The sequence below is a fragment of the Cinclus cinclus genome, chromosome 8 (assembly GCF_963662255.1).
Source record: "Cinclus cinclus chromosome 8, bCinCin1.1, whole genome shotgun sequence".
Classification (NCBI taxonomy): Eukaryota; Metazoa; Chordata; class Aves; order Passeriformes; family Cinclidae; genus Cinclus; species Cinclus cinclus.
Genome location: NC_085053.1, coordinates 11986287 through 12129440, shown reverse-complemented (window position 1 = coordinate 12129440; position 143154 = coordinate 11986287). Strand labels below are relative to the sequence as shown.

The window sequence follows — 143154 nt, the reverse complement described above, 5'->3', positions numbered from 1 at the left end:
TCCAGGAAATTCTCCTAAGACTGGAGAACTGTCTGAGACAGATGCAAAATTACTCTGTGATTATCATTCAGTAAACACAGCATGGCCACCTATTTCTCTAGAATAAGAAAGATAAAAATAAGTCTAGTTAAGCAGTGGAGTATGTACATGCTCTTGTAGTTTTCTTACCCCAAAAATAGACAATAGAAAATAGGGATCTGCTTCACAAATACAGTAACTATGAATCAATCATTAATTTCATTACAGGGGTACCAGCCTCAAGGTGGCAGCTCCTATGGACAGGTAAGCACCAGTCAGTCACCCATCGGAATAGAATAGAGCATTTCAGAAATGGCACTGTATAGGCACCTGGCAGCCCCTCAGAATTTGAACTTTAAAGGATTCTCTGGAAGTGAACTTTAAAGGACACTTTCTCTGAAAGTGTCTATTGACATTCAACATTTATGCATGTGCTACTTATTGATCTGGAACCCCAGTGTGTGAAATCATCACGCTCAGCATCCTCAGGAGAGCCAGGAGATGCCTGGCTCTGTATACTGCTCTGCATGGCTTTAGGGTGTAGTTGTTTGCTTTGCTAATGCAGGCTGCATCCCTTACTGAAATGGAAGTAACCAAATGGTGTCCTTGTCACAGGGTGGACCAAGTTACTCAGGCAGCAGCAGCTCCTACGGCCAGGTAAGCAAACTGGCTGTTCTGTAGAAAGTTTTTCACTGATGTCTCTGCGACTGGCATGACTGGCAGACTTTTGAGAGTGATGTTTCCCTTGGCAGTTGGTGCCTCAGTTTGGGCTGTGGCATCTGCTGAGAGTAGTAAGACAATGTGCTGCACGGGTGCACAGCTGTTAGCATACTGCTCTGTGTCCTCTGGCACAGGAAGAGCCTTTTAGGGAATGCCACATGCAGCTGTTATTTCCATAAATATCATGCTCTATAAAGAAGCCTCTTTGTCAAGGTGGTAATTATCTTCTCCTTATTTAAAGGGTTCCCAAGGCAGCCAGTCCTATGGCCAGGTGAGACTTTGTTGCTGAAATGTGTTGAGTTTTTCTGTAGGAGCCTGTCTGGTAAATGGGCTTTGGGGCATGGGTGGGTTTTTTCCATCTTGTTGTTTCTGAGTGGTCCTTATTTGGTTTGTACCACTGAACTACCATGAGGGGAAAATAAACATAGTAGAGAGGAACCTTTAGTTGGTCTTCTACCTTTGAAACAGCCTGTCAGCTAAAGCTCCTGAAAATTTATATCTGTGTTTGAAATGGAGAAGAGCAGTGTTTGGATTATAAGCTGGTCTTTTTCTTTTCCCCAGCAGGGTGGATCTGCTGCTTATTTTGGTAGCAGTGGTTGTGGACAGGTAAGACGTTTTCTCCAAACTGTATGAAAACCAAACCCAGCTTTCTTTGCTGTATGAACATGCTTTTAATAATTTTATAACTTTTTAAGTTTGAAATGTCTGGTTTTCATAGGTACATGAACTTATTTATCACAGAGGTTAAGAAATGCTGATATTGTTGGCTATTGTAACCAATATGAAGTGGCTGCTCCCATTCAGAGTTACACATCGAAGACGTGATTAATCTGTCTACTCATTAAGTATATAAAGTGTTTGCTTGGGAATTTTTGGATGTTGTTCCATTTATTTTCTATAGAAAACAACAGGAATAATGAGTGGCTCAAATGGAGCATGAATTAAATTAGTAGTTTTCATCCTGGTTCCATTTCAACTTGTGTATGTCTACAATGGTGTAAAAACCATGTCTTTGATGATGAGATCCCAGGGGAAGGGATCATGGATGAGGCCAATAGTAAACCTATGTTTAAGTAAATATATTGAGCAAAGCAACCGGAATGAAAAATAATCAGATACAGACATTTTTAGCAGTATTTAGCAGAAATATGAGGATTAATGTAAATTAGACATGAATGGAAATGCTTCTGACAGCATCATAAGGAGCAGTACAACAAGGACACAATACCAGCAATGAAAGTGATAAACACTCAAGAATGTGTTATTTCCACTAAGCTGTGTCACAGGTTGACTTACCAAGAGAAGACCTGTGCTGTAATAATGGGAGAGTGACAGCCAGGGTAGAACTCTTCCTGTGTGCTGTTCCTCATCCTGTTATCACAAAATATACCCAAAACAGGCAAATGAGCAGAAGCCTTGCCTAAAACCCATGGTGTTAAATCTAGCAAGAGATTGATGGTCGCCCAACAGTAACAGTTACTTCCAAAAAAACCCCACCATCAGTTCATCTTTACCAGCCAAGAGGAACAGGGATGATACAGAGAGACATTAATTGCCAACTTCCCTCTTTCCATGTGGCTCACAAGTGTTCCTTTGATCATCTGTGTGCAAGTGTCTTGATGCTTGTATGGGAGTATGAGAGTGACAGAGGGTAAAGCCACACACCTAAAGGGTTAAACAAAATCCAACTCACACTCTGTAAAGTTATACGTTGAATTTTGTTACACTAATTCGCACATCAGAAATGTTAAGGAAACTAATTACTTTGCAAGAAAAATGGCATTTACCTTTTTGTTTGGTTGGTTTTTGACAGGGTGTCTCCTATGATAGCAATCCCTGCCACCAGGTAAATGGGCTTTCTACTCTTATTTTAAGATGTTATTAACTTAATTTGTCCCAAATTCAGATGCATATTGCACAAATCTGTGTAATCATACAAATTTTGAGATTAGAACTCACTATCTTCCTATACACAGGAGTATCACAGGGACTTTGGAGCCTTTTTTGCCACTTTTCCCTAGAATTATGTTTTGAAATGTCTAATTCTATGGGACAGTAAGGCCAGATTCTGGAAAGATTCTGCTGCAGAGTTGCTTAACTATCATGACTTAAATCAGGACTGGAGCTCACCAGCCTCTCTTTTCCTATCAAAAGCCAGAAAATATTTTAGGACTTCCAACTGAAGTTCCTGAAAAAAAGTTTGTGCAGTGAATTACAGACAGCTACATGTGTATTTGTTACAAGGTCAAGTGTTGGAGCCCTACAAACCACTATCCTAAAATAAGTCAGATATGTTTAAAGAATTCGTCTCTGTGATACTAAAAATTAGGCAGAAAATAGCAACAGCTGATTTCCTTTTTATTCATTATACTTCTTTTGATTCTGAGTTTTCACAAGAGACAGAAATATTGGATAGATTGCTTCAACAAATACTGTGTTTTAGAAATATAAATATAAACTATATTTATAAATATGCAAACAACATAGATATTGCTACAATGTATTATTATAATGTGGTACAGTATATACAACTCATTGTATGCAATATATTTTTGTAACTTGATATAATTAAATATTTAATACATATTCATTTTCTAACAGCTTTTCTTTTTTTAAAGAGGCTCTATTTCTTTTTAAGAATAAAGAAAATGCTTAAATTTTGTTCTATAGTCTTCTAGAACATTGAAATATAATACTTTTTATTTCATTTTTCTTTTGACTGTTCTGAAGGAAGCCTCAGTTCCATTTTAGTGAATGGCAAATATCCCACTCACTTCAATAGTTCAGTATTTCACTATTCTTATTGTGCACTTTTGACACTAATACTTCTACAAATGTCTTTTCTGATTTCACTGAAGGAGTTAACATTCCTCTTCCCATGAGGGCACATTGAAACATACTGAGTGTTTTATTTGAAACCTTTTCTTTGAGGCCACTGTATCTCATGGTCACATCTCCGTGTATAATAATGCTGCCAGGAGAATTTGTATAAATTCATTCAATTTGTATAAATTAGGTTTTCTACAGGAGAAAAAAAAGATGTATTCTCTAGAAAGAGTTCAGATAGGAACTCATCTGTGTACTAGACATTACTTAAATGTTTGAGGTTCCTTGGTTTATGTTTCATCTAGTGTTTAACATTGCATTACTGGCAATCTGTGCTCATTACATTAGAAATTATATTCATATTGCATATCTGCCTCTGCTTCTTTCTCTTCCTGAGCAAGTATCATAGCTTTCATCAAAAATACTCCATGGCCAAACAGTGTCTAAAGCATTTTGTCTGATTTACAGGGTGGATCGCAGGGTGGTCAGGTAGGTAGATCTTTATTATCCATTGGTAAAAACTTTTAAAGCATTTCTAATCCACAGTATAATTTTCTTGCCCATGGGGATATAGGCTCCTCCAGAGTCTCTCCATGTCCATACTGTAACTCATTCTCTGAAAACATACTTTTTATCAACCCTGAAATTACCCTCATATAAAAGTGGAAGTTACATAAAATTTCCTTAGAACTCAGCAACCTAGGATAGCTGTATGCACTCAGATAAAATTCAGCTCTCCAGCATTATGATTGTTGCTGTTTTGTTTTCACAGGGTGGTTCATACTCCTCACAAAACTATGGTGGCAGCCAAGTAAGTATTGCCTCTCACTGAGGTTTTATGATGATTTTAACTTTCATGATGACTGAAAAATATCTGATCTGCAATATGATAATGTAAATTCTAATTATTTTGATGTTGTTTCTTAGCAGAGTGGATCATCATCCTCCCAAAATTATGGTGACAACCAGGTAGGTAGACCTTGATTTTCTTCTGGTAAGAATTTTTATAATGTTTGATAATTTATCCAGGTATCTTGAAAATTGCATTTGTTCAAAGGAATCCTAGGCAATTGTTCATTCCAGCCTTAGAGCCTCTGAACCAAATCACATTTTTTTCTGAAGTAGATTTTATATTTGTTTTATAGGATGGATCCTACTCACAAAACTATGGTGGTAGCCAAGTAAGTAATACTCTATTTCACTGCTTATACATCACTTCATATAAACTTTAGCCTCTGCTCAAAATCAGGTTTTCTATATTCTAACTTTCTCTGATTTTGATTGGGTTTTTTATTTGTTTTAAAGGGTGGATCTTCCTCAGACACCTATTATGATAACCAGGTAAGTAGTTCTTTCCTTCTCCTAGTTACATATTATTTGTACTCCCTGCATCAACTTTCTCAAAGATTGGAACATTCCCTGTCAGCCACTATAGCACCTATGGATTTGGTTCCTTTTTGTCTTATAAAGATCATAATTTAATTTTACTCAGCTTCTTCTTCGCATGAGCATCTTTTCTGTCTCATAGAGTAAACATGAAAGTGTATTTTTAGCAATTCATTTTTGTGAGAAAATAACTTGTATCTGATGTCCTTCCAGGAGTCACAAGATTCCTCCTATGATAATAATCCCAATGCTTGTGATGATGTGAGTATGCTTTCTCTAATGTATTTTCATCACAACATTTTTCACATAGATGAGAAAATACTGCTTTGCTAGATGCAGTCTTTGGAGCAGAATGATACAGAAAGAATGCTGAGTTTCCACACTAAGAGCTGTTTCAGCAAGAGCATCTTCTCTTGCTGAAAATTGTCATATATATGTTTAAAGAAACAGTGCTTTTAAATGCGTTTAACTTGATGAAGTGAAATATGAGTAAAAATGAGAACTTCAATGGCTTTGCAGTAACAGATCTTTTCCTCAAAATCTAAGGGTACATTTTACACTAATTAAAAAAAAAAAAACCTGCAAGAAAATCTTTAGGTACATACAATGAATGCAAGAAGTGACAGATATTCCACTGCTTTTCATGGTACATTTGTATCAGTCTAAGGCTGTTATTGAAATTTTTTTCAGATTGGAATGGTAGAAATGCAAACTAATTTAGACAAAGCTGTGGAGAATGGGAGCAATAAGTTATTTTTTTTATGTCTGTACGCAGTATCAGAAATAACTAATTTTCTTTAAGCTTACTTTATTCAAATAATTCTTTTAAAAATGAAATAATGTATTCTATTCCAGAATGATGCTACCTACAGTGCCAATAATCAGGTAATTACTTTGTTCTGTAGTGTTCAAATGTTAATGATTAATGATAGTGTTAGTAACTGAACATTTCTATGTTAGACCTGTGGACCTTTAGTATACGATTGCTTTATAATACCCTTCAAAAAGTTAATTATTTCTCTGTACTCAAGGCTGCTGCACAATTACTTCAAATGGCACAATATTTCTAAAAATATATACTAATACATTTTCTTCATAATATACCCACTTTGACTGAATAATTTGGGAACTAATCACCTGTGTACATGAGGCATGTAGCCATCTCAAGCTCTTCTCACTCATTCAAATTTAATGCCATTTACGTGCTGTTGTAAAGTAACATTTGTGCCTGGTATTACCCAGTGTAACTCTCTCTGTCAAGACTTTCCATCTGTCCTACAAGCAGAAATGGTGATTAACATGAATAGATTGTGAACAAGCAAATAAACTGTCATGTAAATAAAAGATATTTTCTCTACTTGTTTCTGTTCATAGAAAAGATTTTTCCATCTGCCACAGCCTCCTTTTGTTTTACTGCCATCTAGAGTAACCCTCTGTCATCAGCTACTTGTCTTTTCAGTTCTTAGCCAATCACTGTCCTGCTTCATTGTTTTCCTTAGATTTCTTCTGCAGTACTTAAGTACTGTACCAAATGTATTCCAGAAAGTACAGAGGCCTTCTGAAAAGACCTTTTGTTTTTGCTTGTATTTACCTTAAATGCATTGCTCTAGTTTCAATTCAAAATGTTCTGGGAAAAAAAAATCCTTCATCAGGAAGCTCTCTTTAGGATCTTCCTCACTTTCTCCTTTGTTCATGAAATATCTTAGTATTCTCTTGTTTATCTCTCTCCAGTCTGTATGGCTGGACTGCACTGTAAAAGCGTTTGCTTCTAAACTTTCACACAAAGAAGGATGGGGAATGCTAAAAAATTTAAAAATTTAAAAATAATAATTAAAAAAAAAAAAAACCTGAGGGAGAAGAGACAGTATCCTTGTGCAGGTTGTATATTAAACTACAGTGGTTCAGCTGAGGGAGACTCCCCTAAGCAGGAACTTCTGTTGAAAGAGATAAATTGAAAACAGACAAAGAATATGCTTTTTGAGACTCTTCCTGCAAATAAAATGAAATTTCTGGACATTTTCTTTTTCCAAACATCACCCTAACAAGTATTAGATGTTTGCTGAGGTATTTTGTGTAGACAACTGCAGCTAAAAAGTGCTAACAGGCTTGTGGCTCCTTTGCAGCGTTCTGGTTGTGCAAAGAAGAAAGTTGTTGCCCGAGTAAGTAACTCTTTTTTTTTTCTTTTAATTTTTGCCTTCTTGTAGGATTTTAGTCCTAACTATACTGAATCTGTCTTAATTATACCTAAATTTTCTCTAATCATGTTTATAGTAGTTAATATCCTCCTGCATAAGGGAAAAGTAAAATAAAATTACTTGGATATTTGCTCTTTGGACAAATCTCTTTAAAGAAAGTATATATGAAGGAAAAAAAAAAGACATTAAAATCGTGGTTTGAAGTATAGGGCAGCTCAAATTGCTGCTCTTCATTAAACACATACAGAGTTGGTCCAAGCTGAAGTTAAAATTAAATGAGTGTCATACAAAGGACAGCTAACACTTTAGCTGAAGAAAGATAGAATAATAATATTACCTAATTTATTATGCTCAGTGGTTGTGTAGGAGATCGAGATATCTGTATTGTATAGTTGCAAGCCAGACTCAGTAGTAGCCTATTAAAATTATGTGCAAATAGCCTTTTATTTTATAATTATGTATTCCTACTCAATGTACACAAAAGCTTGTCTGGAGATCTTCTAAACAAATAATATGGAAAAAAAGATCGATCACTGATCATAGAATTTTCATCTCATAATTGTAAATGTTACTGTTTTCTTGCAGGATACATCCCATGTTTTAAGCAGAAGAGCCCATGATATACAGGTAAACCACTCCTGTCCCTTTTTCTGAACTACTGCTGATAGTAGTAAGCTTACAGCTCCTTGTGTATTACCTACAAAAGAGAATGATCTAGTAAAAAAAAAAAAAAAAAAAACACAAAAAAGAACTAATTCTCTTTAGGATTAAGTAGTTCTTTCCTTATAGAAGAATGTATTTTATTTTCTTACCTTTACAGATATATGTAATTTTTTGTTTCTTCACAGAATGCATCATCTCCTTCAAACAGCAGTCACTCTGACATGCAGGTAATAATGCAGTGTCTGCTGCATAATATCAAGGAGCTTTCTGCGAAATTATATTTCATTTTGAAAGTTAGGTTCCAGTAACTTTTCTGTGCTGAAGGATGCTATTTTGATTTGACAGCATTTTCCCTATAATGCTATAATTTTGCACACTTGTAAATAGTTATATTAGGCTCAGAATATACAGATTCTTCTGTTCCTTCATCCCACTAAGCAGGTAGGAATTGCAGGTGTTTCTTTACACAACATTTTGAAAAACACAAGCTATATAGTTTCAGATTCTTATTTTAGAAACATTCTTGCACTCTTGATTGTGATGGCCACATACATAATTATTTCATTTTGCGTTTGGTAAGAAGGTACATTTTAGAGATTACGTACTTCTGCTACAAAACTGGTGCAACTTTCATATTCTGTTGGAGTATGTACTGCTGAAGCAGTGTTTATATTAGAGAAATATTTGAAATTTAACTGATCCAGAGTGGCACCTTGTTCTGTTTTTCTTAATATCTTGGATTGGTACCCATCAGCTTCCCAGGGGTCTGAAATCCAGCTACACCCAGCATTATGAAGATTTAACAGTAGCAGAGTCCTTCGTCTCAGAGAGTTTGAAGTTTAATTCAATATTGCAGACAGATCTCTGAGCTCTGGAAGATAAGTGTTCTTAATTAGTTTCCCTAATGCCCATTCCCTGTGAATTGTATCAAGTCACTTAATTAGGTTTCATCCTAATTTATGTTTTCACAATAATTCAACAGGTTATGTTCATTGGTGAAGGGAAGTAACAGAGTTTGTAATAACATTTCTCACTACATAATTTTATACTTTAGATTCTAATAAAATGGTTTAATAAAATATAATTGTTTTCTTCACAGGGTGGATCATTTATTGCAACCAGTGGATCAAGTAATCAGGTCAGGATTTTCTTTATTTTTAACTAGTCTTGTTCAGATAGCTTCCTAGTAATTAAATGAATTAAATTCAGAAATCAGAGTTTAAGTAGTTTTACATGGAAGAATGGTGATGTTATCCATTAATTTTAAATGAAGTATGCATATTCATATTGAATTTATCAGAAATGGCTCTCTGAAATCACTTTTTAGCACTGTTTCAATACAACATGTGTTTTACTGGTGATAGCACAATGGGATACTCCTGATTACCTTGACACTTCTCTCTTACTGAGCCATATCATTGAGACATCACACTGAGATGCACTATCAGTCTGAATTCCAAAGCAAAGTTAACTGTACATATCTTTGTTGTCTCCTCATTTGTTCTAGGTACAGCAAAGGTCACTTCTTCTCTGTAGTCCCACAGACTTTCTTCCCCTGAACAGTTTTGCATCTGAAACAAGATTCTATTTTAAATTTCCACAAAGCAATAATTTTTTTCCTTTTTTAAAAAAATCTGTAGGGTGGTTGCATTTGTCCTGATGGGAGCAGTGGTCATAGACAGGTAATAATTTTTCTGAGTTTATACTTCCTTCTACATAATGGAGTATTTTGAATTAATCACCTTTTAAATATGGACATTTGGTTAACACTAAACATTAATGGTGATTTCCTTAGTATGGGTAGAACTATATACAATTAAATGAAAGAATGAGTTCCACTTATCTGCATACTTACCATTTGACCACTAATTTTCTATAACTGTGCTTGGTAATCCACATGCTCTGTCACTTGACTATTATGTGCCAATTCAAGAGAGTAATTGAAATTTCAATGTCAGTTGCACTGGATAAACTTTTCTCTTAGGCAAAGCATCTGGGCCAGGAAAAAGGCCAAGGAGTGTGCATATGTGGGTATTACAGACTAGCTCTACCAGCCTTCTGGATCTTAAAGTCACCTTGGATTTTAAAGTAACCTGTCTTCCACCAGGATACATATTTCTGAATCTTTTCTTAAAGCTGTATTTACATAAACCCATTTGAATGGTGTAGTATTTTTTAGTTTTTTATTTCAGCAAGAAGCATTTTATTAATTATTCTTTCCATAAAAACCCCCATGCTATTTAAACAAGCTAACTGTATAAAGAAATTACTGCTTTCTGAAGTTAGAATATAGCAACAGCAGTTTTGGTCAGGTATAATACCACCTGATAATTCATCTAATTGAATCTAAGTAGTAACCATGGCCTACATGCTTTAAAATATAAACTAGTCTATTAAACTAAATAATACTGAAACTTCATTGAGTAAAAATCTTTTTATTTGTTGCATGATTGTATAAAAATCCACTTATAAAGAAAAAGGTGGAGATGTTTACGCAAGTTTTTTTCATTCTTTTAAACATTTTTCTTTGCATGCTTTAATTGTTGCAAAAAAAAGTTTTTAATAGATATCTAGCACAGCTTGGTTGAGGAGAGTGTATTCAGTTGCTATCAACAAAAATTTTCAACATGATGAAAATAAGTCATCAAAATTGGAAAAACAGTTCTCAATGCAGATATGTCAACTTTGATGCTTGTGAGTTTTTCCAATTTGCATTTTTATCAGCTGATCAAATTAATTAATGATAAATTATGCAGCAATAGACTTGATCTTTACTTTCATGGTCTTATCTCATTTTCTGTCCAGGGCCCTCTACACATGTCAGCTACAGTGCTTACAGTAGCATGTAAACAGATTTGCCATGATAGGTTGCATTCTAATAATAGTAATAAAAAGCAAGGTACAGATAGATGTATATGTACAAATAAACTACTATTCATAAATCTTACCTAAAAGAGCGAGTCATCTAATTCCTAGGGAAATGGTCACTGCACCAAGCTTGGCAGAATTCAGGAAGCATTTGGACAGTGCTCTCAGGGACATGGTGTGACTCCTGGAGCTGGTCCTGTGCAGGATGAGAAGTTTGTCCTTTTGTGTCCCTTCCAATTTAGTTTATTCTGTGATTCCTTGAAGTTCCTTCAGCAGAGGAGAAAAATTCTTGCACCAAGCTTTCTTAGAGATTTAAAAGGTGTGAATTACACAAAAGTCTCATCAAACCTGGAGAAATTTATAAATTAAGGGTCAGAGCTATATATATTTAAACCATCGTGTTTCAAAGGAAAAAATGGGTTTACTTATGTGAATCCCCAAATTCCTCACACTGCAATTATTCTGCTTTTTCTCCAAGCTTCATTTAAAGACAAGATCTTATTCTACAAATAGTCTCTGAGGAAGTAGTCTAACCATAGAATAATATTTCTCCTGTTTTGTATATTATGGGGAAGTGATAGTTATAGTGAATATCAGTAACTGGTAAACAGTCTTCTCCTTTAAGTGGTGAGCTGGAAAATATGCTCTCCTAAATACTCTCTACACTTGAGAAGTCCAGTATTCTGGCAGTTTTTAAAAAGACCATCAAGGTCATGATTGTCTATAAAAACATAGGGTCTGCAAGCTATCACATAAGTGATTAGAAAGAGTAAAACTAAATGTTACTACTACTTTTAGGTAATTTAACGTGAAAAGGAAATAACAGAACCTGCTACCAGCTTCTTTATCTCTTAAAAAAAGTACAAACCAGCATTCTCTTTTAATGGCTGATGTAAAGTTAAATTTAAAAGAATAGAAATTCAAGGTAGACTCATTTATGTAAATGTCTGTTTGCAAGAAAATAGCTAGTCTGTGTTTTCATTTCAGGAAGCCCCAGGTTCTTCATACAGCACATATTCTGGTAACCAGGTAAACATTCAGATAAAATGCCCTATTCAGAAACTCCAGCTAAAAACTTCCCTGAAGGAGTAGCCAGATGTAACCCAGTAACCCATTCTGTCTTCTGCACAGGGAGGGCCTTTCTTCTATCCTGGAGGATCCTATGGACAGGTAGTAGTTCTTCCTTCTTCACCAGGATAATACAGGCTCCCATCCTCCTGGTTGCTTTTCTCCCAGTATTACGAGTGCTATGACATATCAAAATTACAGACCTGACTGTTATTGCTTAGAGCAGAAAAAGTAAATTAAATTAACCTGATGTAACATGGTGGTGTGAAGCTCGACAGAGAACAGTACAGAATGGTCTCTGCAGTTCCTCTGAAGAATTCAAGTTTGAGCAGTCTAAGAAAACTTGCTAGAAGATTTCTTCCACTTTAGCAACAATGGTCTTGAGTTTTACTTAGGCTCACAAAAATTAGCTCAGAACTGGGAGGAAGGTTAAAGTGAGAACCAGATATGCAGGTATTTAAACTCTCATCTGCAAGAAAATAGCTGGTTTGTGTTTTTCTTGCAGGGTGGCCCTGGTTCTTCCCACAGCTCTTACTCTGGTAACCAGGTAAATATTCTGGTCACTGTGACTGCACAGAAGCAGCCTGAAAGTGTTCTTTGAGAGAACATTCAAGTACAAAACAGTAAAATTCTGTGTTTTCTCTGCAGGGAGGGCCTTCCTTCTATCCTGGTGGACCTTATGGACAGGTAGGTGTTCTTTCTTTTTTGTGGAGATAACAGACTCTTTAAATCTTCATTCCTATATTCCCCTTGTAGTGGCTGCTGTGAAATGTAACACCCAAGGGTTTAGGCTATCAAAACACCTAATAATTGTATCACCTTTCTTTACTTTACAACATTAAATCTGTCTGAGAAAAAGACTAAATTTTGCTTACAACTTCCATGGAATGATCTTTCAGCTCACTAAAAAAAATTGTGATAAGACCCTTCTTTTTAACAGTACTGGCCTAGAGTGAGATTCAGATATATAGGTATTTACACCATCCTGTTTGCAAGAAAATAGCTAGTCTGTGTTTTCATTTCAGGGAGCCCCAGGTTCTTCACACAGCACATATTCTGGTAACCAGGTAAACATTCAGATAAAATGCCCTATTCAGAAACTCCAGCTAAAAACTTCCCTGAAGGAGTAGCCAGATGTAACCCAGTAACCCATTCTGTCTTCTGCACAGGGAGGGCCTTTCTTCTATCCTGGAGGATCCTATGGACAGGTAGTAGTTCTTCCTTCTTCACCAGGATAATACAGGCTCCCATCCTCCTGGTTGCTTTTCTCCCAGTATTACGAGTGCTATGACATATCAAAATTACAGACCTGACTGTTATTGCTTAGAGCAGAAAAAGTAAATTAAATTAACCTGATGTAACATGGTGGTGTGAAGCTCGACAGAGAACAGTACAGAATGGTCTCTGCAGTTCCTCTGAAGAATTCAAGTTTGAGCAGTCTAAGAAAACTTGCTAGAAGATTTCTTCCACTTTAGCAACAATGGTCTTGAGTTTTACTTAGGCTCACAAAAATTAGCTCAGAACTGGGAGGAAGGTTAAAGTGAGAACCAGATATGCAGGTATTTAAACTCTCATCTGCAAGAAAATAGCTGGTTTGTGTTTTTCTTGCAGGGTGGCCCTGGTTCTTCCCACAGCTCTTACTCTGGTAACCAGGTAAATATTCTGGTCACTGTGACTGCACAGAAGCAGCCTGAAAGTGTTCTTTGAGAGAACATTCAAGTACAAAACAGTAAAATTCTGTGTTTTCTCTGCAGGGAGGGCCTTCCTTCTATCCTGGTGGATCTTATGGACAGGTAGGTGTTCTTTCTTTTTTGTGGAGATAACAGACTTCTTTTATTTTTACTCCTATGCTGTCCTTGAAAGATGGAAAAAAACTTTCTTGGGACAAACAAATTATACAGCTTTTTTTTTATTTTCCGTTCAGGGAGGGTCTTCTGCTTATGATGGCAGCAGTGAATCCTATGGTCAGGTAAATGCTTCTTTTTTCCTCTTAGTGTAAATGTTGCTGAGGGCCAATACCCTGGGAGAAGTATATATTCATACAATTATATATATTAAATATATTCCTATTCAGTATATATATATTTTTTTGGCTCTCACAGTATTCTAATTAAAGTGATCTTTTATTTCAGTAAATTTGTATATACTTTTAACTAAGTAACCTGAAAATTTATAGGGTAGTAAAAGGTGGGATGCCTCTAACTTTTAAGGCTTAATCTTCTCAGCACTGTTAGCTTTGAATTACCTGCAAGATTAATGTCTCTTCAAAAGTGGAATTAGAAGTTGAGTTAAAAATATGCAACATTAGTATTTTACAGGGACATGTAACAGTTCTGATAACTATGTTAATTATCATATTTTTTAAATGTGCCAGAAGAAGATCCCTAGAGTAAGCATTCAAAAAAAAAAAAGTCAGTTTGGAATATGAAAATTAATTATGTTTTCTGAACAGGGTGGATCTTCTGCATATAGTGGTTCTGAGACTTATGGCCAGGTAAATGTTATTTGTCTCCTACATCAAAAGCTTAAACTTGCAGTGTTGGTTCTTATGTGTATTGGGTTCTATGTTTCAGTTATTTTTAAGTGACCATGACCACGAAAATGCCATTTTAACTTTTGTTTCTCTTTACTTTTGTAACAACTCCAAATGTTTCCATAATGTAGAGAACATGAGGCACTATGTATGCTGTTTTTAACTGTGCCCTGTGACTGCTCAATGCTTTAACTACTTTATTGTTCATGCATTAGCTCATTCAAAAGGAAAAGATTTTGTGCATTTACTTTACACACCTTACTTATGCAGAAGCTGTTGAAAGTTTAAATAAAGGTATTTTTGAATATAAAGAATCATAACTTTGTAAATTAACTTCAAAGAAAAAGTTTTCCTTATAAAAATGCGTTTTTTGCAATGAGGGGCTTTTTTCCAGCCTCTTCTGCTTAAGCAACAGGTAAAGTTACATATTTTTTCTTTTCTTGCACATTTCCTAGTTTACATAAAAATTGGAGATTCTAAGCACTTAGTGTTATTCTTCTGTTTTGTATTCCCCACAATCAAGAATATGTAAGAGTCCTTTTTACATGAAAATAAATGTTCTTCCATTATTTTACAGGATTCACCTTCCATGGGAGTCAGTGAAACTGAAGATAGTGTAAGCATTTCTTCTCAAAAGTATCAATATCATAATTCACTACCTTTTAAAGTATCTAGGTGCTTACATGGACCTTTACCTTATCTGACGTCACGTAATGGTGCTATACATTATAAGAACTTCACAAATTAAAAGTGCAGTTAAAACAGTTCCAACTTCTAACAGTCAAACTTTTTTTTTTAATTTGTTGTTAGAAGTAGCAGTTACAAAGAAAGCTCTTTTAATTTCACAGTTTCCATCAAAACTCAGTATTTGTATATGACTAATTCCCTCTTTACATCCCTAATTCACACTACACTTCATTTGTTTTACCAATGCCAGACATAAAAGTTTCAAATTCCTTCATCCATATATTGCATAGGAACAGTCTGTTTTCATGTAATATGGTGCAAACTGCCTAATTTCTTAAGAAGATGTCTTTTCTCCTGACTAAAGCATACATTCTATTAACTCTGCTAAAGCCATTTATAAAACTTAATAATTTCTAGGTGTTTTCCAGAGTCCCTGTTAGTAGGAAATTGCTCTTTGAAAATAATTATAATTTTAGCTGTGCACTTTAGTCACAAGTATACTGTGTTGATAGCTTCAATGCAGTTTCTGTATCAAATCTTCTTATGGTTATTCAAGAAAACTAAAATATAATACTACAGAGGGCCCAAAAACCCTTCTGAAAGAAACTAAGGTGTAACAACCAATGTGTACCACACCTTGGTCTTTAAAAAATGAAGACAGCTTTGCAAATGCTGATGTTTTCCCCTGAAACGTTCTGGAGGAAATAAAATAGATTAAGATGTGACCTCATTCCTTTATTTTACTGCATCAGGATTCAGCTTTCAAAATAAAGAAATGCCATTCTCCAGAAATGAGCAGAGAAATAATTTGTAGACAGCTTATCCTACAGGCTACATCTTCAACCTTCCTTTCCTTCCCACACTTGCTTAGAAAGAAATAGTAATTTTTGCCATGGCAATAACTAGATTCTGATATTTTTTAGGACTCCTCCTCACAGTCTGGTAGCCGCCAGAGTGAACGGGTAAGCAATCCTTCTCTTCTGTATTGCCAAGTGCCAGCCCCAGTGCTTGGCAACTGCAGCACCTAAATTACATCTCCTGTGGAAACCCTGAGGCAGTTCCAGTGTGTGGGACAGAAAGCCCTCAAGCACAGTGGGAATGAGGATATAGTTAAAGAGCTTAAGTACTGCTAGAAATCCGAGCTGCTGCTGAGGTGTGCTCCTGAATCTCAAACTCACATCACAAATCTGGTAGCACAATTTACTTGTCCAGGTCCTTGTACTTTTTAAATCATTGATTGACTGCAAAGAGCATCAATACCTTGATTTGTCCAGCACTTATTCTAAGTGCAACCCTTTGCTTGGTTGTGTATGACTTACTTGTGAAGGCTTCCATTTTCCTGTCATTTTTTACGTGGCACATATTGTATTTATTCTAATGACACAGACTTAGAAATAATTTTTTTGATAGGAGAACTGTTGTATCCTAGACAATATCTACCACTAAAAGAGCAATTATCAACAAACATTAAGGGGTATGTGCTGTTTTATACAGAAAGACAGCAGATTTTTTTTTCTTGAACAATCCATGACAGAAAATTGAGGAATGTGGAGAAGCAAAGAGGAGTGTTTATCTTCCACTCTGATCTTTCCAGTTTCTGGGGTTTGGTTTTTTTCATGTAATTTCAATACATTTTTCCAGGATTTTTATTCCCCAGGAGGCAGCCAGTCAGGTGGACATGTAAGCATCTATTTTATTTATTATTTGCACTTCCCCTTCCAAAATGGCTGTACTATTAAAATATCTCAATGAGTAAATTACACCAAACCATGTATTTCCTAGAATTTCTCATGACATCTGGCATAATGTCTTGTGAAATCAAATTGCAAACTATCTGAATAAAAAATTTAAAATTCTGTGCGTACAACAGTTCTTGTTCTCCAGAAGCCATTTCACACAAAAATAAATTGTGTCTTCTTTTTGCAGGGGTCATCTTCTCAAAGTGGTAGTTATTCCAGTGGACAGGTAAATACCAAATCTTTGTAGTTTTAACCTGAAGTATCAGTCATTCAAAATTTTGAGGCCTGGTGTTACGGCAATTTTTAATCTGTGAATGAAAAAGATTGATTCATTCTTCCTTACATATCTCTATGTAAAATATCAAATGCAAACAGTGTAGTCAAAATGCAATTCATGTATTAACTGATGTTTTAACACCAAGAGAAATGAAAGCAATAAATATTTAAAATTAATTTATATATTTTAAATATAAAGTAAGTTATTTTTAATTTTTTCAGGACTCATACTCATCTGGAGGCAGGCAGTATGGTGGACAGGTGGGAAATTTTTCTTCTTCATTGTTATTGTGAGGAGTTTTTCCTCCAGTGTACATTTTTCCAGAAAATATTCCCAGATCGATAATACCCAAGTTTCCAGACTACTCTGTGTTTTATTTTATCCTCGTTACCTTTCTATAGATAAAATTCTCAACCAAATAGATCTTTTCAAACCCAGTTAAAAGAGTAAAAGACAATACTTTGTATTTAAATGCATGTTTCACAGAGAAGTTTTTAAACAAAAATGTAATGTTTACAGGGTTCACCTTCCTCAGGAGGCAGCCAGTCTGGTGGACAGGTATGAATTTCTTTCTCCACAGTCTTCGGTTGGGCTAGTGTCAGGCAATCTAATTTATTTCTCTTATCTTTCCTTCACAAGAGCTGTTTTCCTTCACCATTGTCCTTTTTGCCCAAAGCCTCAGCAACACATTGTTTTCTTTTGCCATGTGATTTTTGGACATCCTGCAAGCCAGAGTAGCCAGTAGTAACTGTTTGGCACGTGTATTTCAACTTCTGTACCTGCTTTGGTGCTAAACAAATTTCATGCACATTGAAAGTGGAAAGTGAGACACTGAATGGTGACCTCCTGGCCACTTCTCAGTTAGTTTTAACAGAGTAGGAATCACCTGTTTTCTGTATCATCTGTAACATGAAACAGTACTGCATGTACTCCAGGTGCTCTGGCCTGTTTAGAAAAAAAAAAGTTTTCTGTGGTACTGCTTAGAATTTTGCATTCATCCTTCTCATGAGTATTATTTTTAAGATAAAAATGTAGGTAAGAAAGCTTGAAGATAAAAAAATAGTATTTTATTGCCCCACCGGAGCAATAATTGCAGAAATAGTTGCATAGGATGAAATAGACTCAGTTCTAGAAGTTGGGCAGCTAAAAATGTATCTTTATGGTTTGTGTGCCTGGGATAGTAGAAGTAATTTGGTTGTAACTGGAACCCATTTCGATCCTGTGGTCTTGACATCTTAAATACTTTCTGCATTCTTTATAGGGTGGATGTGATTGTTCTGGGGCAAGTTCTGTAAGTGCTACTTTTTCATTATATATTTTCTTTTACTAAGCTATTTAACTGGAAAATTATACAAGATCCTACTTGTTTCCAACTTAGTTATTTGAATGTTATTTGAACTCTTAACTTTACATTCATTGTTCCTTTGGTGACTTAGATGGTTCTGGTATGGTAGGAGTTACTATGCCAAGATTCAGTGTTACAGAATCATTGAGTCATTTAGGTTGGAGAATGCCTGGGGTCCAACCCTTAACTCAGCACTGCCAAGGTCACCACTAAACTATGTCTCTAAGTGCCACATGTACATGTCTTTTAAATACCTCTGAGGGTGGTGACTCAGCTCCTTCCCCAGCAACCTCTCCAGTGCTTGATGATCCTTTCAGTGAAGAAGTTGTTTCCTAACATCCAATCTAAGCCTCCCCTGGAGCAGCTGAGGCCATTTCCTCTTGTTCTATTGCTTGTTACTTGAAAGAAGGGACCAACCCCTACCTGGCTACAACCTTGTTTCAGGGAGTTGAGCAGAGCCTCCTTTTGTCCAGGCTAAACAACCCCAGCCCCTTCAGCTGCTCCTCACACAGCTTGTGCTCCAGACCCTTCACCAGCCCTTTTGGCATTTTTGGACACAATCCCACACCTCAATGTCCTTCTTATAGTGAGGGGCCCAAAAGTGAACAAGGATTCAAGGTGGCAGCCTCATCAGTGCCCTGGCAGTGTAGGGAAACAATCACTTCCCAGTGCCAGCTGCTTGCTGGCAACATAATTTCGGATAAAAGCCAGGAAGTTCCAAAGTTGGCAGTGAGTTGCATTTCTGAGCTGTGATGTCAGTTGCCATATAGTATTTACAGATATGTGTATTTCTTCTCAAAAAGCCCAAAAAAACTGCATTAAATAGCAGAATTAATTGACAAAAGACCTATCATGAAAGAAAGCTAAAATAATTTCCAGTCTACAAAATGGCCAATCATAAAAATTTGTATCAAAAATCAATGTTTACAAAAATTAAAACAGAAACAAAACCAAGAACTGAGCAACTTCTCGTTTGTGCTTTTAAGTCCATATGAAATTATTTATGGATTATTAAATCAGGTAATCCCTGTTTTTCAAAGCAAATCATGTGGTCAATCGACATGTAGCATGTAAAGGACGTTCCTGCACCTTGGAAATACTCTTATTTCCTAGGCAATGAATTATAGGTAGATACAATATGATATTTCATCATTTATGGTCTTCTGGGCCAAATAAGGGCTATTTTCTCTCTTGGCAAATTGATAAAAGCAAGTGAAGTGTAAGTGTAACTAATTTCAGGCTGTGATATTCCTCCTTTGAAATGCCATGGAATAGATGTTATAAGGTTTTGTTTCATTTATAGTTTATGACCAAGGGCAAAGGCTAATTTTTATTTTCTTTTTTTTTTCTTTATAGGGCGGATCCTCTACTTTAGTCAGAAGTGATTCCTCTGCAAATGTAAGCAATGTTCATCAGCTTTTAAGTGTGTCCTTCATTTGCTTTATCAATATTAATAGCTAGAGAGGATAAAGAGTCAGTGCCTAATAATGTACATACACTTATGAAAATAATCTATTTTGGCTGCAGTTAAAAATACACATAGGGCATTCTTTTTAATTGTAACTAAAAAATGCACACAGGACATTCATGCAGCACTCCCAGCTTCTCTTTCCATTAGAAATAGTTTTCATTCAAAGAGAAGTCTTACAATAAAAATGTCACAAACACAGGTAGATAACAGAATAAATATTTATATTGGGAGTCAATTCCATTGGCTTCCTTGGAATTATGTAAAAATATCCCCCAAGGACAGGGATTTATGTGATTTTATTCCTCTTAGATCAATTCCTGCAATAAACTTTAGTATTAGTATTTGTGCACTACTATCTTTCAAGACGTTTTGCCTCAAAAGTCTTCTTTTAGCGCAAAATAATTGGTGGTTTGGTGTTTGCATTTTTCTCCAGGACTCATCTTCTGGAGGCAGCCTGTACAACAACCAGGTAAGCATTCATTCCAAAAGGAGAGGTAGTTTGCCACTTCTGAAAATGATTTTTAATTCATTCACTCAATTAAATTCAGGTTTTGTGTGGGAACTGGGTAAAAAAAGCAAAAGCCCAGCAAATGAAATTCATCATTGAGTTAGATATGTCCTAAAAAAAAATCTAACAATGGATTTGTTAGCAAATAATGCCCTGGCTTTGTGAAACTTGCTAAATGAAGTTCACAACAAAAATGCATCATTTTTTATTCCTGTTTGACCTAATTCCATTATGAAGAAGAAGAAAAAAATCCAATCTCCCCTCTTTTAAAGAGACCTCTTGTTGTATGAGGTTTCAGTAAATTTTCTTAGTTTTGTTTTCAGAGTCCTGTTAGGTAGACAATATTTTACTGCTAGCTCTGGCCCAGCATTCAGCTTTCCAAATTAAAAAAAAGGTAATTCTCCAGAACTGAGTAGAGGAAGAACAGGAAAGAATGTCACTTTAACCTTCCCAATATGTCACACAAACAAACCACCATATCTTTGCCTCCCACCCTTGCTAAGGATCCCAGGTATTTTCCCAAATTACCTTGCTCAACTTAAATTCTAGTTATTAAAGCATTCTGAAAGTCCTGCTCACCTGTCTTCACTCCTACCTTGCTCTTTTGCTCCTGGCAGAGTCATGTTTTGATTTAAAGAAATCCTACTGTAGGTAATTCCCTCATCTGGTATTCTTTACAGGATTCATATTCCTCTGGAGCTAGCCAGTATGGAGGACATGTAAGCTCTTACTTTTCATATTTTATATTATATTATTAGTAAATATTTGACTAATATTTAGGATCTCAATTTAATATATCAAGAAAATTGGAAGTGGTCTATACTCTGTAGTAATATTGTGAATTCAAGGAAGACAAGAAACCAGAGTTTATCCTGGGATAATTACACACAAACACTCAACAAAATATAGGTGTCTATGCCACTTCTTTCCATGAATAAGATATTCAGAAATAACTAATTATCATTTTTTTTCCCAGGAGTCATCTTCTTATGGAGGCAGCCAGTATGGTGGTCAAGTAAGCATTAATATTCCCCATTTTTGTAGTTTATTTACTGTCCACCTGACTCACTCTATCTTAGCTTTAATTTAATTTAAAATCTTTTCAGTAAATCATTCTCTGTAGTGTTCTGATGCTAATGTAATTAAACAAAACTAGTTCAGATGAAGATCATTATCTAAGACTAATTAAAAATAGAATGTGAAATACATGGTTGACTCAATTGACTCACAAAATTTGCAGGACTAGATATCATGTCTCTCTGAAATAAATCAGCACTTTATGTAAACCAGAATATTTAAAGCCTCATGAAAGGATTCTATGAAACCATGAAAAAGGTGTAAAAAGGTTTCAGTTTCCATTTTTTGTTTATTTTCAGGGTTCACCTTCCTCAGGAGGCAGCCAATATGGTGGACAGGTGAATATGCTTCCCTTGTAGTGTTTACCAAAGAGTAGTAGTGGTAGTTCCCTGGATAAAAGAACATTTTAAGGAGATTGGGGCTTGGTTTGGGGGTTTCTGTCCATTTTTTATCTAATTTGTTGCTGAGTATATAATGGTTATAAACATATGTTTGGTTTATAATGGTTATAAACATATGATACCAAGCCGCAGAAGAGTTTTAAACTCTTATGTGAATTTCTGATGCATCATGTTAAATGCAGATGAGCCTCACCCATTTTGGTACAGTCTGGCTCAGTCCACTCACAGTTCTGGAGCGAAGGAAACTGGGTTCTCCTTCATATGGAGCATGGTTTAAGGAGTACTATGACATGGATATAGAGATCATTTAATTCTTTTTTGTTCAGGGCTCACATTCTTCAGGAGGCAGCCAGTATGGAGGACAGGTGAGAATCTCATCCTGTTCTACATCAAAACTTGTTCCTTTTACACTGACTGAAAGAGTATTTTGTGAAAGCTCCATTTATCTGATAACAGATAGGTATCTAAAGATATATTATCTGAAGCAATACAAAAACTATGGAGATCTGCTGCTTCTGTTGTATTAAATGCAGTTCTGCAGTTCTACCTTGTTCTACTCTCCAACCTGCCCTATTGCTGTCAAGGTTACTTAGCTCTAACAATAAGGAGTGCCTGGAAGCAGATTCATCCCTCCTCTACCTCATTTCCTTCAGCAAAATGCAGTATCACAGTTGATATCTGAAAAGCAACATGGTTTAAAATAGGAAGGTGAGGAGTTACTAAGACTCCTCATGCCCCTGTGAAATGAAAGATCACAGAATTCCTAGTGCTGCCTGGAGGTATAGCCTCTAATACGGAGTGACACATAAAGCAATAGGCTGAGTGTTTATCTTCCTGTGATTTTTCATTGCACAGCAGAGGAAAAAGATAGTGTTTCTTTAAAAAGCTCTTAAGCTATTTGATTTGAGAAATAATTGGCACCTTTGCTACAGGGTCCATATTTCCCAGGTGGCAGCCATTATGGAGGACAGGTGAGAATTGTTTTTCTGTTTATGGGTTGTTTCTTTCCATTGTTAATCCTTTTTTTCTTTTTTTTTTTCCCCCTGAAAATCAGAATATTTTTAAAGGGGTGTCTTACAGCAAAACAGTGTTTAGAATATCTGACTCTGCTGTGTCAGCCCACTCACATAAGCAATGCATAGAAAGCTGCTGTAAGCACACACTCCAGGGCTCCAGTGTAAGCACACGCTACTCACACCTGAAGCTGACTTTGATTCAAACATTGTGGTTCTGTTTAAGCAGCAGCTACTGTAAAGGCTGTCAGTGGATTTCAGTATGGTTATAAAGTAAATGTTCATGTCTGTGTGGCACTTATATCCAAGGAACACAAATAAAAGTGTGTTTTTCTGTGACAGGTCATAAGTTAAAGAATGTGCAACAAATATAAATGCTTTTTCATTTCCTTAGGGTATAGCTTCTTCAGGAAGCAGCCAGTATAGTGGACAGGTAAAGCTTCTACTTTTGTGGTATTTGCAATTTGGGCACACAGTTCATCAAGAAAACAGACTGGTATTTTTTGCAAAAAGGGAACATTCTAAGATAGAATAGTTTTAAGCTAGACTGAAGGAGGATTGTTAAATATGAGTCTGTCTGCTATATCAGATCATGTTAAGAGCAAATGATACAGGGGCCTGTGACACCACACAGAAATTTTCTTCAAAATATCACGGTTTAAGAAACCATTTTTTTGGCGCTATGTTTAAATGGAAGCAATTTGAAAGACTGAGAACCACAGAGAACAAGTGAGTGTGTTATTCATTAACACAGAAGTAATTAAGTTGCTCATTTCTTCCAGGGCTTTTCTTCAGGAGTCAGACAGTCTGGTGGACAGGTATGCTTTTCTTTCTCTGTACTGTTTAGTTCTGCTAGTGTCATATACTCACAAATTGTTTTGTGTAACTCTCCTTCACAAGAATGGTTTCCCTTCACACTTTTCATCCAGATTGAATGAGGAAAGTAAGACACTGAATAGTGAACCCCTGGCCACCTCTTACAAAGTTTTATCAGAGTAGAAGTTACCTAATAGGCCTCCACTGGAAGTCACCTAAAGAGCACTGCATGGACCTATAGGATCATAGAGTATGCTGAGTTGGAAGGATCCATCAGGATCATCAAGTCCAGCTCCTGGTCCTGTGCAGGACACCCCAAGAATGACACCATATCCCTGAGAATATTGTCCAAGTGCTTCTTGAATTCTGACAGGATTGATGCTCTGGTCTCCTCAAGGGAAAAAAATTAAGATCTGTATTACTATTCAATTTTTTTTTTACGTATCCTTTTGTGAGTAGATGTTTTACCATAAATTTTAAATGAGAAGTTAGAAGATTGTATGTAAAAATTTGATCAGTAGGTGCATAGCTAGCCTAAAAGGGCAGTGAGGAGAAAAAGAAACTACCTTTTTAAATGGAGCTTGATAAGTTGATGAGCAGTGTTCCATAGTCCATTTTCTTAGAGTAGCAGAATGTGAGTTTGATTTACTAATTCAGAGGCCTATTCCAATCACAGACCCAGGAAAGTAAGTTTGGTTGTGTTTTGTACAGGGTGGGTGTGTGTGCCCCGGTGGAGGTTCAGTAAGTATTTCTTGTCTTTGTATATTTTTCATAATATCTACACATACTGGAAAATTCCCAAGGAACTACATTTCTTGAAATAATTCTGTCTGTGAAGTTCTATGTATAATGAAAGCTTTTTCTACATTATGCTAAAATGAGCAATTTTGAACCTGCTAAAGGCAGAAATATTAAGTGACTTGCAACCATAATATTGCGTTCAAAGCTAGCTACTCAGTTTGTAAGAGGCCAGGGACTTTTCTAAGAATCTGTTTCACAAATATCTCATAGTGTACCTGTTGTGTTTTGGACTTTGCTCTTATGATAGTTATTAATAGTATGATTGTAGATTAAAATCTTAGCTCCAAACACTTGCAGAATGGAGCAGAGAAACACATTTGGAAAAGTTAAAGCTATTTCCATTTTTGTCTAATTAGTATATTTCCTATTTTTTTGTAAATTCCTGAAACAAAAAAAAAAAAAAAAAACACCCCACCAAACATAACAAATCCCTCCCCCCACTGTTTTGCTGAGATCAATTTAATTTACTTCTGGAGGAGGTTCAGTTACCTGATTTTTTTCAGTACAGTCAAAATTGCTTGGATCACTACTTCTCTTTATTAGTCTGTGTAATCAAGCAAAACAACATGCCCAAGTATATAACTCATGGCATATATGCCAATTCTGAGAATCAAGTGTTGAAAACAACACATCAATGAGAATTCACATAAATAGAAATTATAATTATAATAATAATAATACTCACTTATGTACACATTATATATATATACATGTGTATATTACTTCACATATAAATCAAGGTGAATAAGAGTCATAGTGAGCAGTGTAAATGACTTGATCATTGCAATAGGTCAGTATGTTCTCTTGGTTTTCCTCTCTGTGACACTGAAGCTAATACAGAGTAAACATTGCTGTTTCTGTTGAATGCAGGGCTCTTTTGCAGGAACCAACTACCATGGTGGACAGGTAGGCAGTTTGTCTGTAACATTTACACAGATTAGTTCCTTATGAATAAACATGGCTCAGTTGTCATATTTGCCAGAAGCCATTGAATATTGAGGTCACTTTAGTCACAGAGATAGGTACAATAATTCCAGAGAGTGCATGGGGCTTTTTTCAATCACTCTTGACATTTTAGTTATAGCCTTTTACATACAACAGCCAAGGTTTTACTTTGTAGTTATAGAAGCTTTCTTACCTTTAAAAGTTACTAAAGAATCAATCGCAGGGTTCATCTCACTGCATAAACCACCAATAGGATGTTTGGATAATTAGTCATTTGCCACTGCATTAGTAACTGTGTAAAGTTCTTCCAGTTAATCAGCGTCATGAGTATTGCTTATATTAGATCCAGGTTATTATTTTGCCATATAAAATTTTTTGATGCTACTAAAAAAATTATTTATAAAAATTGTGCGTTCTTTTTGCAGGGTTCATATCCTGGAAGCAATCAGTATGGTGGACAGGCAAGCAAATTTTCTTTGTTTTCAAGATCTCCTTTCTACTTGCAATTTATTAAATGAAAAATATCATGCAGTACATATACTGACAGTTTTTTGGGGTCATTTTACTCCTAGTTAATATTTGAAAACAGGGACTGTCAGTAGCTAGAGTCTACTCAAAATGGGGTAGCACAAACGAATTCCTATGTAAAGAAATTCCATAGGTCATAATTCTAGCTGTTTTACTCAGAATACCTCTTATCTCAAATTATTATTTTAATGAACCTTTTTTATATTTACATTAAATACTTGGAAAATGTAATATAGATTAAACTAATAGACAGTGCTTTAAAAGTATAAATTCTGGTATGTTGCACACAGTAACACTACTTTCCTCTTCAGCTTCAACTCAACACTCTTCCTGTTAAGCATGTACCTTATGTTGACTGTTTACCACTGATTCAGAAATTATACTAGTGCAAATAGCTGACAGATGAAATGGATGACTAATTCATAAGATGGAGCTTGTTTTTCATTAGTATTACTGTGTTTGCAATCTCACTCTACCATACTAAAAAAATTAATTTCTTTTTACTCCACTGACAAGCACTGGAGTTCAGTATCACTCTATTAAAAAGATAATCTCATGTAGAATGGAGAGGATTCTTAACGGCTGCAAATATTGTTTTTTTTCCCCCAAACTACCTATCTGGTAAATATTAGCAATGTTTTTATAATAGTTTATAATGCTCCCTGAACATATCTGACATAGTAGAAAATCACAAATAAATTTGATTTTTTTTCTCTTGAATAGAGCCATATATAAGACACTTTTGACCCATTTATTTAAGTAACAGATCAATCTCAGCAGGTGTTTTGTGACTGCCCAACTTACTACTTTCAGCTGTTGAAAAATTTAGAGGCATTAAGTCAGAAGACTTTAATTGCATCTTTTTAGATTAATATACTTTCCAGATTATGACTGAGATTTCCTGTCAAAAGTCCTGTGATGTTTGATTCTGCACAGAAAAACAAAAAGTAACTGATGTTAATTTTCTGTGATTTTTTTTTTTTTTAATAGGGATCTTATCCTTCAGGAAGCAGCCAATATGGTGGGCAGGTGAGTATGCTCTTTCCATCCCATCATTTCTAACTTTCCTGACATACTGATCACATCAGTTACTTGATGCTGACAGATTAATTTGGCCATTTTATTAAGTTCAAACAGTGGAGGTAATACAGGTCGAAGTCTTTTCAGTAAGGTGAATAAAAGGTTTGGTTACAGTGAGTTAGTGCTCTGTGTAAAATATTCCTTGAAGCATACTATAGTTGGCAGGCTCTATTTCATAACACTGCTCCTTTGATTCAAATTGCCATTGGTGTGGTGTGTAGAACAGAGTGTAAATTTTAGGTACCCCATTTACCGTTTTTTGTTCTAAGAACACCCAAATAAGTACTGCAGAAATTATCTCAAGACAGTGAAAAAAGATTTTTCATTCAATTAATACAAGTTTGATTGACTTCTTACAGGGTTCATATCCTTCTGGAGGCAGACAACAGGGTAAACCAGTAAGTACAAAACATTCAAATTTACCTTTCTCTTTTCTTATACACCTGTTTAAAAAAACTATATTTATTTAGTAATGGACTAGACGGTTTTCTGATAATTAATATGCAGAAAGTGTCACACAATTTACTTATCTGGGATGCTCTCAACAAATTCAAAGACAATATTTTCACACAGTTTAAAGACAGAACTTCACTATGTAGCCGAGCTTCTAGTAATCACAGAATGAGGCCATTGGATTTGTGTGTGTGTGTGTGTGTGTGTGTGTGTGTGTGTAAGGAACTTCTGAACAGCTATTTCTGTTTAAATTCATAATAATCATACATTTTGTGCTCAGAGCTTAATTATTAATTGATTTTGTATTCCTGTCTTGCTTCAAAGAAAACACTTTTTCTTTTCAAAGGAATAATAGCTGCCATTTAACAATGCATATTTCCAACTTCTACCATTTCAGACTACTCTCTTTACTATCTAATTTGGACCTCGCTCTTGCCATTCAACAGCAGTTGATACAAATGTTTTAGCTTATCTCTTACAGAAAAGATGTACTTGTTATTAAAAAGTGGCCATAAATGTTACATTTTCTAATACATTAATCCTAAAGGTGAGAGACATTTTCTGTACCTATTTGATGGCATTTCTTAAAGACTTAATTCTTGTAACATTTCCTGTTGGCAGTGCCGTTCAAATAAGCAGAGCCACTTCACCAGAAAACTGGATAAGATGCTTTCAGAACATTTTTTTTTTTCTGTACCTGCTTTTATTTTCAACTAGTTTTCTTATTAGAGTTTTCTTTAAGTAGGGGCTGTAAAGGCCTCTTATAATTTTCCTTTCTTTGTTGGTGGTGTCTTTTTTTTCCCCAGACGTAACCATAGACTGATACCAGAATTATTGTTTAATTGGACCTTATTATTTTTTCCATTCCATATATAAAACACAACTGTAAAACAGTTCTTTTTTCTTGAGAATTTTTTATTAAATTCTCCAATAGAACCTTTGAAAGAAGACTCATGAAAGATGTTAAATATTTGTATTTCAGATAAGATTTTGTATGAGAATTTTGGATGACTGGATACAAAACAGTATTCATTCCTCCATGGTCTTTAATTCCAGATAGCAAGAATATTTAAGCACAAATAGTCTTAGAGTCAAAAACAGGTATCTTTTTTCAGGGTTCCTCTTCCTCAGGAGGCAGTCATCAAGGAAAGCCAGTAAGGATATTCTTCTTTCAGTATTCTGCAACCAAATTAGAAATGGGGATATTGGGTTTTAAGATAGGTAACAATAATGAGGGTAAAATTTTAAATTATGTTACAATGGTAAATGTATGAGAAATATTACCAATAAAAAATTGGAATATTTTGTTAAAATCTGAACCTTAGGATGAGGCAGCATTTATTCCTCCCATATGAAGGTTTTGATATACTATCTTATTCATAGAAACATGCTTGGGTCATTCTAATAAGAATAATGTATTTAAATATTAGGGTAATTGTTTCAGTTTCCAACCCTGTAGTTCAGACAAGACATATTGCCTTGACCCATTCCTCTGAAACTCTTCATGCAACAAAAAGAGGACATAGCTGTGCTTATTTGAGACCATTCAATTAAAATAGGGGGAAAAGTGCAGTGAAAATGGTAAAATCAAAATCACTGTCACTATCAGACCTGCTAATATCCAGAACATTTTCAAGATTGCTGTGTGCAATCACAGCAGTTGTTGGATGCTGTTTACTACCTTGTATGACAAAATTAAACTGTTCATAATTATTTCACAGGGTGGCTCTGGCTCAGGAAGCACTTACTCTGGGAAACCGGTAAGAATAGTTTCATCACAACACTTTAATCTTCTTCTCTTAGTAAACAAAGAACCTGGGTGGTGGGTAGAGAAATTTTGGGATGATTTGGTCTGAAGAGAACATTCTGTATTAATATTAGTTCAACCTTCCTCTTGAACAACTTAAAACCACGCTGTGGGTTAAGCTATTAAGATCTTGATCACAGGAAAAAACTGTGTTCAAAACCATTGGCTGAGAACTCCTCTATAAATTCATTTGTTTGTTTGTTTTAAGCAATCACTTTACTCAGGTGGCAGTCAAGTGGTAAGAACTTTTCCTCTTTGTAGTTTCTACTGCTTTCTTCCTACAAATGTCACAGAAAACTGAAATTGTCAAATTTCCTACATCTGAGTAAATGTTTGAGAACACATGAAATAGTCTTAACAAAAATGAAGATTAGTGGGACCACACAGGTGCTTTACACATTTGACCCTGACTATGACTGAAAAACACATTTTGCTATAAATGTGGAACATGATCTTTTGACATTAGAAGTTTCTACATAATAGACTGGGCTAACAGAAAAATATTTCTCTGAAAATTGCTATGCTTTTATAATAGCAATAAAGAGAAGTATTTAGGGATGGGTTTATTAAACTTTTTTTTCTTTTTTCTTTTCTTTTTTTTTTTTTAATAGAGCTCTGCTGGGAAACACTCCACTCCCCAACTCCTGATGTTATTCAGTGTTTTGAGTGCCTTTGCTCTCTCTGCTGCTGTATCAAAATGGTCTATATGAACTTCTGAAATGTTACTTAACATCCTAAACACGGAGTACATTCCATATTATTAGATTACTTAATGTAAGAAAAAAAAAAATACCATTAAGTCAAATTGGCAGATGCTACTTGGCTGTCATGTTGCATGTCTAGCTGGTATGTCATGCCCCTCATTAGTTTACCTCTGGTTTTAGTCATTAGTAGATATCATTAGTTGTGTCAGTGTTTTAGGCATCATTTTAAGAGACCATATTGTACCCTACCTATATGATTTATTTTTATTTCCAATAGGGAACACAATGAGCACCTACCTGAAACAACTGGTGTGACAAATTAATACTTAGGAAATATTTGATTATTAACCAAAGTGGACAAGGTGAAATAAATTGTTGTATATGAAAACTGAACACTGTGCATGGTAATCATCACATAAGGTGAATATAAACTTCTGATAAACAGTTCTCCATGGGAAAGAAGAAAAGATGCTGAAATAGTATCAGAGTATTGGTTTCAGTCTTTTGTAATCAAATGCAAATTTAACATAGAGATTGAAAAATAAAAAAACTCCCAAAAACTCCAAAGGACTTAAAATTTTTGGGGTTAATTAAAGTTTTCTTCATTAGAAAAATGAAACAGCTCAAAGCAAAGACATTATGATCTCCCTTCAAACTAACTGCAAATACCTACAGTTCTGTAGAGAAACATCTGAGTCAAATGTACCCCAGATTAGGCTGATAAACTAAAATCTGCTGAAAAAGAAAGCCTTTTTCCTTGGAAGGAATAGAAAATTAATTAAATTCATAAAACTAATACCATCTTGACTCCTTTTTTCAAATATTTAGTTCTAACCTGTGATACCTCGTATATCTGAAAGGTTAACTTCATGAGTCACACATCAGTGTGCTCGCTGAAATACCACGGCCCATTTTTGAGTTCAGGAGCAGTGCCACACCTTGCACCAAACTCTGTTGGAGCTCTCAGAGCCACCTTCTGTTTGGTGTTCACAAAGCGCATTCACCAAGAGTACGCTTCCAATGAATGTGTTATTGAAAACGTGCCTGCTATTAAAATCACCATTATTAGTAGTGTGCTTTTCTATCACAGTTTACAATTGCAATTGGTGGGAGAGGTTTACATTCAAGCTCTCCTACCAAGTTCTGCGGGGCCAGGGTTTCACTCGGTTTTGATGTGCCAACCTTTGTGCTATGCTTTGCCAACCACCGGTACATCAACATGCAATTGAAGCACAAAGTTATGCCTATATACCATCTTCAAAATTTGGTGGACAGTTTGTTTCTTCGGACAACACAGTAACGTTCTGTTTGAGAGGTCCGTGCGAACCAGCCCTGCCATTCTCTAATAAATTTGTGCTGGGTTTCACACAAAACGCTCGTGCCAGCGGCTGCCCGAGCTCCCCGTTCACGGTTTGGGCGGAACAAGGCCCGAGCCGCTCCCCGGGCCGCAGGGACCGCGGGCTCCGGGAGCCCTCCGGGAGCCGCCCCGCATGCGATGGCCTCGCCAGGCCCTGCCCGGGCCCGGTCCCGAGCCCGCCCGGCCGCTCCCGGCTCTCGCTGCAGCCGCGGCCCTGGGAACGGAGCGGGCGGGGCTCGGCTGCAGCCGGAGCCTTTGCGGGACGGGACCGCGGCTCCCGGAAGCACCGGGAGCCGGAGCGAGCCGAGCTGAGCTGGGCCGGCGGTGAGCGGCGAGCGGGGCCGCCGGGCGGGCGCGCAGGTGGGAGCAGAGCCCGGCCGGGGCCGGCCCGCGGGGAGCGGTGCGGGGCTGTGCGTGAGGGGGGAGCCCGAGGGAGGCCCGTGGGGGGGGGGGGAACAGGCGCTCGGGGTTAGTGGATGAGGAGGGAAGCAGGGCTGTGGGAGAGGGCAGGGGTTGAAGAGACGCCGAGAGAAATGTCTGGAAATGGAGCGGTTTGGGCAGGAGGGGGGAGAGGGTGAAGTTGAAGTTGCTGCGGGGACGCGGCCGTGTGTGAAGTTGGGAAGGGGCACGGATCTGGCCAGAGCTGTGTCGGTGCTGCTGAGGTTGTGACTCCCTTGCTGGTGCTCTGCTGAGGAGATGCTCTCTATGCGTGAAGTGGTGCTGTATGTAAAGTTTACAGAAATGCACGTTTTTCAAGTATTTGCATGGTTATCATAATTTCATACCAAGTTTTTGAAATTACAAACACTCCAGCAGTACAGCACTTATGAGTTAAGCAGAAACTCGGGAGGATAGAGAGATAACAAATGCAATAATGCATATTATGGAATAAACTGAAAGGTAAAAGATAAACATCAGAAGGTACCCGAAGTTGTTTCATTTTATTAAATCCTATAACCTATGTTTTTAACCAGAGGGAGGAAGATTTGGATTCCAGATAAAATATTTTAAAGTAATGGTTGGGTGGAGAAGACCGATTCAGCTTTGAGCAAAAGTGGGATGTGTTATTTGGGACATCAAGAACGTATGGAACAAACCTTTCTAAAACTGAGTGGGCACCACAGTGGGATGTTTTATTTTTCATGGTGGTCTCTACACAGGAGGATTGGGATCTAAGATAACCTTTGCTTTTCAAAGACCATATGTGCAGAATGACAAAGTGGGATTTAGGATTAACATTAGGTGCTGGACTGCTTTTCTTGATATCTGTGGGGTTGCCTCTTTCCAAAGGCACTTCAAGTGAGTTACCAGTGTGCTCACTGACTTGAGATACAGGCTGCAGGATAAGTTTGAGGGAGGTGACAGTTCTGGAGAAAGTGATTTATAATAATCTCTCCCTTTGGAAACTGTAGTTCTTTATTCCCTTGTACATATTAAGCATTGTGAGAAGAACTTGTGATTGAAAATCACAGTTCTGGGAGTTAAGGATCCATTGGTTTGCGATACATAATGTTCTGGTTGGTAGAAGTAGTATGTGTAGCAAAAGTACTGGTTTGGGGAAAGATTGATTCTAGTAAGTATAAATTTGCTTTCTTTAGAGCAATGTATTGTTAGGAGTAACTTTGCCTCCAGCAATCCTACACAGCCTAATTCCTTATTCTGGTGATGATATTGTCTGCAACAAGAAGAAAAAGACGGGGATCATCTGAGCCAAGTACCTGTGGAATTCAAGTCACATGTCCTCTTAAAACAGTTCTGGATTTGGGTGTGTTAAGGAAGCACAACACATCTTTGGGACAGGCTTGCTGGACACCGTTATTCCTCCTGTACTGTTCTTGAATTGCTTGCTGCCTGGGCTTATTCCTCACCAGTTTCTTCAGATCCTACCATATTCAAGCTGCTTGTGCAGGCTGCATGCCTTTGCTGGAGCTCAGGAGAATGCACAGCTGGACCACATCAGTGGAGGACATTTAAAGGGGGGGAGAGATTTGAACATAGGTACTTCTCAGGATCTGGCATGATAATGTCAGATGGTTAAGAGTTCAGGATTTTGCCACTGGATTTCTGAACCTTGTCTTACATTTATACCCCTTCAGTGCCACTGGACTGTCTTGTTTTATTAGTAATTACTAGCATGCTGCAGTGCCTACAGATTGATTTTCCCAGTAGGATCTACTTTGTGTTACTCTACTCCAAGTAGGCCACCTTGACTGAGGTTTTTGACACACTGTGTTGCCTTGAGCACCCAGACTTGACTCGTATTTCATAAATAGCATAAGTGTAAGCTGCAGCTGAACCCCAGCTGGATTCAATGTTCAGTCTTTCAGCACCTTAAATCAAGCTCCTTCATTGGCTTGAGAGATCTGCAGGAACTGCATTCCAGCAGTCCTTTGGTTCATGGCATTGCAATCCTGTGTGCTTGAGGGAGGGTGGGCATTTGAACTGAAACTGAGAACCGAATGGCTCCTTGCTCCCAGAGTCTGAATGTGGCTGCTGGGATCTATCTATACTGTGATCTATACAATGAACACAGTGTATGTACTGTTTGAAAAGGAGATGCAGTTCGGGCGGCTTGTATCAAATTTCTGTGCTGGCAGGCAGAGTTTAGCTTAATGACTGTTATGTCAATGTAAAACTGTTGCACTACTGGGCAGAGTTGAAGTCTTCATCTTACAAGACATGCTGGTATTAACATTTAGTTCAATGAGGGCCTGAATTTCCAGAATGCTGAATATTTATACTCAGTATGTGGTTTGTATAATACTCATCAACCAAATTTTTGTCAGTCAAAAAATGATGATCTCTGGATTCTTAGGTTTGGTATAAAGAATAAAGGTGGTGGGCTTAAAGAGCACTTAGCAACAGATCCCACATTTTAAGATTCACAATGCTTTACTCTTCCTGCCTGATACACAGATTAGAATGCTATTCCACCCCCCCACAACAGAAAGAAACATACAGAAAACCTTTGGGAGCTCATAAAACAGCTCACCCAGGTCGCCTTTCTGCTCAGTTTTCTGTCAACATGTAAGAAAACCTTGCATGAGTGCCAAGCAATTTATAGCATTTTCTGAAATGAGACATTAGTTAATAATTAATATGTAATTGCATTCCCTTTGTTATACTTGGCAGCAATGGAATTTCCTGGCTGAGTGATATATATGGCCAGTGAATCACTGATACAGCCTCCACTGTCTTTGGCAGAAGCCAAAGTTTTGGAGCAAAGTTGAGAAAAAATCTTTGGTTGATTTTTAACAGTTACCACTTAATGTGTAACTGCTCTTTACCTGGATACACGTGCCAGTTTTGAAAACCATCTGCATGGTTTTAAAATGACCAAGAGTTGTGGTTTAACCCCAGCTGCCAACTAAGCACTACACAGACACTTGCTCATTCCTGTTGGGATGGGGCAGACAATCAGAAGGGTAAAAGTGAGAAAACCTGTGGATTGAGGCAAACAGTTAGTAAAGCAAAAGCTGCACATGCAAGTAAAGCAAACCAAAGAATTCTATTACCGTATTCCATGGGCAGGCAGGTGTTCAGCCATCTCCAGGAAAGCAGGGCTCCATCCTGTGGAACAGTGACATGAGAAGACAAACATCATCACTCTGAACGTCCCCTCCTTCCTTCTTCTCCCAGCTTTATGTATGAAGCATGACTCCATATCCCCGTGGTCTCTTGAGGTCAGCTCTCCTGGCTGTGTTCCTCCCAACTTCTTGTGCATTCCTAGCCTCCTCACTGGAGGGGTGGGAGGCAGAAAAGTGTAATCTCTGCTCAACAATAGTGAAAACATCCCTGTGTTATCAACATTTTTCAGCACAAATCCCAAATACATCTCCCTGCCAGCAACTGTGAAGAAAATGAACTCTACCCCAGCTAAAACCAGCACATGAGATAGAGTTGTGCCTATGGAGCAAGATGATGTTGCAGGAGCAAGGTCCACCAGCGATCTACTGTGTTCTACTTGATAACCTTGTCTTAAAAATATCATTTGAATGCAGTTACGTTTTTCATTATTTTCACCAGTTTAGGTTTTTTTTATATAAATAGAGAAATTGGAAATACTGCCTGAAGGGAACCTTCATGTGAAAAAAATCTTTGTTCTTCAGTTTCTGATCAAAGAGCAAGGAAAAATCTTTGCTAGAGGATTTGCTTTTAACCACACTTCTGAAGAAGTGTAAAAGCTCCAAGAGAAGCGCGGTTTTATTTTTTTTGTCCATAGTATACTTAGTGCACTTTATAATGTCTCCAAGAAGAAAAAGGAGTAACAGACTAGAAAACAAAAGAAAGAGCAAGGTAAGTTTTAAAGTTATTAAGTGATTTGCAGTGATTTTTGCAGGTAGTTGGGGAAGAACAGCTCACAATTATGGATAGCTTAGGGGAGGGAACAAATAAGAAGCCTGTTCACATTATGAGGGAAATAGAGAACATAGTAATGACACTTTAAAGTGAGAAATACAAGGTTTCAGATTATTAGAAATATTTAGGACGTGCATTACTGCAATTACAGTGACATGACAGATTTCATTTTGTGGTGGTGAGGGAAGAAAGAAATGTATTTTTAAATTACAGCAATCCAAATATAGCAGTTAAATTATTTGTGTGTGTAGATTTCAAAATCTACTCCAGAATGCAGTTCAGCAGCACTTAACTAGATTTGGAGGGGTCTATGCACCCTCTGTACCATGTGGGATATTTGTCATAGAATCATAGAATGGTCTGGGATGTAAAGGACCTTAATGATCTGTTTCCAACTCCCTGCCATGGGCAGGGGCACCTTCCATGGACCAGGTTGCTCAAAGCCCATCCAACCTGGCCTTGAACACTCACAGTGACGGAGTTTCTCCAGGCAGCCTGTTCCTGAATTAACCCAACCCGCATCCAGGCCCTTGCACTTGGCTTTGTTGAACTTCATGAGGTTCCTACCTTCCATTTATTTCTATACTTAGTGTATTTGTTGTATTTTATAGTACTTCTGTTAAATACAAAGCTATATTCACTAATATATTTTTTTTGTGTGTGGAATAGAACTTTCTTCTGAGGAATGTACTTGTGTTGCAGAAAATAATATGTTACTTGTGTGTTATTCAGCACAGAGAAGAGGTCAATGCATGTAGAAAGTAAGAAAAGCATAGAAGGAAGTCTTATAAAAATAGGTTCTTCAGGTTCTGTGAGTTAGCTCTTACTCCACCTTCCAATTGTCCTTTGTTGGCAGCTTATTGTATTTGTATAGGTGTAGCATCAGCCCTGGTTCATATTTCATTGGGGAAATATGAGGGCACCATCCTGTTTCTTTAATCTGTTACCTGATTTCAAAGCAAAGGCCCAGGAAGTGTCCATACATGTACCACTGGAATGACACAGAGGCAGACTCAATCCGTGTTTATTTTCCAGCAGATCCCATGTGGAGAATTTGGTGTAGTAGCACAGAAAATTTAAACTTTTCCTTTGGCAGTTTTGAAAGGCTGGTTGTCTACTTCTGTGTTGGGCTTTGCATTTTAGCTAATATACAAATGCCTTTTATTTGGTTGAACAGTGTTGAACTGATTAGTCATAAAATGGAATAAGGCCTAAGAAAAATAACTCCTGTAACTTGGCTTTTTTACTCTAAAAGACTGTCAGCAGTGAAAACATTTCACAGGTAGGCTGGAAGGAATTTAATTCATGTAATGACATCATTGTGAAGATTTGGAGCATGATACTAGTTAGTTTATTTTTCTTTTTTTAAATTAAACTTGTGACAGAGTATGGAGGAGTAAAGAAATAGTTGCCACTAGAAATTTATGTTTCTCAAGTCTTTTTACTGTCAGGTTTTTTTGTCTGTCACCTAATTCTTCAGATAATGTTGTGTGCTTGGATTTTTTCATATAAATTTCTCTGATACTCCCTGTAATTCTGATTTTGAATCCTTCTGAAAAGTTAAGAATATAATCAGTTGATAAATTAATCCTTAATTTTGCACAGGATTTTGCAACGATAGTTACTTAGCAGCTGACAACCTCAGAAGTTTATACTATCAGATCTTTAAAGGACGAAATCGTAAGGGTAAGAAAAGTCCCATGATCTTATTGCTCTGTAGTAAACTCTGATTAATATCAGGGAGTTTTGGTGTGCTGTTCATTAAGTCAAATTGATATGACCTAATTTCATCTGCAAATATTAGAATTTACCAGTATTTTAGGAGAGAAAGTGTAGGGATGAAATAAAATGTAAATTATTACATTTTAGCCTGGGTTGGAGGTATTACAAAGGGAGATGAAAATCTGCAAATCTGCAAGTCAGAAATATATTCATTTTTTACTTAATATTATGAGCTGGAAATATGTGATTTTCCACTTTAAAAAATCTGTTTCCTTTGAAGAGTTATTCTTCAGACTTCACACAGTATGATACTTTGAGCTGAAAATAGTGCTTCTTGTATAGATTGCTTTGGTTTGGTTTGTGTTCTGAAAACCTTTCCAGGGTCCTTCTTTTTACTTTCAAGGAGAACAGCTTTTCACGTAGAATCCATCTGTATTTTATCCACCTGTGTGTACTGAATCCAAATGTTATGTGGCTGTAAGTCCCACCTTGGCTTCCTGTGTATTGGCTCCTGTGTAGGGCTACCTTCATATGGCTGCAGGGTGTGTCCATGGCACACTGAAGAAATGACATGAAGTGGCTGATTGTTTTTTTAACATAGACTAACAGAAGAGAAGAGTAATGAGTCCAGTCCCTGAGGTGAGTTTTTTAGTATTCTAGTCAGGGAGCTGCAGGTCCTTAGCACACCCCGCTCTAAGGTATAGTCCAAATGACAGAGCTTGTGTCACAACTTGCAGTCTTTGAATTAGCAAACCTAAATCTGACTTTTCAAGCAGATGCATCCTTTAGACTACCAAGTGGTGTATCCAAAGCCTAGTTAGAAAACTAAGTTATAATTCTGCAAAGGAAATCCAGTGGGAATTTCAGTATCACTGTGGTTTAAGACAGTCCAGGTGTGGGCTGTTACTGGAGATAATAGTTCATTTGTTCTGTGACTGCACAGGCTATTGCTGTGAGAGCAGCAGGAACCCATGGCTGCAGGTGAGCACTTACACCTCAGATAGTCACCTGTAAATCTAAAGGTGCTGTGAGACTGTAGCTGAAGACAGCCCAAGTTTAAACTTCAATATTAAACTTCAATATTTTGCTCCTTTTGTGGATTGTTCTCTGTTTCCACAGAGGCCCATGAGCTGGTAAACAGGTCTTTTAAAAGAGAAGGGACCAGGAAAGCTGATAAGGTGTTCTTTGTGCTTAGGAGAGAGTGGTTACTGGCATTTGTGTGTTTCAGAGCTCTAGTTCCTGCTCTGTGAACCAGTTTGTAAGTACAGCATGAAACTTCACACACTTGCTGCCTACAAGCCTGTCATGCTGATCACTGACAGGACAACTTTTAACAAATACCTTTATTTCAGCTGTCATGCTGGACACTTAGGTTCCATTCTGTGTGAACTTTTGAAACTTTAATATGCATTAGTGACTTACAGTAAGGAAATATTTGCTGCTACCTGTGCCTTTTTGAGATACATTGTCTGGGGAAAGTTCCCTTTTTTATCATGGCTACTGAGGAAGACAAGACAGAAGTTAATGATAATGATATGGTGAGCATTCTTTATGGCTTTGCTGATGGGTTTATCGCAGTGTTGTGCTTACTGGTTTATTTTCATTCTGATTGCTTTGGTACTTGCTCATTAACAGCATAGTAGTGATTTACTTTAAAAATTACATTTTGAGCTGCTTCATAAATAGATGGTTGTATTTTAGCAAAAAAATTAACGTGAACGTTATTTTTAATAGTGTGACTTGTTTGGAAGGTTACAGAATTGATATCTGATGAATTTGAACATTTCTAAAACCCTTGTCATTTCACAGGCTGACAAAATGCAGAAATTTGGGATATGAGTCAGAAGGGATATGTGTATTCTCATTATCTGTATTTTGTTCAGAAGCATTTTGAAAACTAAAAACAAAAAACAAAAAAAACCTTAAAAATTTAAAATTTAGAGTTTTAAAGACTTACTTATCTGTTGGTGTGTTTTCATGAAATTCAGTGGGTTTTGTCTTAACAATATATTGCTCTTTGTGACCAGTTTTTCAGGTCTGAATACTAAAAAATGAGGTAGAGGTAGATGGAAACAGTGAAAGAAATTGTTCAAGTTGGCTCACATAAAAGTCTGTTTTCTCTAGTATCATAGGCAAGCCTTTTAGTGAAATTCAGTTCTGTATCTTCTCTGAGTAGGGTTTTTTTTTTTTTACTTTTCCTTTTTCTCCCTCTGTCTTCTTTGTGTTGCTGGTATTTCTCCAGAAAACATGGTCTCTGAACGTGCATGTCCCTTCTTCATCCCTTTGCAGGAGCTGTTCTTTTTTTCCTCCTTGTTCTTAGCTGCAGCAAATTTATTCTTCATAGCTGTTGTTCTTCAACTAACAGATCATCTCAGTTTTGTTCTTTGGGATGACTAATTCCACAGTTGAAATCCTTGTGTGATGTATTATTCCACCAGAACCAGTGGAAAACAGCAAATCTTGAGTATTATCTGCAGCTTTCTTCTCCTTCATAGTTTATATTTCTGTCTGATTCATACTGCTCCATGCAGTTGCATCTTCAGTATTTGTTTCTTCAGAAGTTAAATGAGATTATAGTTCATGCAAAAGTACCTCCTGTTAAGATTCCTTAATAGAGCCTTGTGTGTTTCTTCTTCAGTTTCTTCTTCCTGGCATCTTTTTCTTCCTTATTTGCCAGTATGCTTTTATAAATATTTTTACAGTGGCATGATTTTTGAGATAAACAGTTTTATTGTGTAGGATACAACTGTGTGCTTTATATCTTAATGTGGCTGTTGATAATTCAGTCCTGTTTGCAATGTCTTTTAAGTGTCATTGTTGTATAGGTAATAATTTGACTTTGAATACTTGACTGGAGAAAATCTGTAAATACTTAGAGACAAGGTAAGGGCAAGTCAGAAATACTTGAAGAGTGTAGCACTCCAGTTGTCTACAAAACCAGAAATGAAATTCATCTTGAGCTGGAGAAATGCAGTCAGCGAGAAACTGCTTCAGTTCTAGCCACGAATATTTAGAGGTGCCAGCACATCCTTGAGCAGTGGGGACAAAGCTGTGTAGTTAATGAGTCTGAAGTTGTGTGCCTGCAGGTGTGAAACACGGGGACAGCTCTGCCATGTGCACCCAGTAAGTGTGCTGTGTCTAGTTCTGAACTTCAGAGCGTGCATTGGCTTGGCTTGTTACTCTTCTTTTGCTTGTAAACATAGTTGTAAACTTCTAGTTACTGATTTGACTTTGGCATTATAAAAATGGCTCTGTTTTTGAGTAAGTGGGCAATGAAAGGAGCAGAAGTGAATTTTTTTATAGAAAGCATTAGCTTCTGGGCATGGAAGTACTTTATATGAAGCATTGCAAAAATTACATGATATTCTGAATAGCAGCCAGGTTTTTCTTTAAATTTCCTTGTCATATGTTGTGCTTGCAAAATGAAAATTACTGTCTCTGTTAATCTTCTTCAATAAATTAATCCTTTTAATTGGTGACAAATTGTAAAGAAAACTGCATCAGCTTGGTGGAAGTTCCTGGTAGAGATGATGATGGTACAGCTTTACTAACATGAAGTTTGTGGTAGTCAGTGCAGCCTGAGAAAGCAATTGCAGTCACCTCGTCATCTATATTCTATGTATTTTTTCTGAACAGGATAATCAGCAGGACAGGTTTAGTGCTGCCTCCCCTCGAGCTTCTCCATCCCACATCTCCCTCTCCAATTCTGCTTCCCCACAACTCTCCTTTCCCTTCATTGTCGGGCATACCTCTCATTCTCATTCAAAGCAGCCCAACCCTCACCCTTTTGTTGACACGGTGCCACCTGTCAAGGCAGAGACTGCAACGTGACAGACTTGGATAGGTGGAAGAGTGGGAAGATCTCTTCAATCTGGGAACAGCTCATTGCAGCAGGAGTACTGTACCAGAGCAGAAGACACCTTCACCTTGAAAATACCTTCTGAGCCGTCACCTGCATAAAGAAATCTGTGATTCCCAATATCTGCAATATTACCTTTGGCTTTGTTTCTTTTTTGCTGTTTCAGAAAGGAGGAAGTGAAGAAATGTCTGCCAATTTAAAGTACCTTTCCTTGGGCATCCTGGTTTTTCAGACCACAAGTTTAGTGTTGACCATGCGCTACTCTCGGACACTGAAAGAAGAAGGACCTCGTTACTTATCCTCTACTGCAGTAGTTATTGCTGAACTTCTGAAGATTTTGGCCTGTGTTCTGTTAGTCTACAAAGACAGCAGTATGTGTCAAATTTTGCACCAAGTAATTTTCCTAATCAATATGCTGTATTGTAGTGGCAACTGCAAAGCAGCCATGTGAGTACAGGCATACAACAAAGCGTTTCCCTTCTCCTTGTGTCAGAAATAGTCTTGGAAAGACAATAATAATATTGCATATTTGCTTAAGAGAATGTGTATACTGAGGAGTGCAGGAATGAATTTTATGCTAACATCTCAAAGTTTGTGTTTGCTCAGGCATTTTAAGAAATCTGTACATAGAAGTAGGAAAAAAATAAAAAGCTTTAAGTGTGTCCAAAGCATGAATGATAATTTAGAAACTTGTGATAAACATCAGATGCAGAAGGGAAGAAGCAATTTCATTGTTACAGGAAGAATCATAGTTTTAAGCTACAAAAAAGAAAACTATATTCACATTTGCTCCAGTTCTTATTTTGTGCGTTTAAAACTGAATTTATCTGGTTTCTGTTTGATTTTCAACAGCTTAAAAATGTCATTGTCTATGCATAAATATTGATGACTCTATAGGATTTCAAAAATGTGGTCTTGAGGTGCTACTCCTTGATATATTATCTTAAATTATTGATACAGTTTCAATAAGTTTAACTCAAAGTATTTTGAATAATTGTTTTCATTCTGATATTACAGGCTGCAGGAACTTGCAGCCATATTTCCTTAATATACAAGGCCTGTGGAAGTCAAACAAACATAGATGGTATTTTCAGGTCTTGGTGTAGTGATAGCTATAAAAAGGGGCAACAGTTTAAGAACAGAACATTGCTGTTCTCTTTTTTTCCACTCGTTTCCTTTTAGTGAATGTCTCTTTTTTTACTGTTTCTTTGGGTAGAATGCAATTTACGGACTCTGAACAGAGTGCTACATGATGAAATCCTTAACAAACCCATGGAAACTCTTAAACTTGCTATTCCTTCAGGAATTTACACTCTTCAGAACAACTTGCTATATGTAGCATTGTCAAACCTAGATGCAGCCACATACCAGGTACTGCATATTTGGAATTCTGTGTAAGTTTCAAAAAAAACCCCATAAATTGTGGCATAGTAGCAGTAATTGTTCCTGGTTCTTCTAGGTTACATATCAACTGAAAATTCTCACCACAGCACTGTTTTCTGTGTCCATGTTGAGCAAGAAACTGGGTGTATACCAGTGGCTGTCACTAGTAATATTGATGACAGGAGTGGCATTCGTGCAGGTAAATATCAGCAGGTGGCTTGTGGGGTTTTAATGTGTTTATTCAAGAAACATGGATTTCTATACTGATTATCCAGCTTTCTGATTCTACCAGCTGCACACGAGCACCAGAGTATAGTCAGGAGCTACGAATCACAGCTGGCCAGGTCTGGAGGACACCAGAAATGGTTCAAAGGCAGAAGATAACACCTCCTTTGCAACCCAGTGCTGTACTGTAGAATGTGACAGGGCCTCTGGAGCAACCTGCAAGTAATAATGATAGCAATTTTTATTAGCAACTTTTTTCAGGCATTAGGAATTCACAGATCTTCTCTGCCAGTACAGGCTGTGTTCATTTTGTCATATGGATTCAGCATGGCAAATTTACATTGGACTATTTCAAAAAGCAAATTTGGCCTCAGTTCTAAATAGTGCAGGTACCAGAATTCATAGTTTTCAGAGGGGAGGATCATGGGATAAAAAAATATTCTAAGAATTTTTAGCAATTTTAGTATATCCTAGACATTTTTATTTTTTTATCCTAGACTTCTTTTTTAAATTTAATGATTTAGAAAAAGATATGGTGATTAAATTAAATAATGAAAAATGAGAACAAAACACCATGACAGTATTTAAGACTCCTCAGAAAGTTTTTGTCCATGGCATTACCTTTTATTCAGTTAGGCTTAGGCACATTGCAAGATTTAACTGTTCTGCACAATCACCAGAGAGGGGCATATGAAAAAGACAGTTCATTCTACCCTAAAGACAGCTGGTGTAAGTAGTTTTTCTAACTGTGTTTATATTTGTAAGGTAAACAACTGTTGGTAGGCACAAGTTGGTGGCAGAAAAAGATCATGATAAGTCACACTGGGATTCAAAAACAATTCTTGCTTATAAAGTATAAATCCTGCAGCTGTTTTAATTGATGAGTATTCTCTCAGTTCAGGCACAATTTTACTCCTTAAAAATATGTAGAAAAAAATTGTAGCTTTGCAGTCCTTTAAAAGTATTTATGGTGCAAAATACAGAACTTTACAAGTATGTGATTGTCTGTATTTAATAACTTACTGGTGGTGGAAAACAAATTTGCATTTTGTAGATGCTCATGACTTGATTTCATCAGTGAATTTTGTGTAACTGTTTTTACATCCAGTGGCCTTCAGACTCTCAAGCAACACCTGCTAAGGAGCACTCAGCAGGATCACAGTTTGTAGGCCTGATTGCAGTTCTCATAGCGTGTTTTTCTAGTGGATTTGCTGGGGTTTATTTTGAGAAAATTTTAAAGGAAACTAAGCAGTCTGTGTGGATCAGGAACATTCAGCTTGGTAAGTTTTCATTTTAATCATCTGATAAAGATATTGCATTCTGAAGCATTAAGATAATTATGCAACATAAATGTATAAATAAAAAATACCACCAACATTTTAGTAATGCTGCATATATGTTATTTTAAAACCAAAAGTCAAACATTTGTGCAGAAACTGTCAATTGAATTTTTTTTTACTATTTTTATAGGATATAAGATGTAAGGATATAAGAATATTAAAATCTATTTCCAAGTCAGTGTTTTGTTTTAAAATTAATGTATTTTTTTCTCTTGTGCCTGGGTAGGCAGCTTTATTATTAAAAGTGCAAGCTATAAAATCTGCTTTGTGAATAAAGTTGAGGTAGTTAATTACTGTTATTTCAGCACAAAAGGTCAGTTTCTTTTAGTTTTGTGCATAATCGCTGGGGAGAGGCACTTGCAAAAGGCCAATTCATCTTAACTATTAAAAGAGCTGTACATACTGTGTACTTATCAATGAGAAACTACCTTTTATTCCCAAAGCAGTCTTGGATCTTCCAAACCCTAGATATTAAAGGCAGCAGAGTTGATCTGTGTTCCTGAGTGTGTTTTCCTTCCCTTTGAAGTAATCTTGGCCAGTTTAGAGGGTTGGAAACATATCAACAATATCTTTTTTTTTTTTTCCTGTTACAGAGACAAAGACTTTTGCCTTGGTTTCTCCAATAGAATCCTTCTAGTCTTCACTGTAGGCAATAACTATTTATGGCATATTTGAATGAAAGCATTGAGTCGAATTTGACCTTCCCACTACCTTAGAATGGACTAGGGATCAAATCCACAGTGTAAACTTAAGTCATGAGCTGATTTAGTGGCTCAGAACTGTGTACCGAATCTGGTAGAATGTAGTGCAGTACTGTAAGAACAGGAGGTGGTGTGATTTATTTTGTAGTTAGTTAGTTGGTCAATAAGCAGTCTTTTTTCCATTATTTTCCTATTATTGTGTTTTAATTATAAGTGGTTTCCTTTAAAAAGGCAGAAGTTAATTTTGAATACATTATAACATTTTTTACATGACCGTAATATTTTGAAACCTGAGTATAGTGGAAGGAATCAAAAGCTTTCCTTATTATCTGCTTGTATTTATGGAAACTGTGTGTATTCAAACTAAGTTTCCTGAACAGGGTGTAGAGAATACATCAGGAAACATAATGTTAGGGAATTTTGGGGTGAGAGAAGGGTTGCTGGCTGGGGATCAGTCCAGGATTTAAGCTGTTTTGTGTGGAGCTGCAATATAAAATCCATTGCCAAGGAAAGCCAATTATTGTTATTACTCTCAGTTTACATGCTAAAAGTGCTTTCATGTGCAACAGATATCTGAAATAATTTCCAGTAAGAATCCATAATTGTTGAAAAATCCATAATGTCTTCTAAAATATTGTTCAGATTTTTCTTCAGAGCACAGAAATATGTATACTTAGTTTGATAGTTGGCCTGGTCATATATTGAATATACCAGTAATTGCTTTATGAGACAAGGAGATCAGAACAGACTGTGTCTAAATTCTGACTCTTCAAGGTTATGAATGACTAGGACACTGATATATGAAGACATTAATGTCTGATTATAGTGAGAATCAGATCATCTGAGTTCTGTATTTACTTTTGTAGTGAACTTAATCTGCCTCAATAGGAAGTTCAGTAGAATGTTGTTTATTATTGAGGTTGTTCTCTGTTCAAAAATAATGTCATATTTCATAAAGTATTTAGAAACTAAATGCATAAATGCAGTTAAATGGTATGAAATACATACAAAAGTAAATACAGCTTTTACAATACAGCTTTCACAAAATGTGTAAAATGTTAAATCACATTTTCAAAAATGGTGTCTTCCTTCTGCAAGTGCAAGGCAGTTACCCACTTCAGACATTGTATTATTCAGGACCAAGGCATTCATAAGCAAGAGCTCTGAAATAGGGCTTTTCTTAAAATACAAACAAAAATCCCAGATGTCCGACCAGGTTTTCATTTTCATATCCCAGAGAATTAGTAAAACTATAGAAAATAATGGGAAAATAAATTAGAATTGTTTTAAAAATCAGTGTTTAATGCACACCAATGTCATAATAATGATGCATGAATAGATGACTGTATTTCTCTGTTTTAGCAGATCAATTGGAAAATACAAGTAAATGGTTTCATCTGAATGAAGCCTAAATTTTTAATTCTGCCTACAAAAATAATTATTTCTTGTCAAACAGAAGGTGTTATTTTGTTTAAAACAATTCTGCCTTTTTCAGGTGCTGAGAAATGTGATGAAAATTACCTTTTCCCAGAGAAAGAGTAGAAAAAAGTGTTGCTCCTTTCCTGCTCAGGACTGGAGCAGACCTCAGTCACAGAGTAGCTGCGTACATTACATCATGCTTGAGGAATTAGGAAAAGCTTCCCAGTTGATAGAAGAATGCTGGACTCACCGAATTAGAAACTCCACGGTCTCACCTCAGATTCAGATTTTGACATTAAGTCTCTACTAGTAAACATTCATTGTGTTTGAGACTGGCTCAGGATAATCCCATTTCAAAGATCCTTGTCTGAATTGGCAGACTGCTAATTGCTGCTCCTGCTATGCCAGAGACCTCCTCCTCCACTGTTTTCCCTGTTTTTCTCTCCAGGTTATAGGGTGACTTCAGCCTTCAGTCAGGACTAGTTTCAGGAAAACTGAAATTGCATTTAAGTGAATTTTGCTATATGCCATAAACAAAAACCATTCCAGTAGAAAGCAATGGAAGATAAGTATATAAGGATATTATAATGGAAACAATCAAAATTTGTTTCAGGTGTGGAGAATAGCTTTTAAAAGAGAACAGCAAACTGATTGCATTTGGATGTGATGGTATTGCAAGTGACAGTCCAATTTTAAAATCAGAAATACAGAGCAGCCTTTAAGGATGAGGAACCCATTTGCATGTTTTTCACCTGAAGCTTTAAAACCAATCTTGTACTTTCAGGATTTTTTGGTAGCATATTTGGACTGATGGGTGTTTACATTTATGATGGAGAGCAACTGTCAAAGAATGGATTTTTTCAAGGATACAATAAACTTACTTGGGTGGTGGTGGTTCTGCAGGTGAGACCTTGTGTTGCATATTTCTGTGAAGGCACTCTGAGATTTATTTACTCTTCTATAAAAAACTGCGGAAACTAATGGGTGTCAATGAAGCTACTGAGAATTCTATAATCAAGCCTGATCTATCATTATTAGCATAAACCTCTAAATGAAAGTCTGGAAAATATATAGCAAGTATGTGATTAAGTATTATGCAAATTGAAAGCATGTGAGCATTATTTTTTTGTGATGTTTAAAATTATCTCTCTATATGCCCTTCCTTGTGTGGCTAAAAATGTACAGTACAAGCATTTCCACTCATTGAATGGTGGTAAATGTCATCAACAATTTCTTTAATGGGGAAAGAACAACTCCTCCAATATTTGTTTTCAACAGTACATATCTCTAATATAAAATAAATGTATTGCTCCTCCACATAGACAAAAGTTTTACCTAAAGTAGGTGCATGGTGTTAAAATAGATGCTCTTAGTCAAATTATCAGTTTTTGAATCCAAACCTCGCTATTTTTCCAGGCACTTGGAGGGTTGGTGATTGCTGCTGTTATAAAATATGCGGACAACATTTTAAAGGGATTTGCAACTTCTCTCTCTATTATACTGTCAACGCTGATCTCCTATTTCTGGCTGCAGGATTTTGTCCCTACCAGGTAAGAATTATTTTCTATGTATACTAAAAAAACCCGAATAGTTGAAAACTTACTGCTTACCAGATATAACTGCGAAAATCAATAAAAAACCAAATCCCGTCCAAGCCACAGTTTCAGAATGTTTAGGTCCAGCTTGCACATTAAACTTGAGCCTCATCCCGTAGCTAACGGGGGCTCTTTGAGAGGGGCGAGGAGCCGCTGGCTCGGGGCTGCGCGGGGGCCGCGCTCCCTGCGGCTGCTGCCGCCGCTGTTCGGGCCGGGCGCGCCCCCTGCGGCCCCGCGCGGGCACTGCACCCCGGGACCAGGGGCTGCCACTGTCCCGTGTCCCTCACTGCACCCCGGGACCAGGGGCTGCCACTGTCCTGTGTCCCTCACTGCACCCCGGGACCAGGGGCTGCCACTGTCCCGTGTCCCTCACTGCACCCCGGGACCAGGGGCTGCCACTGTCCCGTGTCCCTCACTGCACCCCGGGACCAGGGGCTGCCGCTGTCCCCTGTGAGGGACATCCCCTCTGCCTTTCATTGCCAGCCCCGCAGGCTCTATCACGGGTCGCTGCAGTCAGGCACCCGTGAAGTGACGCTGCAGCACTGAGTTGCCCAAGGGCACTCAGAAGCCCGAAGGCAGAGCTGTTGCTAAAGGCAGTGCCACGTTTAGTAGTGAGAACAGACGAGAAGGAAAGAGACTTGCTTGCTCCGTTCTTCTAGGCCCTGTATAGTGTGCTGATGCTTTGGGATCAGACTGTGGTGGTTCTGTGTGCCACAGGTTTTGTACATGGGTATAGAATGCTTTGAGAACACTGTGTCTTGGGAGTGCATATTTCTCTATAGAGTGTAGAATTAATAATCCCACTTCTAGATATAGGAATAGGATTTTGCTTATTACTGACCAATACTCCTAGCATATGTTGCATGTACTCATTACATTAAAATATTATGAATAGTATTTACAACTTTTGTATCTGGTACAAATAAGCATCTTTTTTATCTGAAAATATATATTTGCAATACTGTGGTCCCTTCTATCCCTACCCATTCTGTGATTCTGTATTATCAGGGCTTTACTTAAACATTCAAAAAAGGAAATGGAGTAGCTGTTTAGGCTTAAGAAGTGGAAGACATTGAACTTAAATTACAAGTAGATTATATTTATCCCATTAAAAAAAATGTAGAAAATGTTTTAAGAATTTCTGTGCGCTCAAATGGAAAATTAATAAGTAACTTAACAGCTACTGCAAACATGTTGAAAATTAAATAGAGCCAAGTAGCAGTATGTAGAACTCGAAGCCATCCCATTTAATGAAACCCAATTAATTTGAGTTAATCAATCTTTAGTACCTAGCTTATGCTAACAATGCATTTGAACTGAAACTGTGTAATTGTTTCTGTCACATCAACAAACAGTTTTGATTGGGGTAATAGATGTAAAGTACTTAAATGCTTGAATGTGTTGCATGTGTTGAATGTGTTCCATGTCCCAAAATAGGCTGTATTCTCTGAAGGATTATCATGTCATATGCCACAGGTTTTTTTAACATTTGATTCAGAAGATGAAATTGTTGATGTTGTCATATCTGTGAGATGATCCTTTTCTAAAAGGTGTTACTGATTGCTGGCTTCAGTTATTTTTTATCAGACTTTAACTATCAAAACAACCTGAAATGCCAAAATGTCGCAATAGAAAAGATGCCTATATTGTGTTTTCAGGAGACAAATATTTCTGTATCTGCCAAAAATTAGATTATACTGACTTGCAGACTGGTTCTTGGGCAGCAATAATTTGTTTTGACATAAGCTTTGGACTTCAAAGCAAGCACAGTTCCAACAACATGATTTATGTAGTATGTTGAGAATGGGTGGCTAACAGCAGTAGCTGCTTTTCTTCTGTTTTTACTTCCATTTTGCACACATCTTTAGGTAAAAGTTGAAGAAAAAAATAATTGATCTGATTGCTTTCAATATTTGTTACATGAAAGTGTAATTTTAATTTTCAGAATATGTTAATATAATGATACATTGATACGTAGTTACAAGTTTCTTACCTCAACAACTTTCTGCATCCCTCTAAAATAATACCTACAAATTATTTTTCTCTATAAATTTGACAAATATAATTTATCTTCCTGTTTTCCTCATGGAAGAATGTCTTTTCTTTTGTTTGTATTGCATAAATAAATTTGCATCAACTAAAACAAACTTTTTTTTCATCCCTATTCTATCCAGTGTCTTTTTCCTCGGAGCCATCCTTGTAATAGCAGCTACTTTTCTATACGGTTATGATCCCAAACCTGCAGGAAATCCCATTAAGGCATAGCAGACTTCCTCATCAACCTGCTCCTCAAGATCATGCACTGGGGGCCTTGCTAGCACTGGCGTGTGGGAAGTGTCACTGTGCACTGCAAGGGAAGGAGGACTGCCCTGAATGTATTGAAGAAATGCTGATGAGCAGTTCTGAGCAGCCAGAGGGGCTACAGGTGGAGGGTGATGCTGTCTGTAACTGATGGGGGGGGGAAATGTCAGGGGAATGCCCAGTGCAACTTGCTAATAAAAACTTGAAAGGAACCAAAAGTTTCCAAGAAACTACAATTAGGAATGTTTACAGGTTTGACTGAGATTGCATCAAAAAGAATTACTTTATTGACTGCTGCAGAAATATGTCCTATGCACTCTTTGAAAGAGCACACGACAACATTATCAGATTGTATGTTTTTGCGATTCGATTCTATTTAATCTTAGTAAATATGTTTTTAACTGTTTGTCTATTTACATGAAATGAGCTGAACGTCATAGTTCTAAAGTAATGGTTCTAATTAGGTACTCCTTATTAAAACTGTGAAAATTGAAGTATGATTGAAAGACACTTTCACAATATCAAATATTTTTATTTTTTTAGAAGGCTGATTTAAGAACAGAAATCTGTTATTAAATGATAATATTATAATTCTGTTGCTTCTATAAAACTATTGTAAGAATGTTAATATTCTCACTGAAGTAAAAAGGGAGGAGTACTCCAGCCTTCATCAGCCTGTGGTGTTGGAGCAGATGGAATAACTCTGGGAACACTGGCTGGAGGTTACCACGCTAACCTGGGAGCAGGAGTAGGGTTATGATAGGTGCTTGCTCAGATGTAATGGTCATTCTTGTTATTTTACTGATTATAAATCAACTTTTTGGTAGAACCTCAAAAGTAGTTTTTGTGCTTTAAATAGCCTCTGAAGTTGTTTTAGACCACGACTTAAAAAAACAAAGAGCCCATCATAAGCATTTTAAAGGCATTATCATTGTCTGTAAAAGCTCCATCTGGAGACATTATGGTAAGGCATCTGTATACTGTACTGTACTTTATTACAGAGGTGTTTTTTAAACAAGTGTTGTTTACTCTTTAACTCTTCAAGGCTTTTTCTGTATATTTCTATGTAATGGCTTAATTAGAGTTTTGGTGGGGTTTTTTAAATTATTATTATTTTGTTCTGGCAGTCCTTGAGCCAACAGACCAAAATGGGTTCTCTGGATCTATTTGTTCTAGTAGTGTAATTACTTTAATTAAAAAGCAATTAATTGTGCAATAGGTAAATACAAAAGCATGCTGTTACTCTGTTTCAGACAACAACAACAACAACAAAAAAAAACTTTGCAAAGAAATCTTGCTGCAGTTAGATCGATTAGACTGTTATGAACACTTCACTTGAAGTATTTGCATACAGTGAGAAACACTAAAAAAATCTGGAACTAATAAACAAAAAAGCTGTCTAAAAATCATTGGTTTTCAGGAGACTGTTCACAGTGGATGTTGATGGAAGTTGACTTGTGTGACACCTGTGATGGTGCATTTATATAAAAACAGAACAGGAGTCCCTTACCAGGAGAATGGCAAGTAGTAAAAATGTCTTTATTCCCTTGTTTCCCACCACCATCCCCGTCATGCTCTTTTTCACTTCTGTCTTGTACTAAAGAAAATGTGTAAGAGAAAGGCGTTTTAAAATATTTACCAAAGTACCTCATCGGATTGACAAGGAGATTCTGTAGGAGTTCTCTGAGATTTCTTAGTGAAGCACTGTAAATGAGAAAGGAAGAATTCCACTTACGTCAGTCGAGTAAAAATAATGGTTTTCATCTGTTGGCAATTACATGTTTTATCAACGTTTTGTTTGTTTGTCTTATCAGAGCAAGACATTAAAGAAAATCAGAGCTCTGCCTAGGGCTTGCTAAGCTTTGTGAGCTGTGTGTCTGTCCCAGCATGTTGTAATTGCAGGAGCTTTGCTACTTGGTGGTCAGAGCTATCTAAAGGGGCATTCTGTGTTAATATTAAATCTTTTACGTGTACTCTTCAATGTGGCACAATCTTTGAAAGGTCACATTTAGCTGTTTCCCCTGCAGTGCAGCCTGAGGTAAGACGTGTGCGCAGAGCAGCGGCTCCCGGCGGTGCTGCGTGCAGAATGAGAGCCACACAGCTCTGAAATGAGCTGGGAAGTTTGGTAGTGACCCCTCAGCTGGAGTTTGGTCCTACACAGTAATACTTTTGATATCATGAATCACAGCAGTGGGAGTGTTCAAGTGATAGAATTGGTTACTTTCCTAAGTCTCCAAAAAATATAATACAAAGCAGGTTGAGAACACTTCAAAGCCAGTTGTGCAGGAAGGGACCAAAAAAGCCAAATAAATACCACATGGCTGGAGCTCTGTGACATGTAGCCTGATTTTAATATTTCAGGTGCACCTGTCAATATTTGCTCGGAAGGGTGTTTAAAGGAAAGACCAGGAATATGTGCTCTTTGCTTTGGAATAGGATGCCATGCAGCTTTGGAAAACTGCCTCCTGTACTAAGGAATGGTAACTCCTCTCTGTAAGTTGATGACTTCAGTGCTTTCACTTGACAGTCCAATTCTGTTTTCCAGCAGAAGGACAGATCTTGTCATAGACTTGTTGCTGAAAAGGAGAAATGAATTTGCATTTTAAGCTCTGTTTCCCCAGCCTTTGGCAGGCGGAGGAAAGGCTTTTCTTTGAGCTGTGACTGGACAAGGGGAGGTAGCACGTGTTTTGTGAGAACAGAAAGGATTTGAGGAAGGCTTACTGATTTCTGTAGCCTTTGCATTGGAGAACATATGCACATTTTCTCACTGAGATACTTTTGTACTGGGATTTTAATTTTTTTTTTAAGTAGCTTTAAGTCTATAACTCATTAACTAACCAAAGAGGAATAGCTAGCACAGACCTTTGGGAAGTAGTGGATAATGTGCTTAGAGTTTGCCCTAAAAGCCAATGCTGTAGGAGTCTAACTTCCAAAAAAACCCTTTATCTTTCTGAACTACTTTCCTGACTTTTAGATAATGGTTTTGTTAGTTTAGTTTTATATTTAGGAGGCTAACCTACACTTAGCAGAATTTTGTTCAAATATTTATAAAGTTATAGAAGTTATAGCTAGGTATTTATTTGTAATATCTTGAATTATATTATTTTTCTTTCTAGACTTAAATATTGGGTACTGGTATTTATTGAATACTTGGGTATTTGGTAGTTTTATTTCAGAATCTCTGGGATACATGATAAATGCTCAAGTGACAATAAACTTAGGACTGCCATCAAAGCAAAATAGATTAGTTCAGCAGTGAAAAAACTTGTTTCTAATAAAGTAAGATAAACTTTTCTTTCAGTGTTGTATTTCTAAGCAATCCACAAGTGCCCAAAAATGTATTTTCTCAAAGAATTCAGATAATTGTATAGTTTTATTCAACTTCATTGTTTTAGACAAACTTTAAGAAAACCTCCCTTTTTATTTGTTTCAGTCAAGGGTGGATTAATGTTTTAGATTCAGCTTCTACAGTATAATACCTTTGGTTTTTTACTACAATGTTTTAGTAACTATTGTTTTATTTTTCTTCAAAAAGACAAAACAATCTCATTTTGCTTGTATTTCATGTACATACAGGCCTCTCACAGACTCTTAGTAGTACATAATTCTTTTGTGTTTCTAACTTCTTTTTATGGCTGTAATTCAAAATACTGTAATAGATTTTGTTAAATTTTTTTCATTGATAAATTAAACATTGCATTTCTTCTGGTTTTCGTTATCAGTAACTTTCATATTTGAATTTATTTCCTGATCAGCTCTGCAAGTTCTGTTGTATTTAAGCGATCATCATTTACTGAATTTGAATTTGTTGCTCATTTTCCTCCCAGTGACAATGTTTCTTGCTGGATATTGTGTTGAGGAGGATTATTCATTCCTTTCTTATCTGAAATCTATGTTTTGTGAGAATGAGTAAGTGCTTATTTTTGTGTATTAGAAAGGTAATGTACTGTGATAAAGTCCAGGTAGTGTTTCCTTGCCTTTGTTTTAATTGTTCTTTTAATTTTTAATGCTGAGTATTTTCCACAGGAAGAGAGTCCCACTCTTTCTAGGTAAGCTCACTGTATGATTTTAGATACCTAGAATTAAAACATTTTACTAAAGAAAAATTTGTGGCAAAATACAACAAAATACATGGAATTGATTGATCATATCTTCTGCTTCAGTTTCTGTCCAAAGTTCTGTTCAGTTGAATTCTTAACGTTTTCTAAGTATTTGCCAGCTGAATTTATAACTCCTTCTAGAAGCAAAAATAACCTGTCCTGACTTGCCAATCAGTGCTTATTCTTGTTCTTGAATGTCTGCTGCACATGTGCATCCAAGAGTAGACATGGCACATTAACTCATCTTCAACCTCCTGTCATCATTCTGACTGTAATAAGCCATGTAATTTCATTAGTGATTTACAGCTCAGTAAGAATTGCTTATATGCTAACCATAGCTTTGTATTTGCTGCCACGAGTATATTTTTTTCATATTTTAAACTTTGTCCTTCTTGTCAATATGTCATTTTATTTGTCCTTATTGTCAAAATATAAATCATTTATTCAAACAGTGTAGCAAAATTTCTAAGGTAGTCTTAAGCTTTTTATATGTTGATGTTGATATTTGTGTGTGTTTACACCAAACACTGTTCTAATATATGGTGTTTTCAGACAGTTTGGAAAAGGTTATTTTTTTTTTGGTGTAACACTGCTGAACACTGGAATGCATCTTACATGATCTTACACCGTCCTTTTTTTAATCCATATTGAGGTAAAATACTGTAATTTTTTTCATCTATATGTGTAGATAATGCTGCTGTAGTAATAAACTGGTTGAAATTAAGCACTGTCTTTATTAACAATATGATTAAAAACTGTTTGAGAGCTTTGTTAAAAGGAGAGGCTTGCCTTATGCATATTTTTGCAGAAATAAAACAATATTTTAGCTAACATTTATTATTTCACAATATAATTTTAGCATAATTTTCTATAAATTCTAGAAGGCTATCATAAGGTGTTTGTTAATGGTATCTCTTAACATACATCTTACTAAATGTTGCCAGCAATTTAATTTTGAGTGAGACATGCTTCTTTTTGACCACTGTGTCATGACTTCTTGTAAATCATATTCAAGAGCAGTGTTCTTGTGACACTGTGCTCTTCTGCTCTGAAAACTCAGATGTGCCCTAAACCAGGGGTGGTAGGGAGCACATGTGGTTATCAATACCAAGTCATAGTGTGGGGTGTGGTTGTAAAACACTGTAAAGGAGCTATGAATAGCTGTAACTTACAATGTATCAAGAGTTCAGAACCAGCTGCTATAGATGATGGATAACATGTTTCTCTGCCCTTTCTGCAGATTCATATAATAAAACTGGGTCATTTCACCAGCAGTTTTCAGGATACTTCATTTCTATCGGTTTCTTTTGTCAATTTTGCCCTGCTCTTAACGTTAACATGTGACATGATTTGAACTGAAAATTTTATACCATTAGGTAACAAATTAATTATTCATCATTTAGGTACAGTGTTCTTGCAGATTGGTGTAAAAGCACTCCCTGAGGGATCTTACCTGAAACTAGTGAAACCATCATCTGCCTGTGCCTTGGAATCCCCCTAGGGAGACAAGTACTCTGTCCTTTTTCATCCCTCTTCCAAAATGATGGTAATGTCTTCTACAGCTAGCAGGTAGTAGTATGCATTTCTTAGTATAGAGGGTTGAACACTGAAGGTGTTCAGATATAATGGACAATTCTTGTTTCTCCCTCAGTTTGTGTTAAATAATGTTAAATATTAAGGTTAATGCTATGTTAAGATATAAGTTAAATAATGTTAAATCAGATTATGTCGGGACTTGTGTAGGTGAGTGGAATTTAACATTTGAAAATACATAGCTGGCTGAAATTCATGACAGCAACAAGTTTATTCGACGTTCTCATATGAGTTTATTCTACATTCTCATTTGAGTCATCTGCTCTGTCTACATGAGCAAACTTGATACTTAAATGCATTTACTTTGAGATAATGGCATCAATAACAGGTGTTGGTCTAATATGAAGGTGTGGATAGAAAACCATCGTCAGCCTAGTTACCAAGTGACTTTGCTGACATTATAGTTGTGTTGACTTTTTATGTGAGTCCCTTATATGTCACATACATGTCTCTGTGTGACTTTCCCACCAAACAGCATGCTGAGGAATAGACTTGAAACTATGCCAACATTTTAGGACCCCTCTCCTTTTTAAGTAGAAGTGGGACAGAATTGTCAAATACTTCATGTGACACCCTAATACTTGTAACAAATGACTGATAATAGCAAACATCCCAGACCGCTAGATGCACTGTTTAATGAGCTGGAGTCTGCTTGTCTTTGTCTAGACTCATTGGTCGGACTAGGGCTCTTCCTCGGCAAGTTCTAAATTCCTTAAAAGGTGCATTATGACAAGATAAGAGGTGCTTGATCTTAAGGGTTTAACTTAAGCCCACAAGACCTTAAGTGGTGAGTGATTGACACCCGTTTGGTAACGGGGTGGGAGCTGCAGTGCCGGGCCAGTCAGTACTTCAGGGATAAATCCTGCTGTTGGTAGGGACAAGAAGCTGTTCACGTGTAGCTGAGGTTTTGGGGGCAGCAGGGATGTCACAGGAGCTGGGGAGATGGAGATAAGCAGCAAGAGAGCTGGAAGATGGAGGACTAAGAACAGAGAACAGACTGCCACACTGATACAGCCATGGAAACTTGTGTCTGTATCGTGAATGTAACATGGACAGTTGTTGCTCCTTAGTGATGCCAGACATCAACAGTGGATAAATGTGTAAGCCACAGAAAATCTAATAATGCCAGCAACATGTTTCTAAAATATTTTATCCGCTCATTGGCATGCCAAGCTGACCCCTGTTGTTACTTGCAGGTGCTGTGGTAAATCAGAACCTGGGATGGCCTGCTCGTTTAAAGGTGATGGAGCTTTCATGAACTAAGTTTAAAATTTGATAGTAGGAAAGAAGAGTGTCTCCAAGCTGGATCTTTAGGATGGATTATATCTGTGTTTGTGTACTCTGGCTCTAGAAATGCCAGATACATCCCGTACGAACTGGCTTCCTTTGCTCCTTTTTACCGGGCGCCTCAGCAGCTCCGGGAGGGAGGAAACGGGGCCGGGTGTTTTGATTCGGGTGGGAGGGACGGATGATGCTCGGGGGACCGGATGAGAAGCTGAGGCTGCCGCGGGGCCGCGCTCGGCGCTTTAGCCCGTGGCGGTGTCAGGCTGTGGGTGTTCGGCTGCGGCGCCTGCCTGCCTGCCTGCCTGCCTGCCTGCCTGCCTGCCTGCCTGCCTGCCTGCCTGCCTGCCTGCCTGCCTGCCTGCCTGCCTGCCTGCCTGCCTGCCTGCCTGCCTGCCTGCCTGCCTGCCTGCCTGCCTGCCTGCCTGCCTGCCTGCCTGCCTGCCTGCCTGCCTGCCTGCCTGCCTGCCTGCCTGCCTGCCTGCCTGCCTGCCTGCCTGCCTGCCTGCCTGCCTGCCTGCCTCGCTCTCCCGGTGCCCCGCAGTTCCCAAAGGCGCGGGCAGGCCGGGGGGGCGCCCGCACACGTGAGCGGCGCGCGGCCAATAGCGCGATCGCGTGATGCGCAGGGCCGGCTGCGCGCGCGGTGGGGCTGCGCAAGATGGCGGCGGGCGCGTGAGGGGTGGCGGCGGCGGCAGCGCCGGAGGGACGGAGGGAGCCGAGGCCCGAAGGGAGCCGGGAGGGGCCGCTGGTGCCGCCCCCGGGGTGCGATGGTAAAATGACCCAGGCGGGGAAGAAGAAGAAGCGCGCCGTGAACCGCAGCATCATGCTGGCCAAGAAGATCATCATTAAGGACGGCGGGACGGTGAGGCCGGGGGCGGCTGGCGGCCCGGGGGACGGCTGGCGGCTGCGGGGGCCCCGGGCTCCGCGGCGGTGCGGGAGCCGGCCGCGGGCGAGTAGGGCCCGGTCCGGAGGGGGTCGGTGGGCCCCGCGGGCCTTGCCGGCCGCGCCTGTGGCGATCGCGATGCCCTCGCGGCCGCCGCAGCCCCGATGGCCGCGCTCGGCAGCCCGGGCCGGTATCCGCGGGGTCCGAGGAACGCCTGTGAGCTGTCAGGCTGTTTGCTCCGCCCGTAAACGCAGCTTGTTCCTCGTGTGGGCCGGGTTTTGGGTCGCGGGAGCGGGTGCGGCCTCAGGCGCTGGGCCTGGGGCGCGGCGGGTCGTTAGGGCCGCCCGAGGTGAGCGGAGCTTGTCCGAGCCTGCCCTCGCCGAGCGCGGCTCCCGTGAGCGGGGACAGCCCGGGGCCGGGGTCTGGGCCAGGGGCCGCTTCCCCGCGGTGCCCGTGCTCAGACAGAACGGGCCCGCGAGGGGGACAGACGCCAGCGCCCGAGCAGTTCCGCAAAGGGTGCTGGAAGAAAGGTTTTGCAGTTCTGCTCGCTGTTTTGCTTTGTGTAAATACATACATTTGGAAGAAAGGAAGCTGCTAAGTGTTTGGTTGCTGGAGCTTGGAGGTAGTTTCATTTGGGTGGGTTTTATGTTCTGGTTGTTTGTTTTTTATACTGATGAGTGCCATTACTTCCAATATATCACTGCCTCTGGATCTTTTTTTTTTCACTGTGTAACGCTGTAGCTTCGATGTGCCTTGTTCTAAATACAGTGCCATTATTTCAAGTAAAGACACATTCTGACAGACTAAATTGCTGATGGCCCTTCAGTTTGTCTCTTTGGAACAATAATGGAGAAGAGATGGGCGTCAGAGTCACTATACTTGTTCATCGAAGTGGCCAACTGGCTGGATTACTGAAGTGTTAGGAAGCAAAACAAATTCTGGTAATGATCGTTGATGTTTACCAGGATGCGTTCCTGCTGTTTGTAAAGATAGAAATGTATGAGATTACCTTGTATGAGCAGTATAAGCCGACTAAATGTTGTTACTCAGGGGACATGCTTCTTCCTAATTTCTCTCTGGAGTATCATTGATTAAGATACAGTGTGCTTCCAAGTATTCCTAATCTCTCATCTTTAACTTCCTTTCGCCAAGAGAGGAGAAAGTATGTTGCAATTAACTGCATTCAGTGATACTTGTAGTACATTATTCAGTGCCTCCCACCAGCTTCAAAAGCCGAGTGCAAACTCTTGAGAGTTCTGTATTAATTTAATTTTTGGAAAACATGGAAAAATGAGCCATAACTGTTAGATGAAAGTATGTAGATTGTTGTTGGCAACAAAAACTTCTGCTTGTGATACTTTCTGCCTTCAAATAAATGTTCGGGAATTTATTTGTTTTAAATACATATTTTTAAGTTATGAAGTTCGATATAAGTGTTCTTTATACCAACAGCAGAAACCTAATGCATGGAATTTTTTTTAATATTTGCTCTAATGTTAAGTTGGCATTCAGTGCTTATTGTCCTCAGCTGCTTCGTTTGTCACCCAGCGTACTGTGTGACATGTGGGAAACAGGTATCTGAAAACGGCCCCTGTGTCTTCAGTGTCTCCCACTGGCAAACCAGTAATTAATCAAGCATCTTTGTGCACGCTTTCCAGCATTTTCCAGCCTGATTGGTTTATTTTGGAACTGCTTGACAACAGAGAAAATTGTGTGAGCCAGAAAGAATGTACAGATGGTTAATGGGGCAGTGGCACAGGCAGAAGGAGTTTCTGCTTAGAAACCAAAAAACAAGAACCTCAAACAAGCAGAAAGGAAAACCCACCTATTGTTTCTGCAAAGCCTCTCCTCCCACTGCAGTTTCTGATGGATCTCCTTGACGAGGCAGTGGGTGGTGCATGGTGGTATTTTTGTGTTTTTCTATTTGCAGCTTTAGTGGCTCTATCACAGAAAAATTGTGTAATGGTGTGTTGTACTCAAGTATGTGTTGTCATATTTCACTAAAGGAGAGGCAGTAACACCAGTGAAGGGCTTTAATAGAATCACACGTGCTTTGGGCTGGAACAGACCTTAAAGATCATCTGTTTTCAACCCCCCTGCCATAGGCATGGACATCTTCCATAGACCAGGCTGCTCAAAATCCCATCTAGCCTTCCGGGGTGGGGCAGCCACAACTTCTGTTTCAACACTTTTTTTTCCCCAAACTATTTTAATTTTTCCTTCCTTTATGTATTCATCTTATGTACGATGGTGAATTTTTGAAACAGTCATGAAATGAATTAGCAATCACGACTTCATTCGGTGCTTTTTCCTTTCCAGCTGAGGAGCAGCAGCTGTGCTGTGGTCTTACACACGATGCCTTTGTTGCTTTGCTGGTTATTCTGTTGTTGTCAGGTGTGTGTTTTTAGACTTGCCTGGCATGTACGCTTTCTGTCACTGGCATCACTGACAGTACAAAGTGTTTGATTAAATGCATCTTCTCTATAACCAGAGGAAAAGGTAATCTTGGAGCCCTGTTTGTGGTGTGGGTTTAGCCAGGCACAAACACACTCTGCTCTGGCTGCTGGTAACAAAGGAGGGTTGCTGTTATTCTGATGGGAGCATTTCAGTTTCAGCTTGTTCACACAAGGGCTCTGTATCTTTGCTCTCCAGGTCTAGGGCCTTCTGATTCAGTTGCATTTAGGCCATTGCATTATGCTGTGTTAGGAAAGCACAGGGGCAGGTTTGTAGGGTGCAGCAGGGCTGGACACCCAGCACCTGCACTGTACCTGTGGGCTCAGAGGGTGCCTCAGGCTGGTGCTGAATGCTTGTAATGTGTCTTAGTACACTGCAGTGTAAGTGCTTGTTCTTCTCTTGCTCTTTCACCTCAGAAGCATCCTTGCTACTTGTTAGTTACCACCACCTTTAAAAATGGCCATAGAGGTGATGTTCTAAATGTGACCAAATTGCTTATTTTTTTTAATAACGGTACCTGTGATAAGTGAGCACTAGCAACAAGAAAGCAGGAAAGTTGCACTGTAGTGACCTAAATGCCCCTTCTGTTTGTTTTTGTCAGTGTGTTGGAAAGGTCTGTTGGTGTTGCTTCCAGCTGGGTGACATGGCAGAGGGCAGCAGTGACCCACCTGAGGCCTCAAAGTCAGCAGCAGTTCCCAGCTCCCACCAGCTGCTGCTCTAGTTCTGCTCACGCAGCACGGGCACAGATGGGTTTTGAGTGAATGGAGGTGCTCTTGACCCCCGAGGGAGGGGTGGGGTGGTTTGTGACACCTTCGCCACTGTCTGTCAGGCCTCCGGGGTCGTGAGCCAGCAGTGTGACAGGAATCTGGGAGCTGTCAGAATGAACCTGATTTTAGGAGACTGAGTCAAACAGCTAAAATTGATACTTGCAGTTTGTGCAGAGCTGGATAATTTTTTTAACTCAAAGTTAAAATAAGCATTGTGGGTGTAAAGGGAAAGGAACTGTGGGAAGAGAGGATAATTATAACAACTCTCTGTACCTACAAAGACTGTTAATTTACATCCTTGTGAGAGTAGGCTGAAAAAATAGCAGAAATATCAGTATGGAATGTCTGTATTTACTGAAGAGGGCTTGGGAAAGAAAAATAGCACAGTGCTGAGGTACTTCAGTACTTCACCTTTTACAGACTGATATGGTTACTTTTGAAAATTATGATCTTTTCTAGCAATAGGAGTGAGTAGGCAGTGAGATTTTCTGTGTTTCCTACATTTGTTCAGTAAGCCTTTTTTTTTTTTCTATGTTGGAAATAATGGAATCTGGAAAAAAAAAGCTAGGTAACACTTGCATAAGCTTCCTAATAAAATAAAGACTCCAGTATTACCTAACTGCAACTTAAAATTGTGTACTATTTGAGGCTGGAAGGCCCCTCCAACATCACTAGTCCAACTACCCCAGTTTCTTACCCCAGACAGGGTCAGCTGGAGCAGTTTGCTCAGGGCTGAGTCTAGTGGGGTTTGGAGGATGTCAACTCCACACTTCACTGATAGAACCCTTTTTCAGGAAGGGTTGCTTTTTTGAGGTTCAGGTATAATTTCTTGTATTTCAGTATGTGTTTCCAGTCCTTGGCACCTCTGAGAAGAGTCAGGCTCTTGTATTGACTCTGCCATCAGCTAATTATACACATTGATAAAATCCCAGTGAGTCTTCTTGGGAAGCAGCTGAGGTCCTTAGCTTGTGTGTGTGTGTGTGCTCAGTGTAAATGCCAGGTCTGATCACATCAGGGCCACTCTGTAAGTAACTCACCTTTGCACAAAACTGGCAAAGTAGATGATAAGGTAGCACTTCTAAGTTGCAAGAATGCATATGAGATTTCTGAGGAGTTATTCATACTGCTTTCATATGAGAATAATTAGTGAACCCTATCCTTAATTTGCAAATGTTGGACTGTGCTATGTTGTTTGACAGCATTTACAGAGACTAGGAGATGAGCAGGTTTTCCCACCCATGCTTTTTGTTCTCTTCAAAAGCTACTTCTGATTCTGTGAAACCACGGAGGAATTTCAAGTTCCTTTTGTCAACTCTTTTGTCTGCGTCTCTTCCTGCATTAGAAGCACACTGTAACTGATAGGCCTGCACTCAGTATTTCGGAAGTGATCAGTGCTGTTCCTGAGATTTGCTTCTGGTGTTCATTTTTTTAGTTCTAGAACTATGTTTTGCAGTGGTGCCTTCTAGTAACAGAAGAGCTGTTGGATAGACTGGATAATGAGACTTGGGGATAGATGGTCCGTGTGGCTTTGTGTAGACTTAAGCACTTTTCTCAAGGAAAACAGACTAGTTGTCTGAAGAAAAGTCTGTTTTTCCTGTAGCATCCTTGTTTCCCAGATTGGCAGTGTAAGTGGTTTATTTTTTGAGATGGCAGTGAAGGATTCTGCAGAATAAGAGTAGGACACTTCAGGACATTAGCATCAAAGGGTTAAAAAAAGGAGTTTCATTCTATACCAGTTAGTTGGGTAACTATTCCCAAGTTTTGAGTCCTGTTTTGTTATTAATCATTCTGTTTATAGTGTTCAGATGCATTTCTTATGCCTCTGATAGATAATCAGATGTTTTAATCACCTGTCTTTTCTCCTATTTCAGCCTCAAGGAATAGGTTCACCCAGTGTCTACCATGCTGTTATTGTGATCTTCTTGGAGTTTTTTGCTTGGGGACTCCTGACAGCTCCCACACTAGTGGTAGGTGATCCTCAGGAGCTTTTTCTTGCTATATGGGAGGTCGGACAATGACTGCAAAGGCACTGAGCATCTTCTGAATTACATGAAATTAAAACTACAGATCACTGAGCTGCTCTGTTGTGCAAGTGAAAAATTCTGCTTTTTTAGATGGTATGAGAAATTTTGTTTATTTCATTATAGCAGTGTGATGGTATGGCACCGCTGTTCACGTGCAAGTCTGCTAATACTCAGGCTTACATGTGAATAGTTTGATGAAACCAGCAAGGTGGTAACGAAATTATCTTTCCTTTCAAGATGCCATAAAACATTGGCATATTACAAATGTAAGGACAAAAATACACGTGAAATGTGGTAACAATATGCAAGCATGTGTGTAGGCAGGGATGTCTTTGCTGACCAGGCTGTGTTTTAAGCAGAAGCTTCAGAACAACAGACCCTGTTATACCAGTCAAAGCATCCATGTGATTAGTGAAACAGTCATACCAATGTGTTTGTACCAAGGCACTTTCTCATGTAGTTGGTTGCTTTTAATTTGGATTTGTGAGTGGTACATGATGACAAAAGGAGCGAAGGATTAAAAATCTCCCAAGCCAACTCTACTTTAAAAGCAGTGTTGGTGCTGCTCTGAAAGCTGATGTTACCCATCAACAGAAGTCTCTTGGGTAGGAACTGCACATTGTCATTGAATGGAATCCCTCTCATCTATACACAAATCAGACTAAGACAGCTGCATTTCTGGATTCTGCTCACCAAACTGAGAGGCACTTCAGCATGGTGATGTCTCCTCTCTCTCTCCCCAGTCTCCAACAGATGACACAGTAGCATTTGGATAATCTGGTCAGAGATAATTTTCTAGGTTCTGTGTGGTTTATTTATTTTTCAGGCACTGAAATCTCAAAATGCCTTCTATACAAATTAAAGATTAGTCACATTATCTGTGGTTTGCCCTTTTTTCTTCTATTTTTTCCTCTCTATTCTATGAAAATAAAAAGAAAAAAACCTGCTGTGCATCATAAAACTGGATGTATCATGAGCAGTATTTGAGGTTCATATTGTGTAAATGACTATTTTTGTATTTCCTCTTCAGGTTTTGCATGAAACCTTCCCGAAACATACATTTCTAATGAATGGTCTAATTCAAGGAGTAAAGGTAAGTTGACAGAAGTTAATCACAAGTACATTTTAAAGTGAATGGTGGGAGGAATACAGAAATAACTGCCAACTGAGAGAAAGAGTCAAGAGGTTTTTCAGTATGGCTTTCACAGTATAAATAAAATGGGAATAAATAACTGCTGAAAATGCAAATGTGCATCTTTTTGCTTTTAGTAAGGTATTGCTTGGTCTGTATCTACTGTTTGAGTTTAGCAAATAAAGGTAGTTGCTTAATCCCAAATGATGCATATGGTGCTAAAAGTGGGTAATTTTTCACTTGGAGTCTGTTGCTCCAGTAGACAGACTGTCAATCACGGTTCATGAAACTGCTTGTATGAGTGGATCATCTGCATTTTGACTTCTGTGTAGCTCTGAGATAACAGATCTCAAGTTCTATGTAGCCAGACATGGGATAGCAGGTCTGTGATGCTTGGCCACATTGCCTTTGGTGCATTGCACTGTAGCCATTGGATTGAATGAAACCAGAGCCCGGGCTGCTCTCAGACTGTGTTGTTGCCAGCTGTCATGAGTCTGACCTCTTAGTTCTGACTTCAGATGTTTTGTTTCTCTTAGGGCTTATTGTCGTTCCTCAGTGCCCCACTCATAGGTGCCCTGTCTGATGTGTGGGGACGAAAGTCCTTCTTGCTGCTAACTGTATTTTTCACCTGTGCACCAATACCACTAATGAAGATCAGCCCATGGTTAGTAAATTGTTTCATGCCACTTTGGCTGTTGTTTTTCAAGGTTGCTATTTAATGCTTATGTGTGTAGCATTGTTGATAAAATGCTGTTTGTGCTTCATGGAAGGTTGAGGCTTTTGTATTATTTCTGTGCAAAGCTGGGGGAACAGTCAACCTGAAGCAGCTGTCATGCAGCCAAAGGCCTTGGTCAGAATTTCAGTAGCTGCTGATTTTGATCTGTGTGCTGTAAGCCCTGTGTCCAGCATATCTGCCTAAGCTGGAGAATGCTGTCCAGTGAAATGTGCAGGTCTGGATTGTGGCCACAGTTCTCACTCAGATACCAGCCAGCAACACTGAAATCAAAACCTTACCTAATGCAGGTGCATGAGGAAACCATTTGTTACCTAGAGCGTTGCAACACTTTTACACTTTTGTTTCTCAGTTTCTGAATTGACTGGCTTTCATGCTGTGTGCACCTTACTGACCTGTTAACTGGCTGGAACACTGCCCAGGGAGGGCAGGAGTCAGAGCCCTGGACTTGCTGCCAACCCCTGCTGTTCCCGAGGGTGGAGCAGCAGTGGCACAGCCTGCACTGACACAGGCCAGTGCCAGCTGCTCAGGCAGCTCCATCAGCCTTTCCCATTTCCTCTCTGGGCATACAGGCTGCTCATCCTCTTCAGAAGGAGCTTGTTTTCTAAGTGTACATTAAGGTTTCAAATGGCAAGTGCTAGTGTCTACAGCGTAAAGGTACGGCTAATGTGGAGGCCTTTCAATGACCAGGCTCTCAAAATACTGAGGTTCCTAATTTGCTTTGGGTTATAGACCAGTTAAGTTGATTAGCTGAGCACCTTGTTTCTGAGTAGTACTTAACCACAGCAGCTTTTTGTAAATTTTACAAAACCATGCTGCTTGTACTTGGTGCACATAGGAGTTACACAATTCTGTCAACACACAGTCACACTGGCTTTATCCAAGATGATCTCAGTAAATTGTCAGAATAAGTTGGACAAGGTGGCTTACTGTTTAACTGTACTTGGATTGAATAGACTTTTTGTTTCTGTTCAGCTGTTCTAATTTTTTTTATCCTGTTCTTAGGTGGTACTTTGCTGTAATATCAGTGTCTGGAGTTTTTGCGGTGACGTTTTCTGTAGTTTTTGCATATGTAGCAGATATAACCCAAGAACATGAGAGGAGCATGGCCTATGGTTTGGTATGTATTGTTTGGGCTCTTTTCCTCTGGTATTCAGTACTTAGCCCTTTAGTATGTAATGCTTTTCAAAGCTGCATTTTCATTCCTTCCTGTGGCAAGTTGATTTTAATTTGGAGTCAGGTTTTTCTGTTTAATTGTTCCTGTCATCCAATCTTGTATCTCTTGAATATTCTTCTTCTAAATGAAACAAAACATGACCATGTTAAAAGCTGTCATGCTGGTCTACCTTAACAGCTGTTTTCAGTCTTAATGATGGAATTTGAGGAGCTTTTGTTATTCCTGCATTGTTGCCCACACTGGTACTACTGTCATCTTTTCAGAAATCTCACCTTTTGTTCTGGAGCTGCCATTGCATGTGTGATACTTGACTGCCCCTGCCTTGTCTCCAGTCACTCTGCTGAGCTGCAGTTCAGAACAAATGTAGCTGTTACTTGTCTGTTAGAAGTTCTTACAACTCACCTCTGTTTCTCTGTTATCTCTTGATAACCTGCTGGGTCCCAGGAGCCTTGACAGCCTCATGCTATTATGGATTAGCAGAATTATTTGTTGTGCTTAAGTTACAGAATCCATTACCATTCAGCATGAAGAGCTGAAAGCAATGGATACAGAACTGAATAGTTTCTTTGTGCCTGTACACACCAGGGATTGAGATATGTTGGGAAAGTTCTTTCAGTTTTTAAGTTAATATCTTTCACAAGGCCAGCTGATTAACTGACAACTACTGTTGGATTAACCGGCATATTGCATTTAATATACCCTCTATACATACGCTTTTATTTTTAACAGACATGGCCTACTTCACTAATATGAAGATTAAATACAGCTCATTGCTTCCCAGAGGTATCAGCAGAATCTACAGTAAATTAAACCTAACTATGTCAGTACATGCAAGAGTGCTATGAGCCTCACAATGCTGTCCAGTTATCAGAAAATTTTTCTTGAAAAATTGTGATTGTCTAAAATACACAGCTGCTACCACATGGGCATAGGAAAAGGTGGCTTTTAATCACTATGTGATTTTAATGGTTAGGATTCTGAAAAGAAGGACATCACTGAAAATCTTACCAGCTGTTATTTATTTCAGGTTTCAGCAACTTTTGCAGCAAGTTTAGTCACCAGCCCTGCTATCGGTGCCTACCTTGGCCGAGCGTACGGCGACAGCCTGGTGGTGGTGCTGGCTACAGCCATAGCACTGCTGGACATTTGCTTTATCCTTGTTGCTGTACCGGAATCGCTGCCAGAGAAGATGAGGCCAGCGTCCTGGGGAGCACCCATTTCGTGGGAACAGGCCGACCCCTTTGCAGTAAGCTACTTAAAGAGGGAATATTTTGTTAGTTGTAGATACTGAGCTTTGGACACGGGGAAGAGATTGAATTTACAATAGTTCAGGCTTGAAAAACAAAGCCTTCAATTTCTTCAAGCTTGACCTTGCTTCACTGGTGATACTTCTAAACATACAGAGAATGCTTTGGTGGTGCTGCATAACACCTTCATTAATTGTCAGGCTTTTCAGAGCCCAGCTAGGGATGCTTTTTGGAAATGAAGGTGGAGTGTTTCATAATTATTTTTTCTTGCCGTAGTCCCTGAAGAAAGTCGGCCAGGACTCCATTGTGCTGCTAATCTGCATAACAGTCTTTCTCTCCTACCTCCCAGAGGCAGGCCAATATTCCAGCTTCTTCCTGTACCTCAGACAGGTAGTGTAACATTTTGGTATGAATTTGAACAAAAGTAAATGTACAGGGTTTAAGAAAGTTTTCAGTATTACTGAACTAATATGGAAAATACAAATAACTCATGGAATTTAGAAGCTCCCAACAACTGATTTAAATCCCCTTGTTGTTCTGTTTTTCTCTTTTAGACAAGCAAAAAGAGAGGGGAGTGATGAATGGGTTGTAAAACAGTTTCTTGTATTTTGTAATTATTTGCATTATTCTTGGACTACAGGGTTCAGTATGTTAAACTGGTGTTATTTTTTGAGGGAACAACTTAATTGGTTTTTATTTCTCCCCTTTTATTTTCATTTCTTGTTTGATGTAATGGAAAAAAGATGAGGAGCTGAGTAATACTGGTCTTCTGCATTGTGTGTTCCCTCACTGGGGTTTGTGACATCTTGACACATGGTTTATGGCTAATAATCAGATTGCCTTTTTTTAATATAGATAATGGGATTTTCATCTGAAAGTGTTGCAGCATTTATAGCAGTCCTTGGGATTCTTTCCATTATTGCACAGGTGAGTTACTGCTCTGTATGTCATTGATTTGGCAAGCTGAAAATAAGGAAGCACTGTGGAGAATGGAGAACACTGTGCTTCCATAAATGTAACTCAGCTTTTCTCTGTCTGTTTTTTTCTAAGTCCCTAAAAATTGGTCAAGACTCTTAACTTGGATGAAAACACTTAACAACAGGTGTTTGGTCCATTAAGGGAAAATGAAATCCTTTATGCATCAAAGAAGGGGTGATGGTTTGATCATATTACTTGCTAAATGACTGCTTGCCTTTTTTTTTTTTTTTTTTTTTTTTTGGTAGAGGCAAATACTGCTTTTGAAGAACACTAATATTTCTGCATGTATTTGACACTGAGAATAAAATTTTCAGGGTTTTTTTGTTGCTTAATTCATTAACTCAGCAGTTTGCATTTAGAGTAAGACATTATTTTTGTGACATGTTACTTTTGCCCTCTCTGTTAGACAATAGTGTTGAGTTTACTGATGCGGTCCATTGGAAACAAGAACACCATCCTGCTGGGCCTGGGCTTCCAAATCCTGCAGCTGGCTTGGTACGGCTTTGGGTCGGAGCCATGGTAGGCACATTTCACTTTGCTGGGGCTGACGCAGGGCTGCTCCTCCGGAGGGGGCGAGTGCTCCCAGGGCGGAGCTGCAGCCCAGAGCAGTCACTGCAGTGTTCTGCTCTTCTGCAGGATGATGTGGGCAGCCGGCGCCGTGGCCGCCATGTCCAGCATCACTTTCCCCGCCGTCAGCGCCCTGGTCTCACGAACTGCTGATGCTGACCAGCAGGGTAGGTTTGCTCCTGCTTCTCGGAATTCTAGTTCAGGAATACTGTGCAGACAGATACACTGGGCTCTGGGCTTAGTGCTTGTAGGCCAGGGCAGCCCAGATACCTGAGCTTAGGGCACCACGTTAAATGCAGTTTGCTTGGAAGTTGCACTGTGTGTGTACCACATGCTTCTGCTGCAGAGGGAAAACTCAACGAGGCCCCGCAGTAACAAAATGTTCCACAAACTCAATGCACTGTTCCTCACTGTGACACGCAGTGTCTCTCTCCTATGTGAGACAGTGACAGCAGGGATGGTGTCCATATCCTGGCCTCTGAACTAGCATGGCAGGCACTGCCCTCTGCTAGAGGCAGATGGAAAAACCACTGAAACATCTGATAATGACAGCCTCTTGGTGCCCCTTGCTTACTGCTACCCATAGTGCAACACCATTTAGAGCTTTCCTGCTTGCATCAGTTTGAAGCCAATAGTCATTGTGTAACTACAGATAGATGTCTTTTACTTTTCCCAGGTGTTGTTCAAGGGATGATTACAGGAATTCGAGGGCTGTGTAATGGTTTGGGACCAGCGCTTTATGGTTTTATATTCTATATATTTCACGTGGAATTGAATGAACTGCCCATGCCCGAATCATCGTCAGGAGGTAGTGTGGTTGCACAGTACCATTTACAGCAGGTACATCTCTTTTGTATTTACTGCTTCCAAAGGAAGAAGTTAGGAAGGGCTCCTGTGCTTACCAGTTCTCCAGTTGGATGCTGTGCTACATTGGGTTACACTGACTGTAAATGCAGGGTGTAGAAGAAGGTTTCCAAGTCCCTCTAGGGGATGGTTGTTTAAGTGATCATTTTAATTGCATGCACTAGTTTAATTTTCAAATAGCTACAGCTAACAGTCATAGACAACTTGTGACCCTTGTGAGGAGAATACCTTGAGGGAAGGATGGACAGATAGCAATGGTGAATGTTGTTTTGTTGTCTTTTTACCAAGCTTTTTTTTTTTTAATTAATTTTTTTTGGGAAACGCAGCAGGAAGCACTTACACTAGAAAAGGAAGTTGGCAAGCATTAATAAAAATCATGTGCTCCCTTGTCCTAAATCTTAGAATGTAATGCTCTTTCACATTCCTTCTCAAAGCCTGCTCTGTATTCACCAGTGTGTCAGGTGGAAAGTGGGTAATTAGCAATTGTAGGCTGTTAATGTGTGTGGAAAGGCTTGTTAACACTTTGCTGTTGTTTTCAGAATTCCATCATTCCTGGGCCCCCGTTCTTATTTGGAGCGTGCTCTGTGCTGTTGGCACTACTTGTTGCCTTGTTTATTCCTGAACACACAAACCTAAATGTAAGATCCAGCAACTGGAAGAAACACTGTGGCAGCCACGGCCATCCCCACAGCCCACAAGCTCCTGGTGAAGCGAAAGAACCATTACTGCAAGATACAAATGTATGACAAAAGTCCAGGAGGACCGTTTGGACTCCTCTTTCATCAGCAGTTTGGGATACACATTCCAACTCCCATCAAAATGTAATTTCTTAAGGTAATCTTAAGAAGCATCTTTCTGCATGAAATCTGTAGGAATTGAAACAGGAACTTTCTCCAAAGATGTTGCCATTGAACTAAAAACTTATTTGCTTTTATAAACAAACTGTTACATACTTGTCTCTTGCCATGAAATACTGTTACTGCTAAACTTTACATTCTAGTTCAGAGACAAACAATAGAGTCAAGGCATGAGCATGTGTCCTTCTGTTTCCTTACGGTGGTGAGCTTTAATTCTAGTCATGCTACGTCTCAATGAGACAGACTGGCATCCATGTAGACCCATTTGTTTTAATGTTGTAAAATCTTGGGTCAGCTGACAAAGCCTTAATATAAATGTACTTAAGTAGGGAGGTGAATTGGTATCATTTCTTTTAAAAGTCACATGGCAGGTTGTTTTTTTTTTTAAGTTTGTACTAATATAAAAATCACACGAGCACGCTTGCTGAACAGTAAAAGTTATTTTTATGTAAGTGCATTTACTCTTTCTATTTTTGAAGAAATGGTCCTATCAAACCCTTGTTGAAATATGAAGTGGGTGTTTTGGGCCTACAGCTTTTAATACGGGCTCTAAACCTCTGCTTTCCTCTGTACTGTTTATTAAACCACTCGTTTCTGATGTTTGCGTAATCATAAAGGACCTCAAAACTTGAATACACAGACTGAACTCTATAAGCTGATAGCCTTGAATCTGTCCATGTGCTATATAGTGGCCTTTGAGGACTGTCACAAGAACCCTTTTGCATTACAGAGCTAAAGTTTTAGTCCTAAATTTTCAGGACCCTTAGTACAGAAGAGAGCTTTATACAATTACTGATGTGAATTTCTCTAAAAGTGTATATTTTTGTGTCCAGTTGTATTATTTAAGTGTTCCTTTGTATAAAATTGTGTAAAAAGTATTGTATAGGTTTAAAATGTTTTCATCTTGTGGTTATTGCTTAATGCTTTTTTACCTTTGAACATTCACCATGGTTGACCAAGAGCAGGAAAAAATGTAAATATACTGTTAATAAAGTTGAATATTTTAATGAATTTTTAAATAATTGCGAATGTCTCTTCAAACCTTAAGTGAAGTTCAGTAGGTGCATGTGTGTTATACTTGAGCAGGTGCAAAAAGTCATCTGGAGTAGTGACCAAGCCTGGCATGTGGTAGTACTACAGCAGCCCTGAGCACAGTGGAAGGTCCCTGCTGTCCAGCAGCTCAGGCTGCCTGCAGCTGCTCCCTGGGTCCTGGTGCCCCAGTGGAACAGGACAGCCAAGGATCCAGTCTGCTGCACCCAGCCAGCCTGGCCGGGGCTGCCCAGGCCCACAGCACGGGCGGTTACTTCTCCTTCCACTGGGGCTGGGAGATGTTTCCACACTGCTGTGCCAGCAGCTCCTCGGCACTGCCAGAGGGACACAGCCTCGGCAGTGACACCCAAGGACAGCTGGAGAGAGGAACTCTGCGGGGCTGGACGGGGGAACAAGGAGCGACACACAAAACTGCACAAGTAACTAGAACAGCTGTTCTGGTGCTTACCTCAGCTGGGAATTTCAATACAGGGGAGATGTTGCTTAGTACTCCCAAAACATTAACTAAGCAGAGCTTTTGATAAAAAAAAAACATTTAATATTTCCATTAAAACATACCCATGACAAAACCAGACACTATACATTAACATGGTGCTAACTTATAAACAAATGTACACATTTCACACAGCAAAACAAACCACTGAAATGTACAATCCTCTGGGTGCACCTGAGTAACTAAGGTAAAAGGAATGAAATATCTTCAAAAGTAAGGAACAGTCACCGTAAGGGTACTTGACCTGGCAGAAGTCCATGCATGCTCATTCTGCAGGGAGCACCAAGTAAAGATGGCACAGAAGGAATGGTTACATGATGCTAGCATTTGAACCCATACAGCAGAACAAGCTGCATAAATGTAAGAGCATCTGAAATTTCTGTATCATCTTACAGTGGTAAAGTATGATTTAAAAAAATGAAGTAACTTTTAGGTGTTGATACTTGTCAACAGTTAACTATTCAGCTACTTCACCTTTTAATGTTTATGCATGGTGGCCTGTGGAATGTAGTACTGAGAGATTAAAAGAAAAGTTAGGGGAACCAAGACTGAGAATCTGAAGTTTTAATTTTGTAGCTTCAGTGAAATAAATTGCATTTTTATTATGAGATTATTTGTAAGTCTAGATGCAATTCAAATAAGCTGGTTCCAAAATTAAGCTTTAAAACTAAACTCTGAGGCAGTCATGTCCCCATATGAACTTGACCATTACTAAAAGGGACAGCACAGCACAGTTCTGTGCTTTCCCTTCACCTCATCCTTTCTCTGAAAGGAGTCAAGAAATAGAAATTCAGGTGAGTGTTTTCACTCAGGGAATGTACATTTCACCTGTTATAAAAAAGAGCATTTTGGTCAATTTTTAGGATGATTTATGGGGTCAACACTATACTAAAAAATTCTGCACAGTCCTGGTGATGTCAGTGTTGTTCCCACTAAGGCTCCTTAAGGCTTTATCTTCATCTCCTTTGGCTCAGACACCCTGAAGCATCATCCAAATCAGTCAAGATCCTTTCCTCAAAGAAAACTGGCTCATATCATTACATCAGTTCACATTGATACTTTACTAAACACACTATTGCAGGACATTCACAAATCCCCCCAGTGGTTCAAAGAGGACTCTTACTGTAAGAACCCAGTCTATGAGCCAGGAAAATAGGCCGAGGCTGGTGGTGCAGCAGCTTTTGGCAACGGCTGGGCTTTGGCTGGCAAGTACGGTCTCAGGTACTCTGCAGAACAGCACAGGACACCGCACTGAGCCAAGGCTGTCGCTGCCCCTTGAGTACATTCAAATAAGGCTTTGCTCTGCTTCCTACTTACCCGAGTTAAGGGTGTTTTGACTCAGCCCTCGTAAAGGAATGCTGTCATCTTTTTTCTTCAAATATTTTGATTCCAGCCCCAGTGGATCACCACTAGAAATAGAAAGGCCATTTAAAACTTAAAGCAAAAGCAGTTTGCCGTCAGTGCATTACAACGAGGGCAGCTACAGCCTTCCTCAGGAAAACCTTCACTAGAAGTACGACTGCACTTCACTACTTTTACCATGTCTGAAGTTGAACCATCATTACGTAGGTTAACAACAGCCTAGAGAACTATTTTTTTTCAGTGACCCAGCACCTAATGGCTTAAATCTGTCAGCAGGAGCAACACTGAACTGTTGTTCCTTGGGGCCTACTCCCACAAGCACAGCTCTTCCTTTGGCTCCAAGAAACCAACACAAAATTGATTAGCACGATAATGAAGCAAGGCTGATCACAGAACCATTCTAACACTAGAACTGTCAGTCAGTTCCAAACACACCACCACGACAAAGGGCTTTATAAATGAAGTAATAAAAATACTAAATTGCAGTAGCTGACACTCACTTCTCCTTGTTTGCTGCGTGGCCAGCTGCAGGCACGGTGTGAGCATCCGAACATCGACTCAGTTTTGAAAGCTGTGAGTTCAACTGAACCTGCAGAGACAACGCTGCAGGGTAAGAGTTACTCCACATCGGAAAGTCCCCTCCCCCGAGGGCATTCACAGAACCAAATTCCCAGGGATTCCTGTTTCTACACCTCATTGGCCCTGCTGTGCAGCAAAGCCTGTGAGAAACAGCCTAAAGACAAGCATTAGCTATGAAAAACAGTCAAAAAGCTCAAGGCAGGGAGCCGAAGAGTAAATACAGTAAATATTTATGCACTTTGAGAAATAGTCAAAACATAGTGTTTTGATATTCTATAGTGTCACATTCTTAAACAAACAAAAAAGTCAAAGTGCCTGCCTTTGATACTGGACATTGGGAGTTTCCGGTTTTGCTGTGTGTGGGATCCAGAAAGTTCTGGAAGGCATAGAGAGGAGAAATGGGGTGACTGATTCCTGAGCTGTGAAAGGATGGTCGGTCAGGCTGTAAAAGAAATAGAAACATGTCCATAAATGAGAAACACAATTTTACAGTAACTGTAGAGATTCAAAATTCCAAAATTAACTACTACCATTACAAAGCAAACACTTGATGTGAGCTTCCTGATGGGGGGAAAACATCACTTTTCCAAGATTCACAGATTCACACACTTCAGGAAAACATCATTTAAAGTTAAATGAGGTGAGCACTCTTAGCTAGTAATAAGCTACACACCCTGTCACTGATTAAAGTAATTCATGTATCCAGCTACAAGAGATGAACAGCCTTTCCCCTGTGAACAAGCAGCTCATCAATTCCTGTTGTTGCTGTGACAGCAGAGATCTGTAGAGCACAAGGTGAGAAGCAGCAAGTGACTGTATTCAACGACTGCAGGCAGCTTTCCTTAGCCCCTGACTTTCCTGTTTCTAAAAATCACTAGCTAGAGTACTGAAATAGTACACTTTGGATTTTGACCTTTACAAAGGGAATTACTAAGTTAACCTCTCAACACAAAAATGCCTTTTTTTTTTGCCCTCACTCTGCACTTCAACTTTTCCAAGCTAATTCTGTATAGCTTTGTGTATTTTATATAAACAAGAGCATAGAAGATTCTCACCTACAAGGCCCAGGACATCAAGAAGCACCCAACAGGGTTTTATATGGTTGAAAACCAAACACACAATGCCATACCACACCCACCCAAAACTGTAAGGCCAGAAGAAGGTGAAAGGACTTTTTTTTTCCCTTCTTCAAGGCCCTGCATTTTAGCAGCTGATGCCCACCTCACCAGGCTGTTGTTTACAGCTCTACCTTACCATGCCAAGAGGTGAAACAGCAGCCCTCCCACCAGCATGGGCACTGGCAGGACTGTCCAGCTTCTTTGCCATCTGAACTTCACTCAGCTGTCTGTTCAGCCACGTGATAACTGCAGAGAGGAAGAAAAAGCTCAAGTCCACTTGCTCCCTCTTATGAGCTGTTTGAAATGGCCAGCAGCCCTTCCTCACAAAGTGTGACAGCTCACTGGGTGCTTTTTCCTCCCTAGTACCACACAAAGCCTTTTCCTGAAGCTTCCTCCCTCCCCTCCAAGCCTCTGAGCACCCACCCCACAGACCCAAGGCATGGATTCCCTACGTGCAGCCCTTGGCTGCCGCAGGCCCACAGGCTTGTTTTCCATACATGACAATAAAGGCAGCTCTTCACAAAAACCCCAAAAGCTGCCTTGATCAATTTCAGTAGTAGTGAGATCACTGGTTCATTTTTACAGAGGAAGAAATCAAACTGTATAAACGTACCATTTTCATTGGTTTTCAGTAACTGCTTACTTTCTTCGAGTTTTTGTATTGTACTTTCTAGTTGCTCTTGCAGCTTGCAAACCTGCAATTCCCAAATAATTGTAACACTATCGCAAGTGTTATACTACTAACTACAAACAACAACTAAAAAAGCATTTATGAAGTTATTCTAAAATTAAAGAAGTCTGAACTCAGTTTGTCACAAAAGCAACATGGTATTTCTTTTTAAGGAAGCCCTAATTTCAGCTAGGATTTCAACAAGGTGACAGCCACAATCCTTTCTGACCTTTGTTTTTCTATGGTTAAATAGTGCATGGACTCTGAACAGGGGAATGTCCTTACTGGACGAAAAATGCTCACTCTGTTCCTATTCTTGTTCCCTTCACCAACTTGCACATGAATGTGCCTTCCAAAGGGTGCTGATTCATCCATTAGATTGTTGTCTTAAAACAATTTTGGTTGCCTTCCATATAAATGGATGGCTTTTACACATTAGATTAAGAAATCTGAAAGTTGATGTCACATTTAAATAAACATGTTAAATAAGCAGAAGAGTACATTCTATTGCATGGAAAGATTTAAGACCTTATTGCTGTAACCATGTTAAACCCCACAAAACCCAAGAGATTTCCAGCACACAAGGTTATCATCAATAACCCATCAATACCTCCTGCTCTTTCATTCGAAGGGATTGTCCCATCTCCTGTGATTCCCTCTGCTCTTTCTGAAGCTTCTCTTCTTTTTCCGCCAATAGCTTTTCTTGCTGAATTGTTACTGTATTTTTCAATTTTAATTTACTCATTAGAGTTTTCAAATCTCCTTGTAATTTCTTGATAATTTCATTAGCCTGTTGAAAAAACCCAAACCATATATTACAAAAGCAAACACCTAAGAATAAGGGAGATGTTGCACAAGGGAAGTGCCATGTTCAAACCAACCTTAAGGAGTTCAGCTGACAGCGACTTAATTGTTGTCTCTAGTTTTTCAATATGCCTTTGTTTTTCTTCTGTGCTCTCTTCTAGTATCACCTTGAACAGAATGTTACAAAATGTTACAAAAAAGGCTGTGATACACTTGTTTATGATTTCATGTAGAATGTTCATAATTCTTTGAGAACTATCCTTACAAGGAACCATCCAGTGCTTTTCAGTCAAATTTTATAGGATCTGGATCATGCTTTTTTCCCCTACCAAAAATACCATGAACACTAAATACCACAACACTAAATCTGAACCCAGTATACTTCTGATGCCATAATTTAGAATCTTAACTACACTTGAAAGCTGACTGACTGTACCCATAAAAACTGGTCAGCAGCTACTCTATGGAAACCTCAATTAGGAAGGTTAAAAGAAATTCATGAAGAAACCTTTTGCTCCTGTGTCGCATCTAAGACTTCTTTCGTTCTGGTGACAAGCTGATCTTTGTCTTTGATCTCTTGTTCCAAGACAGCAACTCGTGTCTGCAGCTGATTAATGAGTTTCTCTTTTTCATGACATTCAGCATCCAGAGTTGTGTTCTCTCGGCGCAGGGACAGCACCTCCTGCTTCGCTCTTTGACATTCCTAAATGTTGGGAAGGAATTGAATTTTATTCTTCAAGAAAGCCCATAACAGTAATTTCGACAGACATATTTAAATAGTAGGCATAATATGGAATGAAGAGGAAATAAATGAACTTAATATGCTACATTTCCCATAACAGGCCCAGGCAGGCACTGTCAATGCTCTAACAGTAGCAAGCTTGATTTTGGGTACTTGGAAGCCATACATCTTCTAATCCAGAAAGCTTTGCTTTCAGTTCTCTGATTGCGGAGTCTCCTTTGTATCTCCTCTCTGTTAGGTCTTTATTGATGACCTCGAGTTCTGAGAGCCTGTTCTGCAACTGCTGAATACTTTTCTGATGCAAATTTTCCAATTCCTTTTTCTGTTGTTCATGCTGCTGTTGGTACTGAGTTTGTGCCTGTGAGAAGCAAAGAAATGAAGCAGTTATTCAGTGAATCTGGCTATTCCCATACAGGAATCCTGTTCATTCTTTCCAACCAATGTACCTGGAGAGCTCTCTCCTTTTCACTTGTCAGCTCCTGTGAGTGTTTGTTGCTCAGAGCTGTAGTGTAGGATGTCCACTCATTTTTCAGTTTGTCAAGCTCCCGGCTCTTCTCTGACAAGCTCTGCACAGAGTTTAAAAATGTAAGCATTTCAGCCAATACTGAGATGACAGAATTATTAAAGAAGTCTAAATTTTAGCACCAGATGCTGAAACACATTAATTTTGTAACCAGGAAATGTAAGGCACTGAGAAGCTGAAGAGCAGTTTTCTAATGTTGTGGCTAAAATAATTTTAATTTCCAACTGTATTTTTTTCCAACCACTATTTAAGAGTGGAAAAACAGCCTGCTGATATCCTCCCTATGCTTGTAACACAGAGCACTCCATTAGGAGAAAAAAGAAATAAAGTTCTTCAGCAGCATCTTTTCCTCTTTTTAATTTGTAATTCTGCATTCCAATTCAGCAAACACATTCCAGTAACTCACACTGAAGCTGCATTCACAAGGCAAACAAATATTCCATTCCAAAATTAACTCTTAATTGTTTTAATGGAATTGTTCTGTTTCATTATGGTCAGAAAAGTGACCTTGATAATTGCAGAATCTGACCCAAATCATTCTCTTGAAATACAGAAGTGATTATTATGCTGACTGCAAAAACCAAAAAGGAGTCATCGAAGTCCAAGACTTCCAGTTTATTTACCACAGTTTCACAACTTTTCCAAATAAAATGATTTCCAGTGATTCATGGAATATATGAAGTATACTTATTATTTATCTTCACATGACCATATATTTAGTATTCAATTTGTGTGTGCATACAAAGACCTCTGCACAAAATCAAGTAAAATTCTGCTTGAGTACTGCAAGAACTCAATTTAATTCTTCAGCTGCAGGCTTTGCTCACTCTCTAGAAAAGCCACAGTAGACTACTCTCTTCACTCAGTCTCAAGTCAAGTGTCTTGGCTGGGTAGTGGCTAACCAGCCAGCCTACAAAAAGGGACATTTTCCATAAATCAGAAAAAGTGCAAGATGCAAAAGTTAAAAATGTGTGTTACCTGTTGAGTATAGCTAAGCTGCCTGGTAAGATCCTCTTCAGTTTTTTTAAGCTTTTCTTCCAACATCATTTTATCCTCCTATGTACAAACAGACATCAAGTCACATCCTTAGCTCCCAAAATAGAAGTAGCATATAGGTCCCATTTAATCAGCACAGCCCACCTAAGCACCCATACACTCACTGTATTTGTGAAAAGATCACCTTGTTAAATGTGTCATGCTGAACAAGATGTATGTAGTAAATTAAAAAGAAAAGGCATTAGCCCACAATGCAAAAACACAAAATTAAATTTTTACCGAATTTCTACAAGGAAAGAGTATCTTATAAATAAGACTTGTTTACAAAGGAGTTACCTAAACAAGAGATCAACTAAAATACTGTAAATCTGTATTACTGAAACGGCTTATTAGATGCCTAGAAACATGACAGCACAATAGGAGAGACAAATCCCAAGCTATGAAACTGAAACAGACAACAGCCAAACCATGAAACCTTTAATTTCTCATTAAATCAAACCTAGCCTGCTACCAAACTGCATCAACACTCCAATTTTAATTGGCTATTTATAGCTGTTAGTCCTTTGAAGCCCACCAAGGCTCACAATTAAGCCAAGTGCAGAACAGAGACTGAGAGGCCCCAGTAAGTCCTGCAGCTGCTCTGGCCATCAGCACAGGCTGTGAGCAGGGCAGTGCAGCAGCCAGAGCACTCAGCAGCTGCACACCACGTGCAACACTTCCCTTCCTGCCACTCCAAATGGCACTGCCTGCCTGAACATACAGAAAGCACCTGCATTGCCAAGGTGACAGTAGCAATTCAGATTTTACAACATGCACCCCAGCAGCTGCATGCAATTACATATTTGGGCTAAAATGAAAAATAAACCAGAGGATACAGTTTGGTACATACTTCTGAATTATTCAGAATGAAAAAAAAAAAAAGCTGCTTAAGTACAATACAGCATTGAGGCTTAGTTGCAGTTATGATAAACTCTCATTTTACCTTAAGGCATTTCAAACAGTTGGCTAAAAACTTCTTTATTTCTGCATCAGTTCCTGGCAGGAATTTTAGAGAGAGATGGGTAAGGTGTTTGAAAGGGTTGGTCTCCACTACATTTAATGAGACAGGTGTGTGATCTAGAGCAGGTGCTGAAGAAACTAACTGCAGCAAAAACCTAGAGAAAAACCAAGAGAATCAAATGTTTAGCATATTTTTTTTTCCTGAAACTACCTGTAGAGCCTAAGCTATTTCCCAATAAAATATATTTTTATATGTGCAGTAAAAGGCTGCACAGTTTTTACTCAATAAAGAATTCTCCTCCCAAGACTCAGGTTTTGCCAGTTACATCCACCAACATATTCAGGTCAGGGGAGGTCAAATTATCCTTTTTTACTGACTCTTCTCAGCCTGAGTGACTGACGAGCATTTTAAGAACTCAACAGGTACACACAAAGTAATGTGGCACACACTTGTGACCTACCTTGGGATATCTTTGTTCTGCTCCTGAATGCATTGCTGAAGTAGATCTATAAATTTCTGTGGGAAAGCAGAGAAGTCTACCAAGAGACCTTGCTGGGATTTCAAACTAAATAAACAGACAGGGAAAAAAAAGTTAACGATATGGAGAACTGTAATTTATTTCCTATAAAATATTTTGTTTACACCAGTAGAAAGAACCAGTTCTGATCATGTCATTAAAGAGCCTATTAGCATATTATTTTCAATGAGAAGTGTATCCACATATCACAAAAGCACAGAAGTGGTCAGGCTAGAAGGGACTACAGCAGGTCAGCTGTCCAACCTCCCTGCTTGAGCAGGGTCACCCTAGAGCACATCTTGGATAATAATCCCCAGAGGATACTTCTGATCACAAGAGCTCTTGTAAATGGATTGCACTAATTAACAACCAGAAGTTGCTGGGGTGTAACAAAGGTGCTCCTTTGAGTAGGCATCACCCTCGGAGCACAGAGTGGAGCAGTGATGGGACAGGCACAGGGAACAAGCACAGGACAAGGAGGGGAGCCTCAGCCATTACCTCTGTCCCCTACTCACCCATTCCTCTGCCCCCTTCTCCACAGACACAGCAAACTCAGACAGAAACATCCTGCAGTGCACACTCAAAGCTGTGCCTCCATGCAACAAAACATTTCTGTACATCTCTCTTGCAAACACTACTTTGCTTTTGCCTTTTGATCCACACACTGATCACACTTCCCTTTTTAGAAACAGCACCAAAGCCACTCTCCTCTGCCAAAACCCCAAACAAACAAAAAACCCACAACAAAACAAAGCAAAAAAAAATAAAATAAATACCCGAAGAACACAGAAAACTGAACTGTTCAGCTGTTCATGCCTGAAATCCAAATTTGATTATTTGATCAAATTCTGAGCAAGTAAATGAGTCCCAACAGTAAAATTATGCAACAAGCCCTCAAGATACAGGCCAAGGTCTGTAAAACCATGTCCATGCAAACAGACTTTCTTCTCGTAATAACTTCCTGCACTAGTTCACACACACACAATAGTGTAAGAAGCAGTTAGGATACACAAGATACCAGCAGCAATATGAACTGTGGTGTCTTGGCACTGTGTCCCTACAGGGAACTTAACATGGGGATCCAAACATTCTTCTGTGTAACCTGAGCTGCTCACCCTCCTGAACCTGGCTGTTTTACCAACTGCTCAGAGAACAACATTGACAAAACACTGACAAAACCCCACAACTAAAACTGCCAAAACCTGAACTCTAACACAGACCACTCCAAGCTAAAAATATTCCTTTGCTCTTTTTTACCATTTAGAAATGTCTCAAAGAAAAAATACTGTAATTTCACTTACCTTTGAAAATCTTCCTCTGATATGACAAGGTTATAAAGGAAAAAAGGATCAGTATCGTCAGTCAATCGAACAGCTAAGTCCTGAAAAGATGTACATTTAAATAAGATTAAAATACTATAAATTACCCAGGAGTTTTTAAATATTTTAAATTAGCATTGCAAACAGTATTGAATGCTTCCACTGTTTAGTCAAAAATACACCAGAATTGTGGCAACTGATTCAGAATGTGTAAAACATCACCATTTAACACAACTTCAAATATGACAGCAGGAAAATAAGGAAAATTCTTTCACAAAAACAAACCGAGTCAAAACCTTAAACTTTGGGCAGCACAGGTCTTGAAATTCAGTGCGTACCCAAATTTTTTCAGAAAAAAAAAGCTATTTGCTCCTTTTTTCCCCTCATGAAATAGTGTGGCACTTGCAGTCCTCTGTCATGGTTTACTAATACATCACTCCCAGAACTGGAAGTCTTTCAGAGCACACTGCCCCTGAAGTTTATGAAACCACCAGCTGATTTTATATACTTTAAGACAGAGCTCTGCAGATTTGATACAGCTGAAGTCCAGGAACCCCATATGGCAAACTGCAGCATTATACTGGTTAGCTTTTAAATAGACACTCATTTGTTCACGGGGGGTCTACAGAGTGTTTTGGGAAAACTGCCTTCTCCATAAGCATCAAGCCTTGAATTCCAAGGATGCAGCTATGAAGCAGTAGGCACAGGCAGCTGCTCCCTGGAACAAGGCTTGCCCCGTGGCAAGGATATTCCCTAGCAGAGGTGCAGAAGTAGAGACCTGTCAGCTGTTTCAACATAATGAAGTGTCACACAGCACTGTCCCTGCACACAACTGAAACTTCTTTCAGTAATTCAGGTGCCAGCAGCACCAACTATCCATCTCAGCTGGAGATGGATAAACAAACTCAGGGACTGACACACACAGGCAGCTAAAATTAATGCTACCCCAAGCCAGCTGGGGTGGATTGATGGGTGGGATAAAAAGGCCTGCTGGGTCTGATGTCCCATTAGCTGATCAAGCACTGGAAGTTCTCTCTTTAGACTGATTTCCCCCTCATGGAGTCAACTGCTTTTTCCAGGCTCCTCCTGACAGGCTGCAGCTCAGCACACACTTCTAACTGAGCTGCTTCTGCACAAAGGCAAGTACCATTATCACTGCCACCAGCAGCAGAATGTGACCAAAAACTGCTGTATCCCTATACAAACAAATCTTAACTCAGCAACACTATGACCAACCTTAGCATCGTGCAGGGGGGATTAACATTTTGGTGACAAATCAGATGTACAACAGAAGATATTACAAAATCTCCAGTAGTGGTCTCGTTAAGATGTTCACTGAGAAAGATTTTTTTTTTTTTTTTTTTACCCCCATTTTGGAACCTTGAACTAAAGGTACTCTTAAACTCCAACTCATGTTTGCCTGAGCACTTAGATAAAAAATAAAGTAAGGTCAAACAGCAAACACTAAAATCCCAGTTTGCTTTTCCTTGTTTTACTTATCCTTTCATAAAATGAAGTTCAGATAATACCTAATGAATGATAGAAACATTACTAATTTACAAACCTTTTTATGAACGGGATTAGAAACTGACAGTAGTTCAATATTCACTCGAACATTTAATCTCCTGTGTACAAAAAGATAAAACTCAGTAATAAATCAAGAAAACATTCTCCAAATAATATGCGATCACAGCTGCATTACAGGAATAAATGACATCCCCAAAAAAACCCAAAAAACAACCAAACAAACAAACAACAGCAAAAAAAAATCTCAGGCAGAAACATTAAGAAAGCTCCCACTGATGACTATACCTAAGATTTATGAGTTTCAGTAGTTTCAGTCATTGCAGCTCCTCAGACAGAGCTGGATTTTTTACTGCTTGCTTGTTATCCACTAGACCTTACATAGCAAGGCAGAAATTTTGAAACTTTGTCCAGCAACTACAACTTTTGTAAAAGCCTGTTGAAATATATGAACGATTGCTCGAACTCCTGATAATCATTTACACAGTCCTACCTCGTCTTCAATGATTTCTTATCGAGTACTAAGTCACTTATATTACAACGCACACCACACACATCAGCCTTTCCGCACCTTCTCACACAGGTGAGTCGGGCACACACTGCCTAATCCAGACAGAATCCACAGTGCAGAAATTCATTATATTTTGAAAAGACGCTTCACAGACGGAACGTCTGAGCTTCCCCCGACACCAGCGCCGTGACCGCACCCTCGCACAGGTGGCTCAAACCCGCGGGCCCCTGAGGAGGAGCCGCGCCGGAGGAGGCCGCGGTCCGGGAGCGAGGCGGGAGCGAGGCGGGAGGGCCCGCGGACAGCGCTGCGGCCCGGGAGGCGCCGAACACCGCGCGGGCCCGGCAGCGGCCCGGCCCTCGGGTGGCCTCAGCCCCGGGCGGAACGGCGCTTCCGCCGAGCCACCGCGACCTCGCTCCGCCGCCGGCTTCACTCCCGTCGGCGGAGCACCCTCGGCGAGCGCCCGGCCCTCACCAGCGCCGGTCCCTCCCTCACCCGGAGGATCCCCGCAGCAACCCCAAAGCGCAGTAGCGCTCGGAGCACAGGGCAGGCAAGAGGAAAGAACCTGCGGCTCGCAGCCCCTCTGAGGAGCGCAGAGAGGCTCCCGCGCAGCCGGCCCGCACTCACCGCTCCTCGCAGCCGCAGCCCCGCACTCGCACCGACGCGGCCCGGTCGAAGATCCGCTCCGCCGCCATCTTGCTCCCGCCCGCGGGGAGGGGCCGCAACATGGCGGCGCGGGGGCCGCCGGGAGCGGCGATGGCGGCGCCGGAGCCGGGGCGCTGCGCCCACTTCGTGCTGAGGAAGAGGCGCTTCTGCAGGATGATCCCGGCGCCCGGCAGGCGCTTCTGCGGGGAGCACGGGCACGAGGAGGTGCAGGGACCCTTGTCCGGCCGGGAGGGCGGGCGGGCTGGCTCGGGTGGCCCCGCTCTGGCGGCACGGGTGGAGAGGCAGCGCCCGTGCCTTCCCTCGAGCCCTCGTGTGCCGGGCTCTCGCTTCAGCCCAGCAGTCGCGCTGCCCTTGCATTAGGGGTTTATTCTTTTAGGATCCAGTCAAGTATTAAGTTCTCGTCTCAGTTTCTCCGTTCCGGTTAACTCACCTATTCTGAATAGGTGTTTTATGAAGCTGATGCCCCTCAACAGCCTCTTTAAAACACAACACTGAATGCATGCTGAAGTGTTTTCTAAAACTTTTCTAACTAGGAACAAAATGACAGAAAAAGAATTCCGTGCCCTCTTGATCCAAAACAGTGAGTATATGTAAATGCTTTTCCCGTTCTTTGTCGGTATTCACATGATACTTACATTTCTCTCCATTTGGCTTTTAGCACTGTATATGAAGACCAACTGCAAAAGCATTTAAAAAAATGTAACTCAAGAGAGAAGCCAAAGCCTGTAAGTGCAGTGTAATTCCAGCACTTCCCCTCGAATTTAAGACCTTAAACATTACAGCCCTGCAGAGAATTTTCTGTGCTGACAGCACTGTGAGCTGCAGGGCAGCAGTTCCAGGAAAGCACTTCTGTAAGGCAGGAAGGAAGCTCTAAGGGTACTTGCTCAAATGCAGCTCACATTCCAGTCCCCTCTTATTCTCTGCCCCTTCGCACTGTAATTTGAAACAATTTTTCAGTTCCTGGTTACAAATAAAAATGTAGAATTTTTATCCCACACCCAGGGAACAGGCTCTCACAATGCCATTTATTGCAGAGGCTGGGTGGAAGGTTGTCCTGGGAAAACAAGACCTGCAGTGAGGCTCTGAGTATTCCAGCCAAGTGCCCACTCCAGTCAGGCTGGCAGTGAAAGCTTGGCTGACTGCTGAGGGAAGCAACAGGACATGTTTAAACAGCTCTTCCAAGAAAGCAGAGGATGGTTTCTTCATGGCCCTCCTTTCCATCTCATTGGAATCACACCTTTAGTATTCCCTGGGAAAATGGAAATTGGGCTCTGGAATCTGTCTAGCAAGCACTGACTGCTTAACTCCTATGGACATGTTCAGTCTTGCACAACTGTATCAGAAGTTGGGAATCCTGAATCCTGGCTGGGATTCAGGATTAGGACTATAGGAAGAAAAATTACTTGGAAAATCTTTGCAGTGGATTCCTTTTGCTACATACCTTACCATTAGAACACTGAAGAATTTAGCTATTTGCTTCCTGGCAATTAACTGAGTCAAATTTCTTTATTTAAAGGTCTACTTTGTTCAAGATATTAATGCTGGTTTAAAAGATGTAGCAGAAATACCAGAAAAACAAGTGAGTACATTATTTGGTTTTAGGTTCATTCCTTATGTTACATGTTGCAATTTATGACTACAAAGATACAGAAAATTTCAAGGGTCTCATATTTATTGGTGTCACTTTCTTTTTCCTTAAAAAGGTTCCTCTATCTTTGCTATCTGTTGAGGAGCTGCAGAACTTAATTATCAAGTTGAAAAAAGCAAGTAATGGTGAGCTTAATACTAAATGCTAAAAGTGATTTTAATTTAATTGATTAAATATTTCATTGTTATTTTTGTTCTTGGGTAGCTGTCAAAATATGAGATAGGTACCATAAAACAGATCTGAAATAATTATCAGACAGACCTCTAATAGCTGAATTTTAGTCCAAAAAGTAAACTAGATTGAAAGGATGATAAAACTCCAATCCTGTGTTCCCTTCCCTTTGTTTTTCTTTTTATTCTTTTCTCACTCAGGTATCACTACAGATAAAAATGTGGCTCTGTTATAAACATATGATAATAGATTTATGCTCCCAGCAGACTGTTTTGTTAGTGCTACAAACTGAGCTCATGTCACAATTGTAATAATCTCTGTTACAAACTAGGAACCCTTGGAAACTCAGAAGCTATGCCTAAAAGTTTTGTATTTGCCTCCAGGCCTGGAACTTCATCTTAAGGAACAAATACTGTCCCACCAGGCTTTACAAGAAGCCTTAAATGACCCAAAGAATGGGGAATCTGCTTTTAAACACCTGAAACAACAGGTTTGGTCTGATAATTTACTAATAATATTTACCAATAACAGTAGAGGGGTTTGGACATGGAATTGTGCTGGTATAATTTGAGTGACTGGGTGCATAATGCCAGTTGCTTCCTGCAGAGTAAATCTGATACTGTAAAACAGAAGATATGATCCCTTTCCTCTGTACACACATCATGTTTTCCCTAATCCCTCACTGAAAGGAAGGCTTAAAAAAGTCTTCTGCAGTTCAGTGAAGGAGTAACTTTTCTGTAAGGCATTACAAACACAGGCTATATATTTTCTTGGTTCACAAATAACCTTTTGATGTTTGTAGGCTTCTATTTTAGGCAACATGGAAAAATTGCATTTACTTGGTCCAGGAATGTGTTTTGTTGAGTTTGGAGCTGGACGAGGAAAGCTGTCTCATTGGGTTGATATTGCCTTAGAGAATGTTGAAAGTGTTCAGTTTTTGCTCGTGGAAAGGGCAACCACAAGATTCAAGGTAAGAGGATGTTGTAACATTAGTAAAGCATAATTTTTAAACCATTACCATTGAAGCTATTAGTATTTAATTTTTATCCTCAATAAATTTAAATTTTACAAGTTATATATTCCATACTTCACCAATAGCAAATTTATTAGAAAAAAATCGTGATGTTTAATGTTGGAAATTCACAGATCTCGACTTGACAAGAAAATAGACTGACATTAATACCTGGAGCAAAATTATAATTATTAGTGGCTGGCCTTTGTAATCTCTTGTTCTGTTTAAACAGGTGGATGGAAAACACAAAAGGAGAGATTCTATATTTGAGAGGCTTCAAGTAGACATTCAGCACTTATGTTTAAGTAAGTTCCTTCTTGGCCTGTGTCATTCTGAAATAGAGGCTTATTTTTTAATTTGGAATTGGGGTTTCAGTCAGTTTGTGTGTAACACTCTTAAATGTACTTAGTTCTGAAGATTATTCTCAGTGGATGCTTGGACATGTTGATACTGTGTGTATATACATATATACACACAGGTATGTGTGAATATACGTAGATACACATATACATATATTTTAAATGGACTTTGAAGGTTTTCTGCTTTTTATACACTCACAGGACATCAATGCAGGTGAGAAGTACCAAAACAAATACATTTTGAAGGTGTTTTTAGCACTTGCAGAATTAAACATGTTTGCATGGTTTGTTTTAGGTGTAGAATTAAGCAAGTGATACACCATCAATGCTGCAGAATTTGTGGGAGCACCTCTCAGCAGGAGATGCATTAATGTCCTATTTGCCTTTCCTAGTCAATACAGAAAGGCTGAAATGGTTAAATGTATTTCTCAGGCACATTCCTATTCTTTGAATTTGTCTTAACAAAAGACTTCTTCCTCTGAACAGCTTGTAACTGAATGTACCAGTCACTGTATTTTTACTAGTGGCAAACATTTATTTCTAAGTGTGCTGAAATTACATTATTCAGAAAAAACATAGAGGTAGTGGGGTAGTTGTGGATTGGATGAGAGTTTTGTTGATTTTTTTTCCCCCCCTCCAGATAAGGTACCTATTTTGGAGAAGAAAAGACTACCAGTGGTAGGAATTGGGAAGCATTTGTGTGGAGCTGCAACAGGTATGAATTACAGTGTGAACTGTGGAAAGTCAGGATACTAAACCTTACAGTCTGAATAGACTGATTTTCCAAATTGTTTTTGCCCTCTAGCTGTTGTTTGGTGCACACAGTAATTATATTCTAAATATCTCTTGACTCCAGTGGAATAGTAAAGGGATAATAGATGTAAGGGTACTTTAGGCAGAAGTGAAGCCTTTCTTGGCTTTAACAGGTTAGAATGGAGAATATTGTGTAGTGGCATGGGCCCTGTATTTGAGAGTACTTTCTTTAGCCCAGTTGCCTGCTTTTGGAAAAACTTTTCTAAGTTTTTCTTGGCTGTCTGAATATGCACCTGGAACACAAATAAGATTGTATTTCTGTCCTGATAACTTTAACCTAATACAATTTTTCTAATGTTATGTGGCTACTATGTAGATAAAGACATCTTAAATATGTCACCTTTATAGGTAATGTGACAAAGATGACACAGTGAAGCATTTAAGAAGTACATGTGCATAATAAATAGATTGTGTCCTAGATATCAAATAGATATCAAGCTTTTAGAGCAAATACTTGTGTGTTTTACAGGGAGGAAATTCTCCTACAATATGCCAATTTGTTAACCAAACTATTTAAAATTCACTTTTGCAGAACAAATATTTCAGAGAATCAGCTCTTAGAAGCTCCATAAAAAAACACATTTAGGGTTTTCATGTTTTCAAAGCACGTTTGTAATTTTTAGTTGTTGTTGAACTTGCTTTTTGGCTTAGTTTGTGATGTGTAATTTTATTTTTCTTTGTGGGAAGCACATTCCCAACCATGATAGAGACTGTATAAATATTGGCGTGGTGTTTATGGATACTTTTGTTGGGGGGGATGCTTTTGTTCATTCCTAGATCTTGCTTTGAGATGCTTGGTTGAAAGTTACACCACTTGCTGTGATGGAGAAGATGAAGAGCCTGCACCAAAACGCTGCAGGGCTGCTCAGACTGAGGTGGCTCCTCACAAACCTGCTGGTAATGCAAGCACCACAGAAGACCATAAACCTGTAGCTGGAATTGTTATTGCTCTGTGTTGCCATCACAAGTGTGACTGGACACATTATGTAGGCAGAGAGTTCTTTAAATCAGTAGGATTGGGACCAGTAGAATTCCATTATTTTCAGAGAATGAGTAGTTGGGCCACTTGTGGCATGCGAGAAACCACAAGCAAAGCTTCTACAAGTGAAGACAGTGAAGATCAAACTAATGAAGAACATGAGCGAACACTCAGCAGGACAGAAAGTGGCTCTGATACTTTACAAGGGTATGTACATTTTCTTTCCTAGCAAATGGATTCCAGCAGAAAAGCTATTTATAGTGACACATTAAATTGATTTGGGTCCTCAGAAGGACTCATTTTGCAGAAACATTTAATTACTAAACTTATAGAAATATATTATTTTAAAAATACCATTTTCATGGACCTACATTTCAAAATATTTCAACAGTCATGCTTGCCTGACTGAAACGAACTTAAAATTATTTCAGTAGTTTTTCTAAGCTTAACTACTAATGTTGATTACCAAAACTATTTTCTGACAGCTGTTCATTCCTTCCTTTCTTTCTCTGGAACTAGGATACTGAGTGTTGAGGAACGAAAGGAGATTGGCTGCCTCTGCAAACGGCTGATTGATCACGGACGGGTTGAGTATTTACAACAACAGGGATACAAGGCTGCACTGCAGTATTATACAGAGTCTGCTGTGTCCTTGGAGAATGTCCTGTTGACAGCTGTCCCAAATCCAAATCCTTCTTTGATACCAGAGCCAAATATATGATAGGAGATAGATTTGAAATTGGTAGTTGAAAAGAACCCTAGAAAACTCATCTGGGCTTTTTTTTAAAAAAAAACTAATTAATTTCTTACAAAAAAAAAACCCTTTATCATCTTTCCTGTAACCAAGTAAAGATCTTACATTTTCTAGTTTCACTAGGAATTACAAATATGCAAACCAGTTCTCATCAGTGAAAAAATAAAATCCCTAAGCATATTTGAAACCTGTTGTAGCCTCTTTGCTGTGAAGAAGTGTGCTTGATCTTTTCTTCCATTCACAATTACATTCTTTATTCACTAGGATTCATGACAGGAGGAGAACCAGAAGAACAACTTTCCACATTTCCTGAAAGATAATAGGTTAAAATAAGAGAAGTTGACATACTTTATTTTCACTTTGAATTTTAGAATAGTGTTGTATCTCCTCTTAAAATATTTAAGTACTTTCATCAGCCTGTGCTGCTAAGGAATCTATTCAGAAAGAAAACTTATGTCTAAAGTGTCATCTTGGTATATTTTTGCTAATTTGATTATTCATTCATTAAATATTGATAAGAAAAAAGCTGGCTTAGTGTTCCAAATCAAAAGCATTATATTCACTTTTTAAGCCTTCACAGAACACAGAATGAAGATCAGAGCGAACATTTTACATCTGCAGTGAAGTACACTCTGCAAGTAACAGCTGCCAACTGAACATCTCTTCAAAAGTGCTTATTTGGGTCTCTTACTGCAACATTAAAGCTGTTACCCCAAAGACAATGAACAGCATGTTTTAGAAATGGGATGAAACTGGGGGTGTTTTGTTTAAGTGACTGTATTTTGTGTCAGGGAAAGCAAGTTTTGAGAAGCATCTGTTTATCAGCTGTTGATAGTTCATTGCTAAAAGATGTATGTTGGGAACATAGACATTTCTCCCTTAATCTTCCTCTGTAAGTACCATCTGGATAACATCCAAAAATAGGAAAAGTTGAGCTTCATGAATTAAAGGATGCTAGAAGACCTTCACTATGTAAACTGATTAAATTGCAAATACAAAAGAGTCATCAGCTTCTCTTTATCCATGTGGAGGTAACTCGGGCACATTTATTACAGTGCTCCATGGTTCCAGTATGTTCCTACCAGAATCTGTGCTGTTTGCTGGAGACCTACTATGCCAACTCCTGTTAAAAGTTCCCTTGCCCTCAGTAAAAGCTTGGTTACAGATTTCTTTTGGAAAATGTTACTCATTTATTAAGAAGGTTATTCATGTTTCAATTCTATACCTATCCTAGATTTTATTTATCCAGTTTGTCCTTCCTCTTCCTCACTGTATTATGGAGAGATCAGAATTAATAGAAGAGCCATGCCTGTTTTCTTGAGTGACTCCTGGATATACATGTGCATGAAGTCAATGCCAAACATTTCCTGTTGCTCCTCCTCGTCTGTGTTCTCACAGGGAGGGAGTGTTACCTCTAGCTCCAGTGGGTTGTCTCTGAAGTTGACAAATCTAGGAATTCACCAGAAAAGATTACTCTTGCAGTAAGTTTTGTCCAGAGAAAATAATTCTTTTGAAACAGAATTAAGATTTCTCAACCACTGTTTTAAGCAAAAGGGAATTACGTTCCTGTTATACTAAACTCACCACTATCAGTAGTATTAAGGAAGTGAAGAAGATGCTTTATAACAGTAACTGATTGTGGTGGGAAAAAATGTTGTGGTCCTCTTAATTTTGTCTTCAGTTTCTGACCCACTGTCAGATATACTGAGCTTTCACAAACAGGTGAGTGGATGAAAACAGTGCAAGTGGCTTCTCCCAGCTTTGCAAGGCAGGAGCCAGTCCTGTCTCTATTCTTGTTCCATTCTTGGGCCTATGCTTGTGTATATATAGTTAAGGAGGTTCTTCCAAACGAGCTGAGAACAGGAATTGTCTTCCTGGATTAGACATGGTTTATGCAGACTAGCATTCTTTCTCTAAAATGGCCACCATCCAGTAATCCAAACAAAAATGCTAACAACAGCATTTCTGTCACAGTATAGTAAGGAGTAGTTCGAATTCTACCAATTAAGAATTTACATTCTTTTTTATTTTTCATATAAAGTACATGACAGTTTCATTCATGCCCTTAAATCTAATAAATTTTGTTTAATTCTGAATGCTTGAATTCTCAATGGAAAAGTTCTACTTTTTTGTCATTTTAATGCCTGCCACATTTTTCTGCAAGCTCTTGCATTTAAAGAATGATATCAAAGGGAAATTATGGGGGAGGGCTATAAAACGAGAAAATGTATTATAATCTACTTTTCCTGTGAGACTGTAGCTATCATATTTTACTTATTTAACTAAGTTTGCTACACAAAACTTACTTCACCAGATCCTTAGTTGTTGTGAATCTCTGTAATCATGCTGATTTATTGTATTCATTTGTACAACTGTGGTAATGCCTTTTCCTCTCCCTTAGTATCACTCTGTGATCTACAACTCAAGGGGGGCTTTAGAAAGTATTTTCTAATATTTTCACTTCTATTTCTGGTGTTTTTTCTTACCTCAGATTTGTCATGTCCTTCATACAAGCTGGAATATCCTTAAGTTTGTTGTTGCTAAGAACAAGAGTACTAAGATTTTTCATATTACCAATGGTTTCTGGCAAAGAGTTTATTTCATTCCTTTGGAGCCATAAAGTGTGGAGGTTTTCCATTCTGAAAAATCGGTATTTGTCCAATAAATCAAGATTCATAAAATTAATCTTCTCAATCATTACTATAAAATTAATTTTTCAGCCACATAAAGGACTCATAATGCAACAAGTCTCAAAGGAAACCCCATATCCAAGATGATCACCTAATCTCTGTTCAAAAATGTGAGGGACAATAAATATTTAACCTTATGGTGGATACTGAATTTATTGTTAATTGAACGGATTATTCCATCTTATCCAAAACATCCCATTAGGGCTGATAAAATCTTGACTTTGGAGTGAGGTTAACATAACAATTCTCTTTTGTAGTACATATTAATTAGAATTTCAATGCAGTGAAATTGAGACTAAGATGAGCCTTGAGCTGCATTTACCTGTCAATTGTATCTGGAAGCTCCTGGAGTTTGTTTCCCCCCATATCCAACCATTCCAGATTTGGCATGTTGAGAAGAGCTGGAGGGATGGCAGTAAACTGATTCATGCACAAATCTATGTGTGACAGCTTCTTTAAATCACTGAGCTGAAAAGAAGGGAAGATTTAATGCAGCTTTGTGCAGCTGCTGCAGCAGTAAGCAGTGCTCTAACAATGTTGAGAAACATTGCAACACATTTTGGAGCCAGTAAACGCAGAAGGTTTTGAGTTCCAATAGCTGATAGTACCTGACAATAACAGTTTTGCCTGGAAGGCAGGTAGGTTGGGAACTGATAAAGCAGCAGAACTTTACCTCCCACCCAGTAGTGAGTGCCATAACTGCTCACTACAATGCAGATATGCCCTAAGCCTCCAGAAAAGGAATGTTAAAGACAGCACTGTCCTTAGAACTTCGTGCTCCGGGCAATATGCCATTTTTCGTTTGTCAGATATTTAGATTTTTATGTATCAAGTCTCATGGACTGTATTTTAGAGTGAACCATGACACCTTCCACGCTGTGAAGTCTACTCATGCAACATAGTAGCACAGCACCTAAGTCCTTTGGTGAATCATGCCTTGGTGTACTTTTGCAATGTTCAAATGATACAAAGATGTTTTATAGCAGATCTGGTGCAAATGTGTAGACACTGAATGCCACTCAAGTGTACATAACCAAAGCTTCCCGGTGTTCACATAGCCACAGACTCCATAGGGCAGGACTATGGCTTTTCTACAGTACACCCTGCAACCTGTATCCACATAGATTTTGTAAATTCTGGATTTTGGTTAATAGTGTCTATTTCCATTTGAAGAGTCTATGTTGGCTATTGCTGTTTGGACTCACTCAATTTTGCAACGCACTGATTGCTGTCAACTACTGCCATGAGTGGGGTTTTTTTTTAAACAAATTAAAACAAATATGGTTACATACTTGTCATCTCTATCTCAGAGACTATTACTTACAGAGGCAGGTCTCTCAAATTTCAGTCTGTTCAAATTAAAGTTCAACAGTAGAGGAGTTTTCATTCTCTCATAATTATTTTCAACATTTGAGAACAATAATTGTTCACCTCTGCACAGTCAGTTGTATAAATCACAGAACCCCTTTTCAGATCTAGCTATTCTGGTAAAGATGCTTACAGCTGTGGCCTGGCATAAGGTATGAATCTGTACTCTCAACCATAAAAGGGAACTTCTCTGTGCTAAGGCATCAGATTCTCAGTGGGTAAATCAGCAACGATATCCAGCCAAAACAAACAGATATGGAGCGTGTCACTGCCCTATATGCACTGCCAAGTCATTTATCTGGCCAAAATAAAGACTGGCTCTTTCAGCTACTCAGGTGTATGTATGTTTTTCTCTTGTGGCTTCAGCTTGACCAGTCATAAAAAGGTTGTTCACATCAGTGTTTCTGTGGAGTACTGTGAAATCACAGTATCACAGCAAATCCAAAAACAGAAATGCAATGCATAATGATAATTGCCTTTGGATAAATTAAAAATATGCATTAAAAAAAACTAAACATGCTGTCAGAACCTGAGGAGGAAGATCACAGATACTTCTGTTGACAGCCAGTTCCAGTCTTTCCAGACTGATGCAGTTACTTATTTCCTTAGGAACAGATTTTATTCTGTTGTAACTGAGAAGCAGCTCTTGGAGGTTGGTCAGCTGGCCTGAGGGAGCAGAAATGAGAAATGTTCGTGTTTATCCTATTTGAAGCACACTATTATTTGTGTTGTCTTATCCTTTTACTGTTATAAAAATACTCTGTGTTCTCACAAAACAAAACAAACAAACAAGCATCACCAAACTGCAAATAGCAGCACTTCAGGACTCCTTAGTACAGGACTGCAATCTAGTTGAGTTCTCCCAGGAAAAGCCCAAAACCAAGAAACTGCAACTAGGCTATTCCTGCCATGGACTCAGAACATGAAGCCTGTTTATCAGTATCACTTCATTAGCTGCATTCTGATGTCTAGTCCCTGCTGTGCAAACAGGCCCTTTTTTTGTCATGAGGAGTTTTCATAGAGATACGTTTCTTCCATCCAGCCCCATTTTTAGTTTATACGGAATCTACGGTTTGGAGATCTCTATTTCACTATGGGATTTAAATCATCTGTTTTCTTACTACCTGATAGGATTATTAGACAGGCAAAAGGCACAAAAATGTACATTTGTGCAAGACTAATTTTCTTAGAAAAGCAGCTAAAGATAAAAGAAAGCACAGCTCACCAATTTCTTTAGGTACACTTTCAATTGAGTTCCGGGATAGATCCAGAACAACAAGGCTGTGAAATCTTCCAATAAACTGAGGAATTTTCTGCAAACTAGTTCTGTGAAGCTGCCATTCCTGGAGATGGATTAGTTTCAATAAGCACGAAGGTAATGTCTACAGCAAGAAATACAAACCAGAAGAAATTAATCTCAGAACACAGGCTGAAGCAGAAGTTTAATTTGAAACACTAACAGCCTGTCCTTGTCCTTAAGCTATACTGTGACATGTAGGTTACAAAATGAATCCTGATAACTGTTTTCTAAAATATGCTAGAAATAGCAAGCATAAGTGATACCATTTTAATACCATACATACTAGGAAGAGGTTTACATTTTATAAAGGTTTACATTAATACATTAGGAAAAGGTTGTTCCCCCAGAGGGTGTTTGGGCACTGGAACAGCTCCCCAGGGCAGTGGTCACAGCACCAGCCTGGCAGAGCTCAAGAAGCCTTTGGACAACACTCTCAAGCACAGGGTGTGACTCTTGGGGATGGGCTGTGCAGGGCCAGGAGTTCAACTCCATGAGCTCAACATATTCCATGATGCTGAAGTGAACACCAGTGTGGGCTGTCATTCTGATCACAGATTGAACCTGCCTACTTTTGGGTCCCAGGATTTAGATACCTGCGCTATTGTCATTGACAAGCTTGTTTTTGTGCCTTACTTTCTTTAAAATAATCAGTATAACTGAAGATAAAACTGCTCTAAATAGATTTTAGCACATAAAGGGAGATCTAAATTCTATTTTCTATTCTGTAAATAAAAACAGTGAGCAACGGAGAGCAGACGAGCTGAGGGATAAAAAAAACCTACAATGTCTATATGCAAAGATTTCTGGACAAGGACCAGCAGACCAGTACAGAGTATGGCTGGGTCTGGTTGTCATGTTCTGACTGGCCTCAGCATGAACTAAATCTCATCACTTTGCAGGAGCTGGTGTGTGCATTTCTGCATGGCTCAGAGCACTGCTGGCCTTCACTCTGCCAGCATTTACAGCAGATTACCCCTGTGCACGAGAAACAACAACAATAGTGTTCTGGGTATCTACTGGCTCATTTTCACTCTCAGAAAGAAACAACAAACAATAAGAAATACCTTCATGCACCCAAACACAGATGGTTTTCACCTTGATACATTTCGGTAGTTCTGGTGTGTGAATGTTACATGAGAATTTACATAATGAAGATCATACTTGTAGTGTAAATAATTTCTAATGCAGAAAAGCCTTTTGGGCTTTGTTTTTGCAGATTAATGCTTTTACACTCACAACAGTGTGTCCCAGTTCACTGTTAGCAAAGCACAGTGAGTAGTTAATAGAACAAAAATAGTACCACTGCAAGTGTAAAGTTGTAAATAGTAGTTTTCTAATGCATCAGTCATTCAACACAAGCAGCATTTATTCCTATCAACACTACCTTCCATTCTTCTTCCTCTATCCTTAAAATTGCTCTTCCACCTTCATTAATAACTTTTTCTTTGAGCTTTGCTAAAGCAGCTCTCTCCTCCCAGACAAGCAGTAGCCTACAAGGGAAAGAAGATCTGCAAGTGGTGCCACAATAAATACAGCCAATAATTACTATCCTATCTATTTTCTGGAAAAAGAGACAACTCCTTTATTATCAGATAACATTACTTTTATCTGGATGTTAATATACTGTCAGTTGGAGAGAAGACAAGCCCTTAATGCTCAGCTGAGGTAATTTATAGGAATTCTATTTTACATTTCTTCAAATTTACATTCAGAAGGAGGACAAAATTCATTTTCAACATCTTACAGAATATAACATAATTGGGAATTAAGTTCCAAAGCACATTTTGAAGCAGTCACCTAAAATGAAAGCCTTCCATTCCACCATATAGAAGTGCAAGAAAATAAGTCAATCAGCTTCTTTCAGCTTGATTTCCAATGGGGACCTAAACAAGAATTATGACAAGGTGATTCTCTTTCTTTCTGCTTGTATTCTCCATGAGTAACTTTTGAATTTGTTGCTCCATTTCAAACACATCTGATAAATTAGGAGTACCAAAAATAGAATCCTAAATTTCTTAAAATTTCATAAAATTGCCGGCAAGACAGAAGGCCAAACAACCTTATTAATGCCTCAGTGGAGGAGAAAGCATAACAAATCTTCACTGGTTAGAATATTTACAGAACAGAGGATTTTAGTATCTGAGTTCAGGGGATTTAGTCTACATACTAATATTTTTATCACAGACACTAGATAAATTCAAATTCCTGGGAATCCTGCTGGAGTAATAAATAAAAGAATGAGAGTCCACATGAGTTTGAAGAAACCAATTACAGTCTTCTGAAATGTAACATGTGGTCTAGCTTTTCACATACTTAAAGAGCTACCATTTACTTACCTTCCTGCAGACCTCTGCCTGAATTCTTTTTCTTTCTGTAATTCTTCATTTATTTTGTGTATTCTCACTTCCCAGAGTGTCTTCACAGCAGTGAATGTTCCCAGGCAAACTGCAGTTTCAGCCATGATCCTTTACATGTTCAGATTTTCTTGCAGGAATCTGACAATTTCAGCTCAATGCACCACTTCAGGTATGGGTTACCAGAGGGGGACAGTGACGTGAAAACCAAAATACTGCAATACCCACTTCATTATGTTATCAAATTAGTTAATATAAAGAACTGGCAGGATTTTATCGACTGCTTTCTCTTTATAGAAATAGATAACTGGACCTAGTTAAATTTTATTATAATAAGGAGTGGTATTCTTGCAGTCTGTACATTCTTATTCAGTGAACATCTGCTGTTCTCAGTTTCTTCCAATGGTAGGCTAAGTATTGACTGTAACTATTAAATGCAGATATGAGCATTCATTCCCATCCCAGGAAGACATTAAGCTGTTACCTGCAATCTAAGGCAGTTCAATTCTGATAGCTGCATTTTGGCACCTACCTGATACAAATACTTGTCACTAAAGGAATGTTGCACTTTACAAAAACTGAAGTGTTCCCACAGATTAATGAGTATATTTTATTTGCACTCATTTTCTTCATAGCTTAACTCATTACAATGTATTTTATAGTTAGTAATGCATTACCTTTGGGAAAATGCATTTAAATCCTTCTGATTTCTCTTTGAATGTTTGTGTACCCCTCCTGAGTGTCAGAATTCACATTTAAAATGAAATTCAGTAACTAAAATTTTGAAGTTACCTATTCTTTAGTGAGATAATTAATACATATTGTCCTGAAGAGCAGCAAAATTAGATAGTCACTCATCCTAATCAGGGCATCCCTCTAAAAATCATTCTTATTGCCATTACTGGAACCAAGATATTGATATTGAGATAAGCTTGCCAGGCTAAACATCATTCCAGCAGCAGTGTACTCTGAACATTGATGATCTGAATGCTCCCTTTCCAACTTTTTTACTGGTACTTGTAGTGGCAAGTAAGAAAAATATCGTGTAGATGCTTCAAACTAAAAAAAAAAAAAATAAGGATAACTTTCTTCCAAACAAGCAGGTAGGTAACAACAAAAGAGGAATTTCATGTCTTTTCATACATGTATTTCCCTACCATAATTGCTGCAGGACTGTCTTTTAGAACCAATCTTTTCTTTCATATTTTTTCTGTTACAATTTCTTGTGGTCTGGATAAGCCACAATTTCTTAGTGACCATTTCTGTATTCAAACTGTCAATCATTCTATTTTACGTTTAGTATGTCTTTTGCTAACATACTTATTTGTAAAGTCTGCTTATACCAAAATCAAGTTAAAACGTAAAATGTCAGGATTGCCCCCTGTTGAAAAGACAGCACAAAATCAAATTATAAAGTCTAAATAAAGAAGAATCTTGCCTAATACATTAATATTTATGATTCTTATGTGTTCTCTGTTAAGGAAGAATGGCAGGATTTGACAAGTGACACAAATGATAACCCCATCATAGCAGTGTAGTTCTGGTCTTTGGGTTCCTACAGAGGGATTGGATTTTTTCCTGCACAGAGGACTGTATACTTTTTCCCTCCCCCACATAAATGTGATCACATTTACTAGTTTGAAGGATTAGCTTCTCTTTCAGTGGTCACCAGAATAACCACCCTCCCCAATTCCCATCCCAATATGCAACAGTAATGCAATGTATGCATGAGGTTTTTAGCTCCAGTCAGTGGTAATAATTCAAATTGCCTGCTTTTTAAAGATTAAATTTCTATTGAGATCAAGTGATTATCTATTATATCTTGTTGTTTAGACATATTTTTTAAACTACAAGCCCTTTTAGACAGAAAACTAGAAATCTTTTTATATAAATTGTACAGAAAAGAGACATTTGTTAATAGTTGTACTACCAAACCCAGTATCATACTATACAGCCAAACCAATACTTATTTCTAATAAAGCTTACTCTGGGCAGCTCTCTTTTGCATATTATTCAACAAGTACTGCCTTAGAACCATGAAATATCAAAGGATCTAAGTATATGACTCTATTCAGGATGAATTCATTATATAACAGGATTCCATCAAAAATGTCTTGTTCTTATTATTTATTAAGAAAGTAAAAAACATAATTCTTGCCATCACAGCCAACAATTCAGAAGCGAATTCCCAAGCATGGCTGTAAAACAACTGCAAATTCACTCCCAAGTAATCAGATCTCCCAACAACTTCACCTCCAAGCATCAGAAATTGTTTAACAAAAACTTACCTCAATTATTTGTTGTTTTCAAGGATTTTCTGTGACTCATTGCTTTCTGGATAAGAGCAAAGATAAATTACGAATCTTGTCTGCATTACCAAAGCCATTTAAAACTCTCACTCAGACTCCAATGCAATGTCAGTCTAGTTCTAATTTTAACCTATGCTGAGAATAGAAGGCATCACATGAGGCACTTTTGCAACCCCCCAAAACATTTACCACTGTTAAAATCTTCCCAGTTTACTGAGTGTGACTGGGCTCCCCAAAACTGGACTCCCATTAACAGAATTTGTGAACAAGAAGAACAAAGGAATACTTGTTATGCTACACAATAAGTTTGTTTTCAATTAAAAATTACAATTAGAAATAAAAAAGGCCAGTATTGAATTAAAAATTACTTCTTTCTTTAGTAATGTTTCTCTGCAAGGTAACTGAGCTTCAAAGTGATATTAAACAGCAACATTGACTAAGCAGACTAGAAGAGGTATTATTAAGTATTTTATTCATTACTTTTGGCCATACTAAAGAATTCTCTTGCTGAAGAATTTTACTGCAAATTATCCAAGTCCAGACAGAAAAGTAATCTTCACCAGGATGTGCAGAGGGGTTATTACTCACCCCTTTTCATGGTTCCAATCATGAAACATATTTAACATTCTATTTCTTCAAATAGCCCTTGGAGAAGATAAAAGGAAAACAAGTCTGTCAGAATCCTTTTCTTCAATCAAATGGGAAGAGAGACAATAATCACAGGTCACTATTTGAGGCAGAAGCCATAAAACTGGATAATTTTAACCAATTGCAGTAGTGTATAAAATGTGAAGATGAAATCTTAAAAATATCATTTATTTGGTTTTAAGTCTACCACACAGAACTTTATAACAAAAAAACCCCAACCCTCTCCAGTCCACAAACAACCAAATACATCAATATCAATACCTACTTAAAAAGACACTAAGTACTTTAGCTTTCAATCTTTTCCTTGTGTCAGCAAAATTATTCTGTTTTAAGTAATTCAAAGTAATTTTATTACTTTCTTTCATACGCTTCTATTTCCTAAATTTATTTTCTCAATGGTCATCAGATTAAAAAATATCCTAAGCCTTTAGACCTATCCCTTACCACAATATACTTGTAGAAAAGTAGACATTAGGCTGAGTTCTTTTGGTAGCCTTGAATACAGTATGTTGTCTAAGGCAAGAAGAAAGAGTTTGAGTCACTGAGTCACTTGTACAGGATTGCCTGCATAAAATTCACAAATAGAAACAAAAATTTGTGGCTTTATGTTTTTTTATTAGGAATAAATAAATCTGATAAAAATGAAATAGGTGATAAGCATGATGTATTAGTCAAACTTTGCAAGAAATGACCTATATAAAAGACCCTTATACCACAATAGAAATGTTAATAGCACCTTACATGGATGCGCCACGCTCTCCTTTGTACATTACCAGCTTTCCTCTTATTCAGTCTCAGCATCATGGATAGCAGGGATTCTACCTCTGGTAGCCTGTCTCACATCTTCACAGCTAAATGCAATAGACAACTTTGGTCTACAATTTTGAAGAACGCTCCTGTCTCTGATATATCTAAAAAAAGGAGAAAATGTCCATTTTGTGCGTTATAAATTAATTTTTAAGGCTATGTAACTGTCTTTTCTCGTATTAGTGTGAAACTTATGTGTTTAGAAGGTATTTATATCCAACAGTTTTCTTCATATCTCCCATTAAATCAGCAGTGCAATCCTCATGAACTATTCAGTTTACCTTAAAGCCACATAAGTTTTCTGTTCTATAGGCTTGAACCTATCCATTATGTGCCTTGTATCTGAGTTTAAGAAGTCCTTTTCTCACAGTATTTTTTAATATGCATTCTTTGTTGTTTCACATTTGTTGAATCTGATTAATCTACCACATTCTAGTATCTGAGTATCAATAACAGAATGCAAGCTTTTAGATCATGATCAGCTTACTGTCAGGCTTACCTAATGACAAAAGAATAAAACAAGATCCTTTTTATTATTTTGTTTTCTCTTTCTTTTGGTTTTAAGAGGCAGATGCTTTCTATAAGAATCAAAAATAACTGGAAAGCATTAAGGGCTGAAAGTACTTTTATCCTTTAAAAATACAGGATATTCTAGAGAGTATTAAGGCCTTGATAGTTATCAATCAGTGTTGTCAGTAAGCATTTGAATAAATATGATCTCTTCATTTATACTTTGATAAAGAGTACCTGTGCAAGTAATTTCTAGAAAAAGTGGACTAGCAAAAGTCTTAAGAGGTTTACTCAGTTAAACAACAAAAAGCTCTCTGGACGTCTTGCAGCAGAATCATTAAAGGCATTTTATTTGTATATGATTTTTGCATAATCCCTTTTAGGAATTCAGGTATAATTTGTTAAAATAAATTTACGTGTCCAAAATGGAAGAACTATGAGTATTCCCCTCCAGAATTTCCCTTCAGATTATAAATACTGCAGGTGTAGAGCAGTGGCACTCAGTCACACCACCCTGACAATCATTCTTATTATAAAAGGCAAAATAAAGACATTCTACCACCATACTCAGAAGCTGTGACCTATTCAGTTTGACAGTCTGCTGTGGATGAAATCACAGCAATACTAAATGAAAGAAGTAACAACTAATTGAGACTGATATCAGCTGTTGAGAACTTTCAACCATGTAACATTATTATATAATGCACGTAGCAAAGGGCACATGTTAGCAGAGATAGCTTTTATAACTATTCAGTCTAATCCACAGAGTTTAAAGGCATATTTTAGCCGTGGTTTCCTTTATTTAAGGTCCAGCAGCATCGAAGCAGGGTTCTCCAAGTAAGATTTCCACAAGTTGGAAAACCGGGCCATTGTAGCTCCATCAATGATGCGATGATCAGCTGACCAACTCACATTCATTATCTGTGCTTTAAATACTTCACCTTTGCCATTAAACCTAGGAAGAACCTAAAAATCAGAGGAAGGAGAAAAACAGAATTATTAAATACTTTCATTAGCAAATCTGTACTTTTTGTTCTTGCCAATCTATTGATCTAAATAAACACATTTTGCTGAATTAGACAGACAGCAGTAGCACCATGCCAAAACCCAAGACCTTTCCACTGCTCTTTGTGCTGTGGATTAGAATATACTGCAAGCCTGCATAATAAACAGTCATAGCCTGTTTCCACCATCATGGAAATACTGAAGTAGTAAAAGCCTTTCCTGACTCAAAAGTTTTTTCCTGAATAGTTTATTGCACTGTTAGTTCTCCAAGTGGCAGTTTCCTTCAAGCACCTCTAAAAAAATGCTCAGAGGAAGAACACAGAAGTAATTTCAGTTCATACTAACTTTATTTCCAGCACTGAGCTCAAATTAAAGAATTAAAGCCTGAGATTCAGAAAATATAAAACTGCCTTCACATTCCAAATTCTATATGGATTCAGCTACCTGGCTTATTAAATTAAACTTAATTTTCAGAACACTTCTCAAGTTTTTCCCCTGCTGATAGCAAAATCGCTACGTTGCAAAACTTGTAAAACTGTATTTACATTGTTTCATTGCACGTTTACATTGTATGTACATAGATGTGAGTGAAATATAACAGGATTCCGGAAAATAAATATGAACCTTTGGTGTAAGAGACTTCTAATTAAACATTTGGTGTGTGCACAGTCATCTAACAACACCACAAGCTTTTCAGCCATGAGCTATGCATTCTCTGCAACAAAGGCAGACTCCATGTTCCATTTTCATTACAGATGACCTTAGCTAACACACTCATCTCTGAGATAAAGTTAATTTACCTGTATCTTTCCAAGTGCTCCAATAGCTACTTCAGGAGGTAGTATCACTGGTTTGGCATAAGTGCCACCAATCTAGGAAAGAAAAAGGTGGGGATAATATTTAACAACTTTTCTTAAGCAGATTGTCTCTTGAATTAATTGCTACAGATTTTGTTCTTTGCATATTAAACTTCAGTAAAGCTTGCATTTCAGAAGCAGATTTCAGAAGCAACTCTCATTTTCTTTGTACTTACTGTGCCAATATTTGAAAGGGTGAATGTTCCCCCAGTGAGGTCACTTGTTCCCAGCTGGCCTGCAGAGCCCAAGGACTGGAGGCGATTTAACTCCACAGCAATGTCAAACACACTGCAGACTTGAACATTTTTCACATTTGGGACAATTAAACCTTGCTCAGTGTCCATTGCAACTCCAATGTTGTGTGAAGCCTGCAGCAAGTGCCATGAACCAGACATTAATATAAGCTGTCAAAGTAACATGTATTTTACATAAAAAGCCATTTCAATCACATTTTCCTTATTTATCTTTTTAACTTGGAGAGTGCTGTATTTAGTAATTAACTCCTCTACACAACTTTGAGGGGAGAAAAGGACATAATATTTTAAAAAATAGCCCCACATATTCAAATTGTAAATTGATGTTGACAATTTCACCTTCAGAGAATACAAAGTCATAGAATCAACTTCACACTGAAAACATTGCACTTTAGGATGATCATATGTGTAATAAAATAAAAATAGCAGATTTTAAAGAGAACACTAAAATTAAAAAAAACCCCACAGTCATTAAAACCATCATTCAAACTTTTCAATCATGAGGTATGCAGTTTCTCTGCAACAAAGGGAGACTCCAACTCCATGTTCCATTTCCATTATAGATGACCTTAGCTAACACTCACATCACTGATATCACTTGCTTTTCATTTTTTGGAAGGAAAAGGACTCTGAGAGATATTTATATAACAGCACAAAAATAAAGTTTGTGCTGCAAGGAGCAAGTACACGTCATTTAAGAAAACAGATACTTGCTGGCCAGAAATATCAATCCAGCAGCTTGTATAAAAACTAAATAACTTTTATCAAGACTGTATTTTTATATAAGGGTTGAGTGTTGGAACAGTCAAATCACTGTCCCATTACTTAATTTTTTTTTATTAGATTTGAAATGTTCTCATTTTAAAAGCTTGGTACATATTCTGGTCATAAATAGGAAATGAATATGTTAATATGCATTTCTGTGGCAAGTCTGAATAATAAAGTCTCATCTAACAAACTACTGAAATAAGACCAACAATAAATCAAATCTAGATCTCAGAATCTGAACACATTGTTTTCCTGCACAACACAATAATTTTGGTTGTTAGAATTAGCTCAGGCATTCTGTAAAAGCCCCTGTTAGACATGACTTTACACTTTCTGCTCACAACATTTATCCATAGTTTACAAACCTTATATGTAACATTTTGACAGTTCTCATCCAAAGAAGCATTAAGAATGGGATACTGCAGCAATCCCAGAGAGGCTGCCTGTTAAATATAGCAAAAGAAAACAAAACAGATTTTTATATTTTCTAAGCTGAGAGCTCCACGGAAAAGAAGTAATGGTAAGAGAAAATTAGATTAAAAACAATATGGAATGAGTGCTCAGGTAGCACTCTGAGTGCAATAGCATTACCAGAAGTCTCAGACTAAGCTGTACATTCACTGCACGTGAATGCAACTGCCTGCTCTTCTGAACACTAGAAGGGACAACAGTCAGTGACCTAAAGGATTCGTTAGCAATACAAAGATTATAATAATAACAGCAGCAATGATGCATTTCATATAAGGTTTGTTTTAAAGGAGCTCTAAATGTACTGACCATTTCAAAAACTGGTTTTGTGTGATTCAAACACCTGGTGATGCTTAACTCGGTATTAAATGATGCTGAAGGCACTCTATCCTTTCCCATTAATATTTCCAAGAATTTCAATGATATTACATAACTCTAGCTGCAATTCCAACTGTAAATTGATAAGTGGCCTAATAAACAAAAAAACAGTTGAAAGTTTTCCTGTGATCTGCCATAACTCAGATGATAGAGAGGTGCTCCAAACTTACAATCATTGAAGAGATTTTGGCAAAACCTGTGTGAGTACTCCATACAGGGCTCTGCTGCATGCCTCACCTTTATGAAGAAAGGCATAAAGGAAAGTTTAACTCCACGGATTTCAGCTAGAGGCTTCAGCTCTTCTCGCAGCTGAACAAGTTGAGTCAAATCAACCTCATCAGAATAACCAAAATGAGGGATCTTCAGGGCTGCACTCATAGTCTTTACCATGGCCTTCTGAAAACCTGGAAAATATTCATTGTCTTCTTAAACCAGCAAAATGAGCTTCTGTGAAGCAATGGTGAGATTTCATCTGTTTTCATGAACCAAATCACATAACTTACAAAAACCAAACCAAAGTCAAACCATAACCAAAAAAGAACGGTGTAAAGAGCACTTACTGAATTATTTCATTTCATTCATAGAATGAACTTTGATGACTGTAATACTTCAGATTACATTACTGCATCCCTCTCCTATGTATGTATGAATTTGAAATCATAATATGATAATCTGCATTACACTTTCCAGCCTGTCCAAAAACTTTAATCTTCCCCTTTTAATGTGACTTTTCATCTTAGTGTCTTTTATGGCACTGTTCTCCAGAACAACTGTGACATAATAGTGCAGCATGCTCTTATTAAGCACTGATAAACCCTTAAATTCACTGCACTTTGCCACTAATTGCATGATTCCTACCATGACAAATCCATGTTTAGAATTCCTACCTGTTTCAACATACACTTGAAGAATGAGCAAGTGCAATTTGCAGCCCAATCCATCCAACCAAAACATAAACAAATATTTCATAAAATAATTTCAGCAGAGATGCTTCTTACAGAGAACATTTTCCTAAATGCTCACTTGCATAACAGTAACATGAAACACACTCCCATCAAAAGCAATCAGCTACTCACAGAGCAACAGTTAACTGGTAGTCTACTGTGACCATGGTCTCAAGAATTTATATTTCATGATTTACCTGTTACAGGTTCAGTTCTATCTTTTCCTGAAAATGCAATGGGTCTGGTAAGAGGCACAGGAATTTTGCGTGCTTTGTCCTTTGGAGCAGCTGGCACAGCCTCTGTTTTCCTCACAGGTGGGACAATTTCAGCCTTTGGTGAGGGAGGCAAAATAGCTCCTGTTTGTTTGGCCAAGTAGTTGAGTATATCTTCTTTAAGGATTCTGTTATCCTTCCCTGTCCCAACAACTTCACTCAATTTAATCTGAAAAGTACATAACAAGCTGTGATACTTCAGTTTTGCAGCAACATAAAAGTATATATATATTCTGAGCTATGGTGGAAAATTATTCCCATTTCTGATTCAACATATTTGCAGTTTTCTTTTCCTTTCTATAATTTATTAGGTATTCGGCATAGTTCAAATCATCCAGAAGTCCCACTAGTCCCTGTTTGACTGCATACTTCAAGGAGGAACTATGAATACTATTAACCTCCTAATTACCTCACAGCTTCAATAGTGAAATACTAATTTGAGAAAAGCTATTTGTAACTTAATTCTCTCCTAAAAATGCATCATGAGCTTTCAAAACCAATGGAATATTCATAGGGGAAAAAGGAATTAGAAAGGCATGTAAAACATCACCTAGTGTATTCTCTGCTCTAATACAAATCTGAAAAGCAAAACAAAGTGGGTTTTATTATTATTTTTCTCTCCTACTTTCTCTATAAGGATTCTCAGGAATCTCCTCCGACAGTTTCTTATTTTTATTCCAGAAAGGTTTTCTGTCTTCAGCCTAAAGACACCTAGCTGTGTTGTAAGCCAAATAATTCCTTTTCCATCCACCACAATCATCAGAAATCATAATCCTCTTCATTTTTACAACACTTTTCACACATTTAAAATGTATTTGAAAACAAGTGTTTTCTCTAGATCAGTGTTCTTTTATTCACTCAAACTGCCATATAAAAGCTGGGTAAAATGCAGCAGAACCTTATTCAGAAAACCTACATTGTTCTCCATGGCCAGGCGACGAACTGCAGGGGTAGCTAATGTTTTGTGACCTTTTATCTCTTGGTGAGTGTGCTCTTCATGAGACATAGGAGGTGTTTCAACGACATCTTCTTCTGAGGCAACACCTGCAAACAAAAAGAAAAAAATTAACTTTACTACATTATAAGCATTTGTTAAATTCCAACCTCAACCATCCTGTGACAGCTGAAGTTTTAACAATTTACTTTGAGTTAATGTGGATGGGAACACAGCTTGCTAAAGGCTACTGCTTAAGCTGAATATTCAACAGGAAAGGTCGAGGAGATTTTAAACTCTAATAAATATCACAACTTTCTCTACCCAAATTTCTTGACTATAAAGGGAAAAAAAAATCTTTGAAGATTTTCAAGAGGAAAAAGTAAACTTCTCTGTCACTCACTGCTTTATGAAAACAAACATAAACTATACATGAGGACAAAATGGCTTACAATACCTTTAGAAGCATCAATTTCAATGTCCACTAGTGGTTTTCCAACAAAAGCAATATCATCTATGCTGTAATGGAGTTTTCTGATGATGCCATCGTAACGACTGGTGATAGTAACAGAGGCTTTATCACTCTGTACCTCACAGATGCTGTCAAACTGCGACACGCTGTCACCTTCCTTTACGTACCTGGGAGGAAAGACACAGGCTACTGGGAACACAGTCAGTGTAAAAACCTGTTCTGTGTATTCCTTTGGTAAGTTCAGTAATATGCATCCCACAACATGGAAGTGCAGTCCAGATAAGAAGACAAATTCTACATACTGGATATGTTTGCTACATGTGTTTTGCCTGACTGCCACAGAACACTTTGTTGGGTGAAATGACAAAATTATTATGAATATCATTACACATATAATACATTTACTTTACTAAGGCAGAGATCTCCTGTCAGATTATAAAGCATCTAAAAATAAGAATGAGCCCAGCTTAATCTGAATGCAAGGAAGTTCTTAGTTTCAACGTCAATATACGATGAGTTTCAGAAAGGAAATTGATAGTAGGGAACACTGTCATCCATGCAAAGACAGGTATTTGTACAAAGAACAAGGCCTTCCAACACTGCCTTCCTTCACTGTACACGTTGATTTTGCGTAATCCATTCATCACTGGCTCTTTACAAACAATTCAGAAATTCAAATATTTTATACTATTTAAATATTTAAAAGCAATGGAGATCGGGTATAGGATAAAATTATGTGGACTCTCTAGACTAGTCATTTGGTTCTAAAGTTCAGTCTAAGTAAACATAACAAAAGACAGGTCTCCTGAACTCAAAAAACATAAATCACTGAAGGAAAAGCCTACACACAGGTGTGTCCCATTCCTTTCACTTTTTCCATTCACAAATGTATCAGATTGCAAACAAACAAAACGTAAAGCTCAGTATGTACAAGGTTTTAAAATGTGCAGAATGAAATCTAAAAAACTTCACTAGTAACCCAGAAAATATTCTCAGATAAGTCACTGATCATACAGCTAAAACTGCTAAACTACCAGCTGATTTCTTAATGTATTTCCAGGAAAGAAGAGCTTACCATTCTTTTACTGTCACCTCTGTAATTCCTTCTCCAATGTCAGAAAGCTTAAACTGGACAATTTGGCCACATGAAACTTGAAACACAGAAGAAAGTACAGCATGTTTAGTATTAAATCAAGCTACCAGACAGAAAAATTTGAATGCATCAGAAATAGTCTACACACCAGCCATATGCAAACCTCTAACATAACACTCATAAAACAGCAAAATAAAGGAAATTATTTTATTATGAAAAAGATTACCAGCAGATGTTCTGAATAATCGCTGTTGATGACTAAACTTGAGGGCAGATTTGTCAAACACGCACACATATTTTGATTTTATAAAGCGAATGCTGCTGCACGATCTAACGCGATGAATGCAAACCTGGGGAGAAAAGTCTCAAGGGTTAATACAATGGACTGAGGATGTAGAGCTCATTTTATATTCTTGATGTAACAGTCATACTAAAATAGCTTCATTCTAGTCTATATAAGAGAAGTTCTTACGGAAACAGAATTACACCAAATACATTCTTGAACATACAATAACCTTTACATTAGCAAAAGCTTTGCCAGTTCTTTAACTTCTTTCACTAACACAACACATGGGGAGATCAAAGCCACAGTGACATAACCAATTAACAAAAATCATGACAGGATTTGGTGAGTGATTCATTGCTATTGTTTCTTTCAGGAATTAGCTTAATCAGGACAGGCACACAAAAAGCGCATATACTACCAACATCAACTACATCAGACATCTGAAATATTCCTATGCAGGATGAATGCTGGAAGGTTTCCCTAGACTGCAGGAAACACTAGCATATTTGTCTTCATCAATTCTTATTCCCATCAGAAGTTGATCAGAAGTACTAATCAGAAAGGAAATTCATACCAGAGGGCCCACAGAATTGCCCTTGCATTTTTATTCCTATATATAAGAGGCAATCATCTTCAAGTAAACATCATATCAGCTTCAATGATATTTTGTAAGAACTGACCATGAGATGGTTTTCTTTTATGGTTACAATTATATTTATCCAGAAATTAGCTTAAAAGAGTCTACAGAATTTTCTGAAAGATTCTTCAGACAAAAGTTTATGCTTTAAAGCCTCTGGTAATCAGTCATGATTGTGATCAAAAGCAATGCTGGTAATGCTTGCATTGACATAAACAGGTATTTTATTAATCTCAACACAAGTTAGTTCAGACACATTCTTATCCAGTAAAATTTATTAAATTTAATGTAATTCTGGTGTTATGTTGTCTTAAGAGTGCTGTAAAATTTATCAAAATAATTTCTCTGTAGATACTATCTATCTCTAACTAATTTAGAGATATGAAAAAATTCAGGTGCTACAATGTACCTCAAGTAGCTCAAAACTGTAAAATTTAGAAATTATCTTCTTAGAGGAGCCAGAAAACAGCACACCTGCGTGGGAAAGTTCATTTTAACTTCTTTCAGTAATTACAGAGCATATGAAACTTCTTGTTTCCCTCCCCACACCCCAAACTGTTCAACTATTTGCTATCACATTTCACTTTTTAAAAAGTACATTATTCAGCAGGCCATACAATTCTAAACTGATAATGCACTCATTTTCTGTATTATTTAACCTAGCACTGCAAGTTATATTTAATACCCCCTTTCTTCAAGGAACAAACATTTATACAATACAATCTATCAAAATGGACACAAGAAAGCTATATCATTTGAGTTACCTTTCAGTTTCCTGCCACTAAGATAGTACCTACTGATCTAGAATGAGTATTTTTCTAATTCCTATAACAAGCAAATAGAAAATATTCTCATTAGTCCTCCAAACAACTTTCCATATTTAACAATCAGGTAACATGGCAATTTCAAGCTATGAAAAACCGTATTTTGGGAATACATTTAATGTTCTCAGTAAATTACAAAACTGGTATATAATGTACATCTTCACAATCCTATTTACTCCTATTTTTAATTCTGGGTTTCTTTCCAGTTGAAGGTTACATGTTTACATAAAAATGTTACTGAAAAAATTGTTCAACTAGAACTTTCTGTCACAAACTCGCAAAAACCCTCTTTTTTCTTTATATGACCCTAAATGAAAAGCATTCAGTATTTACCTGTGAAGATGATCACAAGGAGCACATCAATTCTCTGAACTATTTCTAAATGTGAAGTTTCACAATGATTTCCATGTGTTTTTAACCTTTGGTTACCAATGCAGGTAGTGAATTAGTAATGTCACTGCCAAAAAAAGAGACTGGTGTTGTTATTGAAGAGTTACCATGCTGTTTCATATTATATTGGTAGGAATAATTCAAACCTACTACATTCTTCAAAATTAAATCTTTCTGGTTTTCAGCTTTGCACATTTTCTATCAAAAAGTTGGTGTGCTAGTATGTTAAAGTAAAATACAGGCCACAATCTCTTCACAGAGCAGTGTTCCTTACTAACAAGGAAAAAATTAAAATCCATTAAACAAAGAGACTGTGCTTACAATTTCAGCATTTAATCACTGTAACACTGGTGTAATGCCAAACAAGGAAATAAAAATGGCACATAAAAGACAAAATAGCATACCCGTCTTGTCCTGGTCACCCCAAGACACATCTACATATTCTGATGTCTGGAAAAATCTATCAGTAAAGCACAAACAACTGCTAGTATTGAGTTTGTTAATGTGGCTACTATTACAGTTAACAGCAAGGCAATAATGCCAGCAAGGTAACACCTCTCCTGTGCAAGTCTCTGATGTGAGGAGTGACTCTCAAAAAGGAACTGAGGGCCCACTCGAGTCCCTTGCTGGGACTGAGCCGCACCAGCCTTGCTGCCAGAGCTGGGGTTTGACTGAGCCAAGAGGGAGCTGAGTGCACTCAGGGGGAGAACTGCCCTGCCCCTCAGGTTCAGCCTTGGCTGTTTCCTTAAAAACAAGCCAGCTCTGGTTTTCTAAATTATCACTGATCCCGAAAATGTATGCTGGCCTGAGATCAAAATATTTTCAAGCAGCCTCCAGAGAAGTGATTACCTGACAGAGTAACACTAAATTTCCAAGTCAAATTGAACAGTTCATGCTCACAGGCAATGACTTTGCATCAAAGGATATTGCCGTGGTGAACTCTCCTGCCTTCTGTCCCATCGAGTCATTTCAATGAACATTCCCTCACACTGGATGTGTTTTGCATACATATTCCATATTTCCAAGTATATAGTTACCTGTGTACTAAAGCAACATCCCTGGTAACATGTTTTAATCAGATGTCATGCCTCATCTAAATACCTGGCACATGTCCCAGCGTCCAGGTAACTGCCCTTTCCCTACCACTTAACACAAAGGCTCCCTGGCTCAGATTCAAAATGTGCTTGTAGGAAGCACACACTGTAAACCAGCCAATTCTATAGTTCAGCATGCACATAGATAAGATGAGCATTTTTATCTTATCAGAATCTCCCCTTCTGGATTTAAGAGTAGATGGTTAGAAATACAACTTAAAGTGTTACTTTCAATGCTCTTAATTAGTAAAATTATAAATAAATACTTATAAGTTACTAGCTGAAAACTGGATTACAAAAGTATCATTTAAAAAGTCCTCATTATTATGCTTTAAAATCACAATATGAGTTATTAAGAGAAAAAACATACTAGAAACTGGAACTGATCTTAATTTTGATTTCTAAATTTCAAAAGTTATTTCTTCTCTGACATCCCATAAAACAGGAGTGACATAATAGGAAACAATAGCAAGAAGACAGAAGAAAGCATGAACTAAGTCTGCGTTCACGAAATCGTAAGTAACCCAAAAAGGCAACCAAGTAGATTCACTTCTTATGGTAGGGTATCTCAACTACTTTTCAAGTATCAAAGCTCATGGGATTCAAAGAAATCCGTTTCTCTTTTGGGCACGCGTAGCCGCGCCGTCTCCGTGCAGATGCGGTATGCAAAGGGAGCTGATGCGCGGGCGGAGAAGCGGTGATGGCAGAGCAACGCATAGGCAAAGCAATAACGGGATGACTTAGAAATAACAGAAGAGGAGGGTGCCACCGGCTTATTGCAGAAAGGCACTCATTGCTTTCACAGGGAGCATGGGCAGGGCACTCGGGGGCTGCGCGGGGCGGAGGGCGCCAGCTCCGGGGTCCCCGAGCAGCGCGGGGCGGGCGGTGCCCGGGACTCGATCACCTGCGCGGGGCACGGGGAACGCACGGCGGGAGGGAGCTGAGGCGCCGCCCGCCCCCGGCGGTGTTCGCAGAGGCGCGGGGCTTGCCGGCTGCGTGCCCGCCGGACGGCAGGAGCAGGGCTCGGGGATGCCGCGCGTTATCCCTTCCTCCCCGGCTGGCCGGGAGCGCCTCGCCCGCCGGGTCCCCGCTCCCCTTACCAGGCGCCCCGCGGCTCGGCAGCTGCTCCTCAGCGCGGTCACGGCCGCCATCTTACCGCGGGCAGGGCGGCCCCGCACACACCCCCGGCACAGCCAACCGGCGGCGGCCGCGCCGCCACAGCCAACCAGGAGCGGGTGGGGGCCGCGGCCCGGGCGGGGCGAGCGGTGCTCGGGGTCCGCCCGCGCCCGCGGGAGGGACCGGGAGAGCCTCCCCTGCGCGGGGGCTCCCGGACCGGGGCCGCGGGCGGCGGTGCAGGGCGTGCGGCTGCCCGGGCCGCGGTAACGGGAAGGGCAGCGCCGAGAGCCCGGCCGCTCCCCGTACACGTGTAATAAAGCCCCGAGCGCGCCTGCCAGACCAACACGCCCGTGTCTGTAGTTCTGTGTGAAAGGTGATCTTGGCCAGGTGGGGATCGACCTCTCCTCCCAGGTGACGAGCGACAGGCCATCGTCGTAAGATGCGGCAGGGGGAATCTACGTTAAACATCAGGAAGAATCCCTTCACAGAAAGGGTGATTAGACATTGGAAAGGGCTCATCAAGGAGGTGGTGGAGATACCAACTCTAGAGGTGTTTAAGGAAAAGACTGGACACGGTACTTAGAGGCACATGATGGTATTCGCTTATAAACTGGACCTGATAATCTCTGAGGTCCTTTAAACCTCATTCTTTCCGTGATTCTGAGGAAAACTAACCTGTAACGAGGAGAGCCGCCGACCATGCGCCCAAGGCTCTGACCTCCCAGGTGCCGCGGTTGTTACCGCTCCGGCCCTCGGGACAGGGGAAAGGCCGCGAGCCCAATGGAGCCGCCCCAGCCCCCTGCCTGAGCGCCGGGCCCTCCCGCTGCTCCTCCCCGCGGCGGAGCCGCCCCGGCCGAGCCCCGGCGGGCGGGCACGGACGCGCCTGCGCTCTGAGCCTGCCCGGCACCGCCGCCCGCCCCCAGCACCGCAGCATCCCGGGCTCGCCTCCGCCGTCAAGCACTCCTGGCCCCGGGGCAGCTTCGCCGAGGCCTCGCCGTGTTTAGGGCCCCGCCGGGAACCCATCGGCGCGGCCTCTGCGAGAGGCGCCGCTCATCATCAGCCATGGACGGGGACAGGGTGGAGATAGACGGCGGGATCATGGAGGGGGTGAGCGCCAGCGGGCCGCGCCTTACCTGGCCCCGGGCAGCGGTACGGGCTGGCCGGGAAGTGCCGTAGCGCCTGACGAGCGCCGTTTCTCCGTGCAGGGCGGGCAGATCCTGCGGGTGTCCACGGCGCTGAGCTGCCTGCTGGGGCTGCCGCTGCGGGTGCGCCGGATCCGCGCCGGGCGGAGCCAGCCCGGCCTCAGGTGAGAGACCCTCCCGGGGCGCTCAGCCGGTCACTAAACGGCGTGTGGGGCCCTCCCGGGCCGGGGTACGGCCGCGCAAGGCCTCGGCCGCTCTCTGAAATGTCTGAAACATTTATGGTTTCCATTACTTTGAAAGAGCCTTTTTACCAGAAAATCCCGTCGGTGGCTCACAAAGAGAGTTAGGGAAAACGCTGGGGCATGAACCGGGCTCGGCTCCCCCGGCGGTGCCCTCAGCGCGTGGCAGGTGAGGGCGCGGCCCGGGCGCTGCCTGGGGAATGGTTCCACAGGCGCTAAGCGGAACACGCGGTTTGAAACAGGGAACGCGCCCATGTAATGCCTGAGCGAAACATAGCTCACCTAGCGTACGGTGTTAAGAACAGTTAGTGTTGCTACAGTTAGTGTAGCAATTTCCAGCGTTAAGAACAGTTGGTGTTATTTCCTACTTAAATTACCCTAACAAATGGAAACAAGCACAAAGCAAGTACATAGCAAACCTGTTAACTCTCTGCAACTGCTTCTGGCTCAGCCAGTATTGCTGTCATCATCCCACTGCATTTCTGTCCAAGTGTTTATTACATTAGGACAAGTGGCTGCTCTTGCATCTTGTCTATCTGTCTGGACCCATTCCTGTGGAAAAAATACCTGAATCCTGCATATCCCAGTATGGGCTGAATGCTGCTCCTTTGGCTCCTGTGAACTCAGAAGCACTGTAGCAAACCAGAGTAAATTTCTGATCCTTGTCTGATCCGAAATTTGCAATTGTAGTTCTTTAGTTGGTGTTAAGTGGTTGTTTTAGTGTAACACGAGCATGTAGTCTACTTGTATGTGTCTTTAACTGTCTATTGTCACTCTAAGACCTCAGCATCTGTCTGGATTGGAGATGGTTCGAGATCTGTGTGATGGGAAGCTGAATGGTGGAGAAATTGGCTCAACAGAAATAACTTTCACTCCTGGGAAGATCAAAGGTGGAACCCACATAGCTGATACAAAAACAGCAGGGTATGTCTTTGTACACCAACTTCTGATAACTTTAAAATTATCACAATAGACTGGGGGAGAAGAAGAACATTTATGGTTTGGTAATGACCAAGGATATGTGCTGCCTGAGCCAGATTTATGTGACCAAAGAACCTGTAGAATAGGCAGGATATGCATGAAGTACATGTAAAGTACATGCAAAGTTTAAAAGTATGATTGATTTAAAGGCTGAATGCTTGTTTCATGTAATGCAAAAAGCAACTGCCCATGTCTTTAAAACTTTAGGTGTAATTTCTTCACATTAATGTGTTACATACCAGACCAAATACACTAAACTAGATAAGTATCTCACATCCATGAGGTCTGAAATCACCATGCAATAAGGTAAATGTGGACATTCTACTTACACCAGCACAATATGTCATATTAGTCTTTTGGAACTGGGAGCATATTCCATCCACATATTAAAATGTTTCTGCTGCCTAAGCCTTTTCTGCTACCTAAACCCACAGTTGTCATGGTCCCATCACTATACTAAGGAAGATATGTAACTTTTATTTCAAACAGAACTATTAAAGATGCAATTATTGTGAAATGAAAACTTTCATATTTAGCTTGCTAAAGACATGAAGTTTTAAATTAGTATATTTTAAGACTAATAAGTTTACAGATAATTTGAAAAATAAAATACAAAAGTAAATGCTCTGGAAAGTAACTTACTCTTGATATATATAATGATTCTCTGGAATTCTCTGGATTATAAGTGTATGAGTTTGAGTATCTTGTAATTGCTTTTAGGAGTGTGTGTCTACTGATGCAGGTAGCAATGCCCTGTGTGCTGTTTGCTGCTTCCCCATCAGAGCTTCATTTAAAAGGTGGGACTAATGCGGAGATGGCTCCTCAGATAGACTACACAGTCATGGTAGGGAGAAATTCCTTTGCCTTGGTGCATCTTCCATGAATATATGTGCAATGTAACTGCTGTTCCTCTGTTGCTCTTACTGCAAGTCTCTCTGTGATTATGGAATTAGGTGTGGGAATGTGACACTATTAGTGTACTCAATGTGGAGAGCATCCAGTTTCATAGAATTTCCTGAAATGGCAAATAGTCTCTTTGGTTTTAATTACTACAGAAAATTTCACTTAGAATGTATTCTTTATTCTAGAAGTGCTGAGAATTACTCAAATTTTTTCCATAAGAAAATCCTTTTACACAAAGTGACGTTGAGAATGAAGTATGAGGAATGTCAAATAAGATATATAGATGAGACTGACTATCTCTTTTTAAAATAATGCAACTGAAATTTTTGTGTTGAACTTTTTTTCAAGATTGCATAAAATAGTGGGAAATTATCAATGCAAAATAAATTCACTCTGTACTTTTATATGTTTATTTTTCAGGTTTTCAAGCCAATAGTAGAAAAGTTCAATTTCACATTTAATTGTGACATAAAAAGGAGGTGAGTCATGGAGCTGTGCAGCAGAGCTGGGCCTTACTGAACCCGTGTTTGAGCAGAGGCACACACAAGGGGCTCTCAATCAAACTGAGGGGTGAATTTATAATACATGAACTAATCTGCAGTAGCTGCCCCTGTGTGTACTGTCACCATATGATGAATGATTCTGTGCTTTTTTTTTCTTTGCTGAGTCTACAGCATAACAATGCTGTAGTAGCATACATAACAATGTATAGTGAAATTTATTAAGAGCCTCCTGGCCCTTATCTTGGTTCCCTTGTGATCACTGTATTTAATTATGTCCAATTACTGTTTCTAAACAGGGGCTACTATCCTCAAGGAGGTGGTGAAGTTGTACTCCAGATGTCTCCAGTCAAAGAGCTGAGCCCAATAAACTTAACAGAACGTGGCACAGTGACAAAGATTTATGGAAGGGCATTTGTTGCTGGAGCACTGCCTATCAAAGTAAGTGCTTGTCATGGCTCTGGTAGTATCCAGCTTTATAAAAGTATGTAAAATTGCATGCAATCTGCTTAACATTCCTCTGCTTTCTTGTCTTTTGCAGTCTTGCAAAAGCTAAGCAATCTTATTAAATGGTTTCAATTATTCAGGCTGTAGAATATTGTATTGGACATACCTAAAATTCATTCATTGCACAGTAGTATAAAGCTAAAACAAAAAATGAGAACAGTATCCTCATGCTTTTGAATAGGACTATTCAAAAGTCTTTAGCATATACTGAGGGATATCTTATATGATTTATGTATTCTTCATATTCATGTCGATTATTTTAAGTCTGTAATTAGGGCACTTGTTCATAAATTTATGAGCATTGTAATAGGTGGAGGCCAGACTACAAGTTTTTCAACCATTGCAGAGGGTATTAGAACAAGTTAAGGGTAGGTTTAGCCAAAAATAAAAAGGAGAGAAATTTGCTCCTTTATATCTCCTTCTTTACATTCTTCCTGTCCTGGCTGCTGGGATCTCCTTAAGGTTCCTTCTCACATGCAGTCTAGGAATTAGTAGAGGAAGGAAGAGAAGAAACTGAGTTACTTTTCGAAAAGCAGTGGATTGCTGTTTTTTGTCTTAATTTCTCCAAACCTATGAATATAGCTATGATTTGATCACAGGTATGGTATAAGCTTCATAGGTCCCAATTTCCTTGTGATATAAAATTGTTATTTTGTGTGTTCTCTCTTACAGAGTACAGTTGTGGGTTTGGGTTTTTGCACTTGCTTTTGGGGTGGGTTATTTTGAGAATCTAATGTTTTGTGAGAAACCTAAAATCAAATCTTTTTCTCTATGACTGAAGAAAAGTTCTTGAATTTCTATTGATATTGTAGTTTCTACATACATTTCCGTAACTGTCATTTGTGCAGCATTTAATGTTACCTTAATTTTGTAGAAGAACTTTCAGAAATAAATCGCATTCAGTTCTTGCTTGTAGGGGTTCATAACAATCCTCTGTTTTTCTAGTTAATAAAGTAGCCCCTTTATTCAGGGATTAACTATAATAACTTGAGTTTATGAGGAAAAAGTATTGCTTTATTACATAATTGAATTACTGCATTTATGTCTTGTCTTGATAGCTGGCAAAGGACATGTCAGCAGCAGCAGTGAGATGCATCAGAAGAGAAATCAGAGACCTTTATATTAACATTCAGCCTGTCAGAGAACCTGATGATCAAGCTGTTGGGACTGGAAGTGGAATAATGTAAGATGAGTCCAAGCTTTCTATTTTTACCTCTATTCTTGTTGGTTAATTAGCTAAATCTTGGTTACATATCTAATAAAAAAACTATGAGTGATTTTGTTCTTAATTTTAATTATTTTTTGTTTTTCTGCTCAGTATTGTTGCAGAGACCTCAACAGGTTGTTTGTTAGCTGGATCATCACTTGGCAAGAGAGGTAAGAATTCCATGAATTCTTTGGGACTTAATTGAATATACCAATAACAAATGGGCATCTGAAGTATCATCTGTTTAAAGACCTGATGCCATGAATGTTTCATTTTTAAATGTATGTTTTTAGAAATAAAAGACAGCAGAAATTAGCAGATTTAAGACACGGTAAATGGAAATTTACAAAAATGACAGAACTGTTTACTATACCTTGTATCAGAATAGGTAATCACTGTGAATATTTTTGAACTTTAGGAACATAGACTTTGTGTTTTATGTGTGAAGTTTTTGCTCAAGAGTGAATCTGGTTTAAAATGAATGGAACTGATATTGGTTTTAAATGGTTTGAATCAAATGTTTTTCTGACTAAATGAGGGTACTTTCTTTCCACTGCTTAGGAAGTATAAACTATATATAAGCGTAAGATGGGAGGATTTTTTTTTTGAGCAGACATTTGAGGCAAGAGCATAAGGTTTAAAGAAAATAAGGTTTAACAAGTTGGTAATTTCTTGGGTTGTTTTTTGGATTGTTTTTCTTTTGTATTTTTAAAACTTTAAATAGTAATCTTCAGCTTTCTGCTTTCTCTCTTAGGAAAGAATGCTGACAAGGTTGGCATTGAAGCAGCTGAAATGCTGCTTCAGAATCTTAAACATGGTGGAACTGTGGATGATTCTCTGCAAGACCAAGTAAGGTTCCTATATGTATTTACATGAAGTTGAAGTAGCAAGAACTACTAATGCATGCAGTACTTGTAAACAATATAGGTCTGAACAAGGAAGGAACAAGGTGTTTGTTAGTAGTCTCAGAGGTGTGTAGTCACAACATCACTAGAATTAGCAAATTACATACAGTTTTTAGGAACCACAAATGCTTTTAGCTTTGCACCAACACCCTCAGATTTTCCATTTCTCCAACCCTCACTAAGTATGGAAGAAAGAGGGAGGAATTTGCTTCTCTTAGGCCCTCCATGTAGTGTAGTGATAACAGCTCCCTCCTTACATATATAGAGTGATACTAAGGGAAGGTATTAGAGAGTATCTAGGACATGCTCCCAATTATTTTGCTCCCCTATTTTCATTTGAAAATGAAGGTCCTCCACTGCCTTATCTTAGCCTGATACAAATCATGGGCTGGTTTAGCTAGGATGATGTTACCTCTTAGCTATAAACCCCTGGGCACACATTAATAATATGTAGTATAATAAGTATTTTGTTCTTGGACTCAGCCTACTTTCTTCAAAGCATGCAAGTAAAATTGATGGGAACAAGCCACATCCAGAGAGTTAATCACACCTTGCAGTATGCTTGTCATGGTGATGTTTTAAAGTAAAATCAAAGGTTTTTAGGTGTCTCTCTGGTGAATATATGATCAGGAAGTGTTAGAATTAAAGTACCTCTCCTGGAGTTTCTCTCCATGTAGGTAATCTACTAATCTGAAGTCTGACATGACTTTGGGGAATTTTGGGGCAATATGCTGAGGGAGAGCAAAGTTAAATGTAGTAACAGGAATTCAGTAATTGGAATTCAGGGGCAAACTCCATTGTGGAAAAGTAGCGTTTCTGTAATAGGCATTACAGTTGCAATTTCCAAACTTCTGGAGCCTGGATCACTCTTCAAACTCAGCTTCATGAACTCTTACGAAAGTTGAAAGACAAAATAATTTTTATATCTACAGACATTTTACATGTTTTGGTTGGTTTTTTTTTTTTAATCAAGAAATTCCTAGAATCTGAAGAATGACTCAGTATTTATCTTTCCCTCCCTTTCAGCTGATCATTTTTATGGCACTAGCAAAGGGAGTATCTAGAGTGAAAAGTGGACCAATTACACTTCATACTCAAACAGCTATACACTTTGCAGAGCAGCTAACAAAGGTGAGTCCAAACATTCAGGAAGTTTTACCTGTCAGTTTTCTTCCAGTAACTTGGCAATGTACAGTTCATTAGGCAGTGTGAGCTGAACTTGATCATGGAAGACAAGCATTGATAAAACAATTGCTATAATATTTACCTGGAAGTTTTCCTGTAGAAAGTGAGCATACTCTAGAGTTAAAAGCTTTTAGAATGGTTAGATACTTTTACTACCTTTAGTTAAATGTTTTTTTGAATTAAATTTGTCAAAGCTGTAATATACATAAACACTTGGCAGTACAATTATTTGACATCAAATATCGAATATTTAAACTTGCGTATGCGATAGTTTAATTAGTGATGTATTTCTAATCCTCTTTTAGGCTAAATTTACTGTGACAAAATCAGAAGAAGAAAACCCTAGTAATGATACCTACATCATTGAGTGCCAAGGAATGGGGATGACTAACCCAAATTTATAGGGTTAAAAAAATAAAAAAAAAAAGGCAGCAAGCTGCCAACAGCAGCACTCAACATACCTCAGTGATGTATTGCACTACATTTCATTGGATGTAGAATCTGCCTGAAGAGGAGGAGCCTTCTGTCACATCAGAGTGATTTAGCTTGAAGGTTGATGTCAAGCTTTTCCTTGCTATGGTGAGAATCTGTCGTGTGAAAAATGAAAACGACTTTTTTTTTTTTTTACTACTAGCAGCAAAATGAGTAGCAACAGGAGAGCAAATAGAATATACTGTATGTATGCAAGAGCTTCAGTTAGAAGCTTTGAACTTTATCTAAGTAGAAAATAACTACTTTAGTTCAGTATTTGTTTTCCCTTTTAAAAAATATTAGTTTGGTTTTCTGGAAGCCGTTATGTTATAAAGAAATTAAATGCATCATCAAATCTGTATTGCTGTTCTTCCTTGGCCATTTGCTAAATAATAAAGCAGTTTCACCCTATAAAAAAACTGGTATTTATATGTGCTGTTATTTCAGCAGGTTGTCCTTGGGAAGGGTGGATACAAAACTTTTCAGCAGCATAGTTTCTTTTTTTCCCTACAGAAAGAAGACTCAATGCATAAGATATATTTTAAATCTTCTTTTATAATCTATTTTATGAAGCTTCTCAGGCAAGCTAAATCAATGTACCACTTTACAGCCCAGACACCAAGTATTAAAACTCCATGATACAATTCTATTTTCTAGCTACAGTTGTCTTGTCACTTAGCATACTAACTGAGGCTACATTTTCACTGAGGTGGTGTTCTTTCTGAAGGGAGTACTTAATTGCAGCTGAGATTTGGGTGCTGTTGAACACACATACAGACACAGTATCTGTGTGTATGGACATGGAGCACTGTAGATACACACAGTTTGTGTAGGCATATAAAATCCAAGTGTGTTATCCCCCATCTGGGGATTAAGTAAAGAGCTTCTGCCAGGCTGGTGTTGATCATGCTACAAAAACTTCTTCTGAAGTAGAAGGAAGGTGAAAAGAGAAATAGGGCACAATGTGTTTTGCATATGAAAGCCCCAATCTCACTTAACCACAAACTGTATAGATGCACTCTGGAAGTTTGAATTGATTTCCAAGTTTCCCAGCCTGTCCTGCAGCCATTGCTCTAAGATCCTTTATCCTCAGTTGTGACTATTGAACCTAACTGCTAAAGATGTAACTTGAGGTACTAATTAAGATAATTACTTCATGCATTACTGTGTATTTCTAATACCAAGAAAAACCTTTGCTAACAGCCAAAAAAATTCACCGACTATCTACTTAACAATATCTTTCTTCTTAGTGTTTTTCAGTAGTACAAAAGAATGCTATTAATTTCTGACTAATTATTTTTCTCTAGTACTGGGAATAGTCTGAAGGGGGCAATAGAGACCCGCTGAAGTATTTTTGGGACACAGACTTGGCACCCTTTGAAGAGCACCTCTCTGAGTTACTCAGCTGTGCTGTTAATGATTTTCAGTGTTTCCTTTTTGAAGAATACTGAATATATTAAAAAAAAAAAACAAAACAACTTGAAAGAAAATCCCAAAGAATTTGCTGTCTGTGCTTAAGAAAACAAGTTCTTATAAACCAAATTTTAATGGATCTTTGCCCATTTTCAGTATTCAAAAAATTAATATACTTGACTTGGTTTTTAAGTGTGCAGACTTTGTTACCACTGAAAGTTTAAAAAAAAAATTAAAAAAAAATCATTAGCTAAAACAAAATTCAGTTGAACAAAAAATAAATCCCATTGAAAATCTGAAGTATAATTTTTGTCTTCCAGACATAGAAAAGCATGTAAATGCTCAGCCAACACATTTAACAAAGTTTAACAAGCCCAGGTTAGCAGAAATAAACCTCTTTGTAAATGTGCAGTACAGAACAGCTCAGCAGCCCTGGCACCTCTTGCTGCTGTCCCTGAGCTCCATGGGTCTGTTCCAAAGAGCAGCTGTCATTACTAACTGGCAGTCCTTGCTGGTTTCCATCCAGCCCTGGCTCCTTGTGACCCGACCTTAGGGCCAGCAGTGGGCAGGGGGGAGGCTCAGAGCTGCCCCTTCCTCTCTTGCCTTGTCAGTGTGAGGGCTGTGCCCTACTGCCATCCCACTGGAGGTGATGCCTGGAGAGGCTGCCTGGAACAGAGGCTAGGCACTGGTAACGGAATAAAGAAGGTGTTTATTAAAAAGGCCTTCAAAGGAATCATCTTGGGCAGTACAAGAGCCTGGCTGTGGCTACACCCAAGATGGACAGCAAGTTGTGAGTTTTCACACTTTTATAAGTTCTGGTCCATTTATATACTGGGGTTAATTGTCTAATTACAACTTCAGGTTATGAAGTCCCATCCTCCCAGATCACTCTCTTCAATTCACTGTTGTTTACACTTTTTGGGCCTGAAGCTGCAATGGTGTCCTTGGTTCTCAGGCTGGAAAAGGATTGTTTTGTCTAACTAAACTGTGAGGAGAACTTGGTAACACTTGATAAGTTCAGAGTTACATACTAATGCAGTACAGAATCTGGAAAATAGAAAAGTTGAAACTTGAGGCATCAGAGGAAACTGGATCTGATTTGTCAAGGATTTACATCCAGCCTTTTTCTCCTTGGGATTAGAAAATCTTTAGATGGGAGTCATCCACAACAGGTTTTACTCCTCAGTGGGAATAAATTCTCCAAATAATTATTACTCCCTGCTGCACACACACAGGCGCACACACACACACACACACACACACACACACACACACACACACACACATACTTTGTTACCCAGGCCCAGTTCACATCCTGTCACCTCATAGTAACCTCTTACCACAAAATATCTATTGTAAGTCCTCTTCTTTTTCTATATATCATTATTACTCTTCATTACATATATACTTGAACAAATTTTAACTGAGATTATATATATATATAAAACTATAAAATGAATTTGGCGCTACTGGTATCATTCATGTTCTACCACGTTCCTACCTTCCCTTTTCAATGGGGCTCTATACCATAAAACTTAAATCCTCCAGGCTTACATTTACTTTCAAGTCACTTGATTTTAAATCTACAAGTCAAAACACGAGCTGCAGACCTTGTTACATCACACTCCTACATTGCACATGCTGCATGTACTTAAGATTAAATTTTACACCATAAATAATTCTTAAAATTAATGCAGTACGTGAAAATTAGTTGTTGGTAGTTAGTAGTGTAACTTTTTTTTAAACATCCTGTTCTTTTTGAATATTAACAGATATTTACAGGGCATTACTGGAAGCTTTTTAATTAATGAATTAATTAATGAAGCTTTTTTCATTTTTATCCATTTACAATCACATAATTTTTAACTGTAAGGTTGGATTAAATCACTTGTGAGAATGCATTAACCTTTTGTTCAGGAAGAGATGAGACATTGCTTGCACCTGCTCCACAAATATGCACAGGGTTTTCTTATGTTAATCAGGCACATTTGAATCTTATATAAAAACTTCAGTGTGGGTGTACAGATACAACTAAGATGCTTACATTCAGTACTGCTCAAACAAGTAGTGGCAATGACTCAGAAGTTCTATGTACCAAGGAAATGGGATAAATGCTCTCCAACTGTGTGTCTCTGGTGTACTTGCATGAGAGAGAATTGTGATGAATGCAATGATCAGAGGCACTGCACTCAGGTATGTGGGGACTGGAGTTGCAAGACAAATAATAAGAGCATTATATGCAGCCAGTTACAAAACTTTCTCCAGGAAATACTGTGCTCTGGTTCTGACTGAACTCTGTTCCTCTCAAAAAGGATATTTTTGAACCTTTTCTCCTTTTGTGCCCTTAGATGTACTGGTGACTGTTCCCCTTCTGAGCCTGGGCATTTTGTTCTGGTCACTGAAATGTTAGTGACACATTCACTGTTTTTTAGCCCATGCTGGGAACACTGCATCCAGTTTTGGGCCCCTCCATCCAAGGAGAGCACCAGTGGTGGAGTTGGTCTGGGGCTGGAGCTCTGTGAGGAGTGGCTGAGGGAAGGGGCTGTGCCTGGGGAGGGCATGGGCTCAGACACCTACCAGCAAATGGCCAGCACAGAGGTGAGGGAGGAGATGGAGTCAGGCCCATGGCGTGCGGCAGAGGGTGAGACAGAAATGAGAGATGCTCAACCTGGTCAGAGCCCTGACTGAGCCAGCTCGAGCTCAGAGCTCACCCTGCATTGTGCAGCAGTTTTGACCAGAGCCCACCGGTGATCCCTTCCCACCTCATCCTATGATCCTGAAATTCCTTTCCAGCAAGTAAAGATCGTCCAAACTTAGTGTGGAAGAATTCGCTAAAATATTCCAGCACAGGTTATCTCTAACTGACAATGCTGAAATCGACCAGGAGTTAAATAAAACACTACACTAAACAAAGGTACCTATAGGAAAAAACTGCCAACACAAATTCTTCAGAATAGGAACAACAAAAAAAATTTTAGAATTAGAGCTACATCTTGAATTCAAAAGAAGTGACTGCAAACACAGACATCAAATCTGTTGGTGATTGAAGAGAATAGGAAGTAATAACAATATCTAATAATCAAGTAAAATAGGTCAGCTGAAAAGTGCTTCCCTAATATGTGACTGCAGGAAGGTCATTAAAGAAAGGTAGAACAAGTGAGAACACAGTCCTGCATAAACTTGGGCAGAACCAGATTTTTTCTTTTAATCCCAGATTTTCTACTGCCTTGAAGACCAAAGTTTGAGGCTCAGGAAGCCTACTGATAAGTGCACTTACAAGCTAAAAGCTATGGAGAACGTTCCAGTGCAAGCTGTGTGACTTTGAATTTCTGTCCCACCCAACTGTCTCTCCTGGGCCCAGGAGGCTTTCTGTGCAATGCTTTCCAAATCCATAGTATTTGGGATCCCATAATGATAGGACATCTGCTAGAATAAGGAGCTCTTATTTGAAAACCACATGTTTAAATAATAACTGAACATTTTTCTTTGCATAAAACCTTTTTAGGATTAAATTTTAGACATTTTATGTCACACTATACAAGTTTTCAAAGACCCATAAACAGAACAAATATTAACTCAGAAAGCATCTAATGTTATTTTTTTTCTCTCCTTGCAGAGATATTTTTCTAGCTACTTAAGACTTTCATTACCAGATAAATGATTCCTATATAAAAAGACAATTTTTGAAAGGGTTTAGTGATTGTTTTTTCATATGGAAACGTCTCTATAAACATAATTTTATGTACATTGCACTCTTCTAGTTTATACAACATCAGCTGACTTGAAGTTTATCCAACACTTGTAACCCAGAAATGCTCTAGTAGTTAATGTGTTTTCTCAGCTATTAATGTTTGTAGCATCAGAACAAAGTCAGGCTTCTCTTACTTCTTTCTTACACTGGTATTGCATTCCATTTTTAAAAAGTGATGAATAAAGCATTCACTTTTTAACAGAATGGGTCTTCTACAAAATGTCTGTGCAGACTAAGCCAAATTCCAGTATACTGTGTTTCAGAAATAGCAGTCAAGGCTTCATTGTAATATAATAGCAAATATTTGTTTTTAATATGATGAAACCATGACTATGGGAATTTACATTTGTTTAAGTGAAGATGGAACTTAGGCTATAGACATAAATTAAAATGATTATTAGATTATATCATTTGGAAAGAAAGGAAGGGAGAGTAAGCAGTGAGTCAAATGTCATTTCCATCACTTTTATTCTAACATCATCTCCCCCAAATTCTCCACAGACAACTATGATTTTGAACTCAACTTTGCTGAAATGGCTTGCTAAGAAATACTTTGCAGCAAATGTTTTATGCTCACTCAATATACCTTTCAGCCATGAAAATTTATTAATTATATTGTTTTTTACAAAAATTAGTCCTTTCTTCCCCTGCTCCATTTTAACCTATCAAGGATAGGTTAAAAGTTAAGTCCTCTATCAGCACCTCTTTATTCTAAGCTGCAAGCACAAAGAAAGAGTCTCAGTTTGCAGCAATTGAATTCACAGAATATCCAAGTCAAAGTTTCTGCTCTGAAGCAGCACTGGAAAGCACTGGCCCTGACTGAACAGGGAATATCAACATGTGCTGACAAATCTTAGATAGCTACAGTGGACTCGTCATCAGAAATGAGGATAAGCACATGGCCCCCTTATGTTTAAGTGATTTGGTGGTGCTGTATAAATATCTCTTATCAGAACAGGATTGCTAGCATTCTCTGCTGTGTGGGAGAGTTCATTTCAATAATCAAATTATCAGATGTAAAACTATAAAGAAAGACTCTGTAAACTAAGCTAAACTGTATGAACTCAAAATAGGACTTAAAATTAATTACATTTCGTAAAGACCAGCAAATCTTGGGCCTTCTATTTATTCAAAACTTTCATCTTTTTATCCCCACATATTCCCCACATCATAGCTTTGGGCTTTGAACTTCAGCTCCTCAGTTTTACCAGTGATCTTGCTACATACTGCTAAGTTCTCAGCTGAAACATTCTTAATATTACCACTGCTGGGTTTTTTTCCTCTTCCCATTCCAAAATGTAGAAGTCTCTGCTCTCAAAAGCATTTGAAAGTTACTCTTAATTTTGCTTTTTTCTTTATCTCTTTTTGGGTTCTAAAATAGAATTATTTAAAAAACCACTACCAAAAAACATCTGTCTGAGCTGCCGATTTTGTTGAAGGGAAAATACCTATGCAGCTATTTCATGGAAACATTCAAGTGTGCAGATTTCTTTCACCTTATTAATTACAACTGGAAAATATTTTCAAACTTGATGGACTTCTGGAGATAAACAGTTAACTGCTTTAGAAGTTTATCTCTTTTAATAGGTCAGAGCCTGCTGCCAGGTAAAGTTGAGAATATTTACATACCTCTATGAAGTCTTGATTCCAGAAGTGGCTCTTTGTATTCCCACTGAAGTTTACAATAGTTGCAGTGTGCTCAGCTCCTCTGAAACTGAGAATATATGTAAGTTTTCTTGCCTTTTTTTTTTTTTTAATCAGTTGTAAAACCTGCATAGCCAAAGACAGATTTGATTAGTAACAATGAAATAGACTATTTAGAATGGGTTAAGATAGTACAGATGCCATATACTAAACTAAAATACTTTCTATATTAACCCTTTTTGCTTGCAGTGAGAAATTAAGGTAACAGAATCAATGATAGCCACCTTCACAGAGGAAGAGGTCAATGTGATGTTGAACTAATTTCCTGTTAACATAGTTTGGTCAGTCAGCAAAAAAAGTTTTTAAACTGTGCTTTTAGACAGATTTGTTTGCTTCCGTCTCATAGGATGGTGACCTCCAGGACAAGATTTATGTCCTCTAACTGTAAGCCAGATTCCTGTATCCTGTTTATTATTTAATATGTGCTCTGTAAAATAAGCACATTTTCAAAAATAAAATAATTCAAATCCTTTGCTATTCAGTCAAGAGTCAAGCCCAAGCCCATATTTAGACAGAATTCAGGTGTTTTATCCAATGATTATTTAATGACCCTGAAACAGAACCAGTGAAACGTTCTTCCGTATGAATGCCCCAGTCATCCTGGTTATCACGCAGGAAAAAAGGAGAGGCTCTGTCCCACGGCAAATTGGACAGCTAGTGATTGTTGCAGTTTGGAGGGAAAGGTAGTTAAATCCATTCTGGCAGAGGAAGAAGTTAATATGTGGATATTTTACTCCCTGGGAGATGCTTTAATGCACATATTGTGAAAAGAAGGAAATCCTTCCACCTCTTGTCCTGACTATTAAATGTCTACTGTGGCTTTCTGATCAAAAGACTGTTGGTCCCCCACAGTACAAGATCACAAATGGAAGGAATGACATTCCTGCCGGGTGAACTGAGTTTTGAACTCACCCACATACCACTTAGGCTCAGTAGCAACACCAAGGGTTTGGTTGGTTCTCTGCTCCACTACTCAAGGGCTGCACAATGAGCCTGGGAACACAAACTGAGGCTCCCACTGCCCAAGAATCTGAGTCTCAGAGCCACCCACCGCAATCTAACCATTTTTACTTAAAGCTTCTTCTCCCACATGTGAGTGCATGAAATTCAAGTTTCCAGTAAATCATAAGTAAGCTGTTTCCAAGATCCACTACTCCCCTGGATGCAAAGTATGGGTAAGAGAAATAAGGACAAAATTCAGCAGAAGAGAGTAAGAAAACCTCAGCAAAAAATGCACAATTTTCCATAGGATCTCATGATACATCTCATAATACAAAATTTCTGACATTTAGCAGGTTTAAATTACCCTATTTATCTAAGCTTCTTCTTCTTTCTTTCTTTTGTTCATTCATTGTAGCTTGTGAGCCTGTGAAGAAGTGAGCAATGCCCATTTCCTGCGCTGCAGACTATCAGTGTCTCCATCTTGCAGACTCAGTTGCAGTAGAGCCAAGCACTTATGACAAATTGAATAATTTCTTTTTTAATTGTCGTTTTCACTTCTTGTTTTTTTTTTAATTTCCTTTTCTGTTTCTATTTTTTTCTATGTTCCGCTTTCAAGTTAATTTCTTTTCTGTTTTATGTGCATTTCTCACCTTCTCTTCCAGTTCCCTCATTTCCCTTCTCCCATTCCTCTCACACTCACATCTACTTAGAGAAGCATTACAATATCAAAGTATTGTTAAACTACAGAATTAGAAGTACAGTCTGGCTCCAGCTAACCTTGGTCCTTGTAAAACCACTTCCTGAAAACCACAATTGGAGATGCAGAGACCATCCAAGGACTTCTCTGGAAGCCCCTCCTGCAGTGTAAATGAGCAGAGGCTCAGTTCCCGTCAATGCAGCACCAGCCTCTGCCTGCAGGGACAGCTGCAGAAACTGCGGTTCATGACATCTTGTGAAATAGCAGGAATACTGGATCATGGAATTCACGGTTTTTCTGCACAAATAGAGGAGAGACGCATCCTCCTACAGAGCTAGGTTGGGGTTTCCTGCATCAGAAAATTTGTTATTTAAACCACATGAAACTTTAAACCAAATGAAACATTAAACCAAATGAAGCTCGTGCATATAATGCTGTAGCTGAGCCTATGCTTATGGTCAAGTTCCTGGAGCCAGCTGCACCCACAGAGCCTGGAGGGATAGACTTTTATAGGAGCCAGGCTGTGCCCATGTCTGAGTCACTCTTCCTGGCAAGTTCTTGGCTCACCCGTCTTAGACAAAGTGCGATTCAATGTGTAGGCAGCATGAATTATCAGGCAGTTCTGGCTCAAGGAAGCTAAAAAGTAAAGTCAGTCAAATACCTTTCTAGCAAAAATGGATCCCCATTGTATACATGGAGATTTGTGAGGGCTTGCAATTACCTTTCAGTCCTTAGCAAAATAAGTTATTGGCCCATAGACAACAGATATCTTTGAAAGAAGGGTGTTGTTCTTTTAGTATTCCTTGTTTAGGTGGCAGAATATTCTTCAGAGTATGACTAAGACTGCATCTAAACTGCTGGGAAGGAAATTTCACAAAATTACTTGCATGAGATTCCTGAGGTTTCCCAACTTCATCCAGGGAAAGAACAAGACTGAGTTTTCTCACATAAATGCAAGACTGACCTTCAGTTAAACCAAGATATGCAATATCCACAAAAAGTCCAGAAATAAGAGATTGAAGAAAATGTGTTCAAATTTTAGAATAATCTCTTTCCCAGCATTTTCCTTCTACATAGGCTTTATCTACCATGCACTAAAATTACCACCGTGTGAAGAAGAGCCTCAGCAGAAGTAATAAACACAGTAAAACCTACTCTGGCACAGCTTTACTACTTCATGCAGATAGAGACATTTCTTCCCCCTTTAATCTTAGGAGCAAATAGTAGTAGTGTTGTTGGTGGTGACAAACACCCAAATTTAGGTCAGGGGATGAAATAGCTGTGAGGATGGCTGGCAGATCACACTGTAGTTATGCTCCTCTAAGAAGGCACTGGTGTTGGTTGACATGAATTCTGATGTTACACAGATATGTGTATAAAGCAGCTGACTCTAGATTATCGTGCAAAGTTATTTCCTAAGCAATTTCTTTATGAGAAGGCAGTAGGAAGACAAACAGCAACTATTTGCAGGTTTATTTGCTTGACTGATGGATTTTAACATAAAATTTTGGGGGGTTGGTATTTTTTGTTGTTGAGCAAGTGAGTGATAATACAAGACAACAAGAACAAAATGTATTCTTAAACAATTTGCTGTTTCAAAACAATGCTGGGAAGATGCTGACATACCAATATGTATCACTTGTACAGCAAAACTGCTAAAAGCAACTCAGAGCACCCATTCATCTACAGCACTGTATCTGCTCCCTGGGTTCCTCAGCAAAAGGTCCTGGTTCCAAACTGCTGGATTTCTCCAGGGGTAGTGGACACTGAGCCACCATGATGCAGCTCACAGCACTGGGGTTGTGCTGGTGTCCTGTTGTTCCACCCAGCTGGACTCTTGGCTAATACAGTTGCTGAGATGGAAGCCACTGAAGAGGTGTTACACCAGGAAAAGAGGGAAGCACTGGAGTTCACGGGATGGGACTGAAATGGTCACATGACTGTAATCCAGAGCAGAGGGACTAGTGAGAATTTTCAGAGTGGAAAGGAGCAGAAGGGGTGTTTTCTGTAATTAATACTAAACAAGAAGTGAAAACTTCTCTTTTACTCAATGCTTATTTATTAAAACCAGAATATTCTGACCTTATTCTACAGCAAAGCTTCTTAAAACTTTCCATGGTGGGCAAATCTGTGTTTTCATGGGCTTTTGATGATATTGGTTATTTATGGATGGTTGATCCTAAATGCCATTTCCAATAAGCTGGAAAGGGATATGGCTCCAAAGCACTGCATGGCAGCTGTAGGAGAGATATAGTCCATCACCACATCTTCCTTTTTAGGGGCTGAATTTTGTACCCTGTGTGATCTCTGATGGTCTCATTAATCTTTACACTACAGGTCTTCACACTTGAAGAGAATGTTAAGGCAATCTTAAACTCTTTCTGGGAATACAGATTTACTTGCTTTTCAATCAGGGATACTCTAAAGGAAGTCCTAAATGTGGTAATCAAATACACTGAAACTGTTCTAGGAAATGGAAAATATTCTTCAGTCAATTTTGTTGGAAAGTCCAGGTCAGGCTTTATAATTACCAAAGACTTCCAGAGATCAGCCAACTACTTTCCACTTCCTGTCCACAGGAAATTTTTGCTGAGAAGTTGAACAATGACCATTTAGATGAAGTTATTAATAAGTAGGCAACTAAAAACCACTGTTCTAGGTGCAGTAAAAGTCTCTGCTGAGTGTTAAAAAAAGGCCAGCTAGCAGGAATAACGGGTCACACACACTTTCAGCTAATGAAAGAGTAGAAGAGATGGCTCTGTCTTCATCCTGATGGTCACCACCTCTGCCTTGGTTGCACTACCCTAAATAAGTGCAAGATTCTATAGCAATTTCAATTCAGGACCTGATCCAGTCAAAGATGAACCCAGAAGTAAAAAGGGAGGGGTGGATGAGCAATTATTTTTCTGTAAGGAGCAGACCCTCTTTTTGGCTTACTATGGGTGACTGGGATTGGAAACTATGGATATCAGCCAGACCATGTCAGTTTAAGATAACAATATCCCAAAAATATTCCAATGCAAGGAACAAGAGGCAGAATAATCCAGGAAACATTATAGCTCCTTTAAGGTAAGCAAATGATGAAGCTTCATTTGGAATAGAAAGTACCACGCTGATAAGTGTTTATAAAAGGTGACACTGCACTAGAGGTTTTAGAGAGGGTGACAGATTATTCAGAAACAAGAGGACAAAAAGGAGAAGTTTTTAAACCGATCAAAGGAAATACTCTTCACAAAGTGTCTTATTAAACTGTGCAAGTCTTTTCCACAGGAAGTAATTGGGACAGCACTTAACAAGGAGTAATGAAATTACTGGACTTTTACACTTATGACTGTGCCACAGATTTGGAAGAGAGACTGAGTCTTATGCCTTCATTTAGGCAATATATACCAGATGAAAAAAACCCCTTAGTTCTGTAGAAGCAGGTAGTCCTAAATCTATCTTCAGGGATGTTTCTTACATCCTCCTGTGAAACTTTGGTTGCTGCTTATTGCCAAAAGTCAGTGCTTGTTTGAATATTTTTCATGTGATCTTCTATGGGAATTACATTGCTCCATATCAAATAGCAATGGTATCTCATGGAAACCTCTGTCATGCATAGTTATAGAAAAATTTATGCAGGGATGAAAACAGGAGATCAAGTCCTGTGTTTCACTGAAAGCAGGGCAAACTTTACACTCAGATTAGATTGATCATGGTCTTTTCCATCTGGACTGTAGAAAACCCCGAGGGCAGAGGTCCTACAGGTGCTGAGGCACCCTCACCATGTATTCATTGCTCACATACAGCTGGAACTTCCCTTATCACATGTTTTGGCCATATCCCCTTGTCTTTTTACTGTTCACTTCTGAGAAGGGACTGGCTCTGTGTTCTCTCTAATCTCTGATGACTGGAGAGATATTGAAAGGCTTCAACCAGTCCAGAAACACACTTCTCCCTTCTAAGATGATTTTTTTTTTTTTTACCTAGCATCAGTACTTAGACATATCTGCATCTTAAAAACTTCAAATTGCAAAACAGATTAAATGGCATGGAAAAGTAGGCCTGCATTTGCCACACAATTTCTCATACTTCGCTTTTTAAACCTGCCATCAGTTTATTTTTGAAAAGGTCATGCTTTTAACTCAGTCTATTTGTGACCTCTTGAATGTCTGGAAATCAAATTATCAAGAATTGGGTTGGACAAGCATATTAAATTAAATTTAAGGTACTTCTTTGTAAAATTTGTGTTTGGGCCATAATCTCAGGGTGACCTAGAAGGTGCACTGCACTACATTCCTTTAGACTGCAGACTTCTGTCTCTTTCCATCCTGAGGATGGCTCTTTTAAGACACTCAAAAAACATACTTTCAAGATGTCTGTTCTTGACAGTTCACCTGCAGGAAAGATAACTGAAAAGAGGTATTCATCTTTTAAGTACAGGCAGGGATGTTAATCTGGTAGTTCAGAACTGACAGTTTTTCTTTTCAAGTGTCATAGACTTGAGCTCTGATTACACACTCTTCAGAGGCTCCAACAAAAGAAGCTCTTGTTTCATCTGTGCTTCATGCTATTGGTCTATTGTTTCACATATTCATTTTGATAAATCATACAAAATCCTACCTTGAAATTAAATTTTTGTCATTAACAGGGGAAACAATACCTATGCAAACAATCTTTTACAAAATTCTGTAAGTTTAAAAAATGTTCTCCCAATTCAGTAAGATTCCAAATATTTCTCTCTTACCTGTTTTATAGACTTTACCATGTTTTATTATTACTCTTATTAAAATAACATTAGGACATTTAACAATGCATTAGTAATTCATTAATACTCTCTGGTCCAGATTTCTACATGCCAAAAATATTAGTCTAGCCTATAACCCAAGTAATCTGCCTGAAAATTTTTCCCCAGGTTTTTGTGGAAAGGATTGAGAAGGCTTTAATTTTTTTTGCAAAAAACAAGAGCTGGGGTGGTGGCCAGTCTTGATCCTGCTAGTCCTGAACATGACTGTCACATCCCCAGCTTCTTTGTACTTGAATACTAAATATCTAAGTGAGAGTTCTTCAAACGTGAAAGTAATTGATTACTCACCTGTACCATGTTAAACACAGTAATTGGCAATACAAATTGTATGCAGAATTAATAGGCTCCTTAATAGTCTTGAACATTCAGCTCTCCAGCTAGGCTCTGGGACCACTGCCAAATCCCTCTCTCCTGCTGTTGACAGCTCGTGGCAATGCTGTGCAGAGTTCTTCACACTACATTCTCTTGTGTCCCAGACATTATCAAGAAATCTAGATAGCTCAGTGTTGAAAGATGGCTCAAACTTTCTTCCATTTTGATAAGAGCACAAAACAAAACAGTGGAAAGCAGAAATTTCAAAAGCTCCCAACATACTACCATAAGATCTCAAACTCAGCAAAGCAGTTTTTCTTCTCTCAAAAACAAGGATGTTGTGTATGCCATGGATTTACATAGTTTCAAGTGACAACTAACCCCCTGCAAGTTACTAAAAGCAGTGAAGAAAACTCTGACTCAGGAAACTCCTGAGCTTCAAAGCAACTGGAGGTTGGGAGTGCATTTAGAGAGCATATTACCATGCCTGTTGATTTTACAGCACTTTTTAGGTACTCAGTTTTACCTGCTGCTGGTTAAAAACCTTGGCTTGACATAGTGTGGTCATTCTTAACATTCTCTACATCTTAATGAACATAATTTTCCTTTCACTGAGCCTTTCTACAACTATCTTGTTACCTTCTTAATTTGGTCTCATTCAAAAATTATGCATATGCATCCATAAAAGACTGCAGAAACCTTGGGGGTGATTCAGCAGTAATCTCACACAGAATTTATCTGCTCTTCCCTATTAAATCAATCCCAAGGCTAAACAGGTGCCTTGATCATAACTCACATCTACTCACCTGACTCTCATTTTTGCAGCAAAAGGATTTTGCTAGTTAAAAAGCACAACAGCTTTTACAAAGTAGATTTTCATGTTTGAAGAAGTGAATATTGGAGGTTTATACCTTCTCATTTTATTGAATTAACAGTGAGCTAGACACAAGAAGGAAAACAGGAACAATCAAACATGCAGCCTACTGGTAAAGTGTGCTCTTCAACTGCTTGCTACCACAGACACTACTAAACAGGAAACAAGAGAGAGAATTAAGTCCTGACAAAAAGTTGATACATGCAATAAAATAAATGGGATATTTCAGTGCATTTGTGATTTGAACTTAGAATTTCAGCCTAGAAATTTACCTTTAGATATGGAAATACATTCTCCTGCATCGTATTAATTTCTTTATCTGCTTCTACAGTTATACCACTTTTTTGGCTGCCCGACAAAGAAAGCAGAGCCTGATTCTGCTGTATTCTTGCTTTTTACATCCCCTCAGACAACTTAGGAAAAGTCACTTATGCCAACATAGTCATGATTTCTCAGAATAAGTGATCTTTAATCAATACAAACAAAATCTTGCTATCTGCTCCATCCCTGCTCTGTTATCAGCACCAAGACCTTTGTGAATATGAACTAGAACAAAAGCCTCAACAACAATGTGGTGCTGGAACTTCATTTTGTTTGTAAGAAGGAAATTTTCTTTCCTTTTTCCCAGAGCTTATCTACAAAACCTAAATTAGCTCACCAAAATATTTATTTCTGCATGGTTTTCAGATATGAGTGCCTGAATGATTATTCAACAGTGAAGAATCATGCTGTCTTACCTCACTCAAATGTTTTGATGCTTGGATATAAATGAAGGGCCAAAATATTTAATTTTAGTTGAATGAGAAATCAACAGAAAAAATAGTAGATGTATTTTCAATGTAATTTTAAAAAATGAATGCAGTTGTGTTTAAACTCTATTTTATGTGTATTCCTGATATTGAAACAAACAAATGAATGCAGCATTTGTGGTAATATGTTGTTGTTTGAGCCCATTAGTTGAAAGTCAAGTAAATATCACAGCCCTATGCTATGAAGTTCTCTATTCAGCTGCATGTTAGCAGTGGTGTCAAAGGGTCAAGTGCTGCTCCCTGCCCTGTACACCAAGTGCCTGGGAATGAAAAAAGATAGTTTAATCTACCAGGTTTGACTGGCAAAGAGGCTCTGTGGCTCAACTGGTAGCAGTGTCTCACTGTAAAAACGGATAGTCTCCATCACTGGAAATCTCCAATAAATATGAAACAACAACATGAAATATAACATTTGGGAATACGTGGGAGTGTTCAAGACATGACATCTGTGTTGGAACATCATATGCCACCATTTCTTTCAGCTGCTGAGAGCAGATGTCCCATATCTGCCTCTCATTCAAAAGGAAAGGAAAAATATTTAGGAGAAAAACCCAGCAGCTTTAGGACAGAACATTTTCATTTTTACAGCCATGCACAGCAAGAAGAATTAAAGTGAAATTATATTACTTTCCTCATATGCTCCTGTCTCTTTTAACACATATGGACATAGTGTTTATTACTGCAATTAAAAATGACAAAAGGAAAGTAGTTGTTGTCCTCATTCATGTCACATAAGCACTGAGTCCCAGACCCCCCCATCACATCTATTTATAAAACATGGATTTGCTTTTTGAAAAAATAAATCGTCATATTTAAATGTCCCAATTTCTTCACATTGCAAAAAGTAAAAGGCACCATTAAAGGGTAAATTTTCAACCTGTCTAAAAACTGCTTCTCTTGTTTCATTTGCAATAAACCTTAAACATAGCAGAACCACTGAGAGGAACCAAGGACCTTGAAAACAAGGGGAACTTCCCAGCCCTTTATCTCATAGCCACACATTTGGCTATTCCATGTACTTCAGCAACACCAGGACTCCTCAGGTGAGAAGGGCAGAGGGATGGACAGGAGATTTCCTGGTTTTGTACCTACTGGGTGACCAGGTACTTGGAACAAAACACTGCTAAGATGCCTGGTAGCTAACACCAAAGTACATCACTCTTTTCACAAGCATTTTCATATTTCTGGTAACATAACTTGCATAACTTTGGTGCCAGAATATGTAGCATGTGGATCCCAAAAGATTGTGAGGATTAAAAAACTGTTGAGCTACACAACAGACAATGGAACAAGAAAGGGAGTTTCCATGACAGAACCACTTCTTTCTTAAACGTGAAATGTCCTTCAAACTGCGTGTAGTGTCAAAAAATCTGTCAGATTTTGATTGCTCAGTTGAATGGTCTAGGTAAATTCAGACCGGTTGGTTTGATGAATTATTTTTTGCCTCAGGTTAAAATGTATGTGTAGTGCTGGAGGGGATTTAGAAGAAACTACAAGGATTGTTTACTGCTGTAGAAAAGGTCTGATAAATGTAGGCTTCCAACAGCTCTATGTCTTTAGTTTAAAGAAATAAGAGATGACTTGATTACAGCATGTAATTATTATTTGGGGAGAATGATGTAAAAGGACAGAAAAACTGGATTATGAAGTAGACTATGTATACGTGACAGGAAGGGCACCACTAATAACCAAGGACAATTGCACACTCTCTGTGAGGAATTTCCAGAGCAGATCCCTCACAGGGGAACATGCACTGCTTAAAGAAGTTATGGGGTCCAGCACAGCAGTAACTCCATGAAGCTGAATGGCCTGCCCCTTTCAGAGACACCTGATCATCATTTGTCCTTGAATATCCTGATCAGGCTCTCTAAGTCCCTGAAAAGAGGAGGAGCCTGCCCCTTCAAATACAAGGCCACCAATATTATCTCCAGCAGATAACAGCAGCTCTCTCATTAACTATCCCCTTCAGTATACCTTAAAAATATTTGAAAGCATTATTGGAGACATTTAAAATATTTATCTTTTCCTGTTTGAGCTTTACATGAAAGAATACATCCTGAACTGACTTCAGGGAGTGAGATTTGCAATCACCTGTTAAAATCCAGACTCTCATGAGCATTGCCCAGTGGTATTTTTAGGCTAAACTGAAGATGAAACCTATGCTTGAACACAGATCAGACAGGGGAAAATGCAAAGCTATAACTTGTGAAGTGACTTTATAGAGAAAACCTGAGAGGACCTGTCACAGCTCTTTGCCTTACAAACCACTTTCCTGATCATAAAGATGGGCCCTGTGGCAGGGATTCTTACCTAGACCTCCAGGCAGCTCTGAAACCACTTGCTGAGCTGGAGCTGCTGTCCATGACTTTTTACCAGGGCACAGGCTCTGCAGATTGCTTGATGAGAAACTGTGTAAGGAGAAGCAATACTCCTTCTGTAATTTTGAATAAAAAGAGAAGTTATTTGACTGTGAACTTTCAGTCTTCATAGGACAAGCTTGTACTGATATCCTTAAGCTCCCTGGAAAATACCGAGTCAGACAGTAGGGCAGGAAATCCCCTGGCAAGACCCTTCCTTGTGATTTCACTGCTAGGAAGCTCACTGCCCACACAAGAGCAACCTCTCCTAGAATGGGAACCAGAAGTTCTAGCTATTCACTAAATGTTTCTGGGGGAAAAGCCGGCCCTGTTGAAATCAAGGGGTAATTCCTATGGACTTTAGTCACTTAATACCTTAATGCAGGTCCTGAGAGGGCAGACAAGCCACAGGAACATTAACATCTGTATCTGTGTCAGAAATAGTGACAAAACTAACAGCTGAAAGAATGCTAGAAACTTGTGGAGGAATTTCCAGTAAAGACTACTCAAGCACCAAAGCACTGTTGAAAGATTGCTCCTATTTCTCTCCCACCCATCTTTCATCTTCTCAGTCCACAGGAGAGGAAAGAAACAGCACAGGAACTTTCATGCCCCTTCTACAAAGTCTGGCCAAAAACTGCTCAGAGGAGGAGTAAGAAGGCAAGGCATACCTTGGTGTGTCTCACCAGTAACACACCAAACCCAGGATGCCTCCAGAAGTGAAAGACACTATTTCAGGATATCATACACTGTCCACTTTCTCTGGTATATATCCTGAGGATTGCTCACCATCAATGGCCATGGAATTAGGGATGTTGTACAGTACGTTTCTGTCTACTCCCTTTCTTTTTTTAATGGAACCTTTAGCCCATTATTTTTTCCATTCTGCTTTTGAATCAATTGATACTGTTATCCTCCTGACCCTTCTGCAGCAGCTTCTAATAGGTTAACATTCACTCTGTAAAAAAGCACTGTTTGATTATTTTTGTTAAACCACTTTCTCCTTAGTTTGCATATCCTGTGGTTCTAGAATTGCACAATTTAGCATATCAACTGCCTTCACAATTTGGAAAACATCAGTCAGAACCCCTCCTCCTTCAGCATTCTTTCTCAAAACTGGAAAGTCCCAGGCATTTTCTTTTGTCCTGTTTTGCAGTCCTCCTTCTCTGTCTCTTTCCTAGCTATTCTTCCTTCAATACAGACACCAGAACCTCACTGACAAGGCAAAATGTGTGTGCAACAAAGTTTTGCACAGTGGAAAAAATCATGCTTTCTGGTTTATTCACAAGACAGCACTGAGACAGGCCTGACATGATTCTGAATAAATATGCCTGGCACCACCTCCAAGAAATTTATGTCATGGTCCTGTCAAAGCTCTCCTCCTCCTCTGTCTTCAATCTTTTCTTCACCCTCCTACAGCATGCTCACATTCCTCCAAGCCAAGTCCACACTGATCTCCCATTTTTCTGCTACACCCCCAGTTTCCAAACCTCCCTTTCCAAACTAGACAGATATCCTGCATGAACTGATTTAGTGTGCACAAAACACTGCTGAAAATACTATGAAAAAATATGGGAGATGTGCACCACTGCTTCATCCTAGAGCTAGCCTACAGAACTAGCACCTACATTTGCATTGCTGTTGGCAGCAGTTGTTACCATGTGTATAATGTAAAGACATATTCTTTTCCCATATGTCTGCTGGAGCTTCTTGTGTGCAAGTTTGGAGAGGCCAGGCCCACCTTAGCACAGTGGATCAGGCCACAGTACATCAGGGTGCATTTTAACATCTCAGCCACAGAGCCTGCACATCCCACAACTTTGCCTTTGGTGCTGGACATCAGCACCCAGATGAGTCAAAGCACCACTGCTAGTCAGGAGAAGGGATGAAAGCATGAATACTATCAAATTCCACCTCTCCTTCCCTCCATCTTTGCTTCTGCACAGGAAGTCCACTATTTTCACAGCCATTTTGCCAACACTGGAAAGTGTGGCTCTAACCAGAGCATGCAGACTAGCTCTCTGTTAAAAGGAACATTGTCAAGCACATGGTTTAGATTTTCAGTGAGGAGCTTGGGAAGGGCATTTCTTCAGGAAACAACTCACCCACCATTGCTGAGGTGCACAGATTTTGCCTGTGCCCTCTGCCTATGCCTTGAGGTTGCTGCTGGCCTTGCTTGTGCTTTTCCCATGACACCCACAACTGCTGCTGCCAAGGACAATTTCCTTCCACAGTAATGTGTACTCTTAATCTTAAACAAGCATCACTAGGGGGATTTAGTCAAAGAAATCTACTTGTAGTTTTATTTTGCAGTGGAAATCTGTAAAGTATATTCACAATCCACTTGTATTTTACAAGAAGGGTCTGATTTGGCTCATGACAAAATAATGAAATTCTGACATTGATCTGAGAATGATTGAAGACAGCAAGAATACCTTAGCAGTCCTAGAATTTACTAGATTATAACCCCAGACATTTTTTTTAATAATATTTAAAATAAAATGTTTCACAAATAAGCCTCAAAGGTTTAAATTAATTTAAATTTGTTAGAAATGCATAGTCCAGTCCAGTCAAACTTCATTGAAGGTAGAGTTTATGGCAATGTCAGTGAAAAGAGAACATTTTCCAAATATTACCACAAATTATATAAAAAACCATTCATGCTGCAGAGTAATACAAAATAAAAATCACCTGATTAGCTCAAGCAATATTGATTTATATCTTTGAATTAACAAAATTTCTCTGTACAGTTGCAATAAAACTTCAATTTTACAAACTGATATTTAGTTGAACATGTTTATAACACAAATTATACACTATGTACAAACCTAGTTCTCCACAGAACTCTTTCTTCAGAATGCTTCAACACAGAAGTGATTTATCAATTTCTAGGTCAGAATTCTAGCTCTTCCTTTAATTTAAATTCCAAAACACTTATCAAAACATGAAAATAAGCCCATTTGCTATCACATGCTGCTGTTCTTAAGTCACTTGTTGGTTACCATATGTTACAGAAGAGTAGAACCAGTCACAGCAATAAATAAATGCACTTATTATCATCAACTAAAGGCTTATATTCACACGATCAAACTTTCAACCTGAGTGCTTTTACAAGACTGTAGGATCCATTGATCTTTGCTTGTCTTGACACATATATCAAAATCGCAGCTGCAGGTATTGCTACTGCTGCTACAGATGAGAATGCAACAATCAATGGTATAGTCTGATCTGGTTCTT

At 38.7% G+C, this 143154-nt stretch overlaps 8 protein-coding genes across 14 annotated transcripts in view; 4 read left to right on the top strand and 4 right to left on the bottom strand.

The window, feature by feature from the left end:
- The first annotated feature begins 41395 nt into the window (after nt 1-41395).
- SLC35A3 (solute carrier family 35 member A3) lies at nt 41396-50248 on the top strand. Of its 2 annotated transcripts, XM_062497405.1 has the most exons (7): nt 41396-41597; nt 42443-42597; nt 42686-42808; nt 43943-44114; nt 47079-47197; nt 47711-47844; nt 50064-50248. In XM_062497405.1, the coding sequence occupies exons 1-7, from the start codon at nt 41411-41413 to the stop codon at nt 50152-50154; spliced, it is 981 nt and encodes a 326-aa protein (XP_062353389.1). In that variant the 5' UTR covers nt 41396-41410; the 3' UTR covers nt 50155-50248. The 2 variants fall into 2 exon arrangements, with proteins under 2 accessions (XP_062353389.1, XP_062353390.1); XM_062497406.1 differs by lacking the exons at nt 47079-47197; nt 47711-47844 and having other exon boundaries at nt 41411-41597; nt 50064-50092.
- Nucleotides 50249-57887: 7639 nt separating this feature from the next.
- Nucleotides 57888-71848, top strand: MFSD14A (major facilitator superfamily domain containing 14A). Of its 2 annotated transcripts, XM_062497352.1 has the most exons (12): nt 57888-58026; nt 63140-63235; nt 64323-64385; nt 64961-65088; nt 66163-66277; nt 67362-67580; nt 67858-67971; nt 68437-68508; nt 68966-69078; nt 69196-69293; nt 69803-69966; nt 70530-71848. In XM_062497352.1, exons 1-12 carry the CDS (start codon nt 57940-57942, stop codon nt 70734-70736), a joined length of 1476 nt encoding a protein of 491 aa, XP_062353336.1. In that variant the 5' UTR covers nt 57888-57939; the 3' UTR covers nt 70737-71848. The 2 variants fall into 2 exon arrangements, with proteins under 2 accessions (XP_062353336.1, XP_062353337.1); XM_062497353.1 differs by lacking the exon at nt 63140-63235.
- Nucleotides 71849-72420: 572 nt separating this feature from the next.
- Nucleotides 72421-84780, bottom strand: SASS6 (SAS-6 centriolar assembly protein). Of its 2 annotated transcripts, none has more exons than XM_062497872.1 (17): nt 84680-84780; nt 83585-83645; nt 82003-82082; nt 80645-80749; nt 80167-80338; nt 79167-79244; nt 78112-78231; nt 77832-78023; nt 77432-77626; nt 77001-77090; nt 76730-76909; nt 76063-76144; nt 75586-75695; nt 74651-74773; nt 74253-74341; nt 73708-73799; nt 72421-73616 (listed from the first exon to the last, which is right to left on the bottom strand). In XM_062497872.1, the coding sequence occupies exons 1-17, from the start codon at nt 84778-84780 to the stop codon at nt 73528-73530; spliced, it is 1959 nt and encodes a 652-aa protein (XP_062353856.1). In that variant the 3' UTR covers nt 72421-73527. The 2 variants fall into 2 exon arrangements, with proteins under 2 accessions (XP_062353856.1, XP_062353857.1); XM_062497873.1 differs by having other exon boundaries at nt 74651-74707.
- Nucleotides 84779-90707, top strand: TRMT13 (tRNA methyltransferase 13 homolog). 4 transcript variants are annotated; one of them, XM_062497874.1, is made up of 11 exons: nt 84779-84922; nt 85252-85298; nt 85377-85443; nt 86235-86297; nt 86422-86486; nt 86958-87027; nt 87340-87507; nt 87782-87854; nt 88549-88623; nt 89499-89907; nt 90220-90707. In XM_062497874.1, the coding sequence occupies exons 1-11, from the start codon at nt 84779-84781 to the stop codon at nt 90419-90421; spliced, it is 1383 nt and encodes a 460-aa protein (XP_062353858.1). In that variant the 3' UTR covers nt 90422-90707. The 4 variants fall into 4 exon arrangements, with proteins under 4 accessions (XP_062353858.1, XP_062353862.1, XP_062353860.1 ...); XM_062497878.1 differs by having other exon boundaries at nt 86422-86491; nt 86921-87027; XM_062497876.1 differs by lacking the exon at nt 90220-90707 and having other exon boundaries at nt 86422-86491; nt 86921-87027; nt 89499-89618; nt 89768-89876.
- Nucleotides 90708-91664: 957 nt separating this feature from the next.
- On the bottom strand, nt 91665-98273 carry LRRC39 (leucine rich repeat containing 39). Its single transcript, XM_062497879.1, has 7 exons — nt 98161-98273; nt 97197-97302; nt 95738-95894; nt 95042-95178; nt 93467-93612; nt 92941-93093; nt 91665-91903 (listed from the first exon to the last, which is right to left on the bottom strand). Exons 1-7 carry the CDS (start codon nt 98271-98273, stop codon nt 91729-91731), a joined length of 987 nt encoding a protein of 328 aa, XP_062353863.1. The 3' UTR covers nt 91665-91728.
- A 4965-nt stretch (nt 98274-103238) lies between these two features.
- DBT (dihydrolipoamide branched chain transacylase E2) lies at nt 103239-114267 on the bottom strand. Its single transcript, XM_062497672.1, has 11 exons — nt 114217-114267; nt 110112-110235; nt 109868-109943; nt 108778-108959; nt 108303-108430; nt 107312-107555; nt 106408-106574; nt 105690-105767; nt 104479-104670; nt 104246-104317; nt 103239-103406 (listed from the first exon to the last, which is right to left on the bottom strand). The coding sequence occupies exons 1-11, from the start codon at nt 114265-114267 to the stop codon at nt 103239-103241; spliced, it is 1482 nt and encodes a 493-aa protein (XP_062353656.1).
- A 1027-nt stretch (nt 114268-115294) lies between these two features.
- On the top strand, nt 115295-122205 carry RTCA (RNA 3'-terminal phosphate cyclase). Its single transcript, XM_062497397.1, has 11 exons — nt 115295-115339; nt 115438-115538; nt 116394-116537; nt 117315-117438; nt 117918-117976; nt 118297-118438; nt 119563-119687; nt 119823-119881; nt 120466-120560; nt 121643-121747; nt 122107-122205. Exons 1-11 carry the CDS (start codon nt 115295-115297, stop codon nt 122203-122205), a joined length of 1098 nt encoding a protein of 365 aa, XP_062353381.1.
- Nucleotides 122206-142917: 20712 nt separating this feature from the next.
- The window catches only part of VCAM1 (vascular cell adhesion molecule 1), a 6511-nt gene continuing 6274 nt past the window's right edge, over nt 142918-143154 (bottom strand). The window contains 1 exon segment of the mRNA XM_062497043.1: nt 142918-143154. This exon segment is cut by the window's right edge and continues 75 nt beyond it. Within this exon segment, the coding sequence (XP_062353027.1) occupies nt 142995-143154 (160 nt within the window). The 3' untranslated portion in view covers nt 142918-142994.

Coding starts and splice junctions, on each gene's coding strand:
- SLC35A3 (XM_062497405.1), top strand. CDS start 41,411: ATGTCTGCCAATTTAAAGTACCTTTCCTTGGGCATCCTGGTTTTTCAG. Junction 41,598..42,442: donor GTTAGTCTACAAAGACAGCA/GTATGTGTCAAA, acceptor TTCTTTGGGTAG/AATGCAATTTACGGACTCTG. Junction 42,598..42,685: donor TAGATGCAGCCACATACCAG/GTACTGCATATT, acceptor TGGTTCTTCTAG/GTTACATATCAACTGAAAAT.
- MFSD14A (XM_062497352.1), top strand. CDS start 57,940: ATGACCCAGGCGGGGAAGAAGAAGAAGCGCGCCGTGAACCGCAGCATC. Junction 58,027..63,139: donor TCATTAAGGACGGCGGGACG/GTGAGGCCGGGG, acceptor CTCCTATTTCAG/CCTCAAGGAATAGGTTCACC. Junction 65,089..66,162: donor CTAATGAAGATCAGCCCATG/GTTAGTAAATTG, acceptor TCCTGTTCTTAG/GTGGTACTTTGCTGTAATAT.
- TRMT13 (XM_062497878.1), top strand. CDS start 84,779: ATGGCGGCGCGGGGGCCGCCGGGAGCGGCGATGGCGGCGCCGGAGCCG. Junction 86,298..86,421: donor CAGAAATACCAGAAAAACAA/GTGAGTACATTA, acceptor TTCCTTAAAAAG/GTTCCTCTATCTTTGCTATC. Junction 87,855..88,548: donor CATTCAGCACTTATGTTTAA/GTAAGTTCCTTC, acceptor CCCCCCCTCCAG/ATAAGGTACCTATTTTGGAG.
- SASS6 (XM_062497872.1), bottom strand. CDS start 84,780: ATGTTGCGGCCCCTCCCCGCGGGCGGGAGCAAGATGGCGGCGGAGCGG. Junction 77,627..77,831: donor AGCTTTCTGGATTAGAAGAT/GTATGGCTTCCA, acceptor CCCAACATTTAG/GAATGTCAAAGAGCGAAGCA. Junction 73,617..73,707: donor TCAAAACACCCTTAACTCGG/GTAAGTAGGAAG, acceptor GCTGTTCTGCAG/AGTACCTGAGACCGTACTTG.
- LRRC39 (XM_062497879.1), bottom strand. CDS start 98,273: ATGGCTGAAACTGCAGTTTGCCTGGGAACATTCACTGCTGTGAAGACA. Junction 95,179..95,737: donor AAGTGTACCTAAAGAAATTG/GTGAGCTGTGCT, acceptor CTGCTCCCTCAG/GCCAGCTGACCAACCTCCAA. Junction 93,613..95,041: donor TCTGTGATCTTCCTCCTCAG/GTTCTGACAGCA, acceptor CCTTCTTTTCAG/CTCAGTGATTTAAAGAAGCT.
- DBT (XM_062497672.1), bottom strand. CDS start 114,267: ATGGCGGCCGTGACCGCGCTGAGGAGCAGCTGCCGAGCCGCGGGGCGC. Junction 106,575..107,311: donor TAGAACTGAACCTGTAACAG/GTAAATCATGAA, acceptor AATATTTTCCAG/GTTTTCAGAAGGCCATGGTA. Junction 104,318..104,478: donor CCCTTTCAAATATTGGCACA/GTAAGTACAAAG, acceptor TTTCTTTCCTAG/ATTGGTGGCACTTATGCCAA.
- RTCA (XM_062497397.1), top strand. CDS start 115,295: ATGGACGGGGACAGGGTGGAGATAGACGGCGGGATCATGGAGGGG. Junction 115,340..115,437: donor ACGGCGGGATCATGGAGGGG/GTGAGCGCCAGC, acceptor TTCTCCGTGCAG/GGCGGGCAGATCCTGCGGGT. Junction 119,882..120,465: donor ATCATCACTTGGCAAGAGAG/GTAAGAATTCCA, acceptor TTTCTCTCTTAG/GAAAGAATGCTGACAAGGTT.